Genomic DNA, 140,494 nt, shown 5'->3' with positions numbered 1-140,494 from the left:
TTAATGTGCAGAATATCTAATTAAATCACCATGATTTCCATAGCTGAAATGGTTTACGAACTGAAACGGTGGTTTAACTTAACCTCTTTTGAAAATTTCCAGCTTTACGACTTCGGTCGTGAACCAGAATTAACTGTCAATACATCATCACATTCACATACGCATCGAGCAAGCAGACCAGGGAATCCAACTAAAATTTCTAATCCTTTCGACTAAATCTGTATTAATTAGAGGTCTGGAAGCAAGTGTCAGCGAATTAACAATTATTTGCTTTGCAAAATGCGGTTTCACCAGAACTTTGGCTTTCGGCTAGCTTTGCGATGGTCAATTTAAACTACTTCTCCCTCCGTCCCACAATATAAGGGATTTTGAGTTTTTCTTACAACGTTTGACTACTCGTCTTATTCAAATTTTTTTACAAATATAAAAAATAAAAAGTTGTGCTTAAAGTACTATAGATAATAAAGTAAGTCACAAATAAAATAAATAATAATTTCAAAAAATTTTGAATAAGACGAGTGATCAAACGTTACAAGAAAAAAAAATCAAAATCCCTTATATTATAGGACGGAGGGAGTATTATGTAAGCATCCGTCATGAGTATGTCCGATGATCTGAGCCCAACTGCGTATATTTGGAATTTCAAATGTCCTCCAATGCCTCACGTTTATGGTCGGCAATAGTCTGATAAACGATAGAGTGTTACTGTTTTTTCTTTATTTTCTTTTTATGAATCACACCTCTTTTTTTTAAGAAAAAAACATGATATTGTAACTCTGCCGTTACAAGAAACTGAAGCATAAGATATGCCAAAACAAAACAAAGACGCTCCGCATGTTTGAAATATTTCTGGCTCCTTTAGAACACAAGATTCTCAAAACATATAAACAGAAACAATATAGGATTGAAGTGTTCTATCAACTTCGAATCCTATGGATTGAAAAAACCTAAAAAAAAACTGTAGTAATAAGCGTTTGAAATTTTGGATGTAGCACGATAAAAATAAAGGGATTAGAAGAGAAAGGCACAAAGGATTTTTTTTTTTCACACGAGGTTGAAGCACATGCTAGAATCCCTCCAGTTTTCTAGTTTTGAGTCAAGCCAAAAGAATTTCATAGAATTTTTGGATAGATATTTCTTTGATCCAAATGATCTGATAGGATAATTTTTTCCATAGGATTGAATTCTTCCAATAATCATGTGTTCCAAAGGAGCCTAGTTCGATTTAAAACACAAATTATATCCACCATTTTGTTCCCTGTTTCACAGTATAAGACCTTTTTCACAAATTCAGAGTAATTTCACTCTCTGGTTCTCCACAGTTGCTTTCATGATCTGTTACGCTTGACTCCATGCAGAACAGCTGACCCAGCCAATTACAGGCCTACAGAGACCTTCATACTGCTGCAGAAGTACTCTACATGGATGTGGATTGGCCCCTTCTCCTGTTATCCACTGGGAGTGAGAGACTGATACAGATAGATTGATAGTAGTATTCTCTTCATCTTAAAGTATAAAATATAAGTAATTTTAGATGGATGTGATGTATTATAATAGTACGAATTTACATAGAGAAATATTCCATTCATCTAAAATCCTTATTTTAAGACGGATGGAGCATTTAAGGCATTGAGCATAGTAGTTATGACCAATGAACGCACGAATTCAAGAACACCACCCCACCCTGTTAAGGGATTTTTTTTTCAGCGTGGCCCTATTTGATTTATTATTAGTGGACTATTGTGACTGATTATCTACTTTTAAAGACAAATAAAATACTTTAGAAAACAACTTAAAACATAGGCCATGTTCTTATCACATTATTCACCGGATTATTGAAATGTATTATTATTTACTCCACGCTTAAAAAAAAACACATTTTCTTAAAGAAAATTTTTTATATTATGTCGCTTAGACTTGTTGCTTGGACGACTTGTTTGTTTTTTTTTTTACTTTTTAAGTTTATGTTTTAAGGATTCTTTCCCGTAGGAGTATCTCTTATGAAGTCTCTGAAATTCTGCCCTCCAAATGAGGCTGCATCCGGAAATAATAATCACCTAGCAGGAGTACTCCATTTTTCTTCCTTGATACCTGGGGTCAAAGTCAATTGATTAGTGCCAACCTCTCTGGACATTGTGTAAGAGTTGTCTTGATAGGGTTGACTCTTGAAGCCTGTGTTTTTATCCTTTGCTTCACCACACCATGGCTCAGATTCGAACCCAAAGTCTCTCTTTTGATAGGGTTGACAAATTTGGGTGCTAACCGTTCCATTACACTTGGTTGGTAGTAAACTTTAAGACTTGGTTTTGACACGCGATTGTTGAGAGAGTAATTAATTATAATAGCAAAAAAAACTTAAAAAATAGATTAATATGATTTTTTAAAGTAACTTTCATATAAAAAAACTTTTAAAAAATGCATTGTCTAGCCGTTTGAAAAACGTGCGTACGGAAAATGAGGGAGGTGAGTTGGAAAAGAGGGGAAAAGAACGCAGCCTTATAATGCATTGGTTCATGGTCCTCGTATGACCACTTCGACATAAAATAGTATTCGAAATTATAATGTTCTATTTGAAACATTACAAATTAAAACAAATAGTTCAACTCAACGGCAAAACTGTATAGTTTGGGTGGAAAGTTCCATGGTTGGTTTTTGTCCTAAAGATGTAGTAGGCTATCCAAAGCCATATGATTTTCAATCTCAATATTATTAAAGACATCTGTCTTCAAAGTTTTAAAATTTTGACTCTTTTTTTTCTTAAAAAAGATGACATTTTTTTATGGCTATAGAGAGAGCGCGCATCTGGCTATCTAGAACCATACAAAATAAAAATGATAGCCACTTGAGTGTCATTGTCACTTCCATCCCAAGCATTGATTAAGTGGTTAAAAATAATAAATCAAGCAAAAAAGGAATTATTTTACACCTTGCACCAATATTCAACACTGCACAATATTATTATCGTTTTGTAGAGAATGGTATTTTTAACCTGGTCTCTACATTCAACCGGATATATGCAATATTTTTAAATTAGAAACTTAGCCTATCAAACAGGAAACTTGCCAATGAAGATTTAAACTCATTACTTTTTTAAATTAGGAACTTATGACTTTTTTTAAATTAGAAACTTAGCCTATTAAACAGGGAACTTATTTATGGAGATTTGAACTCAGGACCTTTTATAAATTAGAAACTTAGCTCTCAAATAACTCAATCTGAAATTCGCTCTTATAAAGATTTGAACTTACGATCTTAACGTGCTACTTAGGTTACTGCAACCACCGAACTGCATGTCCTTTCATAATGTTATTGCATTATCCCTTACACGACATCAAATATTAGTGACATGAGAAAGAGTCATTTAGTTGACACTCATAGTGGTGCCACGTCACTCCTCTCCCCTTCTTCTCTTCTTTATCATCACTACAAAAAAAAACCCCCGAGATTACCATTCCGAATTCCATTCCTCCTCCAAAGAATCCACGGACGAACACCTGTCCACCGCCGTCGTCTTCTCCGTCTCCGATGCGATGCGACACCTCGCCGTCGTCCTCCTCCTCCTCCTCCTCGCCGCCCTCGCCGCCTCCCAGGAATTCACCTACTCCGGCTTCCGCAACGGCGGCGGCGGCGGCGGCGCCGGGAACAGCCCGAACCTGACGCTGAACGGCGTGACCGAGCTCCGGCCGGACGGCATCCTGCGGCTCACCAACGAGACGTCGCGGCTCATCGGCCACGCGTTCTACCCGTCCCCCCTCCGCCTCCTCGCCGGCGGCGCGGCGGTGTCGTTCTCGACGGAGTTCGCGTTCGCGGTGGTGCCGGAGTATCCGAAGCTGGGCGGCCATGGCCTCGCGTTCGTCGTCGCGCCCGACCCGCGCCTCCCCGGCGCGCTGCCGAGCCAGTACCTGGGGCTGCTCAGCGCCGCCGACGTCGGCAACGCCACCAACCACGTCCTCGCCGTGGAGTTCGACACCGTGCAGGACTTCGAGTTCGGCGACATCAATGACAACCACGTCGGCGTCGACCTCAACAGCCTCGTCTCCAACGCCTCCGCCTCCGCCGCGCCGGTCAACCTCAAGTCCGGCGACACCATCGTCGCCTGGGTCGACTACGACGGCGGCGCGAAGCTACTGAACGTCTCCATCGCCGCCGCGTCGGCGTCGAAGCCGGCGTCGCCGCTCATCTCGTTCCACGTCGACCTGTCCCCGATCTTCCTCGACCAGATGTTCGTCGGCTTCTCGGCGTCCACGGGCCTCCTCGCGAGCTCCCACTACCTCATGGGCTGGAGCTTCAAGCTCGGCGGCGGCGCCGCGCCGCCGCTCGACGTCCCCTCCCTCCCGTCGCTGCCCCGCCCCGCCGCCGGCGGCAAGAACCGCACGTCGGCGATCCTCGCCGCGGCGTTCTCGGCGTTCGTCGCGCTCGTCGCCCTCGCCGGCGCCGCCGCCTACGCCGCCCACCGGTACAAGAACCGCGACGTGGTCGAGCCATGGGAGCTCGACTACGGGCCACACCGCTACAGCTACGCCGAGCTGCGGCGCGCCACGCGCGGGTTCCGCGACCGCGAGCTCCTCGGCGCCGGCGGGTTCGGCAAGGTGTACCGCGGTGTGCTCCCGGGGAAGCCGCCGCGCACGGTGGTCGCCGTGAAGCGCGTCTCCCACGAGTCCCGGCAGGGCCTCCGCGAGTTCGTCGCCGAGATCGCGTCCATCGGGAGGCTCCGCCACCGCAACCTCGTCCAGCTCCAGGGGTGGTGCCGCCGCCGCGGCGACCTCCTCCTCGTCTACGACTACATGCCCAACGGCTCCCTCGACAAGCACCTGTTCGGCGACGGCCTCGCGGCGGCGCGGCTGACGTGGGGCGCCCGCGTGAAGGTCCTCCGCGACGTGGCGGCGGCGCTGCTCTACCTCCACGAGGGGTGGGAGCGCGTTGTGCTCCACCGCGACGTGAAGGCGAGCAACGTGCTCCTCGACGGCGACATGTCCGGGCGGCTCGGCGACTTCGGGCTCGCGAAGCTGCACGAGCACGGTGCGAACCCGAGCACGACGAGGGTGGTGGGGACGCTGGGTTACCTGGCGCCGGAGCTGACGAGGACGGGGAAGGCGACGGCGGCGGCGGACGTGTTCGCGTTCGGGGCGCTGGCGCTCGAGGTGGTGGCGGGGCGGCGGCCGATCGAGCCGCGGGCGCCGCCGGAGGAGCTCGTGCTGGCGGAGTGGGCGTGGGAGAGGTACGCCGCCGGCGAGGTGGGGGCGGTGGTGGACGCGAGGCTGCGCGGGGAGTTCGACGCCGGCGAGGCGGAGGCGGCGGTGAAGGTCGCGCTCTGGTGCTCGCACCCGGCGCCGGCGGTGCGGCCGACGATGAGGGAGGTGGCGAGGTACCTCGACGCCGGCGGCGCCGCGGAGGTGCCGGAGCCGCCGCCGCCGCCGCCTCCCCCGCCGGTGAGCTCCGGCGAGGTCGGCTACTACGACTTCGTGCACTCGTACCCGACGTCGTCGTACGAGAGGGCGGCGGCGGCGGCGGACGGCGTGACGCAGACGTCGGTGGCCACGTTCCCCTACTCGCCGCTGTCGATGAGGTCATCCCACGTCAGCGTATGACTCCACAGCCTGGGCCCGCCTGTCAGTATAACGATAGGTGGGACCCACTGCCCGCAACCTTGGTTCAAGTGGGACCAGAGAACCCATTGTGATACTCTATTCTTGCCACCAAAGTCGTTAGCGTTGGGATACATATTGTAAGATACTATGGTGGATAGAACCGCATATATCGATTCTATAATCATTTTAGGTCGTGCTAGTATGGAGATACGGAGTATAGAATCGTGTTAGGATCGGGATACTAGTGAAGTGTGGAGCATCTGTTTTGTTTAAATTTTGTAAAATTAGAGACAAATGACAAAATTTTGAGGCCAGGGACAAATTGAGCGAAACCTCTCGATTTGAACAGATTCTTCGCCGCTTAGCTGTAGTTAGTCTGTGAATTTGAAGTTGTGTATTTGAGCTGAATTTGTTAACCTCAATGGGTGGCATTGTATAATGATTTTGTACAAAATTCTGCTAATGATAAGTCAATACCAGTACTGATGGTTGGTTGGTTGGTCTTCCACCTACCAAAATTTCTATCCCGTCAATGAAAAGCACAGATGTCGTACTGATGATTTGATGAAGACAAGGTGGTACGTTTGTTTCAAAAAGAAAGTCAGAAAAGCATATCACAAATCTTTAATCCATTTTAGTTAGGCATAACAGCAGCATCCAGAAATAATTTTCTTTTTTTTAAAAAAAACATTTTGTTAATAGATGAAGAATATGAAGTATGCTTCGAATAATTTGACCCAGTCATTCTAACCAAAATCCATATGAAAGCAAAGCTGCATTATTATTAGTGTTTTAAATAGCGGGCAAAGATATTTAGCGGTTGATCTTCTCTAATAGTTATAGTGGGTTAAATGGAGATATAGCGGCTAAATTGTATATGAGAGCAACAGCTATGGCCGAAGATAACGGTAGCTATAGCTAGAGATTTAAAACCCGATTATTATCAAACAAACATGCACTTAGCTGAATCCATAAACACCATTACACAAACCTGGTAGTAGTACAACAGATTAAACATGGGGCCGTTGATACATGTCTCTGACAGGCATAGTAGAGTCTCCTCCCCTTACAAACACAGGTAGAATAGACCTCGCAGTTACCAGAGTTCAAGTGACATTACAGATATCCAAATGTTCATTCGATCTTCACATCCATTATTCACTAACATTACAGAGAGTTCATGACCAGTTCATCATCTCAGCAGTCTCGATTGATCGTCGAATTTACCGCAGTAGTAGGATTCAGTAAGCTGCAGACAGAAGCAGCAGTGGACAGAGGTCACCGTCGTCCCCTTCAGCTGATTTACTCGAGCTCATTTCTAGGTCAGTGGTGGCACAGGATCTTTCCCATGTCGCCTGGGGCGCCTGGGATTCGCCATTTTGCGCTCTGGAGAAAAGGCAATAGCAAAATGGGTTTAGAACAAAGTCATGTGGAACCTCTTTTTTTACTGCAAAAAAGAGTGTATTTTTGGTGCATTTCTGGTATATCTCATGACTGTTCAAGTGATCAGGGAGACAGATTGCGTACCCCCGATATCGATGAGCCTATCCAGTCGTGCCACGACGTGCTTTGCATAGGTGCAGTCGTGAAGCAGGCTGTGGTGCACCCTCAAGCGCCTGAGTATTAGCTTCCGCTGCCACTCGTCGCAGGTTTCAATCACCTTCTGTACAACGTAGTTAGCATATTGGTCGTTCACCATAACCTGCATTATCCACAGAAATATATAAGACCAGATTCACAATGGTTGTATCATTTTCAAGAGCATTTAAGTACCAGTGTAAACTGTTTTTTTTTCTTTCAAAAAAGTATGGATGCTTTTCAGGAACCATTGTAGAGTGGACAAGAAGCTACACTTCATGCTAATAACTTTGATGTAACTTCCATGTGCTGGAAGATTCATTCCAAATTATTTTTATGTTCATTTTAAGTTCTATCATTTCTATGAATACATCTAGCCACCTAAGCATCAGATATTCAGAAGAAGGTTGATATATACCACAAGAGCCTCGGTTTCACCACTTCTGACGAGGTCCGTTGTGCCGATGACCTCATTAATGATCTTCTGTTTTTCATCATAGCTACCAAATATTAAGCACTTTTCAATGACATTAGAGGCGAATTTTTGCTTGCTCATGGCCACAACTCTCCCAATAAATTTCTTTATAATTGCAGATCGCACAAGGGCTTTCCCGTGCTGCAATATGTTCTGCAAAAGAAATAAATCAAACAACAAGGTAAATGGGAATGCACATCCGGTACAAAAAATTCATAGCAACCCCCATCCATGTATGGTAGGTAAGAAAATTTGCAGATCCTGCAGCTTCTTAGAACAATATATGTATAGTAGTAATGAATAATGAATAACATCAAGAAGGCAATACAAACTGACTGACCTGCACAACATAGTTAGCGTATTGATCTTTCGCCATATAGTAAACCTCCTCTATAATCTCTTCTAGAAAGATCTCCTGGATTGATGAATCAAAGTACTCCAGAATTCTCTGAAAATAAATGGGGAGGATGACATATGGATTAGTTGACTCCGTGCTACAAATGCATTGCAAATTAGCGAAAAAGTAATGAATTAAATTACCTGGATGACACGGCATCCGTATGGATGGACTGATAACTCCACAACACGCCCATACATGCTCTCCACAAAGAACTGTATGAATCGTGGTGGCACATGCTCTATACATTTCTGGACAACATGGTTTGCATTTGGGTCATGTATACATTTCATGATATTACTATTGAGCTCCTTGGCAATCTGTATCTTCTGATCTAGATCACTAAGCTCTACAGCCTGCATAAGAAAGCAAGGGGCAAGAAAAGGAGTTGTGGGCATTAGCTAACCAAACATAACACTTCAAGGAAAATAAAGAACTTAATTATGTGTTCTATTAATACATAGATGATAGACAAACTAAAACAACGAAGGTGCTTTGTTTCTAACAGTAGCATAGGCGCACATGGGCAAAAGTACACGCCACTTCAAAATATGGTAATTATTCCTAAAAACGGTAGATTGGGGTAATCTTTTCTTTGATAAATGTCAGTACCTTCAGTTTTCCCCTATTATCAATGATGTCCTCCTTTACTCACCAACCTCATTTGTCGACATCTAAACTTTATTTATTTCCCTTGTCCTATATACATTATGTGACTGTTTCTCTGCTCAAAATTGGTCGAATTCCTTTTGACCGTTGATGGAGATCCAACCGCCCAGATTCTCCTATCTTCCCTATATAATCCCACCTATGTGACCCAACACTCCAACCCTAATCCCCCTAGCCGCCGCCTCGATCAACCGCTCCTACGCTGCCTCCATCTCCCTCGCCGGCACCAGGGCTGCTCCTGGTGCCGGCGAGGCCCTTTGTGGCTGCCACCTCTTGTGCAAGTGAGAAATTTGATTCCACCACCTCATACTTTCTCCTGCGCCACCCCTCCACCGCTATGACTGCCATCTTTGATCTTTCCATCTCAAGTTGCCGCCAGATCTGCTACTTATCACCACCCACCCTACTCCCTACCTTCTGGGGTAGGGAGCTCTGGTAAAGGCCAACTCTTACCTGGTAAACTTGAGCACTGACCCATCAGTGTTGGTGGGGATGCAGCAGGTGAAGGGGAGTGTATCAAAGTGGAACAATCAAGAGATAGGAGTCCTTGATGTGAAACTGACACAGCTGATAGAAGTGGACAACGCCGCTCAAGAGCACAAATCAGCAAGAAAAATTCAAAGGTGTGAAATTCGACTAATCCCCTTCCCCTAATCATACCCCCGTTCAAGAGAATACCAGACTGAGATTTAGATCTTTATATGAAGAAAATCAGATATGCAACAGTATGAAGTGATATTAGACATGAAATGCACATTACCCTCTGGACTACTCGACACCCGTATAGTTGACAGCTTAAGCTCGAAACACTTCCAAAAAGGCAAGCTGTAATTTCCCTTCTTTGAAATGGGGCTCCATGCTCGATCATCTGGTGGAAAAGGAAATAAATATAAGTGTGTGAATTTTCTAGTGTCTGCTTACATCTTCAAATGTAGAAAGTTGAAATCATTTGGAGTAAAACCTTTTGCAGCACATAATTTCCAAATACATCAGTCACCATTTCAAGAAAATGAGGCATGATTTCTTTAAAGACCATGAGTTTCTCATCAGGTGTCGCTGTTGGAAGCTTCTGCTGTATAAAGCGGCTCCCACACTGATCAATGCTGCAAAAGAGAAAACAAGAACAGCAATGTGGCCATCAGAAAACATAGTTTTATGTCTTGCATACATGTGAATGGTTCTTTAGCAGCATATCATCTGCAACTTCAGAGTTGATACAAAGTTCACAGACCTGCATTGAAGCACATGGCCTTCTATGTGAAAAAGCCGGTAATTCCCTTTGTTTAAGCTGCTGAACTTCCTATGTAATAGAAGGGCATTGAGTTCCTCATTATTTAGCCTTTTGGAATCATGTATGTGTGCAACATCCACATCAGATCTTTCAAAACCTGAAGTGTCATTCTTATGAGAAAGCTCAGTACCACAGCCAGGTGTTGGATGACTCTCTTGATGTGGCATCTCCCTTTCCATATCAACACCATAGCATTGATCTACTGTATTCATGACACGGGCTGGAATACGAGAAGGATGATAAAATGAAAGGAAGAATGCTTCATGATCCTTTACTATATCAAGAAATTCCTCAGTTGGGTTCATCCTGACAGAAGTCTCATCATTGCCATAAAATGGATGTGCTTCAGATGCAGCTGCTCTCTCATGATGCCTCTGAAGTTGCCTTTGAACCTGCCTCTGAAGTTGCCTTTCAAGTTGCCTCTGAAGTTGCCTTTCAAGTTGCCTCTGAAGCTGCCTTTCAACCTGCCTCTGAAACTGCTGCCGAGCACTCAACATGTTTGAATTTATAGTGTCATCCAGACCCCTTTGTTGAACATATTGGGATCTCCGTTCTGCAGAATCAAAGTTCACTTGGTGGCTTCGCCTTGTGGCTTGAGGTAGAACAGATGTGGCATAGGCCTCCCTTGCATGTGTTCTCATTCTTAGAGGCAAGGTGGAATTAATATTGTATCCATCTGGTTGGTATATTGAAGATAAAACAGTGCCCTGATGATCAGGATTACCACCAGAACTTGAACCTCCAGACATGGAAGAAAGAGGACTTCCTAGCAGAGAACTGGCACCTCCTGATACTGTATTGAAAGGGCGAGGAGGACCCATCATGGTTGATGAGCTACCAGAACCTGGTGAACATTTGACAGAAGCACTATTCAGTTGTGAGGATTCAGAGCTTTGACGGCGCAAAAAGGAAGATGTTCTTGGCAACTCGTTATATGTGCCAAAAGAGTGAGATTCAGTGTTTTCACGGAGAGAAATTTGTCTCCGAAGATTTTGCTGGTTGAAATCAGCATTTCCCATCATTGTCTCACTCTGCAAGTTGATCCTTGGCAATTCACCAGAGATGACATTAGTACTAATTCTGCGAGACGAGGATGGCCTGAACAGTTCCATCTGGGAATCATCATGAGGTCCAGTCCATAGACTGCTATTGCTGCTTTCATATAGGGACCTGTGTGATGCTTGTCTTGTAACCCGAGGAGCAAACTGCCTCTGTATATTGCTGGCTGCAGACTGATGACCAAAAGCTGAATATGTTTCTGTAACATCAGCATGCAGGGACTGTTGTGATGGTTGCCTTACAACCTGAGGAGCATACTGAATCTGCATGCTGTTAGCTGAAGTTTGGTGATCCAAAGTGGAGTATATTTCCGAAACATCAGCATGCACCCTATCACCCAGGTTGGGAGATTTGTTCTCTACATCCCTGGAGGAAACAGCTGTGCTGCGAAGCAGGGACATACCTGGGTTGCTATCCCCAACATTTTCTTGGTAACAGGGCTCTTTAACATGGGATGTCATTGAGGTGGATGCAGCTTCGATTGTTGGATGCAATGAAGGATGGGTGCGATGCATCCTTGGATTGTATTCAGGGTGTTCTAGCAACTGTCTCGCCATATATGGGTTTTGTGAAGATGAACTGGCACTTGTACCATGTGAGACAGAAAACACAGGATGGTAGGGCTTAGCAGAAAGAGCATTTACCATGTTTTGCCCAACCTGCAGTTGTTGTGGAACTCCTGTTACAGTTATATCTCCAGCATCATCCCTGTTTAATCCTGAGCCTGATTCAAACCTCTGATAACCATCTATTTGTTTCTGAAGCTTCAGTTGGTTGTATTCAGTGTTTTCTTTAGCACTGTTGGTTGGCAAGTTCATCCCTGACAAAGTGCTAGTGAGGCTACCAGTATTGACTCCTTCAAATGAAGATGAGGCAATGATTTTATCACGGAGATCACTGAGTCCAGTCAGTTGATAAGGGTTTTTGCTTCCATATAAGGCTCTATGTGATGGTTCTTTTGCAGTTTCACAAGCAACTTGCATTTCTTGACCAGAATTTCCAATATATTTGGCCTCTCCTGATGAACTCACAACATGTTGGGAAGATGAATTGCTGGAACTAACACCTTGAGTCACAGGAAATACAGGGTGGTATGGCTGAGCAGAAAGAGCCTTCGCCATACGTTGCTCAAGCTGCTTTCCTGATTTGGCTAGTGGACTCCCTTTACCTGATAAACCTCCAATGGCATCTCTGTTCAGTTCTGACCAGGATTCGGTGTTTCCATCAGCACTTGTTTGTTTTTGAAGCTTCAGCTGGTTGAATCCAGTGGCATCAGAGAAGTTATCACTATAGAGGCTTTGAGATGAGGATGACCCAGCCAGTTTATATTGTGAATCCCCTAGTCCAATCATTTGGCCAGAATTGCAGCTTCCATAAATGGCTCTGTATGATGGTTCTTGAGTCTGACAAGAAGCTTGGATCTCTGTGTCAAAGTTTCCAAAATATTTGGCTGCTTCAGACTGCATATCCCAAGAAAAGGGCATGCCTGCAACCTCAGTAGGCGCCTTTTCATCTGGAGCGGACATGTGTTCACCTGGGATATCCTGAGCAGGAAATGGAAAAGGTTTTAGTAAAACAAAAGGAGGTGGTTTACTTATTTGCATAGATTGCATGCAAAATATTTATATTAAATAAAGTAATCCCAGAATTCATATAGTTATTTAATAGATTACCCATTATATGTATTCTATAGCTTTACATTGTGGTAGAGATATTGCAATGGTTGCCATATGATGAAATGGTGCGTTGAATAAATATCATTGAACAAGACAGTCAAACATATCAAGAAGCATAATTACTCTTGGTAGAGGTAAGAAAAATAGCACATCAAGAATCAGTAAGAATAATCATGAAGCAATCTTATTGCTGTAACTTCACAAAATTATCTGGCAAAAATATAACATAAAAGTAGAATTGAATACTCATGATGTCAAAGAACTAATGGTTGATCAATGATCACAGTACAATACAGACATAATGAAAATAACAAAACATGAGGAACAAATCCAAGTATCCTAACAGCACAACATGGTTTTTAGTTCTCTGGCAGAGTTACATTTTCTCATATATCAGAGTCGTCACATTTACTAGCTTATTAATTGCTTGCCCCCAAATTTAAAAAGCTAAGGGCCTTCCTCTTTTATCTATTCCCTGAAGAAGGTATCTCATCTACGGGATTTTTAGTACAGGAGCTATTTTCGCAACAATTCTTTGGAACTTTGGACTTAGGGCTGCAAGATAAACATAAATAGAAAAAAATCAATTCACTGAAGGAAAGACATGAATAGGCACAGTTGGTGTAAATCATGAAAAATAATGGTTTTGGAAAAGCTTATAGTCTGTCCAGTGTCCACTCAACTGGGTACTGTTTTTTTAAATGAAATATAAATTGATGACAGTGCAAAATTATCCTAAGCAAGAGTTTTTATCGGATATAATCTACCAAAGCAATACCAAGACTACTGCTAGTGCTCAACAATACCATGGCGCTAAACCACTGTAGGCATGTTTTGACATACAGAATTAGGCAAACCTGCTATGGAAATACAAATATATTACGAAATATCTTAAGAATGAGTCATACAGCACAAAACCAATGCAATATCTGGCACAATTCGGTAATCCGAGCTAGGTAAGGGAGTTGTACTGACTTGCATCATCTTGAGTCCAAATGCAACAAGACAAAGCTTGAGAGCATGATCTAGTTCGGAGTTTTTGCACTATCCAGTGCCTACCAACACACTATACAGAACAATGCAACATCGGCCAATAATATAGAAGAAAACCCCTGAAGGCCTGCTACTTCTAGGAATTCAATCTTTGGCTTTTGCTTTTCAGCCCTACCTTCCGAGTTTGGCCCAACAAAGCCATGTTCGAATAGTTAGGTATATATTTATGCCAGAATTATGCATACAATTTTGTCACATCAAAGAATGAAAGTTGCTGAGGAAGTGAAGTTATTCTTTATTAATGGATCTTCAACCTTGATGCAATACAACATCAATTTCTCGATATATACATTTCTAATGGGTGGTTCTTTTTTCAACTGCATTATATCTTAGCCTACACAACATAGGTAGGTTGTAGAACAAGTAGAAAGCAGCAAGTGAACCATTCACTGCACTGTGGCGATACAGACTGTAGCATGGGCTAAGTAACTAGGCCAATGCCAAGACGGATAGTGAATCCCTGACTTTGTTGATTTGTGCATGCCACTATGGTGTGTTTGAAGTCCTTATAGCATCAAAGGGCCATGCAAGATCAGTCGCATGAACTTACAAACACTACTGTTACAAAAGACAACTAATATCATTTCAGTCTGTCATGTGAGCAATTGTTTTTGGCTGTGTTCTCCCATTCCGGGTGGAGAGGCCTGATTTTTAATCCATTTTCTACAAAATGGGAGCACTTGTGTGGTTTGACTCCCTTGTTTGAGCCAGGATCCGAAGTATATGATCTATTCAGTAATTCAACTATTCAAAAATAAAATGAGCATTGTTGAATATTTGCGGAAAAAAAGTTGCATTAAACTAAACCTAATGGAAAACCTCTAGACGCTATTTACACTTAAGGAAGTTGCTAGAATAAATAATTCAATATACAACACTGCCCCTGGCCAGCTAGTTACTACCGACTAGGAACATTGGGACAAGTTACTAGAATGGGATAAATAGTCAAGCGATTTAGATCATCAACAATGGACGGAAGAATGCATGTGTTAGTGTTCTTACCAATGGTGCGCACAAGCACGTGCAAGAAAACATGGAAGGTGTAGAATTATTTTGTATATGTGGTTTTTGGTTTGCAGTGATTCTCCACAGTAGTCGATATTACAACATACTTAAGAAGACTAAGATAAATTCAAGAAATTGGAAACAATGATGTTGACAGCTTCTGCAGGTTTGAGAAAACCGTGGGCTCATTGAAGGTGACCCATCCCAATGCTGGTGAAGTTGATGCCGCGTTAACTGAGACTTTCAATTTAATTCCTTGTCACCATAGAAGCTTTTCCTTGCCAGAGAAGCCATTGTTGTGGGGAAAATAAAGGTTATCATAAAAAGAATATCCAAAATAAGCTTTAGTTGGAGAAGACATGCTCCAAATAGCATGAAAAATCTTAAAACTACCATAGAAGACATTGATGAGGAATCGCCATTATCATTGACGTTATCAACAACAAAGGGGGTCTTTTCTCGTCGGAAATGACACACTACCGATGATATCCACTGAAATCATAGCTTCCTCCGCTGATTCGACTTAGCCTGTCAGTAAATTCCTTCTTCTTGTCGGCACACCACTAAAGCCATGGGAACAAATGAAAGTAGGCGATAGGCTTCTTGGCGATTCATGACTCTTAATGAGGTCCAATCGGAACACAAAGGAAGGTTGAACAGTTTGTCTGCATACACCTCACAACCCATCCAAGCCATGCACATATTAGGCAAGCTGCCTATCCTAAACCTACTTATGCAAATCCACAGAAATGGCTCAATATGCACAGATTCAACTTAACAAGCCCAATCCCCAAAGGAAACAAAGCCTAAGCTTCCATATGCTTCTGATATGCTAGTGCTGAAGCCCCAACATTGAAGCCAGACAATGTGATTTCCCCCCTTATTTCCCATAGCAGCATATTACCAGATTTCATAATATAAGTAGATTTATTTATTGATTTTCTATCAAGTGGATTCACCAATGTCAATAGCACACACTTCTCCATCAACAAGCACCAGACCATACAAAACCATTCCATCTACTTAAAACTCGAGCAAAATACTCCAATCCAACGCAACGAAATCCCCCTAAAAAGCGCGTAAAATAAGCAGAAGCGGAACGGGGGAGAGAAGTGCAAACCACTCGGCGGCATCCAGCCGTGGCGGCCGGCGGAGACGAGCGGGAGTAGAAACCCGCTCCATCCTCCCTCCCCGCGGCTTCCGTCTACGGCGGCGCGACGCCGGCGGCCGCCCGCCTCCGCCGCGCGCGGCCATCGCCGCCGCCGCCGCCGGCGCAGTAAAACTAGCAGTCGAACCCAACAGGAGAGGGCTCTCCCCTTATATGGGCCGCACATTTTTTTCCTGGGCCGATTCGGTACACAAATCTGGGCCCAAGAAAGGCCCAAAAGTTTTGGTGTTTTTCATTTAGCCCCCTCTAGTGCTCGAGATTTACTAACCCGTACAAAACATGCAATATCCATCGATTCCGTGTCTACGTGTTATTTGCAGTTTGCTCTAAAAGGTGGTCAATGCATCAGTTACGTCCTTAATATATTATTAATCTATATAATAAAAAGTTATCACAAAGAATTAAGCTAACTTGAACAACATGGTAAAGGCAAAAAATCAAAATAATTTACTGTATATAATTAATTAATATATAGGCCGGTCTAACTGGAAAGAAGTAAGCCAAGTAAGTAAAAACAAATAGTTAAAGTGTAAAAATTAACGGTCAAATATGCAAAGGAAGAAAAATAAGAGATGAACTTAATTTAGCACACATTCATACCAGCAGCAGATTATCTTAGCTTACTAGCTATACCTGTTTAATCGCATGCTTCCAAAAACAAATTACGATGATTAAAAACAGCATGCAGCTAGCACAATAAATTTGACAGCACATACTACCAGCAAAACAAAAAAAAGATTAATTAATCAGCTGGCATATTTGTATTGTTTTGTAACTGAACTGAAAAAGGTAATTTCCCCCAAACAAAAAGAGAAAGAAAAAGTAATAATTCGAGATCGATGCAGCCAATAGAAGATGACGCCATGCATGCGAGCAAGCAAGCATGGCTACCAAGGATGGATATGTGCATATCTCGTTGGACCTCACCTGCTGCTGCAGCAAGTTCGCCGGAGTAGTAGCTGCCACGGCGGAGCCGCCGCCGCCGCCGCCGCCGCCGGCGAGATTGTCCCACATCGACGGGGCGGCGCCGCCGCCGCCGTGCTCGCCGTCGTCGACGTCGCTCCCCACGAAGCCGAGCTCGCTCATCGTCTCCATGCGGTCGAAGAACTGATCAAGTGGCCTGCTTCCTCCTTGGTGACCAGCCATGGCAGTAAGAGAAACCTGTATTTATAAAGCCCTAGCTATAGCTTTGCCAAGAACAAGCAAAAGGGAACAGCGTTTAATTAGAAATTAACCAACCAAAACTAGCAAGGAATTCGTTGAAAACACTACTCCAAATTAACTAAACATGGAAACTTAATTGAGTTATATATCAAGGGGAGAAATAGATCGAAGGGATCGATCTAAATATATTTTCTGAAAAACTCCATGAGAATTGAGCATGCATATGCAACCGTGAAAAAAAAAAAGAAACTGAACATATGTACACACACATGTGGTTAATTAATGACTATACATATATACCTGGCAAATCTTTACTGATCAGTAACAAGCTAGAAAGAACACCAGACAAATAATCCGAGCTTTATTTTCAAGCTGTTCTGCTACTAATTAAAAATCCCTTTTCTCTTTTCAAGCTGTTCTGCTACTAAAATCCCCCCAAACAAATCAAGCCTTCACGAAAGCTAATCGAGATGAACTCCCTGCCAAAACAAGAACATATAAAACAAAGAAATGGTTAATTAATCACTCACTCCCCCCAAAACAAAACCAAAACAAAAACAAAAAGAAGAAGATAAATCCGATAAAAATCCTCACGTGATTCATCCAAAGATCCAAACAGCAATCTAGCAAGCAAGCAAAGCAACCCCAAGATCGATCAACCACGCCGCCGCCGCCTCGCTCGCTCGTCTCCCCCAACTCCGGCCAGAACGCCGCCGCCGCCGCCGCCTGGAAACACGACCGCCGGATTCCTCCTCCCCCACAAGAACACCTCAACCGCAAGAGCTAGGAGCTACCAGATCGCCCGATCTCTCTCGATCTCTCTCTCGAGCAAGGCGAGCAGTGACGCGAGGTGGTGATGAGGCGAGAGCGCTGGAAATGGCGATGATGAGCAGGAGGAGGAGGTGGAGGAGAGGAGACTGACGCAGCGAGCGTTTTATACCGAGTCCGAGTTGGCGAGGGGCTGCGTGGCGCGTGCGGGGCCGTCCGATCTCGATCCGACGGTCCAGATCGGCCGCGGCGGGTATCCTTCTCAGGCGCGCATCTTTTTCAGGAACAACCCTGGGGTTCCGGATATTTATGTACCTATGTGTTGTTAGGTAGCTCTGGTATTAATGGTTGGAGATGGATATAAATATTATATTAAATTTTTTTTGTATTTATAAATATTAAAATTCATCATATAGATATACATAGACCATCTCCTTCAGTTACTTTTACTCAAGCATCCGAAAATATTTGGGTGCTTGTCACCGTGCGATTTTGTTTCTGTCCCTCACTGACGGGTGGGGCCACCATGTCATTATGGAGGTATATTCTGCTTCTCGGTGGCTACTGACGTGTGGGGCTCTGGGCTGCGTTCTGGTGGGAGCAAGCGATTTGCAGGTTAGCACCAAGGCAACATATCATATGCACACAGGCCCTCACGTGTATACACGTGCACACCAACTAAAAAATGTCACCAAAAAATCTAGAAAAAATCATACACATACTTTTAATTGTATTACACCTAGGGTTAAAATCTTAACGTCAAATTCATTATATTTTAGTCGTAACAAAAAAACAAAAAATCTGACAGTTTTAAGGTTGCAATTTTGTCAGAATTTTATCTTTTTTGTTATTCTCTATGTAGAATGAATTTGAAGATGCGACTTTGCACGTAGATGTAATACTATTGAAAGTACATGTATGAATTTTCCTAGAATTTTTTGTGATAATTTTTAGTTGGTGTACACGGTGTGTACACGCGAGGGCCTGTGTGCATAGGATACGCTCCCTAGCACCAAAATTAGCATCAGGGTGATTACACCAGCAACGTACGCGTGCACGTAGCGCAGAGAAGAAATTGATCCCGATGACAGGTGGGTCCCGACGACGGTTGGGCCCACATGTCATTGTGTAGTGTAGCGGGTGTTGGCGTGACCTCGTGCTGAAGGTGGGGCCCACCTCAGGTACTCCCTCCCCTGCATGAGAGGGGTGTTGGCTGAACGGATCGGGATGTGATATGTAGAGTGTTTTAGGGCTTATTTGCAAAAATGAGTTACACTTAAAGCATCACAAACCTCTCCCAAATACTCCTTCCGTGCCATAATATAAAGTATTTTGGAAGGATGTGACATATCTTAGGACTACGAATCTGGACAGACTCCCTGCATAGATTCATAGTCCTAGGATATATAATATCCCTCCAAAATCTGGGATGGAGAGTACAGTATAAACTACGGGCCGGCATGTGAACTAAACTAATTGAAAGAGATATATATGGGTTTATTTGCACACATGAAGATACTCTAATTAAAAAAAAAGTTTAGGCGTGTGGAGACTTGTTTGGAGTGCATGCAAAGATGTCACATGTTATTTTCTTCAGAAGTTTGCATGAAAAACAGCTTAATTATTTTTTTTGGCATTCCAAACGTAGTTGGTTGAATACCAATTAAATGGTGAACAAATATTTCAGAGCTAATAAGTTTGTTGCGTTTCTATTTCGTCCTTGATTAATGAACAGTGTGAATCGGCCGATCATAATATGGTTCGAAGTTCACGCCTAAACTAGCAAACAATTTTGACAGATAGCTAGCGAGAAAAATCCAAATCAAAACAACCGTTTGTCCCGATCCACACCCTAAAACGGCATCACAAAGGCAATCTCTCCTCCATTTGAACGTTTCTTGCTCATGAATATACAATGTACTTACCACATTTGCTCGAAGTTCAAATATTTGTTAGACTATTGTTCTCCTATTAGTAAGAATACATTAATTTTGTAATAAGATCCATTGGCATGAATCTTGATTAGAGCAACCAGCCTCTTTTCATATTCACCTTGGACTCAACTTTTCCATGCTTCTCTTCACACCACATTTCTCCACCTTCTAGTTGTCGCGACAGTAACAAATGGTGAACTCGCATGTGGCCATGGTTAGAGGTGCTAAGATCGGACACAAGACCTCCACTATCATGCAAGCACAAGAAAATGAAAGTGCATTGAATGGAAATGCCATATTTATTCGTCCGCAGATATTCTCACTAGAGAAATGCTAGTAGATCAGGGGACAATCCTAACACAACTAGACACCCCAAGATGTCGGTGCCAACTCAACTCGGCTCACCTAGCAAACATTGCAATACAAAAGGGTGATGTCTCCTTTAGTATCCTCCCAATGGAGGTTAGGATCAGTACGTATCTAGCTTCTTCAAAATAATAGTAACGATCTCAAATGGACGGGTCGAAGAAGACAAACTAGGGATCCGACAAACGTCCTAATCTAAGGCCAATTTTGGTCGTCATCCTGAGAGATGACGAGAAGAATAATTCTAACTGTCCGGATGCATGGGGAAGATACTCTTGGATCATGTTTGTTGGCGCTATTCGGTGTCTCCGACAAGAATTATCCACTCCTATAATTGATATATATATATATATATATATATATATATATATATATATAACAGAAACTATTTTTTTTCTCACAAAATTCAACTTCTATTATGTCCAACATAGGCTTTTGGTAGTCAAATTTATTACATATTGCGAGTTCTAGTCTTAGTTCTCCCAACGTCAAATGAATTTAACTGAAGGGCGCATTACCGATCTGTAGAATGAAAACCATAGTTTTATAGAATGGTCATCATAGTTATGATGAATACCGATCGTTTCACACCTTAACTTGTCATTTAGCCATATAGATAGAATTAAAATCCATAAATATAGGCTGTATTGGTGTGTCACAACCAATTAATTAGGCTAAACTAAACAAGTACCCATAAATCTAAGTTGGTTCCAATCATGCGGAGATTATCTACAAACCAAAGCTAAATTTCATGCACGAGCAAAGTGATTATGGCAGCACCATTCAACAAGTGGGGCCCTTTTTCTGACTATCACTGGAAAAATTTGCATGTAAATACGACCAAATTAGCATCGTCGAGTGATTACACCAGCAAAGCATGCATCACGCAGCATACACCACCATATGAACCATGGGTTTTTTTTTTTCTCAATGTCACTTGTTACATAGGAAGTAATTAATCAAATATCCCCATGACAAGTGGGTCCAACGGTGGTTGGCCCCTGTCATGCTCCAGTGTCGCTAGTGTCATGCCCATATGCAGCCGCAGAAGTGGGAAGGTGGGCCCCACCTCAGGTGCTCCCGTCCCATTCTTGACGGGAGAGGGAGCAGATCGAGATGTGATTTGTAGAGTGTGTGAGGGCTTATCTGCAAAAGAGTTACTTAATTGAATTTTGTCCCACACAAAACCAATTTCTACACTCCTACCTACCCAGCCCATATAACAAGTTTTATCTCTTAAATACTCTTTACCTATCTATCATCATTACTATTTTTTCAATAATAAAAGGTATTTTGGTCATTTCTACCCTCTACTAATTTCACCATTGTCTCTTTGTGGGAGAGGAGTACAGTTACATATCAAACCATACGAGGTTAAGCCTAAAAAAAGAAGATATATATGAGGTTATTTACACAAACGAAGATGCTCCAACAATAACGTTGGCGCGTATGTTTGGAGTGCAAATATATGTGAGATTTCACATGGTTTTAAATTCTTTAGAACTTACCTGAGATATACATGAAAAAACAGCTTAACCTTTTGGCGTTCAAACGTATACTTGGTTGAGAACAAGGTTGATGAACAAATATTTCTTAGATTTAAGTTGGTTTATGTTTCTATTTCGTGCTTTGAATGATGAACGGTGTGAATAGGCCGTTTGAGTGCCCGTTCACGCCTAAACTAATAGTAGTAACAATTTTGATAGCATTTGCTGGCGAGAAAAATCCAAATCAAAACAAAACCTCTGGTTCACACCCTAAAATGGCTTTATACAAAGGCAAACTCTCCTCCATTTGAATATTCTTGTACATGAATATAAAATGTATTGCACCATCTAGCTAGCTTTACGGTCAAATATTTGTTAGGATATTGTTCTCCTACTATTTTGAATCCACGAAGTAATAAATATATGTTTGATAGAGTTACAACTCCTAATTTTAGCTTCAGGAGTTGGGTTAGGAGTGAAGATATGAAGTAGACTAAAAGGCCATGTTTAGTATATCTCTAAACTCCAACTCCCAACCCTAAACTCCAACTCCAGGAGAGCTGGCTCCTATAGGAGCTGAGGTTGGTATAAAAAGTGTTTAGCTAGATTACTCAACTCCACTCCACCACATCCCTCGTCGTCATTTCATCGAACACCTTGTAGGCGTCACCCTGCCGTTGCCGCCGCCGGATAGCCCGCGAGTCACCGCCGTCAGTCAGCCCGCGAGCCACCGCCGCCTGTCGACGCCGCCGCTCCCACGCCGCCGCTGCCTGTCTATGCTGTCGCCCAGACCGTCGCCTGTCGACGCCGCGAGCCGCCGCCGTCGGTCCACCGCCTGTCGACGCCACCGCCCACGCGCGCTGCCCAGGCTGCCGCCACCCGCGCGCCACCGCCCAGACCGATGCTGCCGCCCGCGCCTGCCGACGCCGCGTGCTGCCATCGACGCCACCACATGCCGCCCTCCACCACCGCCTACCGTCGCAGAAGCGCCGCGGCCCACGCTCGCCGCCGCCGACACAGACGTCGCTGCTGCCACCACAGACGGCCGCTGGAGGAGGATATTGAGGAAGATGGAGAGGAGAGAGAACGCTAGGAGAGGGGTAGGAAGGGGTAGTTCAGTGGCATTTTTACATAAATACACTTAAAAATTAAAGGGTAGTGGGTCTTTTGAGTTGGAGTGGAGCTGTGGAGTAACAAAAACCCAGCTCCACCCACGTAGTACAAATTTGTAGAGCAGCTCCAAAAAATGGAGAATCTGTATCGTTTGGCACAACTCCAGCTCCAGGTAAGTTGGATTTGGGAGCTAGAGCTGTGCCAAACGGGGCCTAATAAACCCAGCTCCACCTCTCTATTTCATTTTGTGACAGCGCTCTACCCAGCTCCACTCTCACTTTAAGTGGAGTTGAAACTATTTGGCTGGACTCCATCTCTATAAGAGGTAGAGCTAGAGCTATAGTTGTCCCAAACATGTCCTAAGACATTGATTTTGAAATAAATGAGATCCATTGACATGAATCTTGATTAGAGCAATTGAACCGTTTTCTTGTCCTAATTACCTTGGAATTTAACTTTTCCTTGTTTCCCTTTCACTTCCCGCACTCTTCCACCTCTTAGTACCTCTTAGTTGGCGCGACAATAGCGAATGGTGAACTTTCATGTGACCATGCATGGCTAGAGAGGGCGTTAAGATTGGACAAGTCCTTCCTTATATATCGTGGGCACACATGCTTGCCACCGCATTTCCTCTCTTTTTTTTTGAGGTTCACCACATTTCCTCTCTAGTTATGCGAGGATAAGAAAATAAGAAAGTGCATTATTCAATATAAATGACATGTTTGTTTTTCCCATGTATAGTCAAAGAGATATGCAAGGAGTAGCTTGGGCATTCCTAGCATAGCCAGAAACCGAGCTCACCTAGCTGCAATTACTGTATAAGTGTGTGATGTCTCCTTTAGTCTCCTCGTAGTGACGGTTGGGACCGATATCTCACTTAAGATAATAGTAACGGTCTCAAATGGATGAAAGGAAGAAAAAAAAACTAGGATTCCAATCTAGCCGGTTTGGATGCCATCCCACAAGAAGAATATATCCCTAACTAGATGCATGATGGTTATACTCTTGGATAATGTTTCTTTGCACTATTCGGTGTTTCCGTAAAGAATTAACTATTTCTCCAATTGATACATAATTGAAACGTATGTGCTCACATAATTCAACTTCTTATATGTCTAATATAACCCCTCTCTCTCTCTCTGTAATCAAATTTCTTTGATGTTAGGAGCACTGAATTTAATTGTCCTAAATTCTCTCAATGAAATCAACTCAAGGGAGCATTACTAATTTGGAGAACGAAAAAAAACATAGTTTAGAGGACGATCGTCACAGTGGCTTCAATCAATTCCAACCATTTTCACCATTAACTTCTCATGTTGTATAAATAGTGGAGGCAAGCTTAGGACAACTTAGGCTTAAGTCCTAGATGACTTGTCTCCATAATCACATTTTAAATCTCTTAAATCACCATACAATTTCTTTTTTGAACTAAAAAGGCAAGAGAATTGATGATTATATTAGAAGGAGAGAAAACAAAGTACAATACATGGGGTTACAAGTGCAGAAAACAAACAACTAGAAGATGGCAACTAATGTGCCGAATAGGTGGAAAAAAAGAACATTACGGCGGTTTGAAATACAATGTTTTTTTTTAGAAAACCAATATCTCATCATTAGTTGAGTCATACCCAAGCAATAGGTTTTATAACTTTTAGCTATGTCACTGGTTATATATGGGTAAAAAACCCATGATAAAGGCTGCATTTATGTCAGCCAATTAATTAGGCTAAACTAAACAAGTTTCCCTAAATCTAAGTTTGTGTCAAACATCCAGATCATCTATGAAGCAAAAAAGCTAAATTCAAGCATGATACTAGCTAGTATTTGTAATTTGCAATTGTAATTGCCAGTTCGCGAATTAATCAACTTTACCCACGAACATACACGCGTGATGTACCCTCATGCAGCGGGGACAAAATGAGGGAAGTGGGGCCCACCTATCAGTGACACAGAAAGGGTACACCGCGTATATTCCATCACGGGCAACAACATTACTGCATTACTAACTTTATCACTACACGGAGTACTTAGCAACTAAATTCCTTTTTTTGCGTTTTTAAACAAGGAATCTCCTTTTCTTTTGGTTGCCTCCGTGTAAATAGGTACTCCAGTATTATCTCTTTTGTTCGTTGAAAGAAAAAAAAAGGAGGAAAAAAAATCTAGTTGTCGTTGTCGTCTTCTCCTTCGATCTCTTCTCCCCTCCTCTTCTTTAGGGTTCCCGCATCGCATGCACGTATAAAAAGGCGGCGCTCATGCGCGTGAGAGAGACAAGGCACATATATGCAACGGGGACAGGATGCGGTAAATGGGTCCACCTGTAAGTGGCACAGAAATGGTACAAGGCGTATACCCCAGTGTTTGTTTGGAAGGATATTCCATCACAGGCAACAACATTACTCCCTCCTTTCCAAAATGATCATCATATATATTTATGCACTAAGACCAACGATAATTTCAATAACATCAATCAAGACACCATGCACACATTCTCCCACAATGCATGCATCGATCAAAACACCATGCCAATTACACCTTAGCATGCACACATTCTCCCATGCTGCATTAATTGTATTCTGATGAATCCATATCCATACGGTTATATGATGATCAATTTGAGAACTTTTGAATTCCATTACATGATGATCAATTTGGGAAAGAGAGAGTACTATTTAGTAGTTAGCAACATAATTCCTTCTTTTGCGGTTAAACATGTTATTACTCCGTGTAAATAGGTACACGTATTATCTTGTATTATCTTTCTGTTCGTGGAAAGAAACAAAAATAATAAAAGAAAAGAAAGGGAGAAAAAAAATCTGGTTGTCGTCTCCTTCGATTTATTCTCCCCTCCTCTTCTTTATGGTTCCCGCACCGCATGCGCGTATAAAAAGGCGGTGCGCGCAAGAGAGAGAGAGAGAGAGAGAGACAATCTCCACAAAACCACCACTCCCTCCTCGCCTCGCATCGCGCGCGCGCGTCTCTCGATCTCTCTCCGTCTTTCCACCATGTTTCCTCATTGGTCATGCGAGGACAAGAAAATAATAAAGTGCATTATTGGATGTAAATGACATGTTTGTTTTTCCCATGTATAGTCAAGAGATGTGCAAGGAGTAGCTTGGGCATTCCTATCATAGCCAGAAACAGAGCTCATCTCACACCTAGCTGTAATTACTATACGAGGGTGTGATGTCTCCTTTAGTCTTCTCGTAGTGAAGGTTGGGACCGGTATCTCACTTAAGATAATAGTAACGGTCTCAAATGGATGAAAGGAAGAAAAGAAAACTATGATTCCAATCTAGCCGGTTTGGATGCCATCCCACGAGAAGAATATCCATAACTAGATGCATGATGGTTATACTCATGTTTCTTTGCACTATCCGGTGTTTCTGAAAAGAATTATCTGTTTCTCTAATTGATACATAACCGAAACATATGTGCTCACATAATTCAACTTCTTATATGACTAATATAACCTCTTTCCAGTCAAATTTCTTTGATGTTGGGAGTACTGAATTTAATTCTCCTAACTTCAAAATGAATTAAACTCAAGGGAGCATTACAAATTTGGAGAAAAAGAAAAACCATAGTGTAGAGAATGATCATGACTTCTCATGTAAAGAAAAACCAATCAATTTCGACCGTTTTCACCGTTAACTTCTCATGTTGTATGGGTAGAGGCAAGCCTAAGGCAGCTTAGGCTTAAACCCTAGGCTTGTCTCTATAATCATGTTTAAATTATATTAAATCACCATAAAATATTTGTTTAGAAAATCAATATCTCATTAGTTGAGTTCTACTCGAGCAATGTTTTGTATTTTTATGCTATGTCACTGGTTGTATATGAGTAGAAAACCCATATCAAGGCTGCATTTATGTCAGCCAACTAATTAGGCTAAACTAAACAAGTTTCCATAAATCTAAGTTCGTTCCAAACATCCAGATCATCTACGAAGCAAAAAGGCTAAATTCAAGCACGATACTACTATTTGCAATTTGCAATTGTAATTGCTAGCTTGCGGATTAATCAACTTTACCCACGTACGAACTTACATACGAACTTACATGCGTGTTGTACCCTCATGTAGCGGGGGACATGATGCGGGAAGTGAGGCCCATCTGCTAGTGACACAGAAAGAGTACATGCCGTATACCCCACAGTTTGTTTGGAAGGATATTCCATCATGGGCAACAGTATTACTATTTACTAGTAGCAATTTAATTCCTATTTTTGCGTTTAAACATGTTACTCCGTGTAAACAGTTGTGTTCGTCGAAAGAAAGAAAAAGGAGGAGACTTAGAATCGGGCGCCCGATCCAGGCATTCAAAAATCGGGCGTTGACATCAGCGCCACGCATTCGTGGAAAATCACTTTAAACTAATTTTTCTCTTAAATTATTTATCCAAATCATGATCCGATTGCACCATTAAATTTGTTGCAATTAAATCTTCAAAACAAGACCACACATAGATATATTCCGACGAAATTTTTTTAGCTTATTATTGAATTATTTTTAAATGTTGCACGATGTTCCACCTAGTATATCGGAATTGTTTCACTAAGTAGATCGAAAATGTTTCAATCGTTTAAATCGGGCGTTGTTTCACCTTATATAAAAAACAATGTTTCAGCAAATAGCGAAAGAATGTTTCAGTTCGCTGCAACATATGATCCATATATAGTGAAATATTGTGAGTACACTAGGTGAAACATTTTTTAGTGGAAAAAAATAAAACAAATTCCGTTAATAGAGGGTTTTCAAAATATGTAGGTGATTTGTTGTAAAATAATGTTTCGTTCACTGCAACATTTGATCTATATATAGTAAAACATTGTGAGTACACTAAGTGAAACAATTTTGGTGGAACAAAAAATGAAACGAATTCCCTTAATAGAGGGTTTACAAAATATATGGGTGATTTGTTGCAAAAGAATATTTTAATTCACTGCAACATTAAAAGTATCCATAGTGAAACATTATAAGTATACATAATGAAACATTATAAGTACATTAGGTGAAGTATCTTTTATCGAACAAAAGGAGGGACAAGTGGGTGGGTCCAGTGGGATGCGCGTGACCGATTTTCTCCCTCCCCCGGTTGACCGATACGGAGCATTATTGAAAAAAAAGAAAGAAAAAAAAGGGAGAAAAAAAATCTGGTCGTCGTCGTCTTCTTCGATCTCTTCTCCCCTCCTCTTCTTTAGGGTTCGCCCTCATCACATGCAGTATAAAAAGGCGGCGCGTGCGCGCGTGAGAGAGGGAGCGAGAGGCAAGCCCAACAAAACCACCACTCCTTCCTCCTCGCCTCGCTTCGCGCGCGCGCGCGTCTCTCTCCGTCCCAAGCTCGCGCAGCAGATTGATCTCGATCGATCGACCGATCCGCCCGCCAGGTAACGATAGATGGATCGATGTGGATGAACGCTCGGTTGGTTTGTTTGATCGACCTCTCTTCTTTGTTTTTCTCGTTCGATTTGATTTGCGCGAGGGTTTGGTTTGGTTTGGTTTGGTTTGAGTCGAGCAATGTTGGATTTGATTTGCGCGAGGGTTTGGTTTGGTTTGAGTCGAGCAATGTGGTTGTGGATTTTTTTGGTAGGGAGGTGAGATGGATCGTGACGAGGAAATGGGGCACGGAGACAGATCGCTGCTGTTCATCGGAGATGAGGACGACGATCTCGAGGCGGACCGCGACGGCGGCTCCACGCCGTCGTCCGACCCGGGCTCCTTCTCCGACCGGAGCGACCCTCCCAGCGTCGACGACATCGACGAGGACGAGGACGACGACGATGTCGTCGGCGATGGCCGCCGCGCGCCCCGCGACGACGACGACGACCAGAGGGGCACGTGGCCACAGAGCTTCAGGTCGGTATCGATCTATCTGACTATCTCCGATGGTGTCGCGGATTTTTCAGACGAGATTTTTTTTGTTTTTTTGCAGGCAATCGATTGACATGATGAGCGCCGTGCCGTCGCCGGCGATGAGCTCGATCATCACGGCGGCGAGCCCGAATCTGGGGAGGTTGGCGGCGGTGGGGAGCTCCCTCCTGAAGCGAGCCACGAGCAGCGCGGTGGGGCAGGAGGGCTCGTCGCTGCCGCTCTCCAGGCCGCTGCTGCCGCCGTCGTCGCTGTCGCAGCTGTCGACGGCGTCGGGGCCGCCGGTGAGGGACTCGGCGGACAGCTTGCCGCCGCGCGCGCGGCCGCCACCGCCGCCGCTGCATGGGGAGTCCGTGGTGCCGCCGCCGCTGCCGAGGCCGTCGTCGGCGTGCCTGAGATCCAACTACATCGACCTGCCGCCGCCGTCTACCAGGTGCGGGCAGAAGCAAGCCATCCTCAATGGTGAGTTCAATTAATTACCTCGCTAATTGTTCATACTGGAATGCCCCCGATGAATTGATCTTGTGTTATTTTGCAAATTTGTAATTCGCCTTTTGTCAAGTCCAATTGTTTGTTTGCGATAGTTCAATTCAGTAACAATCCTGAGTAAATCCACTTTTGAAAATACTTTGAGGTAGCAATATTTAATTTAATTTCGTCCGCAGAATTAATTCTTGAAAATAAAACTGATGTTGTGGATTTAATGCAGGAGCGTCGGTCAGTCGGTGTGTACTTCCGTCTTCCAAAAAAAAATATACCATCGAAAACTTTTTGAGTGAATATCACTAACTGTTCTAAACAATTTACGGAGTTTGGTTCAGATTTATGGATATATTGCCCCCAGTAGTTTGTTTCTGAATTTTTCTGTGTCTGTTTGATTAACAGGGCCTGATGAATTTTTCATGTGTCTGTTTGATTAACAGGGCCTGCTAATTCTCACAAATTTGCTTCTGAATCTTCCTTTCTTTATTGGATTTGCAGGGCTTAATGTTCTGTGTGGAGTTGGAATTCTCACCACAAGTTACGGAATCAAACAAGGTGGATGGTTAAGCCTGATCCTGCTGCCCTTGTTGGGTTGCTGTTCTTGCTACACCGGATTGCTTCTGAAGAAATGCATAGACAGTTCACCGAGCATTGACACATATCCAGATATAGGACAAGCTGCGTTTGGTATTTACGGACGGATATTCGTGTCGGTGTGTATTTCCAGACTCATTTGAGAAAACAGTTTTCGCAAAATTTACTTCCTTCGTCCCTTACTGTATAATACATCTGAATGTGCGCATCGCTTTTTTCAGGTTGTTCTTTATCTAGAGCTATATGTAAGTACTCACAGAATTCTGAGACTACCTGGTCATGTTCATTCATGTATCATTGTTATACATGAGAATACTGATATCTTATATTTGCAGGCATGCGGTGTGGAGTACATCACGCTGTTAGGTGACAGTTTGTCGTCAGTATTTCCGTCTGCAGATCTAGCTTTTGGTGGAATCTACTTGAACGCGCACAATCTCTTCGCCATCACAATGGCCTTGGCGATTCTACCATCAGTTTGGCTTAAGAACCTCAGACTCCTCTCCTATCTTTCTGGTAAGTAACAACACCAGACATTGCACATGATTGATCTACTCTTCCAAAGCTAATGCTATATGTTCATAAGTCAGCTCCATCTTTTCTTTGGTCTGGACAATAGAAATGCACTGTAATTTCCACTTATTGTTAATCTCTGAATGAACTATGAGCTTCTCATGACCATTTTCTTGTGGAACATTTACAGCGGGAGGCGTGATTGCGACGACGACAGTAATTGTTTGTTTGTTCTGGGTTGGGATTGGGGAAGGAGTTGGGTTCCACCCTGGTGGAACTGCACTGAATCTGACCCACTTTCCTGTGGCACTTGGCCTGTATGGATACTGCTACTCAGGGCACTCGGTTTTTCCGAACATATATTCGTCGATGGAGGAACGCCCAAAGTTCACCTTTGTACTGCTGTTCTGGTAATAAAGTTCTAAATTAGACAAATGAAATGCTACAGTACTGTTTCCTGTACCCTGATTTAGTACAGTGTCTGTTACAGTTTGTCAATTGTATATGTGCTAATATATACTACTCTCTACTGTTTCAGCTTCATAGTAGTCACGTTTGTATATGCTGGAGTCGCTGTCGCAGGATTTCTGATGTTTGGCGAGTCCACAATGTCACAATTCACTCTGAACATGCCACAGCAATTTATTCCCTCCAAAATCGCCATTGGGATGACGGTACGATGAAACTCTTGATAGTTAGTATTATGCTAATGCGTCAAAATACAATGCAGTGATGTTCATTACCATAATTGATCTTTTTCTTCCTTCAGATTATAAACCCATACACAAAGTATGCCTTGACATTAACACCGGTCGCCCTGTCGATAGAGGAGGCTCTACCTAGAAGGATGCAGACTTACCAAGTTGGAATGTGTGTTAGGACAGCTCTTGTCGCCTCAACTGTTGTTGTAGCTTTGACATTTCCATACTTTGGTGAGTAGTTTATTAACTGAATATTAGTTCTTTGATAATTGATGAAATTAACTCCAAAACATCATGCATGCTAATGCTACTCTTGACCCACTTGTGCTGCAGCACTGGTGATGGCGTTGCTTGGATCTGTCTTCACAATGCTCGTGGTGAGTTTTCTGACTAACCTAAAATTCTGCATTACTTATTACTTTGTTTAACAGATCAAATCACTCAGAAACTTACTATGATATTTTGCTCCACAAATTGCATTTGCAGGCCCTGATCCTCCCATGCGCATGCTATCTCTCTATCAAGAAGGGTTCAACACCATTGTGGGAGGTAATTAACTCATGATGCAGATAAAAAAAAAAAGCACCAACAGATCCACAAATATTTTTAGTCCTGAAAATGCTAGCGCTGTCTACTAATACAAGCTATAACTTTTCTCTTCCTTTTAGGTTGTCTTATGCATAACAATCATACTGCTTGGCATCCTGTGCGCCTGCGTTGGATCGTACACTTCTGTTAGCCAAATGATAAGCAGATAGTAGGACGCACGAATGATCCATTTTGTAGCTGTTACAGATTCTTTTGGATTGGACCGGCATTTTTCGATTCCTTTGTATTTGTTCCTTATTTTTGGCAGTAAAGCTGTATGGATGATGGTTTTACTGTAAGATGGTATCTGTTGTTGTCCAGAATACGTAATAGCAACAACAGTCCAGAACCCAGTTCTCATTCCATATAGAATCACTTAATGCCATTTTTTATTCTCTCTAGAACAATATATATGAATTGGAGATGATTGGTAGGACAAAAGGGTGCTTTAGAGTGACAAGTTTTTAAAGACAAAATGTAAATCATAGTAGAGTGACAACTATTTAGTGTCATTCATTGGAAAATTTCGAGGTAGTAGTAGCTCTGAGGATTACACTCACGTCTACTATACCTCCGTCCTAAAAAAATCAGTTTAGTACATCCACTAGAATGATATCCATATTAATATACTAGGATGTATTACATCCAGTATTAGTTTAGTTTTTTTATAGGATGGATGGAGTATGCATGTCTACTTAGGAGTACGTCCGTGTAACGGGGCAGCAATTAATTGCTGGGAAAGCTGTGACTAGCTAGCATAGGAAGCCAGTGCATACTTTCCCGTCCCAAAATATAAGAGATTTTAGAGGAGATAAAATATATCTTAGTATTACGAATCTGTATATACTCCATGTTCAGATTTATAATACTCGGATATGTTTCATCCATCCAAAATCATTTATATTTTGGGATGGAGGGAGTATATAACTATGCCATTGTATAAAACTCGTACACTTAATTTATAGCTATATTATATACTATTATTTCACAACATGATAAGATGTTTTAGTTTTTAATAGATTTATACATGGATTCATATATGCCTCCAAATTCATATGGATGTTAGGGACTCTAGATGAGGAATAGAGAGGCCAAAACATCTTAATTACTCCGTCTGTTCTTTAATGTATGACGCCGTTAACTTTTGACGTGATATTTAATCATTCATCTTATTAAAAAAAATATAAAAATGATATTTATTTTGTTGTGACTTTTTATCATCAAATAAACTATAGTCTTAACTTATACTTATACATATTTATAATAAATTTTTAAATAAAACGAATGGTCAAACGTTATGTGAAAAGTCAACGATGTTATATGTAAAAACAAAAAGGGAGGTACAGTCCTATCTTTTTGTTTATGCTTGTGCTTATCAGCCAAAATTTGAATTTTCGACCTTAAATTTATAACTGATTTTAGAGTTTTTTTTATCAAAATTTATTTTTCAGCCTTTGCTCTTAGATCGCTAAGAACACGTATATAAAAGTTTTATTTACAAATTACTTTCCATTTACAAATATGTCGTTTGGCTTATTCTATAATGAGGCTGGTAGAATAACATGGAAGAGGGATTACATGGTAGGAGCAAGAGTAGCTAGTAATAGCGTACTACTACGTGGTATGACATGGTAACAAGGTGAGGATTAGTAGTACCTGGCGTGAGATGCGCTGAGAGCGTGCTGACATGTGGGACCCACCCAGCAAGCAACAAGCAAAGCTCTAGCTCGATGCACACGATCGAGAGAGAGAGAGAGAGAGAGAAGCAGCAGATGGAAGCACCCATTCCAATTCGGGAAAGGGCGCGCGCGGGACCCACCTCCCCCACGAACCCGATCGGTCGAGCAAGCCAAGCCAAGCCAAGCGCCCTGGTCGGGGAGCAAAGCAGCAGAAAGCCAAGCGCCAAGCGCCAAGCACCCCCACCCCATTGGTTGGATTTCGCAGCGCCTTAGCTAGGGCTTTCTTCCTCACACTGCACTACTCCACTCCACTCCACCCCCGCGCGCGCCGCTAGCTCCATCCATCCATCGTGTCGTCGCGCGCGCGCGCGCTAGTTCTCCCTCCAATGGCCGCCGCCGCCGACGACGACGACGACGACGACCATCCCGCCGGCTTATTAGCCGCAATCGCCTCTCGCGATCGCCTCCTCTTCGTCTCATCTCGTCCTCGGCCGCGGCTGTGGCTCCATCTCGACGGATCCACTGCTCCCCGATCGACGATCCATCCATCCAGCTCCAATATCCCTCGGCCGGCTCTCGCTCTCCCTCCCTCTCCCTCTGGTTTGTGCTGCAGCTCGCTTGTGATGCGCTAATGCTAGTATTAATTATTTGTCAATGGCAATCATGTAATTTATTCCTACTACTACTACTACAACATTCTAATTTGTGCTTAGTTAATTAATTAATTTTGCCTAGCTGATTCTCATTCTGTTGCAAATTAATCACTACCGTGTTGATTCTGTTGCATTGATTATGTTACAAATTAAAAATAATGCCTAATAAATTAATGCTGATCATTGGATTAAATTGACATATATAGGAGAGATTTGGGACGAGCAAAGTGAGATGGATCGATCATTTTTGTTTAGGGCTCGTTCGGTTAATCTCTATGAGAAAGAGATTGATGAGGATTGTGGGGATTAATTTCACATCGCAATAGTTATAGAACAAATCCTCTCAATCCTCTTTGGGAAGCATTAACCGAACAAGGCCTTTAGAGATTTATACCAGTGTTGTGCTACATTAATTAATCAATCTTACAATTCCCATCTATATATAGCTAGTTCCAGTTACTTATACACATTAAGTACATGCTTGCATTGCTAGCTAACTAGCACCCCTGTGTATATATAAATAAACAAATTAAATGGGTCATATATACAAGCCATCTTATCTCAAATCTAATGATACAGGAATGTCAACTAGTAATTCTTAATTTGTTGATAGATGGTACAGATTCCGCAAATAGATGCAACGTTTTGGAGTGGCAAATCCTCCACTTCTCCCCCAAAAAAATCACTTCCAACATTTGCATTTGCATTTACATTTCCTTTTTGAATTACTGTAAATTGGAATGTATATATTTGTTTGTTTCCTATAGTCATATTTGTTTGGTTGGGTGTGCAGAAGTAGGAAAACATCGTAGCTTGACAAAGGAACGAAAGGAGAAATGGCCCCAAAGAAAGGAAAACAAAAGGCCCGAGTTGATCAATCGAATGAGCCAGTCAAGCCACCCTTCTAGCTGGATGCAGTAAGTGTGTTAATGCCTCTAAGACTCGTTTTGAGTTTAATTGGCAGTACTATATTACTATACCTTGATCTGCAATTATTTTCCCTTCAGTTTTTAGACAAAGCTCTCCAACAGAGATGTTGCCATGTTACCTAGCTGTTGGTGTTAATTACTCCTTTTCTTATTCAAAATCGTGTGGTTGATCATTTCTATTACTGCTATATGATAATTTAATTCTTCATTATATATTTTTATGCAAGTAATTGCTCATTAGTGGCATTTGAAATAATTATATCTAGTCATAGACTCCTGGTTCCAATTGGATATGTCTTGCATTGCAAAGTTTGAAATGATTAATCTATACAACACCACTCTAAGTATTAGTGAAAAATAAGCAGTTTACATACACACCACATATACTGCTAATTGATGTTTGTTATTTGACAAATTGACATTTATATCATAAATATTTAATGATGTTTTGTTTCATTGCTTTCAACGGAACCTGGGAGTATGTCTAGTACATCTGGAAATATTTAATGGATTGTATCTGCCTCCTGCCCTACAACCCTGTGACACTCTCATGCCACTGTATAAAAATATTGATAAAGCACTATGCATTTTGTTGCAATAAATTCATTTGGGAGCATATGTAGTGCATATATGAATTGTGCATAAATACAAGCATAAGGTCCAGTCAATCCCTTTTTTAAAAGAAAATTACATCCCTATTTGGTGTTGTTTAACTTGCTTAGTCAAAGTGTATCTAATAAATTGTTTTCTATTATATACTGTGATGTTGTTTTTATGTCTTACAATCACTAATATGTTCATTTAGAGTTGACACAAAACTAAGCTTTAAAATCACAATAGTGTACAGGTGCAATAGTACTGTTTCGTGTGCATTAATTTGATACTTCAGTATCTAGTTCATAAATCTTAAATATGTTTGTTGGTATGGATAAAGGAAATCCCTGATCCTATCGCGACTTTTAAGATTGGAGATATGAAAAAAATTGCTGAGAATTATGATACATGTGTCGAGGATATCAGAAAAGCTATGAGAAAGGACACTGATGTGAAGTTCACCTTTGTTGTGGATGGAAAGAAAATGATTGTCCCAGTAACTCCAGCTCAAAATTTAACTGATGTTAATGGCATATACATCATAGAAATTACAGATGGTAACTTGAGGCTCTGTTTAGTAGCTGATAAGTATCAGAATTGGTTCAGAGGATTTATTACTGATAAAGGGAACAGATTTGAGATTGATCACGACACTCTTCCAAACATAATGAAGAACTCTCAGTCACTTCATACCAACGGGATGTATCCTAGTTTACTTGGATGCGAAGTGTCAGAGCTGAAGATTGGGTACCATCAACTTCTTGCAGCATTCCATACTTTGGCTAGATATGGTGAGGGTAGGAGAGATCTGAAGAAAGCTAAAGAAGCGGTCGCCATTTTCCTTATCCTGCTCTTTGAAGGCCCTCGGCTTCTACCTGTGGAACAAAAAATGATGAATTCGTTGACCCAAAATCTGGTGGCAGTGGTTGGAACTGATAAGGAGTTGATAAACAATTGGTGTGGCATGAGCAGGAACTTCTATGATGAGAATGGTTATGAGATGGAGGTGATTATCTCAGAAGAAACCTCAGAGATAGTGAAGAATGCTGTGAAAACTTTTGGGATCATGTGCCGGTCAAGGTGGGATGAATGAGTGGGTGAGCAGACTGAAGCTGCGCATGGACGACAAGCTCGGAAACAATCAAGAGGCCAGGGCAGCAGCAGCAGCAGCAGCAGCAAGAAGCATTGAGGAGTCTGGATGCTATTCTTGAGTCAAAACAACTAACCGAGAACAACAAGACCAATAATCAAATAAGGAAGCTATCAGGGTGCTAGGAAATTCCAGTGCTCACTCACATACATGCTCTGAAATTTTGAATGTTACTATCTTGTTAGTTGTCATTATTGTATAAATAGGTGTCACATTCTTGTTAGTGAAACTTGCTTGCCACAACCCTGGCAATTAAGAACATGTTAACTGGGCATGCTTGGTAGATGTGTGTTCAGATATATGAACATAGTGAACTAGTACAAGGTCATCTGCCTAAGCCAATTTTTGTAGCAGCACATGTACTCCAAAATGTCAGTTTTGTAGTGGCATCTACAATGCTGCTATGTACATATGCATGGTAGCAGATGTTGTTTCTAGAGGAGCCCCCTAATTGAGCAGGCTTTATAAGTTTTGTCAATCAGAATATTGAAGTTTGTCAGATAACTTTTGCCGGATATCTTTTCTGTTTATTCAAGATGTGTGCCACTGCACATTACTGCATGCATGACAATTGCTTTGCTTGGTTATTTTGTTTCGCTACTATTTTCAGAGTCAATTGATGTATGTCTCTTTAAATCATATTATTTCTTCTTTACTTCGATTTGTGCCTCCAATAATTAGACCTTGTCTCGTGTAGAGTACTAATCCAAGCAGTATGTTATCTCCAATTGAGAAATTGGTTGGTGAAAAGTGAAATTTTTGTTTGTTCCTTTCGATACTTTTTTGGATCATGAGTACGGGAGACATAGCTAAACAAGTTCCATGTTGCGAAACAGAAATTGTATGCCTCAGATCTTCATTCCTCGGATTATTGTGAGGATTTCAAGTTATTTCTCTATTTCACAATTAGCATAGGAATCTCTAGCATTTACATCTTATTAAGGTAAAAGCTTCAAGATAAACAGCAACTAACTAGCAAAGATACAGTCTGCAAGGTGTCACATGGATCATTAAACTGTCATGTGCAAAGCATATTCAGGATTTAGTCAACACAAATTATTGAACATGTGCTCCTTGATCAACTTCCATAGACAACAGAGTAGCACCGAAATAAGAATCCAATTAGCATCACGCAAATGTTTACAAAAGTTTATCATTGCTCTAGCAAGATTGCCCAAGACATTAGGGCAGACCAAAGTTTAGCATGCCAAGAGTTAAACTCTATATTAATACATGGAAATAGCTCACAAAAGTTGCCACACATAACATCTTCCAGTTTTTACTTTGCATAGAAGCTCCACTATCCCTTCGGCGCCGGACGCTTGCCGACAGCTTTCCAGGTGACTTTCACAGAAATTGTGCTAAAATCACCAAGCTTCACCACTTCATCTTCAATTCCATGAAAACCAGCACCAAATCTGTGCTCCCATCTTACACGGGGCAGCTTCTCACCAAGACCAATACCTGCTGGAGACCCTTCGATACAAAGATCAAGGTGACTACATCGCACCACCGCCACAACAGAACTAATTCTATGACCAGATTGTGCAGCACCTTGGAAGAGACGGATCACATCGCTGAAGCCACTAGTTTTGGCATATAACTTCAAATTAAGGCCACAAGGAGGTGAATGTATAATCTCAACATCAACTGTAGCTTGAACTGCATTAACCAGCAGAGCAAACTTCAAATCCAATCCACACTTCTCACCGTACAGACGAACAGTTTGGGTGAATGATGTTGATCTTAAAATGTTGGTGAATTCAGTGCATCCTTCAATCAATGTGTCACCTTTGGGCTCATCCTCAGCCTCAGGTGAGTCTTCAGTCCAAATACAGAGTTGGAATTCAAACAGCGCATGGCTTGTCAAGCAGATACCTCGAGCAGGGCTAGTCAATGGTAAACACGCCATACCCTACAATGAGGAACACGAAGTATTACATCATGTATACGAGTTATTCTTCAGTAATATCACATAGCACAAGTAAATGTGTAAGAACGCAATCAAGAGAAGTGCTATGTACAGTGACGATGTTATTTTAAGTCTTACTGTTAGATTGGATTGTGCTACATGCATTGAGAGAAATATCCAAACTTACGAAAATAATTACTAAATGTCAATATGCCAAAACATGAGTATGGAAGCAAACAGTCACATGTTTGCAAACTAAATTACCGTCTTTGGTTTCACAGAGACAGCTTCATAATTGTCAATGGCATGCCTAAAGACATAGTTGCGCAGAGGTTCCAAGTCATCCCGCACCGCAAAAAACCCGAAGATTTTGGCACGTCCAGGCTGGGTATGGCGATATCCAGAGATTTTCAGATCAATCAACTGGAGCAGATTCATCGAATGGCACCTACACCCATTTAAGCAATCAACGGTCCGAGCGCTGTTGACATTGACTGCAAAATTGATGACTAAAGAATGAGAAATATGTGCAGGTTTACAGTAATCTATAGATGATGATATGACAAAAGAAAGCACCAGAGAACTCAAAGAAGTTAATTTAAAGAAGGCATTTACTTTCAGATTCGTCATCGAGTCGGTAATCAGAACCAAACCAATGCCTGCGTTTGTCAGTGAGAGGATCGTTGAAGGCACGGAAAAGAATGAGTGCAAAAAGGGCCTTGAAGGCGAAGATCTGGAAATCTATACCGTGCTTCAGTCTGCTCAGAATGATCACTACTAAGCCTTGGAAAATCATCAACCGTAAATGGGCGGTGCATCCCTACATAAAAAAAATCATGGGATAATTAAATCAACTGAAACAATTTCAAATGCTCTGGAGTTTGATCTACCACCATCTATCATTTGTATGGAAGCTAAAATTAGACGCGTGACAGAAAACATAGCGATGGAAATCGACAAGTCAAAAAGACTATACACTGAACGTACATGAATGGTTGCACACTCATTTCTTTCTTTGTGTGTGTGTGTGTGTGTGTGTGTGTGTGTGTGTGTTATTATTACCAAAGTTTAGTAGGAACAGGTACGAACTAATTCAAGCAAGATGTTCTTAGTGATGTTCGTTGAAGTGTCACCCAATCAAAGAGCAAAGCACCGGTTCCTAAATCCTAATCCAGATAGTCAATCACAAGCTAAAAGAACCAAGTAAATAGATAAGCACCTTTTTTCCCATTATATTTCAGTCTGAATCAAAGAAGGGAACTTATAAAAAAAGCAAGGAGGCACTAGCTTAACTCAATGATGGACTGCCACTGCACTGTATGTAACATTATATTGCGGCATGCAGACATTGAATTGCTAACATCCTCTAAGTGTGTGAGTGTAACCCTGTGGAGAAGAGGAACACACACTGCACTGCGCCGCACCTTGATAGTTCATACAACTACACATTAGTAACTGTAGGTTGTTAGTCAGATACTCAGATATTTCTCAGCTACGTACCTAATGCACATCTTCTGTTTCTGAAACTTGTACTGTTGTACAGTACAATATGGAGTGAGGGCACATGCCAACAAGTGAGCAGCATTTCAGTTATTCAGCAATAGCAGATTCATAGCATGAGACAATCAAATCCCTGAAATTACTTTCAACCAGAATCTCTGTGGCTTATCATCAAGAACAAGCAAAAAAAAAAAGTAAACCAATATGCAAATCGCTTAGCACGTTGTTTTCTGCATTACATATTTCAGTCGGAATCAAAGAGGGGGAAAATTTAAAAACCGAAAACTGAACAAGATTACAGAGGCTCGTCGAACGAAATATTCAGGAGCCATTCAGATAGTAAAAGAATTATAGTGATCATCCTGTACCTTCTTGATCCTCCTCGCCTTCGTCTTCGTCTTCCTCCTCCTCCTCGTCGCTGACCGCGCAGCTGTCGTCGGAGTCCTCCCCGTCGTCGCTCGGAGTCGGAGGAGTTGAGGGGGAAGGCGGTCTCTTCTTCCCGCGGCCGGGGTCAGCCATCGCCGCCGCCGCCGACTCGTCTCCGCCTCCATCGACCTCCATTTCTCCTCAACACCGCCTCCGCCTCCGCCGCCGCCACCGCCGCCACCGCCGGCGATCTCTCCCACAAACCCTAGCAAGAGGAAAATCGAGGACGCTCGCTAGCGTCCTCGATTTTGCAAGTGGGGGCCACATCGCTGCCGAGTGGGGCCCACGGCATGGCGTTCGTTTCACTGACAGGTGGGTCCTGGGTCCTGGGTCGCTTCTTCTTCCGAACTCCGGAAGGGGAAGGGCCACGTGTCGATTTTGCAAGGCACTAGCGCCCAACTGCAGACCGTAGTATTGGAGTACATCTGTGATCTGTACATACAAGCATTTCTTATCTTTGAAAAAACAAACATTTTATAAAGCCTCTTTGCACGGAAAAATTTTAGACGAATTTCGTAAAATTTGAAGAAACTATAAAGTTATTTGCATGACCGAACAAATTGTCCAGGAACTTGCAATGTAATGCCTAACAGAACATACAAGCATTGGATGCTAAGTTAAATCCATGTATGATATTTCTTCGATTTGCATTATTTCCTTCAATTTATCTTCCTTCTAAATTCTCCATCAATGTATGACATTTTTTAAAGAATAATGTATTGTATGATATTTCTGCGTTGTCAGGCTTTGCCTGCATACACCAACCGAAATTCTTCCGAAACACAAGGATCTCTTTTGATAAACTTCATATTTCACAAGGCAGCGAAAAATATATTTTTTTAATAATAAAACAGAAAAACTACAGCATGGTGTCTCATCTAGGGGAGCGAGAACGGGATAAAATGAGTAGTGCTCCTTATCCACTAGACACGCTCCTCTTCCGCCCATCGCTCTCCGCCTAGCATTGCCACCCTCTTCCTTGTGTGCTTCTCCTCCTCCCTCCCCTCTTCCTCCTTGTCCGAGCCAGCTTGGAAATGGATCATCGTGCCTTCTTCCCTTCACTGGTCGTCTGGTCCCTGCTCATTCACATGTGCTCCACTCTTGGTTGCTGCTCCGTGCCACTCATCAGTGAATCAGGAAGCGGGCTGCTAACACCGGATCTAAAGGTCTATGGCCTTACCATCACCGGATCCAACCCGAGCGCATGTTGGCGACGAGGGCAACGGATGGGATTGGTTCCATGACATCCTCCTTCGTATCATGCTTGCAGCATGGCGACGCCCACTAGATCCGGCTCCCATGCCGATACGGGAACAACTAGGAAAAAATGAGGTCAGGAAGGACGCCGACCGTCACGAGCTCTACTGATACCCATAGATTTTAGACTTGATATATATTGTATCATGGGTACTAGACCTGATACTCATAATACTTTCTCCGTCCCATAATACTTGTTTTTCTAGCATTCAAAAGTTATCCCAAAATGGTTATCACTTAGAAGTACTACTTGTTACACCAACCACTTCTAATTCAAATTTCTTCCCATTATACCCCCAACCACCATCTCACATCCAACTATACATTAGTTACTAAGGGGTATTATAGTAATTTTTTCTCTTAACCTTAGTACATACTAAACAACCTAGAATGACATATATTTTGGGATGGAGGTAGCGTATCAGGCCTGGTATTCCTAAGGGTACCATGTAGATACTAGCTAATACCTATAGCTACTAGCTGATTTTTGTATTTTAGATAATGATAGCCACTAGCTGATACGAGCACATGGTACTCCCTCCATCCCCTAATATAAGGGATTTTGATATTTTGTTTGCACTGTTTGACCACTCGTTTTATTTAAAAAATTTGGGCAAATATAAAAAACGAAACATTGTTTTTAAAGCACTTTGGATAATAAAGTAAAACACAAATAAAATAAATAATAATTCTAAAATTTTTTGAATCAGATGAATGGTTAAACAGTGCAAGTAAAATGTCAAAATCCCTTATATTAAGGGACGCATGGAGTATAAGTATCAAATGGTAAAGTGCAGGGAAAGGACACGTGGCACCGCTAATTGGCCGACCGGCGAACCATCTGCCGCCAGTGCCCTCTCCTCGGCTCCAACTTTTCCTTCCCTCGTGTTTGCTACAAGCATCACCCTGCTACTGCTATGGCCAACGTTGCCAGTTTGCCACCTATGTCAGTGCCTCCCAGCAGCTGATGCCTCCTGCTAGCGTCGTTCTGCTCAAGGTGCGGAGCACAAGCACGCAGCGTAGGACATGATGGAGGGGCGGATCGACTCACGAGTATGAAGTGGAGACGTGGATAATGTTAGCGCAATTAGTTAATTTGTGTAGATGAGCAAAGTTACCCTGATGGGACCCACCCCTCCTGCACATAAAACAGAGCGACTTTTTAACACATGATTAATTAAGTATTAGCTAATTTTTTAAAAAAATGGATTAATTTGATTTTTTAAGCAACTTTCGTATAGACAATTTTTACCAAAAAACACACCGTTTAGTAGTTTGAAAAGCATGCGTGCGGAAAACAAGGGAGAAGGGTTGGGAACATGGGGTTGCAAACACAGCCTCAAGCATCATACTAATACAGTATGTTGCATTCTTTGTGATGGCACTTAGGGCAAGTACTATAACCGCTTCATGTTGCCCCTAAATTTACCACATAGGATTAGGTGATGAGTTGGAGAAAAGTTAGGAGAGAGAGAATGAGCCACCCCTCATGCAAGGGGCAACCTCCACACAATCTCCAAGAAAAATATAAGATGATGTGAGAGCAGGTACAATAGCAGGCTATAAGCCAGCTGGAAACATATTTTAAGAAGATAAATCAGGAGAGAGAAGAGCAGCGGGCTATAGATTTGTAGCCAGCTGTAGCACGGACTTCAAGACGCAGTGTGTCTATGACAGGTGGGACTAGGTATTAATAGTGTAGTATGTAACTATTGTATGAATGAGCTATTAGATTAGCTATAAATGAATTGGAGCTAGTAGTTGGCTATACTATTGAACTTGCTCTGAGAGTAAACTAATATTGGGGTTTGTGTACTAGAGGTGACATGTACTTGTTACCTCTTAACTAATGAGAAGATGACATGGTTTAAATTAGATGTGGCACTTACCTCCAGTATAAAACTTGCCCTTACAGACTCTTCACCTTTTTTAGCCAGCCGGTGGTGAGTCTCTGCCACTCTGATTGGCCCGAGACTTTTCACTGCACATTTCTCTGCAGTTCTGCGTGCATGACTGAACATTGAACAAACTGTTCAGGAACTTGCAATGCAATTCCACGCCTGATGGAAACCTACAGGCATTGGGTACCAAATTAAAGCTATGTTTTGTACCAAACTGCAAATCAACGTGCATTCTTCAGAAACACAACGGCGGGTCTCTTCACAAGGCAGCAAGAATGTCATCTACTTTACAACGTTTCATTCAGAAACCATAAAAATTCTATCAGTCTTTCACAAAGACATTGTCACTGTTTACATTTCAGTATGGATGGATCAAACAGCTAATGGAAGTTTTTTCTTTCCACACAAATTGGCTACTATCTACAAAAGGAACCATATCATCAGTAAACAGATAAATCTGTTAGTCGGCTGCGAGCAGCAGGGTCCAAAGCCCTATTGACAGATCCATGGCCACCCTAAGAGATCACTAGCCTTGCTAACATATACGTTTCAAAAAGTTCTACATTACTCTGACAAATTTGTCCCTGACACTTAGGCAGCTCGAAGTCAAGCATGTTAAGAGTATAACTCTATAGGTGTCGAGATAGCGCACAAAAAGATGCCAAACACATAACATCTTCCAATTTTTACATTGCATATAGAAGCTCCTCTATCCCTTCGGCGGCGGACGCTTGTCGACAGCTTTCCATGTAACTTTCACAGAAATTGTGGTAAAATCGCCAAGCTTCACCACTTCATCTGCAGTTCTATGAAAACCAGCACCAAATTTGTGCTCCCACCTTACAAAGGGCAGCTTCTCACCAAGACCGATATCTGCTGGAGACCCTTCGATACAAAGATCAAGGTGACTACGTCGTACCACCGCCACAAGAGATCTAATTCTGCGACCAGATTGTGCAACACCTCGGAAGAGACGGATCACATTGCTGAAGCCACTGGTTTTGGCATATAACTTCAAATTAAGGCCACAAGCAGGTGAATGTATAATCTCAACATCAACTGTTGCTTGAACTGCATTTACCAGCAGAGCAAACTTCACATCCAATCCACACTTCTCACCATACAGACGAACAGTTTTGGTGAATGATGCTGATCTTAAAATGTTGGTGAATTCAGTGCATCTTTCAATCAATGTTTCACCTATGGGCTCATCCTCAGCCTCAGGTGAGTCTTCAGTCCGAATACAGAGTTGGAATTCAAACAGTGCACGGCTTGTAATGCAAATACCTCGAGCAGGGCTAGTCAATGGTAAACATGCCATACCCTACAATGAGGAACACAAAGTATTACGTCATGTATTTGAGTTATTCTTCAGTAACATCACATACCAACAGTAAATGTGTAATAATGCAATCAAGAGAAGTGCTATTGACAATGAGGATATTACTTTAAGTTTTACTATTAGATTGTTACTGTGTACAGTGATGATGCAATCAAGAGAAATATCCAAACTTACAAAAATAATGACTAAATGTCAAACATGCCAAAAGATAAGTATGGAAGTAAAAAGTCACATGTTTGCAAACTAAATTACCGTCTTTGTCTTCACAGACACAGCTTCATAACTGTCAATCCCATGCCTGAAGACATAGTTGCGCAGAGGTTCCAAGTCATCCCGCACCGCAAAGAAACCGAAGATTTTGGCACGTCCAGGCTGGGTATGGCAATAGCCAGAGATTCTCAGATCAATGAACTGGAGCAAATTCATCGAAAGGCACCAACACCCATTTAAGCAATCAACAGTCCCAGCATTGTCAACAGTGACTGCAAAATTGATAATTAATGAATGAGAAGTGTGCAGATTTAGAGTTAAATATAGATGATGATGTGATAAATAATAGCACCAGAAAAGTCAAAGGAAAAAGGAGGCATTTACTTTCAGATTCATCGTCGAGTCGGTAATAAGAACCAAACCAATGCATGCGTTTGTCAGTGAGAGGATCATTGAATGCACGGAAAAGACTGAGTGGTGAAGGGCCTCGAAGACGAAGATGTGGAATATCATAGAGTGCATCAGTCTGCACAGAATGGTCACTACTAAGCCTTGGAAAATCATCAACAGTAAATGGGCGGTGCATCCCTATACAAAAAAATCATAGGAAAATCAATCAACTGAAACAATTTCCATGGCTCTGTAGTTTGATCTACCACCATCTATCATATGTATGCAAGCTAAAATTAGACACTTGACAGAAAACATAGCGATGGAAGTTGATTAAGTCAAAAAGTCTGTAATTATGTATACTGAATATAGAATAAAAGGTTGCATTTTTTTTTCCTTTTTGCATTTTATATTATTGCCAAAGTTCATTACAAGTAGGATTAGGTAGGAACTAATTCAAGCAAGATATTCTTAGTGATGTTCCTTCCAATGTCACCCAATCAAAGAGCAAGAACTGAATCCTAAATCCTAATCCAAGTTGTCAATCACAAGCTAAAAGTATTAAGGAAATTGATGAGCACCTTTTTTTTTCAATTGTATTTCAGTCTGAATCAAAGAGGGGAACGGGAACTTATAAAAAGCAAGGAGGCACTAGATTAACTGAATGGTGGACTGCCACTGCACTGCATTGAACATTATATTGCGGCATGTAGCATTGAATCGCTAACATTCTCAAAGTGTGTAACTGTAACTCTGTAGAGAAAAGGAACACACTCTGCACTGCACTGCAACTTGATTGCCGCCTTGATAGTTCGATACAAGTACATATTAGTAACTGCAAGTTGTTATTGCCAGGTTTTTTTCTCAGCCATGTACCTAATGAAGTAAATGATCCTCTTCTGTTTCTGCAACTTGTACAGTATGGAGTGAGGGCACATGTGAAGCAACATTTCAGTTATCCAGCAGTATCAGACTTGCAGTATGCTATTTCCTCTCTTTCTCTCTTTTTTTCTTTTTTTAGTTTGGCTTATCATAAGACAATCAAATTCCTGAAATTACTTCTAACCAGAATATATGTTACTTATCATCAAATAAACAGATTAGCACGTTGTTTTTTTTATCTGAAATTTTCGCCGTGCTCGGCATTTCGGTCTGAATCAAACAAGGGGAACATACATGAAACCGAAAAACTGAATAAGATTAACGACTCGTGAAACAAAATATTCAGGAATTATTCATCATTCAGATAGAAGAAGATTTAGAACTCATCCTGTACCTTCCTGCTCCTCCTCGTCGTCGTATTCCTCCTCCTCCTCCTCGCTGCCGCTGTCGCTCACCGCCCAGCCGTCGTCGGAGTCCTCCCCGTCGTCGCTCGGAGTCGGAGTTGAGGGGGAAGGCGGCCTCTTCCTGCCGCGGCCGGGGTCAGTGCTCGCCGCCGCCGCCGACTCGTCTCCGCTTCCGTCGATCTCCATTTCTCCTCAACTCCGCCGCGGCGCTCTCCCGCAAACCCTAGCGAGAGGAGGAATCGAGGAAGGCGATGGCCGCCGCAGCAACGGCGGCAGTAGACCAAGCGCGGCGAGGTGGGGACCACATCGCTGCCGCGTGGGGCCCACGGCATGGCATTGACGGGTGGGTCCAGGAGTAGTGGACTTCTGAATTCGGAGGAGGAGAGCCACGTGTCGACTTGGCAAGGCACTAGCGCTTATAAAGTGCGAATCCTACATGAACATTTCAGATGAATTTCGTGCAAATTGAGCAAACTGCAGAGTTATTTGTGCGGGTGAGCAAACTGTCCGGGAACTTGCAATACAATGCCTAAAAGTAATTACAGACATAACATACACAAACATTTCTTGTGCCTCCTTGAGATGGAGAAATTTAGTGGAAAAAATTGAACAGACTACTGTACTGTAGGTACTGTAGAGAATTTGATTTAGAAACCATGGAATGTATTAGTCTTTCAAAGAGACACTTGTCACAGTTTACATTTCTGTATGGATGGCTCAAACAGCTAACGTAAGCTATTTAATTCTTTCCACACAAATTAACAACTATCTACCACAGGATGGCCACTGAAAAGGCACATCGCTCTCTTTCTCAAAAAAAAAAAAAAAAAAAAGAAAGAACAAACATCATCACTAAACAAATAAATTTGTTACTAGGCAAGGCGACCTCTTGATGCATCAGCCAGCCCGACCCGTTTAGGCCCGTAGCTCTAAGAGATCGATCACTAGTCCCGCCAGCAGACGAGCATGGTGACGCAGCGACGCATGATGTAGAACCTGGCCCTTTGCTCCTTCACCAGGCTCGCCAGCCGCCCTGGCACAGACCGGGATGGGCCTCTCGAAGCCCGGCCCTCCTCCAACCTTCGGCTGCCCTTCTTGGTGAGCTTCCACTTGTCATCCATGCACATCTCCATCTCTCTCTAACACACCCTTTGCAGCTTCTCTCTCTAAAAATGTATAGGTTGAGCAGAGTGGTGCCTCTTTCTTCTGGTTGTGGCTGGAGATTTTGGGGAAGAAGGTTTGGTATGCAATGAGGCATGGGTGGGGGTATTTATAGTGCACAGTTGCCAATCAATCCAAGTGATATGTTTATGCTAATGTATGTGATTATGCATTGGATTTGGAGGGAGATTGATTAGCTAGTTAATTAAAGTAGGACTTGGTTTAGTTTATATTGTTTGGTGGGGCATCTCTTTCCATGTCTGAAATAATTTATGGGACCATGTCCCCTGGGGCAATGGCCATGGGACACTCCCTTTCGGCTCTGCTCATGTCATTGTGGTGCAAAATATTCATAATTGATATGGATCTCTGTATTTTACCTTGGTTTGTACTGTTGCACAATGCTAGGATCTCTGTATTTTACATTGGTTTGTATTAATTGCATGAAGCATTCGAATTCTACTGAGCTGCTGCTAATTGATATTGGGTGTTAGTTTTTCTTTTGAAAAAAAAGGATTTCTATGTGATTGTAAATGTTGTGCTGTAGGTGGATATTTTAGGAAAATTGATTCTTCTCAGTCCTTTTTTTCCTAGAAAAATGTTTGGTTTCTAAAGAAGTTTTTTTGGTTAAAATCAAGCAGGTTCAATTTTAAGAACAATATTCTAACTGATCTAGGGTGTTGATTCCGTAAAAAAAAATCTATGTAATAGTAGAAGTTGTATTACAGGTGGATTCTTTTAGGACAACTTGATTCTTCTCAGGCATTTTTTTCCCTATAAAAATTCTGCGTTAGTAAGAATTTCTTTTTAAAAACCATATGTATTCCAAAGCAGGTTCATTTTTGTGGAAAAATTAATCCGTTTACGATAATCTAATGCAGGATGCTCTCCTCTAGAGAGTGAGAGAAAAAAGTTCACATTCTACTGCATCTTGTCTACATATATACGTGTGTATATACGAGTACAAATGTACAATGTACACATACGTACACGTGTGCCCACGTGGGAGCACCTACGTGGTGGGGCCCATGTGGCAGGGGTGGTCAGTCTCGGCGACAAGCCGCCGTCCACCGGCCGGCATCGCGTCGCCGGAGAGAGAGAGAGAGAGAGAGAGAGAGAGAGAGAGAGAGAGAGAGAGCGTGCGCAGATGCGGCCACACAGCGTCGCGCCCACAGAGCGACGGGTGGGCGCGGCGCACGCACGCGCGGCCACCACCACCACCCACGGAGTCCACGGATCTTCTGCGCCCGGCCAGCCGGCCTCATCCGAGCACCACAGCAAATTCGTCTCCGCCGCTGTATTCTATTCCATCCGTTCTAAAATAAACCAACTTCGTATTAGAAAATGTTACGGGGTTAATTTATTTTAAAACGAAATAAACCAACTTAGTATTAATAAATTTTTTTCCTTCCATTTGCCTCAAAATAATTAAGTTTACTTTTGAGAAATTATTACATCAGATTTTGTGAAAATGAAGAATAATTGTATTAGGAGTAGATAAAGTGAGAAATAGCTGCATCGAGATTTGATAAAATAGGAGTATTTAGTCTTTTTGTTTTTTTATTGCTACGTATGAGATACTTAACTTCGTCTTCTTCGTTTTTCATGCGTATATTTTGTAAAACTAGTAAATAGTATGTATTTCATAAAAAAATACTTTAAACTATTAAAGTGATATATTTTCTAAATCTTAGTTAATTATGTATTAATTTACTGCTCTGTTTGCGTGCGGATGAGGAAGGGTTTCAAACCTTCTCAAAAGGGGACAGCCAGCATTCGGATTTCAGAGCATGGCACTGTCTCTCTGTGATCTTGGACTGGATGAATGCATGCATCCGGCAGTGAGGCTGATTGCTCACCAATCCGTCATGGGATTTTCTTTTTAGAACTCATGGCAGGAGTCAAAGACTAATTTTTGAGATATATAACATCTCTCCTATCCCTATCTTTTTCCCTACCCTACATCATTATTGTCATAACAAAAATGAGAAGGAAGATTGGGATCGCAGGACAACGGACAGCCTTCGCGCTGCCCATGCCCTCGTGTCTTCGGTCATGATCCGTCACACAGTAATATGATAGGGACATGCTCCTGTGAGCTTACACGTGCTAATGATGGCACTCTTTTGTACGTCTGAATTTTACCTGGATTCTATGGGAATTTTTAACGGAGACAATTAATTTTATTTCAACGGTTTAATTGACAGATTCTAGTTTTTTCAAAACGGGGCGTGATTTAGTGCTTTTTTATAAGTAATTAGTTGTCCATGTTGTTTCTCCTTTCGTTTTCAACTAGTGTTGGATCACGCATTTGTTTGGAACTTTAATATTGCCATTTGTTGGAGAAACAGGGGGAAATTTAAGTGTTCAGATTCATGTGCACCAACACAGTGTAGCACACAAAGCCCACATGGCTCCTACTGGACCAGACAGCACATTTATGTTTGCACACGCTGCATCAGGACAAGCCATGCACAGGCAATGGTCAATTAGGCTGCAATTTGACCTAATTAAGTTCATGTCCGTTGATCTAACTACATTGATGATATAAATCTCTACACATTGGTGTAACCATATGTCCATATGGCAAATCTGAATAGTTTTCTGAAAAAAAAAACAAGATTTAGAGAGAGACGTCACTCCAAACATTTTTTTAAGAAGAAATTATGAGCGTGTTAGGGATTGAATACGAGACCTCAGGGTGAAACAACACAACCATTACCATTGTACTATCAAGTATATCTCGCAATAGTTTTATGAACATAACAACTCCAAGTGTTGTGCCGGATATTTCTTTTTGGGGAAGGTTTTTTTAGGGATTTAATAATCAGTTTTATAGATTTTTATATGCATGAATTTATAACACGACAATTATTTAAGAATGTAAAAAAGTACTACCTCCGTCACAAAATAAGTGCAGCCGTGGAACTCCGTGTCCAACGTTTGACCGTCCGTCTTATTTGAAAAATTTATGATTTTTTTTAAAAAATAGTCACACATAAAATACTATTCATGTTTTATCATCTAATAACAATAAAAATAAAAATAGTAATCATAAGAAATTTTCAAATAAGACAAACGGTCAGACGTTGGAGATGAATAGTGCAAAATTACACTTATTTTGGGAGGGAGGGAGTAATAGGCAGCAATTTGTGCCGCAAACAAACAAGAAATCAAACGGTTAGAAGATGCCAATCAACAAAAGCAGAGCTCATCCACTGCTCTGGCTTCACTGTCTGCCATGTGATTATCAGATAAGCTTAGATTTAGCTACCTTAATTAGTTTATTATCACAAAACCACTATCAGCTAACTTTTCGCCACATGATCATCAGTCACTAGGGGATAGTGAGCACACACCAGCAATGCCACTGACACTAATCATTATTTGACCGGTCAACAGCGCATGCCGTCACGACACGTGTCCTGATCACGACAGTGGATACATCATGCCGGCCATGCTTATGGCGGTTAAGTGGATAGATATTCAGCTCAATCTTGATCATCATTTTTGCCGACATGAAGCCGAAAGATACACACATATTATACTCTACATGGATAAATCCATATATGCAGAGACAATCAGACAAGATAGAGTGAACAGTGATCAACATGAGATATATATGATGGTGATGAATCATGCTTTTAGCCCTTTTGTGGTGTAATTAATCTGAAACCCATCATGCATTAGCATGTGAGCCAAGTAGATGCATATGTGATTGTCAAGTATGCAACAAGTGAAGCCATGTGCATGCAGAGAGACAGATTCTTATAATCTCTCCATGACACATGATGAGCTCTGGATATATATTGGTTGCAAATGGGTCCAAATTAGGGTTCAAAACCAGCCTGAAATCAGGCCAAATTTATGAATGTACATGCATGGATGGAATAATTAGTGGTGGCAGGAGACTGATTTGCAGCCTAAATGGTGGATTTGGGAGAGAATTTAGTAGGCCAGATCTGGTCATGAGAGGGGACAAAGTGACCAACTGTCTAGTTGTCCATTTGCCCCCAAAGCTTAATTTTGCATCACATGTGCAGTGGTTGATGGCTTGATGCAGTGTTTAGATTCTGCACGAGGATGATCGTCCTTTGGCAGGACCAAATCCGATTGGCCGTGTGTCTCGCAAGGACGATGTGATGGCTCAACGGTTAAGACATTTTCGTCCCCTTGCTAGCAGTGACATTTTCGTCACACGACCTTGAGTAAATTATTCAATTTTAACTATTTTGTGTTATATTAATTAGTATATTACTCCCTCCGTCTTTAAATGTTTGACGCCGTTGACTTTTTTAAACATGTTTGACCGTTCGTCTTATTCAAAAACTTTTGTAGAATATGTAAAATTATATATATACATAAAAGTATATTTAACAATGAATCAAATGATAGGAAAAAATTTAATAATTACTTAAATTTTTTGAATAAGACGAACGGTCAAACCTATTTAAAAAAGTCAATGGCGTCAAACATTTAGAGACGGAGGGAGTAGTTAATAATTAGATAGTATGGAGGAATTAAGTATATATAGGACCCCCAGTAATTTTTCTTCTGATCGAGTTCATCACTTCTTGCTATGTTATATAACTTGACTCTCCCTCTTAATTAGGAGATGTCTATGTTGGAGATTGTTTGGTTTGAGGAAAGATTTAGGTCCGATCTAAAAATCCATGAGTTCAAGAAAGAAAAACTGAAAAACCTTAAAGCATATTAATTGTCAGAAAAACCACAGGACCCACAAAAGAAAAGGGAAAACCACACAAATTGCTACTGGAGGGAAACAACAACTCATACAAAATGTGGGAAACTCAAAAGAAATATAAGAAGGGGAAATAAAGGACATAAGGAAACAGGCAAAGAAGCCCATCTGGGCCCAAACTACTAATAACCAGACTATTGATCAAATTGGGCCCAAAGTTCATTGTGGCCTGTGATCAAATTGGGTCCAAACTACTAATCACCGAATCTAGTGGAACCCAGAATGGGTTTCTAAGTTGGGAATAAGTTCACTTTGAGTCCCTCAAATATAGCTCCAATCTAATTCGTGTCCCTCAACCGCAATACCAAATATGATGGCCACTTGAACCCCCACAACTATTGAAACCGGTGCAAAAAAATAACCCCCTTAGTGCTTTTGTGAGTGGTTTTCACTGATGTGGCGCATTGACTTATTTGACTGGCTGACTCAATGTGTGGGACCAACATGTCATTGCCTCCATCTTTTTTTTCCTCCTCTTTCTTTTCTCTCTCTCCTCCCTTCTCCTTCTCTTCCTGGTGCGGTGCAGGCGACATAGGTCGGCATCGGTGGCGGAGCACGAGTTGCACGAGTGTAGAGTGAGATGCTCATGGGCGCGGCGATGGTAGCACAGGCGCTGCGGCGGGAGCTAGGCGACGGCGGAGGACACGGGAACGCGAGAACACCGTCGCCTCGACGTCGGCGCGGCGGACCCCGGCCCGAGCCTCCTGTCCCTGCCACCGGCTTCCCTAACCTCCGCGCGCGAGGCTGCTACGGGCGCGGTCAGCGACAAGCTAGTCCAAAAAGAAGAAGAAAGAAGAAGGGGTTCGCGACTCTCGTAGTGGACGGTGGTCGGGGAGGGGGCCCGCGGTGTCGGAGGTGGAGGAGGGGCCGTCGTCGCCGGCGATCGGCAATGCCGAGGAAGGAGTAGGGGGTGTTAGGGAGCTAGCCGGGGGAAGAAGCCACGCGTGAGGAGGCTGAGCTCCAACCGCTGCTCCGTCTTAGGCTGCGTCGTCGCTTCGCCTGGTCACCGTCGGCGTCGGGGAGGATGGAGGGAGGCCACACGTTGGCCTCTCCATCCTCCCGCCTCCCGCGCCCGTTCCTCGTCGCCATTGCTCCACGCTGTCGCTCCTCGTCCCTGCTCCCTTGCTTCCGTCGCCCTGCCGCCACCCACCACGTACGGTGCATGTGCTCCCCCCAGCTGCTGTCGAGAAATCATGGGGAAGAGAAGGAGAGAGGGTGAGGGGAGTATGGCATGTGGGCTCTACTTTTTTAATGATTGGGATGCTACATGTCACGTCAGCAAATACCACTATTAATATTGCCTGAGCGTTAAATTGGGCCGGTTTCGATAGTTGGAGAACCAAGATATCTGGTGTTGCAAATAAGGGTAGATTGGATCAATATTTTTGAGAGTCAAAGTGGAATTATTCCATCTAAGTTGGCCTATCAGGGAGTTCAGGGCGAAACCCTAGCCGCCGCCGCCACCCCTCCTCCTCCCTCCTCCGTGCTTCGCCGCCGCCGGAGCTCGTCGCCGGCAAAGCCGGGCGATGCGTTGGGATGGCGGCAGCGGGGCCATCCTCCTCGGCTCCACCTCGCCCCGGCGCGGGCGTGGCGACGATGGCGGCGGGACGGCAAGGTCATGGCGACGGGGACGGCGCGGAGTTGGGCGCGGCGGTCACAGTGTCGGCTCTCCGCGGCTCCAGCGACGGCGTCGCCAGATCTGGTCTCCCCGCTTGGCCGGGGTGACCGGCGACGGGCTCGGTCGTCGCCGGCGCCGCTCCGCGGACCTGGCAGGGGGGTGGCTAGCGGCGGCGATGGTGGCGGATGTGGCGGCGACGAAGTTGGCGACGACGGCGGCAGACTGCGGCGCGTGCCGCGACGCCGACCCTCGTCAAGAACCTCGCCGCCACGAGGGAGGCGCCGCGCCCTCGTCAATGCTCCGGCTGTGAACGCCGTACCCGTGACGCCTTCCTCCATGATGCTGGCGACCCGTGCTTCGCGCTGCACCTCCGATCCGCGCCACCCCGGCCGGATCTGGACGGTTGGCGTCTAGCGGCGTTGGCTAGCGACGGTGGCGGCTAGACGGTGGTGGCTGGACGGGGGTGTCCGTGGCGGTGGCGGTGGCGATGGTGGCTGACGGTGGCGGCTGGCGATGGTGGTGGCTGTGGCAGTGGCGATGGCGGCTGTCGACGATGGTACCTATGGCGGCGATGGTTGAAGGCCATCATCCGGCTAACGGTGCGTCGTCGGCAGCGGCGGTATGTGAAGGCGGGGAAGGAGGAGTCCGGGTGTGGGCGCGCCGTCGACGGCGGGAACAACTGTGGGCGGTGGCCTTGGCCGAATCGCTGAAAGGACAATGTTGTTGACCGACGACGATCCTTTTTGTGCGGATTGGTGGTGTGGGTTTGGACAGGGAATCGCGGGCAAAAGCCTTGCCGAGCCATTTGGCTGGCTGACAACGGCAACACCGTTTGGCGTCGTTCCCCTCCTTGGAGGCGTTGTTTTAGCATACCCCTTTCATTTCCCTACCATATTCTCCGGGTGAAAACCTTTCTTCGGTTCCGAACGAGCGGTGGCGGCGATCCACGTCGCATCCTCCTTGGGGGCACCGCTTTGGAGAAACCTCTTCGTGCAAGGATATTGTCATTGGTCTATGCATTGGCTTCGAACTTCAGTCCTAGGCCTTGACGAGGCCTTCTAGCTCCACATTTTATTTTGCTTTTCTCAGTTTGGGTCCTCTCTTCTCTTGTTTGGTGTGTTCAACTTGTCTTGAACTACACTCTCTTCTGGAGTGGATCTTTGTAATAATTGGCTGTAGTTCTTTTTGAGCAAAGGCCGGAATATTATATTCCATTATCTAAAAAAAAAAGTTGGCCTATCTAGTTACAGCAACTTTACTCCACGGTCCATAAGTCCAGGCCACAAGGGAGAACAGGAAAAGAAAGCCTATCTTGGCCCATAACTTATTTCCTTATTTATGTTGTCACCGTTATGGGCCAAGATGCATCCCGGTTGGCGAGTTCAGCCAACGGTGCTAGAGATGACAACGGGGAATACATCCTATATATGACCATAAGGCCTGAGGCCTGATAACCCAGCCCACGGCATGACCAATTGGCTTAGCTCAAGCACGGCACGATACGATTGGTGTCAGGCTCATGCCAGCCCGGCCAGACAGTTGGGCCGTGCCTAGCCGATGCCTTGGCACGGTGGGCCGACCTGGCCCGGCAGGATTAAAGAAAAAAAGTTGAGGGACCCTATATAGACTTAACTCAGCCATATAAGACACGGCCCAAAGAGAAGAGGAATACAAAATAGACTATTCCAGCCATATAAGACATAGCCCAAAGAAATAAGGGAGGAAAAATAGGCTTATTCTATGGAGAAGCACGGTGGCTATTATGTGTTTGGTCCGGTCCAAACACGGTCCGAGTCTGACTCGAGTCGTGCCTGGGCCATGGGTGTAGCCCGTGGGTAGGCACGGCCCAACCCAGCATGTAGGTCGGGCTGTGCCGACCCGACTAACCTCGGCCCAGGTCCAGTCGTGCCTGGACCGTGCCGGGCCAGGCGGCCCATTTGGCCATCTATAATACATCCTCCTCAGTCCTCCCTACCCCAGTGAGTCAAAACTTTCCCTGTTTTCGTCCCCGCGAAATACAACGGAAAAAACTTTGTTCCATCCCGCTCTTACACAGGAAATTAATCCCGATGGGTCTTCATAGCCGCTTAAAACCATATATAGATATCAAATTATATATACAATACACCACATATATTCACACTTTATATTAATAATATTGACAAACTCACATGATAACAAATAAGATTATCATTTATCCAAGATCACAAGTAATCACATAGGATGTAAAAAAATTGTAAATTTGGACCCTATACAGGTCTCCGCGGGGGACGGATACCCCGGAGGCCGGTAATTGAGGATTATCTCTGCCGCCGCAAAATCTGACGTGTACATAATTTCTCTCATTTAATTTTCAATGGAAAAACTAATTCTAACCATTTTTATCTCCTAATAGGAGAATTCACCGCAGGGAAATGGGAACCGGGCCATTGCCATCTATAAACGGTGCACATGGAAGTGAACGGTATGTGCATGTGGTGAGCGACTGCCGACTCTTGCTGCTGTAAGCAATGACCTCTTCGACATGTGCATGCAAACGCGGCGAATCGGTGAGAAAATCTAGATAAAATTTTCTATTGATTGAGAGGATTTGTGCTAGCTAGCCTGCTAGGATCATCTTTGCTTATGCAAACAAAGCTTTATCAGAGTTTAAACAGAGGTTAATCATCCTGTCTGACAGTCAGAGAGCTTGCTTAAGCTTGTTATATCAGTCATGGGGTCACAATCTGTCTATATAAACTTTTTTTTTCTCTGCTAGAAAAAAATACATATATAGTCTTATGTTGTCGTATTTGTACATGTCCATATCTTAAAAAAATTGTTTCGGCCTAAAACGGTCGTAGGTCTACTCCTGGATTGAAAATAATTGTTGTGTTCTTGCAGCACAAGAAGTCTGTCAAGAGAGAAGCACTAGCATACAAGAATACTGCACCCTGTCAACCATTTTAATAAGAGATAATAAATATCATAATGATAAAGATATTTAAGATGATTTAGGACAGGGTCAGCTCATCAGATGCGTCCAGGTTACTCTAATATCCTGCGATTTAATTTCATATTCGTTTTGATTCCCCCAAATCAGCAGCACCAGCATGGCAAAATCACACAAGATCGCCTTTCACCTGAATACAAATATTTTTGGATCACACGAGATTCGATCCATTTTCAGTGGTTTCTTGGCCTGTTGCTCAGCTATGTTCTTGTGGTCAAACCATTTTTCTGAACCTGTCATCCTCCAGGATCAGTGCCAGGTTCTCTGAATGTCTCATGTCGCTCTCCTGTTTTTTCAGTCTTCCTGATCTCCATTTGGCTTATCTCTAGGCATCCACCGGATCACAGCATGTGATGGAAAAATATTCCCCTAATCTTGTCGACATTTTTGCAGGATTGATTCAGTTTTAACTTTAGATTTTCGCCGTATTTTGCGAAAGACTCCAAATCCAGATGCTCCTATTATGCAACTTTCAAGAGCTTCTGGTATGTGCTGCATGTACATACATGATAGTTACTAGGAAGATTCATTTTGCATTTACAGGTAATGTAAAGATGAGGCTGGGATGCCTAGGTGCAGTTATAGCATGGATCGTCACAGAATCAGCTAATTGAGGCTAAAAGGAGCATATCTTGATGAATTATTGGGATGGCAATGCAGGAATAGCATCAATCAATGTGGGGAAACAAGAGGTTTTAATCACCTGCATTCCTGGATTGCAAACAACACATACATGGCCTGCCTTTTGCTGACGAGACATTTAACATATTATAGACACAAGGACCCACATGTTATAAACATATTAGTAACAAATTGTTAAACGTCATATCTAAAAGCGGCAAATAGTTAAATACTTAACTGCCCAGTTGTTGACAGTAGGCCTGAAACATGATTTGTAATGAACAGTCTTGATTTGGCCATATAGCAGATACTAGTAGCTACTAGTAACATCCACATTCTTTATACATCTTTTCATGAAACAGATGTGCACATCAACTCTGGCATATAGGTCCAGCTGGAACCATTCCAAGAATCTGGTGCCATATGAGTAATACAGAAGGGCTGTGTTTATAGTTAAGTGCAAAGTTTGGATTTTGGTTGAAACTAGTTGGGTGGCCCGCGCAATTGCGCGGCTAGCACCCATATAAAATTATATATTTTTAATATAATTTTACTTCAAATTTATTAAATAGTTATCTCGTTGTCTTAAGATTTTTAAAGACTAAACCTTATTATCCTCGTGTTTCTATTTTTTTTAGTTTTTAAAAGTCACAACGGTTGATACCCCTTACTTCTGTCATATTATTCTTTATTTGCTTGCTTGATCTACCACTGTTTTCTATTCATTCTCCTTGAAACTTTTAAAAATTGGATCTAAAAACTTATAGGTTTAGAGTTTATTGTCTTATTGGGCATCTTTTTTATAATTTCTAGAAGTCCCGTCAAACACTGCCATTATACTCATCTACGACCGTCCACTGCATCTTCTCTTTATTGTCATTGCTATTTTAAAAATCAAACATAATTATCATTTAGGTTCATTTTTTTTTACTTTCTAGAAGTTCCGCCAAAACATCAGCGACTTTCTACGGCTCACCCGCTGCAGCCCTTCTTTATTGTTATTGAGATTTTAAAATCAAACAGGATTATCATTGGGGTTTAATTTTTTTACTTTTTAGAAGCCTTAACCTTTAAAAATTGGACCTTATAGTTTTTAAAGTTTATTATCTTGTTGGGTTTCATTTTTTTATAATTTTTAGAAATCCCGTCAAACGCTGCCACCATACTCCTCTACGACCTGTCCGCCGCATACTCTTTATTGTCATTAGGATTGTAAAAGTTGAACATAACTTTGCCATTGTACTCCTATATTACCCGCCCGTTGCCTTTCATTTTTTTATTATTAAGATTTTAAAAATCAAATATAACTATCATTGGGTTTTTTTTACTTTCTAGAAGTCCTGCCACCCGCTTTAACCGATTGCTTCACGACCTGTCTGTTCTACTTCCTTTTAATCGTCATTAGGATTCTATTTGGTGTTTTATTAATAGTTTTTAGATGTCCCTTCAACCGCCGCCACTCTGCTACTCTATAGGCCTGCTACTTAATTAATCAAGTAATGTATTTCAGATGGTTTTTTCTTTTAGTAATCTTTATTTTTTTCTCACCAATTTTAGTTATTTATAAATTGTATTCCTAGTTGATATCTTATTTTTCTTTTTCTCATTTCAGAATTTATTTTATTTTTCGTATTGTGTTCTTTTGATATTTTTATTTTTATTTTCAACTCAGTTGTTTTAAAATTATATTCCTATTTTAACTCTCTTTTTAATTTGCCTAATTTCATATTATATTTTATTTTTTTTATTTCAAATTTTAGTTAATCTATTATTGGGTTCTTATATGCACTCTTATTTCAATATTGCTTATATTTAATTCCGAATTTTAGTTAATTTTAAATTATATTCCTACTTGAACTCTTCTTTTCGTTTCTTTTTTCTAATTTTGATTTTTTATTTTTTATTCCGAATTTTAATTAATCTCGTATTGGATTCTTGTATGGATTCTTCTTTCAATATTCCTTATTTTTAATTCCGAATTTAATTTATTTTTAAATTGTATTCCTACTTGGACTCATCTTTTTTTTGCTAATTTCAGATTTTATTTTATTTTTATTCTGAATTTTAATTAATCTCGTATTGGGTTACTATATGGACTCTTCTTTCGATATTTCTTATTTTTAATTTCGAATTTCAGCTATTTTTAAATTGTATTTCTACTTAGACTCTTTTTTTTTGGTAATTTCGGATTTTATTTTATTTTTATTTCGAATTTTGATTAATGTCGTATTGGGTTTGTATATGGAAATTTCTTTCAATATTTCTTACTTTTAATTTCGAATTTCAGTTATTTTAAATTGTATTTCTACTTGGACTCTTCGTTTTTTTCTTTTTCTCCGATTAATGTGGGAATTTCCAGCCTCCACAGCGAACGTGGTGCCTTCTTTCAAGGCTGTTTTAATAATATAACTAGAACTCTAACTCTTCTTTTTTTCTTATATTAATGTGAGAATTTCCGTTCTAAAATTTTGGTTATTTATAAGTTGTATTCCTACCTAAACTCTCAATTTTATTTTATAATTTCAGAATTTATTTTATTTTTACTCCAAATTTCAATTAATTGATCTCATGTTTCGTTTAAGATGGTCTCTTCTTGCAACATTTCTTATTTTTAATTATGAATTTTAGCTATTTCTAAATTGTATTCCTACATAAACTACTACTATTTTTCTAATGTTGAAATTTATTTTATTATTTTCGAATTTTAATTAATCTTGTCTTGTTTTCTAGATAGACTGTTCTTTTAATATTCTTTTTATCGAATTACAATTATTTTTTTCTTTTACCCAAAAGTGCACACATATATCAAATTGCACTTCTGACTGATGAAGCTGCTATGAAGGTGAAGGTCTTATGACATAAATTTTTTTTTCCTGCGACAACTCATTTTTTATGAAATTATTAATTAAGTATATATTGAATTACGCACATGCCTTTAACCACTGGCGTTACTGCCTAATTAATCGTAAGCCAGTGCAGCCACATGTATATGGCCTTTACTGCTAGGCTTGTGCATACAGCATATGGTATGCTATATGTATGTACTGTTTAGTTGTTCCTATTCTCCTAGCAATGCATGGCCGTATATATATGGTGAATTTAAATGACTCTAATTACAGATTACAGGCTCTAGCGCCATATGCATTCAAATATGTATGCCCAAGTCCTAATCCGATTACAGGCTTCAACAGGACCAACACCCATACGTCAGAATCCTACTCCTAATCAATTTATGTTTCTAGTATATGTAGACAGATCAGTCCAATGTAGCCTTTTAGTTTCCTATTGCATTTAAGTTAGTTCCCAAAACTTATTTGTAGCCTTATTAAATATCAACCGTTATAATTTAGGACTATCACGATCTAGCGGTGTAGATTTTATCTTTTTTTTCGATTAATGTGGGAATTTCTAGCCTCCACAGCGAAATAAGTTTGATGTGATGACATGTTGATGTGATGGAAAAGAAGTAAGGTTGTGATGGAAAATAACTAAGGTTTAGATCCAACACAGCCAAGGTATGTCAATGTATGGAATCACAATATCACATCAATGCAAATAATAATTAAAAAAACAATATCACACACATCAATGGGCAAAAATGTTTGACCCTCTGTTGCAACATGGATCATGAATAGACCAAATAAGTTGGCCGAAAAGATAGTTCTCAGGTTGACAACAGCACAAGACTAGCCAAAACCCAGTTCAACATTTTGAGCATATTACAATGTTACTGTCTGCCACAGTGCAGTAAGCACCTAGTAAAAACAGAGTAACTGGTGTCAATTACAACCGGATCAACTGACTGGATTGATCGCAAGAACCGGTGACGCTGCAGCGAACATCATCCGGACCAGGACCTAAGTCTATTTTCTAAGTGGTAGTGTGGCACTAAGCTGCAACATGACAGCAGAAGCAACTAATTAACATCACATAAAAACATGGATATCTACATGCATGCTTGGTTATCTTATGGCTTCAACAACTTGGGCTACCAATTCTCCCTCATAGCCTGCATTGCATGAATTGGTTTGAATCAGAAGAAGAACCAACCCATTGGAATCACAAGTGCACTCCAAATTCTAGATAGGCATACCTCAAGTCATTGGGTCCATCAAACCAACACCAACACCATCGATCTTCATACATGACATACTGCCACTAGCCATCTTATTGAAATACCTAGATCTTATATTTGTCGCGATGCCAAAAAAAAAAACAACTAAAAATAAGAGAGAGCATCATTTGGCGTCCATGTTGAGATGGCATAGAGTATTCGTCCCTTCCATCCTTGCAAGAGCCATTGGTGATCTATATCTATCACGAAGTCCTTGTGGTAGCAGTCCTTGACCTTGTTCCGCACTACCTGAACAATTTCTGGATTCAATGGCAGTTGCTTGAAGCCAGCCCGTTGATTCCGCACCTGCCATTGCTTGTATGTCTCAGGGCGCTCCACCCGATCTATGCCCTCACACGCAATGACATTCAGAGCAGCTCGTCCAAAGATGTTTTGCTCAATCAGCAGCCGCTGTTCGCTTTCCCTTGGGGTAGTTGCATCCAGAACATCGAACAAGGCCGAGTAAAAGAACAAAGCCTCCCGGAACCGTGTCACAAAGAATGGTGCACTGAATGAGCCATTCACTATTGCATGGATGAACACATGAGGCTGCATCTTCCGGATGTTGCTGAGCACAATATCCCTTGGGCTGTCGATCACAACACTCTCATCCATCAAGTTCTTAAATTGATACTGGCAATTCACAATGAGCACCTCATCAGGATCAATGTTCAGATCCTCTTTGCGGACTGACTCCATCTTAACCGCTGCAATGGCATTGTACTTGAATGGCACCCCAAACTCCTGGGCGTATTTACTGAGCCGGTGCCCTGTCTCCTCAATACGCTCAGTTGGCCGGAAACCAGGCTGGGGGAGGTCAATGCCAGTCATCCTTACCTCCGGTGGCCCACCCTCCCTTTGTGATATCCGCCGCAGGAAGCACGGCCACTGGAACCCATACTGTATACCGTAATCAACGATGTGTATCTTCTTCTTACCCAAGGAAGCATTGTAGATGGTTTGATTGGAGAAAATGAAGGACACCTTCTTGAAGCAGATGGCAGCCATGTACAGCTGGTACGCTTGGAGGATGTCCACGGCTGAGGTGCGCTTAGCCACGAGCGACTGGTGCACCAGGCTGCCCGTGCCAGCGATCCGCGCCTGCAAGCCCTCAGCAAAGCAATGAGCAAGGCGCTGCGTCGCGTCGCCGGTCGGTTTCGCGTGCTGCTTGATCTGCTTAAGCAGCTCGGTGGCGCTCCGGCGGTCGTCGGTGGCCACGGCCTGCGCGCAGTGGATGAGCAGCGTGCGCAGGTCCACCACGTCCCTCCCGCCCCGCCGCCCTCCCTTCACCTTCCCGTTCCCACCCTTCCCGCCGGCGCTGGCCTCGTTCTTGGCCGCCTCCTCCTTCATGGCAATCCTCAGCTTCTCCATCATCTCGGTGCAATTCTCATGGGAGGGCATCATCACCTTGTCGAACATGGCACGCGCCGCGACATCGTCCCCCTGAACCGCGGTCTGCTTGCTGCTCCTCCCTCCCTCCAGCTCCAGCTCCTCGTCGTCGTACGGGTTCTTCCGCCCTCGTCCGCCGCCGCCCGAGGCGGTTGCCACCACCACATCCACCGCCTCCTTCTTCACGCTCACCACAGGCGCCGCCGCCGCAGCGAATCCAACCTGAAGCTTGTCGTCGCTGGGCAGGAACCTCTTGGCCTCCTCGAGACCCCTGAGGTAATTATTCTCCGACGAGGCCTCGAGGTCGATGACGAGCTTGTTCTCGGTGGGGAGGAACTTGTTCGCCTCCTCCATCCCCTTGAGGAAGGCGGAGCTCATGAGGTCGGAGTTGGCCGCGGCGAAGAACGCGGCGGGATCGAGCTCGATGCTCTCGTACTGCGGCACGGGCACCGCGGCGGCGGCAACGGCGGTGGCGGTGGCGGCGGCGTCGTAGGAGTTGATGGCGGCGGAGGTGTCGGAGGAGGAGGTCGGGGAGAGGCGGGGGTCGTCGGAGTTGGAGGAGCGGGAGTTGGAGGAGGGATCGGAGAGGATCTCGAGGAAGGGCTGCTGCGCCTGGAGCAGCGCCGGGTTGTCGGGGTAGTCGTAGAAGAACTTGTCGTCGATGTCCTCCTCCATCAGCATCCTCGAGATGAACGGCAGCACCAGGTCCTCCGGCGCCTCCTCCCCCTCCTTCACCATCGTCGTCGCCGTCGTCGTCGGCGGCGGCGGCGAGGGGGGGAGGTCGAGGTAGGCGGAGGGGGAGACGGGGGCGAGGTCGGAGAGGTAGAGGAAGAGGGACGGATCGTCCTCCTCCCCACCACCACCGATGCCGTACACGTCTCGGATTGCATCATCTCCACCGGCGGGGAACGAGTCGGCCGCCGACGAGCCCATGGCGGCGGCGAGGCGAGGCGGCGAGGCGGAGGAGGGGGTTTAGTGGATTTGTAGAGGCGGTGGCGCGGCGAGAAGGGGGGGGGGGGAGCGAAGGTTCGAGGAAGGAGGGGGATTGACCAGCGAAGAGAGGGGAGAGGAGAGGGAAATGGAGAAGAGGATAGAGAGGGAGGAGGTGGGGTGACGGCGATGGACGGAATATTCCGGAAGTGGGGGCCAGCCGTCAGCGGCGGGGTGGGCCGGGGATGGATGGTTTGGGCTGGGCTGGGCTTGGGCTAGGTGGATGAGCTTGCGGGTGCATGGCGACCGGGTCAACGTGATGAGTTCACTGGCTCGACCGGTGCGATGACCGTTTGTTCGATCTAAAAGCTCCTAGCAGTACTTCCTCCGTTCTAAAATAATTGCAACAATAGTTTTTCACGTTTAATTTTGATCATTCTTCTTATATAGAAAATTTTTTAAAAATAATTAAAACATAAGTCACGAGTAAAGTTCTATTCATGTTTTATCCTCTTATAACAACAAAAATAGTAATTATAAAAATATTTTAAATAAGACAGACGGTCAAAGTTGAGCGCGGAAACTTATAGCTGCATTTATTTTGAGATGAAGGTAGTAACAATTAAACTTTATACTGATTGTATTTTTGAGTTATTAGCTTGGTAGAATTTCTTTTGCTACAGAGAAACTCACTGTACGTCTAGTTTAAACATATGCTATACACACAACGTATTACTGGTTGAAGGTTTCAAATATAATATAGGCTCTTCTTAAGAAGTTTCTAGTAACTGTGTCCACTTTTAAGAATCTCCAACTAGCCCCCATCAAATAATCTAGTACTATATTATATTCTCGCTCTAGATTGTAAGGCTCAATAGTTATAAAATGTAGAAAATGAACTACTACATTAGTATCCAGAAACTATTTAATTTTTTAAATGTTACTTCCTTCATTCTATAATATAAGGCACAACCAATTTTCTTTATTCTATAATAGCTAGTTAAGGGTGATTGTGCCTTACTCCCTCCGGTTTCATTTTAATTGACGCTTTAAACAATGACACGCTAGCTCTACAAGATATACCTTTAACCTTATTTTTCTATTATAATATATACAATAAATAAATACATGTTTACTTTTATTATAGTGTTTTGAAAGACAAATCTATATATGTTTTTCTAGTTTCTTTAAACTAAATATTTTTAAAGTTATTGATAGTCAAAGTTATAAAAGTTTAATCTCAACTATGTTCAAAGCGTCAATTAATATAGAACCAGATAGAGATGGAGTATATTTTGAAATTGAGGGAGTATCATTAACTGCGTTAAATTTCCTCACTTCTCTCTCAACAGAGACATATAGTGTTTGGAGTGATCAGTACTTGACTAGTATTTGCTGTGGAAGGCTTGTACGGTACAGTTGAAGTATTATTGTTAGTTGAAAACTGTGCGAAGGAAAAAAATATAGAGTACAGTGCAACATAGGAGTAGTTACCCTCTCTATATTTTAATATATATAATATCGTTTACTTTTGAACACACGTTTAATCATTTATCTTATTTAAAAATTTTGTGTAAATGTATAAGATATAAATCATACTTAAAATATTTGTAAGTGATAAAACAACTCACAACAAAATAAATAATAATTACGTGATTTTTTTTAATAAGACCAGAATAATCAAATATGTGTTAAAAATCAACGTGTCATCTATTAAAAAACGAAGATACTATTAAGCACATATATGTTGTTGAAATTGGAACAAGAACCTAGTCACTGACCCACATGTCATTGACTCATATGGGTTCTATATGTCATTGAGATACGGGTGGCATATCTCAAATTTTACAAATATAGGGTGGCATGGTTCCAACAAACCCTAAAGACAATGCTCATAGTCCAAACCTTGCAAAATGGTAGTATAAGGTTATATAAGATTAGATATGATTGTTAAATTAAATTAGTAGAACTTGACCCGTTCTTTTTTTATTAATAATATCCATTCTTAAAATAATTGATTCTTAAAACATGTGCAATAATTAAAATTTAAAATCATTAATTAATAGGTGCCAAAATCAGCATGATTTAGAATGTAAGAATCATATCGCTAGATTTATCAAGAAAATCTTGTTCATATAGTATCTTTTTAATAAATACAATATATAGTTTTAAAAAATAATGATGAAACATATGTGTCATAGACTGTATCGGCGTTCAAAACATTATACTTATAGGAACAGAGCAAGTTTAATAAAATTTGTTACTCTCTCCATCCCAATTTAGTCATCATATTTGAAAATAGCATTAAGACCAAAACAAAAAAAACATCATTTATTCTGAGATTAAACCTCATCGATCAAGATGATTAGATATGCGACGATGTCATTTACTCCTACATAGATAAGAGAGCAGATATGCAACAAACATTTTACTCCTGCACATATAAACGAACTGATATACTATGATGACATTTATTTTTGCACTAATAAACGAGTAAACACCAGTTAGATGATGAATTTTGGAAGACCAAAAAATCTACTATATATCAAATTGGAATGGTGTGAGTATAATATTTTTGGTCCCTACATCGGGAGCAAATCAGCCTGATCTTACTAATAAATTCTAAGGTAGAGTACATAACAAGTTCCATGCATGCTTATGGTCAGCATACACAGTACTGTCAAGTGCTACAATGATCCAAATGGATTGTCATACGAGAGGTTGGAAGGTCAATTCAAAGCTTGTACACGCCGTGCATATACACGCAAATAATCAATACTCGCATACTATATATATATTCCCCGAAAATAAAAAAAGAACTATATATATACTGGCATCGACATGGGATCGAGATCAGCATGGAGACCTTGATGACTGTGCAGCCGTTGAGAAACATTTAATTCAATTAATGGCTGTAGCTAGGGTACGTTAGGATCAGAGTAGGGCTGTCAACGAGCCGAGCTTGTCTGCCTAGGCTTAAGCTCGACACAAGCTCGAGCCGAGCTTGAATCGAGCCTAGTCATCCTTCGAGCTTTTAAGCAGGCTCGGCTCGAGCTCGGTTAGGCTCGCGAAGCTCGATCGAGTATAGGATAGTGTATATTTTGATGATAAAATTTTATAAAAAAACAATAATTTTAATTAACAATATTGAAGAAAAAGATTATGAGAAGTTAATATTAATATATGATGCCACAATACACTAATTTTTCATATGAATAGATACTAATTTATCCTTGAGATACTCCCTCTGGGTTGATAATATTTGTCGTTTTGGACAAGGGCACGGTTTCCAAAAAACAATTTTGACCATTATTTTTTATTATAATATGTATAAAAGTATTAACAAATATATGATTTTATTAAAGTAATTTTTAAGACTAATCTATATATGTAGTCACCATATTTGAAAGATAAATATTTTAAAAATAATTTATAATCAAAGATTCTAAAGTTTGACCTCACACTTCTTTAAAACGATAAATATTATCAGCCTGGAGGGAGTAGCACTTATCATATATAAAAGGAAAAAGTTGCACACCTCGTTAGGCTCGTGAGAAGCTTGAGCTTGGCTCGACAAAGCTCGCGAGCTTGTAGCTAGGCTCGGGTTCAGCTCGTTAAGAGCTTGAGCCGAGCTCAAATCGAGTCTGAGACGAGCCGAGCTCGAGCTGCTCGCGAGCCTTGAGCTTTTTCGACAGCCTTAGATCGGAAGAGTACGTAGTACACTGTACACGTCGTTGCAAGTGTATAGCATATATTGATTCTTCTGCAGTTGCACCTGCACTAGATTTGGACCAAATCTCATTTGGTGGATGCATGATGATCATCAGTGCAACTACCATAAGTTCCTATACACTAAGCTTATACAATGAAGTGGAAGGGAGAAGAAAAGAAAAGGAAAGAATCACCCGTCATGTAAGGGATAATCTTGATGCAAACTTTAAGAAAAATGATAGAAAGAAAAGTGGATTAACCAGGTAAAATAAAATTATTGAGATTAATTTGTTAGAGATCATATGATAATTATTTATCTCATTTTATGTATTTTCTTAATTAATATCTATTTTTGTTTTCTCTTGAACACACCTTAGGAAAGATATGGAGTATATCTGGCAAAAATAAGATACAACATTAAATTAAGGATGTCTCCGCACTTCTCTTTACCAATAATCAGCCACTCTCGTGGATTCGGATCCTCTGCATTACGCAGAGGGTCACTGTAGCTACAGTAATATGTGAGGGGTAACAGTGTTCTAATGCACAGCACAGTCGCGATTTACTGTAGCTACAGGGATGAATGTACTGTAGCACCGCTGGTTAGTGCTGTAGCAGATTTACTGTAGCATCTCATCTGATCCATCCATCTTCTATCGGAAGCTTCACAGTACTCCTAATGCTGGGCACTGTAGCTACCTCTGAATTTTCTCCTCCACAACAGAGGATCCGAATTGCACTCTCGTCTCTTCTCTCTCGAAATGAATAGGAGAAGCAGTCACACACGTCCGAGTCGATTCAGTTGTCACAAACACATGTCACTTGCTAATTATTAAGGTGGTGATTGGATCCAGTGACTTAACTTTAGTCCCTATATTTAGATACTAATTTAGAGTATTAAATATAAACTACTTACAAAACTAACTACATAAATGAAAGCTAATTTACGAGATAATTTTTTTAAGCCTAATTAATCTTAATTAGAGAATGTTTACTGTAGCATCATATAGGCTAATCATGGATTAATTAGGCTCAATAGATTCGTCTCACGAATTAGTCCAAAATTATAGATGGGTTTTATTAATAGTCTACGTTTAATATATATAATTAGTGTCTAAACATTTGATGTGATAGGGAATTAAAAGTTTTAGTCCCATCTAAACAGAGTCTAACACGATGAGATATGTACTATCTCAATCTCAAAAGATGTTGAATTGAGCTGGCCGCAGCAGCTAGAGTTTACATCAAAGTACTTCCTCCATCCAAAAAAATAAACTCTAGGTTTTCGTGTCCAATTTTGACTGTCCGTCTTATATTAAATTTTTTTATATTTCGTATTTTCATTGTTGTTAGATGATAAAACATGATTAATATTTTATGCGTGACTTGTCTTTTTAATTTTTTTCATAATTTTTTCAAATAAGATGGACGGTCAAACGTTAGGCACGGAAACCAGGGTTTGTCTTTTTTTTTTTTACGGAGGGAGTATATATGAAATGATCAAACCATAGTACGCTAGTGGACCCAAGGCTCGATCATGTGACCAGGAGGAGCCATCCTACTAATTAACTGGCCCACCACAGTAAATAATGTTATTTTATTGCATCAACATTTGCCTATGCTAATTGCTATTAATATGTTTTCCGTCATGCTCTAGAAAATTCCTAAGAGTCTGTCACTCAAGGTTAGAAAACAAAAGGTACAACCAAACGACAACGATAAGTATATATATAAGGACAGTAAGTCGACATTGCATATGTTAGCATGCGCATGCATATGCCATCAACGTATCCTGTAGACACATTTTTTTTATTTATTATTGAAAGGGCAGTCGAGCAACTAACTTTATGATAGTAGAAGTAAAATATCCTTGTGCTCGCAAGTTAAAAAAGAATAAAGTGGAAAAACTGTGCATACATTTTAGAGACATTAATGGCTAGTGGACCAGAGGAATATACAAATTAGTTCCCGTAACCACCAGACCAGGATTTTCCAAACCTCCGGGGCCGGGGTTACCATGTCCCGACGGTAAGCATGGTTACCACGTGGTAACCGTGAAAAACCGTACAAAATTTATCAAAAATTTAAATTATTTTTTAAATTTATTTAAATTTAAGAAAGCTACCGTTGTATTTATATTACCGTATCCCGTGGTAAGCCCGGCAACCACACGGTTACCGGCGATAAGGTAAACCTTGCACCAGACAAAAGAAAAGAACAAACTATAGCTATATACTATAGTTATCCAACATCCTTGATCATGCATCCTTACGGTGAAAATTGACTATGTAAATATGTGATGTCTAGCAGGCGAATGATCTGGTGATTAACTTTTCGATCATATGGAACAGGGAATAGTATGTTTTGAATAGGCTATAGAAAATTTATGAGAGTCTGTCATTCAATCTTAGGAAACAAGACGTAAAACCCGCACGACAACGACAAATATGTAAGGACAAGAAGTCGACATTGCTTTATGTCGCATGATACATATAATATATCATCAATCAACAGATCATGTACGTACACACATTTTATAGGCATTATATGGTTAGTGGACCAGGAGAGGTTGTACGTTGTAGGTAACCCGTAACAACCAGCAGAAATGAGAATATCGGGTGTGTTTAGTTCTTGAAAAAAGTTAAAAGTTTGAAGAAAGTTGAGAGTTTGGAAAAAAGTTAGAAGTTTATGTGTATAAAAAAGTTTTTAATGTGATATGATGTGATGGAAAGTTGAGAATAGAGGGAAACTAAACACATCAATCGTATACGTATATCATAGCTAACCAACGCCCCTACTTGTCCTTGCGATGAACAGTGACTATACATACAATGTGTGATCTGTGATACTCCCTCTCCGTCCCCTAATATAAGGAATTTTGACATTTTACTTGCACTGTTTTACCATTCGTCTTATTTAAAAAAATTAAAATTATTATTTATTTTATTTATGACTTACTTTATTATCTAAAGTACTTCTTTTTTATATTTATACAAATTTTTTGGGGTAGATATCAGCAGACCGATCGATCTGGTCGCTAGCCTTCTGATAGTACGGTAGGCATGACCTATCAGATTGATGTCGTACGTGATCAAATGGGATGCCGATGACTCGATTTACTAGTGTGCATTTGCACATGCATTTGCATATACACCTAAGTAAAGAGGGAAAATTTAGTTGTAGCAGCTATATATATGGTATATCTCCTGCAAATTTGTTTGGAATTAAGCAAGGGTGGAACTAGCAATTGGCCAAGCCTCTCAGACTAGGCTACTTAATTTTCAGCTACGCAATACATCTCTATTCATTGTATAGTCCTATATGTGGACTACAACCTTAATGCTTAATTTGATATTCATGTCTAGTGTCATAAATACGTGTATTCTCGAACTAGAAGGGTGTAGAATAGAATTGGCATAAATAAGCATGCAACCACTCTAGCTAGCTCGGTGATGAATCGGATCAATAGGGACAAAAATGTGTCGGATACAGTTGGATATTGAAGGATGCCAATAGGTGACATAAGCAAACACTATTCATGTATAGTCATCGTGGTGGCAGATATATCCTCCATCCCATAATATAAGGGAGTTCTTCTAAATTTATTATGAATTATAAGGTGTTTTGGAATACCGAGACGGTACTTTATTCTCTACCTACCAACTTTTATACTCCCTCCATTCTAAATTGATCTACATATTTTATAGGTACACCAAGATCAAGAAAAGCTAATAACTCTCTCATACTATATTTACTCTAGCAACAAACTCGATGCATGCATCATCCCTAATATTTTCTAGCCAATAGCAAATCAAGATAGTGCATGTGGGTTATAAATACTTATGTGCATGGATGCATGCATCAATGCCCATTTACTCCAATACACAAATAACGAATATACTTAATAATAAACACAAATATGTAGATCATTTAGGAATAACCTCAAAAAACTATATGTAGATCAATTTGGAATGGAGGGAGTACTATTTTATTCCCCCACCCACTACCTTTTATACTACTCCCTCCATTCCAAAATATAAGGCACAATTACTTTTTAAAGTTGTTTCATAATATAAGCGTGCATGCGTACATGCCATTAACTAACACATCTTTTTCACTAAAATATTATTATTTAAATCCCCCATTATCAAGATCTCTAATTTTGTTGGGTGCATGCATTCTATTTATTACGGTAATCCAAACTATGATGTGATAATAATTATTTCTTGGTCTTTGAGTTAAGGGTGGTTGTGTCTTATATTTTAGAATGGAGACAATACTTTGTATATGAATCGTATATAGGTCCTATTCGACTGTCCTTTTGTTGTAGTTGCACGGGCTACGGTTACTACAAGCCAGTAATAGTGACATACTCCCTCCGTCCAAAAAAGACTCAATTCCTGGGTTTCCGTGTCCTATGTTTGACTGTCCGTCTTATATGAATTTTTTTTATGATTAGTATTTTTATTGTTGTTAATGATAAAATATAAATAATACTTTATACGTGACTTATCTTTTTAAACTTTTTTATAATTTTTTTAAATAAGACGAACGGTCAAACGTTGGACACGGAAACTCAGGAATTGAGTTATTTTGGGACGGAGGGAGTATGTCTTGTCTAATTGTGATACACCGTAAGCAATAATGATGCAGCACCATCCAACATGACCATATATATACAAGACCCCGTGATCTAGGTGACTCTAAAAGCTAATTTCTCTCTGTTTCATAATATAAGTGATTATGTCTTTTTTTTTTCAAAAATCAAGGAATTATCAAATGAACATGTGATGATACAAAGGTGATAGGTGATAGAATAAATAAGTTATCGTGAATCTTATATAGTATATGCAGTAGCAGAGCCAACTATCCCGAACTAGCTAAGCAGCCACCCAAGCTTCATTGTCGGTGCCATCACAATCGATCGCTGAAAATACCCGTAAAAATTAACCGACGATCAGAAAAAACACTCTTCGTTGCGATACTAGCCTGGCTTCGCTACTATTATATTTGTACTCTTTTATGCCTTTTTAAGGGAAAATTCTCAAACAACTGTGTCCTGATGTTCCTAATTTGATTTGCAGTTGGAAAATGCTACTCCAGCTCTTTGTGATTACTTACGAATCGATGCGATTCAACATTTGCTAGCTTGAGGGATATATCAACTTTAGAGAGAGAAAACTAATAAAAAAGGATGATACATATGTTAGTCCCATCTTTTTCGATCTTTAATCATGCCAACACAAGTGGATACTGATCGACAGGTAAGTCCATTCGATCGATCTCGATCATCATATGGCTTGGGCCACATCCACATGCATGCATATGCCTCCAAGAAAACATTGAAGGGTCCAGACGCATTCCTTTGTATAATTTTCGAGGAAAAGGTTGCCACATTGATGGATGGATTGGATAGCTAAGCTAGCAGCCGTTCTTGTCCGTATATATAGCAGCTTTCGATGTAGCTGACGGCTGCGATGTCCCTTTGGCCCAATTTGCTGATGATGTTGGAGATCGAGGCGGCTAGCAGCCACCACATCACATCATACTCCCTTCGTATAGTTTAGGACAATCTTTTAAGTCAAACTTTAAGAATATAAATCATGAATAACTCTCAAATTGTTGAGTTTGAAAATATAAAAATTATATAAATAGATTTGTCTTGAAAAATATTTTCATAAAAGTATACATATATCACTTTTCAATAAATATTTTTATAGAAACAAGAAGTCAAAGTTATGTTTTGGAGACCGTGTCGCTGTCCAAAACGATTTCGGAGGGAGTATCCTCGTGTAAAAGTAATTAAAAGCATCACCTACTGATTTGTTACCACCTATTCGATTTATTTTTTAAAACAATTAACAGAAGAAGTTCCGCATGATATATTAGAAGAAATAAAGGGCCTGTTCAGATTGTAGCCAAAATAAACCTTACCAAATTTTGGCAAATATCAAAATTTTGGCAAGATTTCTTATGTATTTGTCAAATTTGGCAACAAATTAAACGTGGATATTTTTTTTGATAACTTTGCAAAAAAAATGATATGGTTGAAAATGGCATCAAAGTGAACAGGCCTAAAGAGTACCAATTATAACAATCAGCAGACAAAGGAAAAACGACAGGCTAGAGCACCAAGCTCTCAAAGCAGATTATTAGGGAGGGGACGACAATTGTTCGATTTACAGCAAGGAAAATAATCCACAATCGTAAACCATAATGCTCATTAGCGAGAAAAAAAGAATTAACTGATGAGTAATTTTTTTTATTATATATGTGTTCTTAGCGTTTTAAAATATGACGCTGAAAAATAAACTATAACAAAAGCATTAAAATTAACTACAAAATGAAAGTTTTAGAATTTAGATTTTGGTTGCGGCTAATAAAGTGAAGAGCAAACGGTGGAGCTGACAGATTTTATGGAACTATATGCTGTAACTTTAATCCACAGTAAATTCTCTTTTCAGTAGCAATAGGGATGTTTATGCCAGGAAAAGATTACAGCGACTGCGAGATCACAAAAGTAAAATTAAGTGTTAATGTGTTATAGTACAAAGGATTGAGTGATTGATCAAACTGTAGAAAAGCTACAGGTGACCAGAAGTCAAGAGAACAGTTTATTTCAGCAGCAACAGTTTTTCAAGATGTCCTTACCGTGCTGGACAATGTACCAAATGATTGGACTGCGATGAATCAGGATCCCAACTCACTCCTAAGTCCAAACACATCCAAACAAGCCATTGAATTGAACATGTAGCCCCTACATGATATGTCATGGATTATCGAACAAGTTTAATTAACACCTGATTATATAATTACTTATCCCAAAATCAATTCCATCAATTCAATTGTTTTTGCCAACCACTACATTGACCATGCATGGAAAATCACTGCCTAGCCTACCCTAGCCTATTCAATCACCATATATACAGTAGAGTCACTAGAGCAAATATATGACAAAAGAAAAATCAGCCTTACAGATTAAAACATGATTTCCATGATCTGACGATGAACTCACTATAACTTATCTCATAGTCATCACCGTTGAATTCAGAGGTTTTGCAGCACATGTAAGCTGGGAGAACGATAGGGTAGCTTCAGTGCTCCAAATTCTCCAATCCATGAAGTATACCTGGGGCTTGACTGCTTGACATTGAGTCGCTGACAGGTGGGGCCAGTGTCTATCCGGGCCCACCATTGCTAAGAGGAAATTAAACCGGCTCACATCACAGCCGCATTGCCCTGCAGTGCACACGTACGCCCAAGTCAACGGTCAAGGGTGAGGTTCCAGAGAAGATGTTGCTATCTGTTGGCCTAATTGTGGACCCAATGAAACCCATGGTTAATCCCTGTAAAAAAAAACATGCAAAAACACACACAGTGATATGTTAATATACAATATTATTATATGTGAAGATGTATACCCACTGGAAACGGAAGAAATAAAAATTGTCAGCTAGCTGTAGAAACTTGGAGAAGTCGACACGAATAAAACGGAAGGATACAGAATGTGACAAGAGAATTAGTAGAGTCCATACATATCAGCTCATCACCTGCCTATCACGATCAATAAGAGCAGCAAAAGGAGCATGTGGTCAATTCAGATTCGTAAGATATATGTTCTTCTTATTACAGAAATATTCAAATGGTTTTGTTGTTGTCTGTCTATGAGGTGGTGATATGCTAATAAAGTGATGCAAGGGCTGGACTTTGGATTTTGGTCAAAGCTCAAAACTGAAAACCACTTGTGCATAGAGTATTCTCCTCTTCTGCTGCTCAATCAGCAACCGAGGATACAAGCGTAATCTTGATTGTGTTTGTCATCTTTAGTTTCTTGGACAACAATCTAGACATCTCGATATCAAGATGTCAGCATTAGAACTTAGGTGTATCAGGACAGTGGGTGCATTTTAATTAGCTGAATTTTCCCAATACTTAAGTCAACCACAACTAGCAATGTCATATATTGTATCGATTCAAAAGTAGTAGTATATTCAGTGCATAAACAACATGCATAAACCCACAGGATAGCTTAGACTACAAGAAGAGGGGAAGACATTTGTCTGACTCTCGTCATGGTCCATGGTTGAACGATCAAGAACAGAGCAAAAATTGTATTGCTTTTTCCAATATAATTTGTAGTACTCAGCAATATGTCAAGCCCTCCAAAGGAATAGCAAGCCATTTTTTCATTTGCAAACAGGACAATTCAACAGAATAAGGTAAGCAGGTGTTTTCACCTTGGAACTAAGCCCTTGTTTAGATCCAAACTTTTTCTTCAAACTTCCAACTTTTTCATCACATCAAAACTTTCCTACACATATAAACTTCCAACTTTTCCGTCACATCGTTCCAATTTCAACCAAACTTCCAATTTTGGTGTGAACTAAACACACCCTAAAAAATGGTTTTGCCCAAGAAAACAACGTATCATCCGTCTCTGTGTATTTCAACAAAATGTAAGTGCTCTCAAAAGAAAGAAAGCAAACTATTTTTTGTTAATTTTTTGTAGTAAATAAAAAAATAGACATGCCCACTGTAATCTTATTAATACCACTAGGTAAGACAGTGGCATGCTTCACTTGTTTTATCTGCATCACTTAGCTGATATTTCTCCATCAGAATCTTAAAAGCTTGCAATTTTCAAGTCTGACTTTATGTGCAGAAAGTGAAATTCCCAGCTTAATCACACAATAGGCAGCAAACAACACTAATCCATCACTACCTAAGCACCTATTAGTAGACACGACAACGCATAAGACAATAACATAGTTAAACACTTGCTCAAGCTAAATATCAACCGTGGAAAATGTCTGCATCATCTTACCACTATCCACAGTAACCATGACCGTGATGCTGATATCCACGACTAGGGCACCAACCATATATTGTTTCAATCTTAAAATATCCCCAAAAGTAAGAACTTTGTCACCATACGCTCCAAGATAGTCCAGGCTACACAGGTAGGCAGACAACCAGTAACAGCAATCGTGTCAGGCTGTAATAGTAGTTTGATTGGGCAAGACAGGCTTAGATCAATCACACTACCATAAAGTCATGCCCGACAGCACTAGAGGCTGCTCTGAGTGGCACTTAATCATGGATTATTTAGGTTCCTACTCAACATTAATCGATCGTGATAATAATGGACAATAAACAAAAGGCAACATAATTCATGCCCACTATGCGCTTAAACTACAATAGATGAGACATAAAGCGATGCAGCCATAACCACCTAATCAATAAACTAAGTTATGATGGATCCATTCCCCCAATAAATCAGGGACAAGGACACCCAAACAAATTGTTTGCAGGTACACTACAATCTTCAGCCAGGTGATTAAATACTACTAACTACTACTGTTATTGGGGACATGGGGTACTGGGAAGTGGGAAGTGTGAACATAGGACGAGAAAAAGGGGAGAAAGGTTAAGCAGTCAGCCTTGACTGGAAGTAGATACTGCCTTTTAGCCATGCTCTCCTGTTGTTGCCAATCCTTTTATTTTTCCAACTTCCCGTGGTTACATGATGACTGGATGCTTAAGGTTCAATGAACCACATGTTGGAAATGCAAGTCATCAGGCAAGCATGATTTGTATCTAACCAGATAAATACTTCCTCCGTTTCATATCATAAGACTTTCTAGCATTGCCCACATTCATATATATATATATTACTGAATCTAGACATATATGTGTGTCTAGATTCATTAACATCTATATGAATGTGGGCAATGCTAGAAAGTCTTATAACTTGAAACGGAGGTAGTACCATTTACCAAAATACTATAGAAAAATAATACTATTTACCAAAATACCCAGTAAAAGATTCCATAGACTTTCGACAAATAAACACTTAAGCAGTGCACTCTACAATGTAACAGGTACAAGATCCTCAAAAGAGAGCCTCCCCTCGTCATACTTTTCTGCCACATAAATCAAGACTAAAGATTGGTCATCTTTGCCTCAAAAGTGGCGCATCTTTGCTTCACCATTTTTGCATTGGATACATTTTGTGATAGTGACATGTGGTCATATTTTATTCGTTATAACTCCTAGTATAATTTATTGAGCACTAAGGGCATCAGAGTCGAGAAAACCACCACTGACAGGCATATATGTTACCAGCTTGGCCACTCCAGAGTTTTCTGAAGAGCAGACGGATTTTACTAACTAGAGCTCAAATTTGACTATTAAGTTAGTAAGAGTAGGTTTTAAGCTGATTAATGTGATTCCAACAGAACAGTGTGCTTTTGTATTTGCTCTTTCAAGGCCAGAAATATCCATCAAATTTGAGAGAGATAAGGGCATATCCGCATATGCCGCATTCACGTTCTGGATAGTTTCTGCAAAAAACTGTGTGTTTTCAGTCAAGTTCTTTCTGAGTTCCACACTTCCACTATAGGGATGTGGACTTGTCGCATAGATACTCAGATAGTGACCATCTATGAAAGGACATCATTTCAGAATTCAGAGCTCTGCCAGAAAAAACGTGGAACTTGTTATTTTCATTGAGTTTAGCAATGAAATTTATAGAATCCATGAAAGGGATCCCTCTTGGATGGTTTGGTTAATAGTCCAATAATTAAGAGAATGGTAAATTGAAAATATGGCGTTTCATGAAACACTCTGAGTGAAACAGATATTAAGGGCAAAAAGATGAAAATAAAACAGAACACTGACATGGGGGCAACATTGATGCACAGTACAGAGAAAGTAGAGAGCAAACTAAAACTTTGCATACCTACCAAAACATATTAAGTCTTCATTCTGGATCTTTCAACATCTTCTAGCAGTGTTTGCATTTTCTGCATGAAACTAACATTTAGTCTCAAATTGAATGGAACCAATATTAATAAAAAAAATAACATATTTAATATTGTATTTAAAATATCTATAAAGTTGTAAAACAACAAAATGTAACCCCAAAAATATATAAGGCAGATCTGCAATGCTAGAGAATTAAACAGCACAGGAATTTGGCGGTAATACATCTATGACCTGCGGGTTTGGCTTGATGCCTCTAACCATCAAACTAAAAATCCAAAATTCTTGGACTCTCAGAAGCTTTTCATATTAAGTAGTACCATTACCCCTACACATGTGAGCTCTACAGTAAGTGTTGCTGACCGTAATCTATTCCACCCAAGGGCTCATACGTAAAGTACAACATTATCGAATTCAGAACAAGTATTGATTTTCACTGTAGGTGTTGGCACTACCCATGTTTCTATAATGGTATGAGAACAAAACAGAAGATAATTAAAACTTAGAGAAATTAACAGTGATACTGTAATTATCACCTTCACAGAGATTTCAACTTCGTCAAGCTTCTCGAGTATCAAATCTCCAAGAGGAGGAACCTGAAAAATTCAATGTGTTGTATATATATCATGCAAAACACGGGGATCAGTGAAAATGGTCTGTAAAATGAAAACATTAGCCAAGTTTAATAGGGTAATATGGAAATACAATCTTGACTTAGCAAAACCATGTATGTTGTTAGAAGCTATATATCTACAATACAATACTTCCTAAGGTATTATACAAACAGAACCTCGATATACAAAATATATGCTTGTTCTTAGTTTTATAACTATCGCACTTTCAGAAAGGTTGGATCTCATAGCTCCAGGGCTTGCTAAATGCAAAGGATCTTTACAGTTTAAACTATTAAAAGGTACCATTAAGAAATAGACATACCGAAGACATAGTTATAGGTTTAGAACTCGTGCTCTGCTGATCATCGTGTACATAAGCTTTTCTACTGAGATTCAGATTCCTTGTATTCAAAAGATGGACAAGAACAGCCTTAAGAAAGCATGTCTGAATGAGACAAAAACTCGAGATAGACTGAGATAGATAAATCAAAATGTTTAGTACCTTCCTGAAATCATGTGGATGACTAATTCCAGTTATCTTTATGTCATTACTAGAAGGCCTTCGGACACCAATGTTCTCAAATCTGATTGAATATATACCAAAAAGTGATTGGAGATAACCTACAGATATCACATGAGTACAGTAGATAACTAAGCATATTGCACCAAGAGTGTCACTCATTTATTTAAAAAAAACAAGAACAAACTTCTTAACAAGTTAACATAGCTTTTCACAACCAAGGAAAGAACTGGATTTGCACTAACTCAACAAAAAGATGGAAAATGAAAAAATATATATATTTCTCTCATAACCAAGTCCTAGCAAAAGCGCTTTAATAGTTTAGTAACTAGTCACAAACAGTCTTTTTAAATGAATCGTCACGAACAAGTTTGTTCTGCATTATTTTCAGCTTACCTTGTTCGACAACAATATCAGAAACTGAATGAAGGACAACATGCTTCTCATTCCTCAAAACACCAAAACAAGGAAAAGTGGCAGGCCTAGTTACCTGGATTATGAGCAGGGGTGTTAGATATATTAGTAAGAACCTAAGAGAGAAAACAAATAGAGTTTCCATCTCCTATCCAACATGCAGATACCTTATAGACAATAGCATGTGGAGTCAAACACAACTTCCTTGAGCGGAAGTCCTTCCGGCACACATATATCCAAATTGGCAAGTAAAGCAGCATGAGGAGTCCTACTCCCCAAGCTAAGATCAACAATACTGACAGCAGAATCCACCAAGTAATCTGATACTTGACAAACTTGTCTTCAGTTGCCTCAAATGATGCATCATAGAGGATCTCATCCTCACTTATTCCCTTATAATCATCCGGTGATAAACCAGCCAACAAGTGCCTTTCTAACACATCTACTTGTACTATTTCATCTGTAAATCCCATCTGTGATTGTACAAATCATAACTAATGTTCCAACTGAAAATACCTTAACTGGGAGCAATTAATGGGAGGTTGAGAAATAAAACAACCAACAAGTAAAATTAAAATTTCCTTAATCTGACCGTGCAAAAATTTAAAGCTAGCAGACACTCTGAAACCCTTCTTTTTTTCTTTTTTTCTTTTTTTGAACGAACAGTCAAACCCAAATGATTCCAAACTGTACCTCGGCAATAACAAGTTGTCTACTAGTTGTTTGAATTTAATGGCTAGGGGGAAAAAACCCACACATTTAGCAGCAAGCAACAGATTGCGCAGGCTAGGTCAATTGCAGGACACGAACACACTGCTACTGCTAATAACTTCCAAAAATAGACGCATCAAACGAGTTGAAGCCTGAAAATCACAGCACAAGATTTCCTAGCACGAAGGAGGGCACATCGAATCATCGCCATAGCTAAGCAGAATTCCGGGAGCGGTTAAGCACGCCGCCGACTGCGACAGCGCAGCCGATTACGTTCCGCCGGCAAAGTCGGCAGCCGGTAGCTCGAATCGAGCAGGAACCGGCGCACCTAAGGTGCCCGAGCGAGCCGGAGTTACTACGAGACCGATCGAATCTCTTACCACTGGGGGGAGCAGGCGAGATCGCGGCGGAATTCGGCGCCGGCGGCGATGGCGACGACGGTGGCGGTCGGAAGGTTCGAGAAGAGGGAGGGAAGCGCAAATTTGGGGGAAAACAGAAAAGCTTCCGCCGCGTGAATACGTAAACCAGCAAAGTACGCTTTCAGAAGGGAGACACGTAAAAATAGAGCTTGGCGCAGCGGAGCACGACCCGTTTGTTTGGACGTGGGCCGTGGGCCGTTATCCGGATGGGCCAAATATATCTAGCACGTTGCACATATAGCCTGTTAGGTTAATTAGGCCTGACAATCCAGAGAAATGGTGCAAAAATGTCCAAAAGTTTGTGTACAAACCTTTAGAGTTAGAGATGGTCAAATGGATCCATAAATTTGATCGATCGATCGATCGTGTGAGTACACACACGTTCAGGATCGATTGATTAAACCATAGTTGCTCGCAAAAAGAAAAGGACAGAATTGCTAATTATTTGTTGACTCTGAAATTTCACTGCTAAATCTTGCACTCTTTTTACCATTGAGGATGTTGTTTGAGATTGGCCCCGAGATTCGTGAGCGACAGGGGAACAACAAATAACATATGTGCATGCAGTGCCCGATACCACTGAGCAAACCACATTTTTCTTATTGTTACATACCAGTTATATCCTACTTATATTATGATTATATACTGATCACATTGAAATTATACTATTACTATATTATATTTATATTTGACAGTTTTTTTACGATGTTATTTTTTGTCAAATATTATATATACAGTAAAAACGAGGTCAATTTAACCGTAGACAAATATATTCGCTTTGAAGTACTCCCTCTGTATTTTAATATATAACACCGTTGACTTTCGACCAACGTTTAACCATTCGTTTTATTCAAAATTTTTATGTAAATATAAAAATATTTATGTCATGCTTAAAGAACATTTGATGACGAATCAAGTCATAATAAAATAAATGATAATTACATAAATTTTTTAAATAAGACGAATGGTCAAATGTTGGACAAAAAGTCAACGGTGTCATACATTAAAATATGGAGGTAGTACTCATGTTGCATGGAGGGATTCAACTATTTGCCAATCTAAGAAACATCCGCTCTTCAAATGTCACTTTTAGAATCGTTCTTATGTTTTTTTCCTAGGGGATGCTTGTTTCAGTCTGTCAAACTTTTTACAGCTAAGATGTGGCATGCCACACTTGATGTGGCTGAGAAATCCTTAACCACAAGTTAGGCAAACTTTGGCAAAGAGATGTGCCTATGGCTTGTAGGGACACAAAACAAAAAAGTGTGGCATGACAATCATGTGGTAATCAAACAAAACACTAGGTTAAGTTGGTCAAAGTTGTGACAAAGTGTGGTCACCATCCAAACACCTCATACTTCTTAAGTTTTTGTGTAGCGTGGCTTGACCTATGGATGTGCCAGCGTGGAATGCAAAGGCGGAATCTCCATTTTGCACCTAGTGGATCCCACAAGTCATCCTCTCCATATCGTCCTCAACCACTGTACATAGGGCCTTAGGATAAGGAGCGCTTGCTGCTAGGGCTAGGGAAAGGATGAGCATTAAGTCCCAATGACCACTTGCCGACCGGTAGTGGGCCACGGCAGACCGACGGTGGCTGAAGGGGATCTAGCGGCAATGCATATTGTGGTCGATTTGGCCATGGAGTTTTTCTCGCCAACAGTCATGGAATCATTGATGCTCGAGGATAAGGCAATGCGACTTGAGATCCTAGAGGTAAGTAACAAAGAATGTAGGAGGGAGGAGGAGGCTCGGGGGATCGAGAAGGCGGCAACAACGAGTTGCCTTCCTCAACTGCTGGAAAGGGTAGCTCGAGGTGGTGACAACCATTGTTACAACGGTCAGTGGACATGCCTCTTCCCTGTTGATCTCCACAACCATTATCGTCGCCTATGCATGCTAGGTCTGGAGAGGTTGGTGGCGTGGTGGCTTTGTCTAGGACCAGACCTTCTGCAGCGATACATCATCGATGCCGCCGGCGCCGTCTCTCGTAGTCATCCTACCTAGCATCCATCACGATTTCACTTTGCTTCCTCAATGGATTTTTTTTCTACCACTTGGGAGTGGGAAGGGAAGGTCGAGTGCGTCATGTGCGTGTGTTGTTGGGTCGGGCTTGAGTCGACGTGGCAAAGTCGGTGGTATTGCGGTGGCGATGGTTTGTGCCAGACTTGGAGAGGGAGAAAATGGAAATTACTTATCACTCGGCCATATAGATTGTCCTAGTTGTCATGCCACATCAGCAGAAATGTAAAGAAAAATATCAAGAAAATTTCTCCCACTGATGTCAAATTTCTAAAGATAAATATAAAAGTGGCATTTAGAGAAACATAACTTATAGAAGTGACAAATAATTAAATTCACAAGTTACACGGACCTTCGGTTCCACTGAACTCAAGCTCTAGCATTCCGCTACTTTACATCGCTTTGATTGATTGCCTGATGCGTCTGGGTATTTTGGAAATGCGGTGGAATTCGCATGGGCAAATAAGTGCAGTGCAGTCGTGCAGGTACTGTGTACTATAGCCTCTCTCTCTCTCTTTGCCCTGTGTAGCTAGTGTGGTTGGACGTCGTCCTGCTCCTGCCTGCCTCGTCTGCTGCATGCAGATGCCGCAGGGCAACGCAGCCTTTGTCTGCCCGCGCGCCCGAATCGCCCACACACGCATCACGCACGCCACGCCACGTCGTGTCTGATCCGTTTCACCCAAACCGGGCCTCTCTAGTCTCTAGCCCCTGCACGGGCACAACTGCACCGTGCGCGTTGCACGTACGTAATATATGCTGTGCCGCGTGCGTTGGACTTGGACATCGAGTGCGCGCGAACGCCTAACATATTTTTGTGATCATTAAACCGTGTGTGCTTCTGCTCTGAAATTCTTATAGCATTTTTTTTGTTACTAAAAAGTATAAACATATATCTTTTGTTAGTAATACTAGTAGTAATATTCTCACTTTGTTGGAGGGTAGATCAACTTGGTTACCACTTGTCACTTCCTCAAAAAGGAAAATAGGCGTTAGGATACAGGGTAGAGACTATTCGTGACAACTTGACTACTTTATTTATTGTATTCCTTTCAAAGAAAAATGTGCGTCGGCATGCAATCGTGTAATTATACTTCCATTCAATTGTTAAGTTACACAATACTATACCTAGTTGAAACAAAGAAAATAAAATGTGATCCACATATATTATATACTTATTATTCAATAAGTAAGCTACACGGCTATACCTTCACAAAACAATAGAAGAGAAAATACATGCTAATATAGTAACTGCCGACTAGCTTATCACAATTCTCAAAATAAAAAATGTCACAAACTACAATTTTCATTATTTAATAGTGAATGCAATATTTCAGTACTCACTAAATTACAAACAATTTTAAGGAAGACATGTAACGGCTGAAACTAAACTAGGAGTACTGTAGATTTGAAGAGCAGAAAGTGACAAATAGGGGATGCATCATCGTCGTCATCCTCCACCTCAACCTCATCCGTACGCGCCATCCCAACCTCCTCCTCACCTTCACATCCCCCAAGAACGATACGCATGGGACCCACCCCACAACCCCCAACCCACCTCCCACACGCACCAATCCATCACCCAACCCCCACTGACACCTAGGCCCCACCCCTCCAGCCCCACCACCCGGCCCCATACGTCAGCCACATCACCCAAACCAACCCCACGTAAGCAAAGTAAACAAACCCCCCTCCCCTTCTGCTCCGTGGCAGCGCGCTGTCCCCTCTGCCTCTGACAACGCGCAGCGCCACAACGAGACAAGGAGGGTGCTCGTTGGCCCCACCTGCCAGCGACACAGCTGAGGAGGGTTGGGCCCACCTGGCAGTGACTCATCGGGGATTTCAAACGCGGGTGGGGGGTTGGGTTTGGTTTTGGCGTTCCCGTGTCCGCCATGATCATCGCTGCGAGCCTAGCTTGCCCGAAACGGCAAAGCTACAAAACTTTTTTCTCTCGAGAGAGAGGGGATGCAAAAGCTGATTCCTTGCAGCGGCAGGAGTGGGTAGTCGCAGCGGATCAGACACACGAACAGAGAGAGGACGAGAGAGAGGGGTGGAGCAGACAGCGAGTACTTCGCTTTTGTTTGGTTTGTCTCCTTCCCCGTGGTGAGTTGGTGGAGGAGGAGGAGAGGGGTATTTGAGATTGGAGAGGAGGAGGAGGAGGAGGTTGGTGCAGTGCTGGGTGCGGTTCGGGGAGAAGCTACCGCGGATGGGAGAGGTGAGGCGGCCGCGTCCAGCGATCGATCGAGGGGATGGTTTTTCGCTTGAGAGAGCATTTGGTTTGATGTTGATTCTGTTTGGGGGGTTTTGGTTGCGTTGTTTCTCCGATCCGTGTGGTTTTGGCCTTTTCTGGGAGTTTCGTTTTGTTTCCTCGGAGCTCTCGCGAGCATGGCGTACGTTGCCTCTGTTGCTCGCCGAGGCGACGAGAGGGGGGAGGAAATGGTGCTCCGATTCTGGTGGTTTCGTCGTGAGATGTTAGGGTTTGACGAATCCTCGTGAATTAAACTTGCCGTTATGTATATTGCGATGATGACGGTTTGTTTATCCCTGCCTCTCTCTTTTTTTTTCGCTTGTGCTTTTTGCGTTTTGTGCGGGTTTGGGAAAATTTGTAACTGGCTTGCGGATGCTTTGATCGTGCGGTTTGATTTCTGGATTTTGGATTGATTTTGCCTCATTTGACAAGGATTTTTGACCCTTTCCCGTGCAAAGTAGGGGAATGCTTCATCATTTTTTTTTCTTTTTCAGAACTTCCATTCGGATTTGTCCGATGCACAAGTCATCCATGCGTACTGCTAATATGCGTCGTCCAGTGTTTTGGCGCTTCTGGAACTTGGATTGACCAGTGCTAGGGTTTTAGGTGCTGTTCGTTGATGGCTCATGGCTTCATGCCTTATTTTCCTCTTTTTTTTTCGTGGAGATTTGGGTTTTTGTGATGATGTGCATTCGTGTGTATTCCACCTATTTGTGGTGCCACGATTCGACCAATTTCAGCGGGCGTGCGAAATTTCAGCGCGTTTTTGAAAAGTTTTTGTGGTTTCATACTGTTTCGTTTGTTTTTTTGCTGCGAGCCTGCGATTCGACGTGTGTTTTGTTTTTTCCCACGTTTTTTTTTGCAATCCGAGCGAGATTCCAAGTTCCTCCTCGTATCGAGCAAACCTTCCTTGCTGGTGTTTCCCCATCTTCCGTAGCTTCGTTTCAATCTCGGGCGTCTTGTCACACGTCACGACGTGTCATTCGTTTCTGTGTCTGCGACATCATGTGATTCTCTGAGCTTTCGATTCGATTCCCCGTGATTTTACGAGGGCTTTTGTCTTTGGAAGCGAAAGGAAATTGCAATGGCGCTCATCAAATTTTGGTCCCTTTCCTGCTTGTTTTCTTGCACCTTGTCGTGCCTGCTTAAAAGCCGAGGCGACCGATGGATTCGTGGAATTCCATTCTTGTGTATCTGTCTGCAGTTTCAGTCCCATCTCCTGCTTCTTCCGCTTGCTGCTTTTGTTTGAAAATGTTTAGCGTACAGTGCGGGGATGGCTCGAGTTTCGTGGGTTTCTTTCGGTACAGAGATGATATTTAGTTTGTTGATTTCGTTTATATGTGCCTATGAATTTTCGGTTGATGCAAACTTGAGCGAAATTTATTTATGTGTTCGTTGTGTTCATCTGTGTTTGAAGAGTTCGTTTTGTGGTTTGATTTTGTCAGGGCGCGAGTGAAGAGACCGGGAGCATGGATCGCGCCAAGGCAGCGGCGCGCGAGGACAAGGCGGCGGCGGCGGCGACGGGGAAGGAGACCGCCGTGTCCCGCGCCGTCGCGGAGGACGACACCGCGCTGCTGCTCGCGGCGGTGGGAAGCTTCAGGAAGGAGGCGATGGGCCGTCTCCGGAAGGGCTCTGACGCGTCGCGGATGCTGGACCAGGAGATGTCCACGAGGCTGCTCCACCTCGCCTGCAAGCACGACGCCGTGCAGTGCGCCAGGCTCCTCCTCGAGGGAGGGCACGGCATCACGGCGTCGCCCGTGGACGCCAGGGACCAGCTCACGCGGACGCCGCTCCAGGTCGCCGCCGAGGCGCACTCGGCCCGGTGCATCGAGCTGCTGCTCTCCAAGAACGCGCGCACCGACCTCAAGCTGGTCGATGGCCGCCCTCTTGTCGCGCTCGAGATCGCTCTCTTAAGCAGAAGGTGATGGTGACCACTGAGCTCACTTCTCAAGTTCTCTCCATGCAATGGCTGTTTTTCTGACTGATGTTCTTATCCAGAGCTCAAGTTAAATGGACACTGGACAACTCCATTGAAGATCTTCTGTCATCTCTGCAAGAAAAGGTTTGTATGGTTACTAGTACTACTAATGTTCATTCACTGTCTCATAATTGGTCCATAGATCTTCTCACACAAAAATGTCACCTTGTTCCATGTGTAGGATCTGAATGCAGTGAGGCTCCTGGCAGAGAAAACCAGAGAGGTTGGGGAGGTGGCCTACAGATATGCCATGGAAGGTCGTGTTACTGTGTTGGCAATGCTGCTTCTGGTGGCTGAAGAGAAGATATCGGCACCAGTCAGTGTAGTTATAGAGGGCGTCAGGACAAAGAAATCAATCTACTACTCTATTGTGGATGAGGCTCTGTCCATTGGGGATGCTCCAGCCCGGGACAGCAATGAGAGGAGAAAGGCCCTGCTCAGTGAGATTCAGCTACTTAACCAATTTGGGGCAGCGTTATGGAGAGATCGCAACATTGACAAGAGAAGCTTGCCCCCTCTGCTTAAAGCTGCCAAGGTACCTCTGTTCATATTGCTGTTCTTGTTGACAGTTCACAGAGCTATTTCAGAATTTCCTTGCTTGACACTTTATATGGTATGCATACTGATGAGTTACAATTAATACCATGTAAGCTGAGCTTTTGAGTCATTTTCATGCCCTGCCCAATTTCAAAACTGATTTTTCTCCAATTATGGTCCATGCAAGAATGCTTAAAATGTGCTATGCTTAAGGTAAAGTTTTTAGTACTACAACTGTATATACACCAGAAGACTTTCTTCTGACTGACCTTTCTACTGTAGGTTGGAGATGTAAATGTCACAAAGATGCTCCTGATGGGGGATGTTGATGTCAATGAAGCCGATCCTGAAGGGAACACGGCACTTCACTGGTGCCTTAGTGGTAGCTCAAGCACACAGGAGCCAAGGTATGCTATTAGAATTTTGTTCTATCAACTGTTAAAATACAACATACTAGTTCTTACTGCTATTTGCATTCTCTTTACTTAGTTGTCTTCTGTATTTGTGCAGGATTGTGTGGCTCCTGCTGAAGAATGGTGCCAGAGTTTTCCAGGGGAACAAACTTGGTCTTACACCAGTACACAGCGCTGCAGCTAAGGGAAATTATAAAGCTCTTCAGGTAGCCTTTTGTTACTTCTACTCACACGATGGCATTTTTTGAGCTTATAACTAATTGATAGTATGTTTGTTTGCTCTGTAAGTCACTTCTGCTTCATGCTCAAGATTGTGTTGATACTCCTTCCAAGACCAAAGAAACCCCATTGTTCTTAGCAGTGAAGAATGGTTCTTTGGACTGTGTAAAGCTTCTCCTGCGTTCTGGGGCTAGCACCAAAGTCCAGAACCTAAGGTGGGTAATATTTGGATTTAAGAAGAATATGCTTCTGTTTGATGACTTGATGCACTTACCATCCTTTGACATTAAACAGAAAGCAAAGACCAATAGACGTGGCAACGTCCCAAGATATGCGTTTCATTCTTACCTCTGCAAATGTGGCTCCATGTAAGATATTTTCTGACATTTAAAGATATTTATCAACTGAAATCACAAAAATGTTTGTAGTAGTGCATACAATTAGCAGTGTTCGATTCAATGAAAAAGATTTCAAGATTGGTTTCCTGTTGGTTTTACTGCATAATGATCAATACGCGGCAAATACCTTTTCAACTGAAATATATTCTGTTTGTAGGGAACCGTAGCTCACATCCAAAAAAAAGTGTGACGAATAAGGAAAGCTGCAAAGAGTTCCTGGAAGATTTTGGTGATTATGACAGTGATGATTTAAATGAAAGGTATGTCCGGTGCATACTGCATGATTTATATTAGATCTTCCATTCTTTTGCATACTAGAACCTTTGCTTCTCATCCTACGTTTCAAACTAATATATTTATTTTGATAATGTGGCAGCTTTACTGGGCTTAAAACATCAGCAAGCCATCGGGATTTCCGGTCTAGTAATGGTTCTGCCCAAGGGGGCAAGAGTAAGAACCATTGTGCTCCCAAGCAAGGTTCCAAGTTTGTGCCTCGGGTAAACAAACATACTCTGCCTATATTAACCAATTCCCTTTTTCTTCACATGGTCTGCCTCTTATAAGATTTTCTTTTAGCCTAATCATTGGCCGAAGCACGACTACACTCGGAAAATTTTTGTTGGGGGCCTCCCACCTTCTGTGGGCGCTGGTAAACTTCAGAATCCTGAACTACTTGTACTTAATAAAGTTAGAACTAATGTGTTTCTAAGTTCTAACACTTACCTTGTTTTGTTCTTCCTGGCAGAGTACCTCACTGAGTTCTTCACTGCTGAATTTGGACCTGTGGAGGAAGCAGTAGTCATTGGGATAAGGATGGGTGATCGGGTGCAATCTCGAGGATTTGGTTTTGTAAAGTTCAAAAGAGAAGAGGATGTGATAAGTGCAAAGGAAACTCATCATGTGTACATGCTTGGGAAGAGAGTGGAGGTAAAGGATGCTGTTGCTAGAGGATCCTTGCCTGCAGAAATCCAGAAAACTGCTCCATTCAGGCACCACAGCCAGGAGGTTCCAAAGGTAACTCACCATCTGTTGGATGGTGAGCTAAAGGAGGAACATTACATTAGGAAGCGCCGGCCCTTGCCAGAGAAGTGTCTTCCATCTTGGTTCTTTATATTCAGGAAGTGGTTGCCAGGATTTCTTGCAGATGCTACCGAACGACTTGGAGATAGGTACCCATTGAGCTCCCTGAAGGGTGATTTCAGAGCAATTTGCAGAATGGAGCTTGATCATGGCACACTTGGTTATCCTAAGCTCAGTGATTTCATGCGTTCCCTTCCTGGTATCTGCAGAATGTGTGTAGTCCCTGTAGGAAGTGGTCCTGCCACACACATGGTCCTCCTTCCACCGGTCTCGCGACCGAAGTATGTACCCTTGCTGGAACCATTCTCTTTTGATCATGATGAGCTCCCAGAATCAGTGTCAGATCATCAGTCCCCGAGGTCTCCACTTACCACTAATATCACCGAGGACTCCCCTCGTAACACAGACAGTCAGCAGGGTGATACTTGCAGTGAGAGCAATGTGCAGAGCCATCAGGGTGATGAGTGCTGCGGGAGCAACACCGAAAGCCAGCAGGATAGTGCTTCCACTGACAATGGTAGCTTACTGAGTGAAGTTACTGTCAGTACCCCAAAGCCTGATTCCATTGAGTCCATACCTACAGGAAAATCTGATTTGATTGAGCTTGTACCTACAAGAAAACCTCATCTGATTGACACAGTCACTACAAGAAAACCTGATTTGATTGTGACTGAACCTACAAGAAAACCAATTGTGATTGAGCCTGTGCCTACAAGAAAACCAAGTGTGATTGAGCCTGTGCCTACAAGAAAACCAATGGCGATTGAGCCTGTTGTGCCTACAAGAAAACCAATTGTGATTGAGCCTGTGCCTACAAGAAAACCAATTGTGATTGAGCCTGTGCCTACAAGAAAACCAATTGTGACTGAGCCTTTGCCTACAAGAAAACCAACTGTCATTGAGTCTGCATCTCTTACTCAGAAGATTGTTTCTGAGCCTATGAGGAAGACTGATTTGTTTGAGTATGGACTTGCAAGGAGGATTGGTTTGATTGGTTCCAGACCAACAACATGCTTCGTTGACTGTCCAGTTGAAAGGCCAGCAGTAACTCCAAGCAACTGTGAGGCTGATATGAGATTCTCTTTCTTCCAATCACAATGGGACAGGTTCCTGGTAAGTGATCTTGTGAGATTTACATTGCTTAGTTGCTTGGACTGAGAACTATGCCTAACTTGGTTCTTTCTACTTTAGGCTCCATATCCCAAGAGTGATTACTGCATCATCTGTCGATCCTATGATGCTGCGATGCAGCTTGTCCCATGCCTTCATAAGATTTGTGTTGCCTGCATGATGAGATGCAATGTCAGGGCATGCATGACCTGTGGCACTGCTGTAAGTGGAGTCAAGTCTTCCCCTGCACAGGATGCAAGATACCAATATGTGGTAATAATTATCTCCAAACAGTGGAATTTCTTCTGATGTTCCCTTTTGAAAAAATGTTTGATATATATTTATCTACTGTGTTTCAATGGGATATTTTTTCAGACTGTTAGAAACTAGCAAAGGATCAGGATGCTTACTGCTGTTTTTACTTGACCAGAGTTTATGATTGAATGTGTCTGATGTCTGATCGATCATCTGATATGCAGGGAGTCATGGAGCGTGCATCAGATCAAAGGTGCCAGCTGATGGTGGTCTGCCGTGGAGCTGAGGCGATTGTCAGATGTTCCCCCTGTATGCACAGCATCGCATGTCGAGGATGCTTCCTGGCTTCAGTAACATTACTCAAGGGCTGCACCACTTGTGGCTGCATGATTGAGCACTTCAAGTTTTGTTGAGTAGGCTTACTTCCCTGATACAGTAATACCAGAACTTACATTACTATATAGAATAAAGCAAACAGTCCCACAATCTGAAGGAGAGATCAGTTCACTCTCCTTCGATTTTGCTGCGCTCGTGGGATGAGCTAACAGGCTACTCGGTTAGGTGCGCTCACTCCTGCAAGCTTGAGGAGTGCTCTTTTTGCTTAGAAATATGTTCTCTCGCATGCTTGATGGACATGCTTCTGTAAGCTTGTGATGAGGAGTGTGTTCCTCCCATTTTGGCAAGCTTACACTATATATGCCATGTAATGTCCACTATCTATCTATAATGGCACTCTTTTTTGTAAATTCAGTACTATTTAAGTAAGATGGATTCTGTTTAGCTTTATCTCTGGGTGTTTCTGTGGTTTAGATGTTTAAGCATGTCTTTTTGTTGTTTTAATCTGCTACCGCTGGAACGTGCTGCTCTTTCTTGTGGGTAAAATTCAATTGAAGTTTGTCGTTGGATGATCTGTTGTAATGTTTTGTGTTGCATCTTTCCAGAACACACTCAGTTCCAGGCGTTCATGAATTTTTTTAATGTGTTCAGGAAATTAGGATCAGAACCGTTCTGCTTGCTTGATCTATCATTCCAGGATGATGTGACTTGGTTTCAGACAGGGAGCATTCCATGTATATCTTGCAATTGTTCATAGATTGAAGGTGTAAGGCACAAATGCTAAGTCCGTTGGGTGATTTCTTTGCATTTCAGTTGTGTATGTCAGATTCCTCTTGAAGGTCAAAGTTGAATTTTGTTAGAATGTTTAAAAAGAAGATTTGTGTATGCATATTCATTGGTATCAGCTAGGTGGAACTTGTCAATCCTTGAAAAGAGCAGGTAGTATACTCTACTTTCGGCTGGAGCATGGATTTGTATTCTTTTTCCCCTTGAATTTGATTCTGATAAACCCGAATTTAATAAAAAAGAATACTAAATATTTGATTTGTAAACTGTCTTGGCAAGATTAGTGTGGAACAGCAATATTACCTCACATGCCTTTTTTTTCCTTTTTAGAAAACCATACAAAGTCTTCTTGATCTCTTCAGCTAGTCAACTGCAGCCAAAATTCATACAAAATGTTTGAATCGTTTCCCAAAGAAGGAAATATTGACAGGAAGTAGCAGCCAGCAGCAAGTTTTGAAGTTCATATATACCCTAACTAACCCCTCTTCCCAATTTCTTTCAGCATCCGGTCTCACACACATTCTTGATTCCTTATGCGAAATGAAAATCTTTCCAAATTCTCTTTGATGATTATACTCAATATAAGTAGTGCATTTGGCGACGGTCTTTCTCACCGTAGGGAAACGAAGCGTCGCCGTCGTTGCGCCGCCGCGGCATCCTCCGGGCCGACCGGCGGGGACGAGGCCGGCCTCCTCCGCCTCCGCGCAGCGGGATGAGGCCGGTGCCTTCGCCCTCGTCGACGCTCGGCCCCCGCCGTCACCGGGGCGGCGGCGCTGTCGTCGCCGAAGAGGCCCTCGCCCTCGGCCTCGCCGGCCCAGGAGCGCCCAATGCCGCCGCCTCCGCCTCCCGTCCGGCGTGGCTGTGGAGGGGCGCCGCCGTTGGTGGATCTCCGGCGCGCGGCCAACGTCCGTACCGTTGGTGCTAGATCCAACGGTCATATTTTTCACCCCATTCGGGAGTTTTACAAAGTAAAAATAACACTTCCCAAAATTTCGACAAATTATCAACATTGTTAAGTTTCAGTAAGATAGGCTCGATATAGGGTTGTCAAAATTTAATAGACATTACCAATATTCGGCAACAAACTAAATACAACCACATAATTATTATTTTTTATTAAATAATGGTATGATTTGTAATGACATGAATATAAGTACTTGGATAGGCCCAAAAATTGCTCTGTTTTGAATTGAAATCCTCTTAAACTTTCTTTTTGAACTACATCGATTTGTTTCCAAACAAAAAATTCTAAAATTCTCTACCATTTCAGTTTCATCCTCTTCTCTGCCTACAAAATCAAACCAAAAAAAAAAAAAATCGAGCAACGCATCATTCACTGCGTGTCGAAGTAAGCATCCCACCGGTGGTCGTCGTCGTCGTCGCCTCCGGGAGGGAGCCCTTGCTTGATCCTCCTGACCCTCTCGATGACGCCGTCGACGGCGACGTCGACGGCGTCCGTGAACCCGCGGGCCGACGGCGCCCGGGGGTCCCTGTACACGACGGTGGGTATCATCCTGATCACCTGCTCCCTCATCGCCGCCACCCTTGCCGCGCTCACCCGCCGGAGCACGTCCTCCAGCCTCACCGTGCCGTTGCGCACGCCGTCCTCCGGGACGAACACCGAGTAGGCGGCGTGGTCCCGCGGCAGGTGCCACCGGTACTGGGTGTAGGCGGAGCCCGGGTGGAAGAACACCGGCACGCAGCCGGCGAGGATGGCGTCGAACACCGACCGCCGCGTGTACGAGTCCCCCCGCGGCTGGAGGCAGAAGGCAGCGCTCTTGAACAGCCGCATCACGTTCCCCGGGTCGTAGCAGTCGTCGCGCCGCCCGCGCGCCCCGCACCGGAGCAGCCCGCACCGCCGCGACCGCGCGCACTGGGCGATGACGCGGTCGCGCACGACGCCGCCGCCGTGGTGTCGGTCGTGGTCGTCGCCGTTGCCACGCCCGGCGCCGGCGAACGCGAACAGCCACGGGCGGCGCGCGCGGCGCGCGTCGCGCTGCCAGGACGACACGTCGGAGGGGCGCCACGGGTGGAAGTAGGTCGGGTACGGCACGGCGACGTCGGTGCGGCGGTGCCACGGGCTCGCCTCGATGACGAGCGCCGTCATGTTCATCGCCTCCGGGAGGAGGAGGAGGCGGCTCCCCCACTGGCTCCCCTCGCCGCCGCCGTCCTCGCGGCGGAAGTCCCACGCGATGCGGCCGCCGACGAGGAAGTGGTCGCGCCCGCCGTGCGCCGCCCACGCCGGCGTCCCGCGGAGCCACTCGGCGAGGTCCTCGGCGAGCAGGTCGCGGACGCCGTTGCTGAACCCCCACAGGTAGCGGCCGACGTCGAGGCCCGGGTAGTAGGGCACGTACACCGCGGCGGCGCGCGACGCGTCGGCGGTGAGGCAGCCGTACCGCCTCATCCGCGCGTGGAAGATCACCTCGAGGGTGAACTGGTTGGTGTCGTACCACCCGGTCGCCGGGAGCACGCCGGCGCCGCCGGCGCCGCCGCGCGCCGCCGGCGGCAGCCGCGGCCCGATCCCGCCGTTGGCGACGTGGCGGCACATGTCCGTCCACTCCGACAGCGTCCGGCAGTCGCGGAGGAGGTCGGAGTTGAACCGGCTTGGCAGCTCGTGCATGTACACGTACCTCCCGGCGCACCTGTCCCTCCTCGCCGGACGCCCTCGACGACGCGGCGGCGGCGGCGGCGGCGGCGGCGACGTCGACGGTGGTGGAGGTGACGCGTCAATGATCGGCGGCGGTGGCGGCGTGTCGCCGGCGCGTTGCACCGGCAATATGACGGCCGGGAGGAAGCCGTCGCGGCGGACGGCGACGTCCGGCGACGGCGAGGGGAAGAAGAAGAGCACCCACACGACGCAGGACGCCGGGATGATCAGCGGCGCGAGGCACCGCCCCGTCGCCCGGAGCGCCGCCGCCGATCCATGCGAGCCATCCATGGCGGCGGCGGGAACCGCCCTCGCCGGCCGCCGATCACGCATGCGTCGCCGGCGTTGCCGGCGAGCCGCTCATCGTACGTGTTAGCTGTTCGACAAACTGATCGAATTCAACGCGATTTCTTCTCTCTAATTGCAGATCATCCTCCATCAATTTCCATTTTGGATTAAATCTTTTTTTCCGTACATGATTTCGTATAGGCGTTTCATGGTAAACACGTGGTTACTGGTTAGCCACCCAATTTTGATTTTATTTTTTTATTTTCGAATGGTTATGCCGTTGCTGACGTTTTATATATATAAAAAGAAGATATCCCATTTTAAGAAGAAAATATGATCAGACCTTACACAGTTAATTTATTTTATTTTATTGATATAATCGTTGCAGTTTGGAGTGCTTTTCTAAGGTTTGAGACGCATGCAAGCGTACGAATTGGCAGTGCTAATTATGGGATCATTATGCATGATGGTTGGGTGCAGGTTAGGCATGTTTCTTGAAACCATTTTTGTGTTTGGATTGCGTTTTGGTTATGAATTCATTCGTTGTGACTTGAATGATCTATAGTTTGTTATTCAGAATTTACAGGGTTTTTTTTTTTCGATTTGGTCTGTACGTCAACCGTCAACTGCTATATAAAACTTGTAAGTTAGGTTTTAATTAAAATTTAAAATTTTGGAGATTGGTTCTTGTTCCATGGAAAAGATGTGAAGATTATTGCAGTCATAAAAGTCAGTTGATATCTTCAGCAAAGATATCATGAAGAGACCTTGTTTTTATTTTAGTTTTCCAAGTGGAAATGGTCAGTAAACCAAGCAATTAACCAACATAGTGTGTTTGTAACGCCACGTGGCACAGTAGCAGCAATATCCGTGAATTAGAATGCTCAGATTGAGAATGTGAAATATGATATGCTTGATTCAAATCCGTTTTGATGAATTGACATGGAAAGCAACTGATGGTTTTAAGATGAAATTGAAAGAAACATGCATGGATTCAATTTGTCCCTGCAAAAATGTATACAGGGGTAGTAGTAATCAGCATATGCATGCATGGATAGATGACGATTACCCCCAATCTGAAAAAAATGAAATTACTGTCAAACTCAAACCAAAGGGTTCAGGTTTTAAGCTAACACATTCAAACAAGCACTACAGGGAGGGATACAGGGATTACTGGAGTACATTGCTCCATCATAACCATATCCAGCAAATATATATATATAGATATGTCAAGTTATCAACTGGTACTCATATTTCAGCATAGTAGATCAAATAGTCGCAGCTCCAACTTTTTCACATATCACATTAGTAAGCCGCAAAATGCATAGAACAAGCAGTAATATTAAAATGCAGCTTTAGCTAGCAGCTGATCATTGCTAAGCATCACTGAATGACAGAAGTGAAACAAAATTAGGGGTGCAGGATTAGTAGTATAACTCCGTACTAATTAAGCCATCAATAGCATGTTTAGATTTCTTCCAAGTTCCAACACCATCATCACATGACCCAAAAGAAAAGTTCAGATTTTTAGAGTGATGATCAACCATGAACTCTTAACTACTGATGCACTGATCAACTAAGCCATATCACCATACTTAATTAGGGTTCTTCCAGCATCACAAACAGATTCAAACTCCACACTGAAACCATCCAATAGATGAGCAAGTAGTAGCAACTACTAATAACATGTATGTATCTAGAGCTTCCTGGACAGCAGATTTCTTCATCAGTCAGAGGCAGAATCCCCTACAAAAGTACCATATATATACACAAAACATCTCCATGAAGCCATAACCTAGTGAATTCATGACAAGTTTATTCAGAACCAAACACAATAGCTCATGCTAATTTCCTTCCTTGCTAGCTGCTACTGTAAGATTATAACTTCAGAAGATCAGCAGTCAGATTATCGACACACATTACGCTGCAACCTGAAACAACGAGAGACAGTCATAAGCTCATATGGAAGGGCATGTGTCAATGCTGTAACAAGTATAAAATCACCCAAATTATACTACTTTGTACCTGGGAGTCTTTCTACGGACTATCTTGAGTTGCTTTACATGATCAAACACATAGTCAATGCACTCTCCAAGAGAAGCTTTCCTCCCTTCCTTGTAGTTCCAAAGATCGAAAACGCCTGGTCCGTCGATGTTGTACTCTTTCCTCTCCACCAATGCATCGGTGACAGACTTGTAGGGGCCTTCTCCCCATGTCATTTTAAGATCTTTCAGCCTATCATCATCAGCATATATGACCTCCACCTAGTGACACAAGCAGCGAAAAATCTGTAAAAATTACTTCTCTGAGAAATGGTGACACAAGAGCTGAAATGTGCCATGATGTTCTCCGTTAGTGACTGACTTGGCGATCACCGTCGACTGTGATAGTGTGGAAGGGATTCCAGCTTTTGTCATTGAGTAGCTCCTGCCACTGGGAATTCAGCTCAGAAGCCACCATTTCAGCTTCTTCAGGTGGCAACTTCTCATTACAAGCAGAATGGAATGGGTTATCATTCAGTACCCCAATTTCCTTTATTCCAATATGGTACTCAGCATCAATACCAATGAATCCCTGGAACACCAATTATTCAACGATTAACATTCAGTCAGCAGTAATCATACAACTCAATCACTCAAAGTTCAGAGATCAAGATTACATATGCTCTGAAGTCTGAACAAACCTTGATTAGCTTTTCTCTGACCATCTCCAAGTCATCATCCCTGCTTGGACAGTGGCCGATAGTGGGATCTTTCATCAGCTGTCGTCGACTAGACTGTCACGCATTCGGATCATGCTTGAGAGAACGATTACCCAGGTCTGCCTGGAACTGTTTCTCCCCTTTACGCATTGATCTTGTCTGCACCTGTTTTTATAGCAACACACCTATAAGAAGATAAATACATCCAGATACATGTTCTACTAAAGATACTGACTTCGCTTTAGTAGATGTATGGTGTGCAAAGCTTGACATGAATGTAAATGGAAAGAAAAATGACAATGGGAAAAAGAAATTCCTGTGCTTTTGTAACTGTTCTATATCAATTATTCCGATAACCTGATTCGAAGAGACTGGAACAAATTGGTCATTCACTATACTAGTACCTACTGAAGTTCTCAACCACAGTCCATACCTACTTCACAGATGCATGTTAAGATGTTCATTCAGACATTTATCTACTATACTAGCACCTATTGAAAAAACTCAACAAACAGTCAAACACTACTTTATAAATGCATGTCAAGGGGTTCATTTAGACATTTATCCACAATACTAGCACCTATTGAAAAAACTCAACAAACAGTCAAACACTACTTTATAGAGGGCATTGTCAAGGTGTTCATTTTTAGACATCTATATTCACTACTTCACAGAGGAATGCATATGTTTTTCGAGAGAAAAAGAATTATAAAAAATTGAGAGATGGAATGCATATGTTAAGGTGTTCATTCAGACATTTACCCCTTTGGACTGGACAAGTTCAGGTCCAGGTTCAGGAGAGCTTTTCTCATGATGCTGCTGCTGCTGATGAACTCCAGCATCGGTTTCACTCTCCTGGATCTTCTTCTTCCTCCTCAGATCCTCCAGCTCGTCGCTCTTCTGCTCCAGCTCCCTGCACTTGGCACCGAGCTGCTGCTTCGCCGCCGCGAGCTCCTCCATGGCCTCCGCGATCCGCTGCTTGGCGCGCAGGAGCTCCCGGTTCGCCGCGTCGAGCTCCTCCTTGCTCCCATGGCGCTCCTGCTCCATCATCTCCTTCTCCTCGGCGAGGTCGCCGACCAGCTTCTTGATGTCCATGTACTCGGCGATGGCGTCCTTGTGGAAGAAGAGCTTGGAGTCGACCATGGACGCGATCAGCTTCATGCGGCCGCCCAAATCGTCGCCTGCGTTTCTTGGCTCCGCCATGGATTCCCCTCCAACCTCTGTGTGCTCCCGTACTTTCTTGGAGACTTTCTTGTGTGAGCTACTGATCAATCATGCAGCATAGGTGAGATTAGGAGGAGGAGAAGAAAAAAAATAAACTCAATTTTAGAATGCAAGATTGAATCGAGGGAAATAGAGATTAAAAAAGAAGAAGAGGAAACTGCAAACCCTGACAAAAAAAAAAGTGTAGCAGGAATGGGATGATAATTTGGCAAGAGAAAACTGCAAACCGGAGTAGAAATGAAAACAAAAACAAACCAGCCAAGAACAACATCGAAGAGGAAGGGTCAGGAATGCAAAAGATGGTAGAGATCAAATCAGACATTGGTAGATACTGAAACTCTTCAAGATTTGAGCTCTTACTACCTTTACCTCTGCCTTCTCTTTCTTTCTAATAAAACTTTGGAGCATCTTGTACTGGGATCGCACTGGCTTACTCTAAACTGAGCAAGAAGTGAGCTAAGGAGGAGGGGAAGGGAAAAAAAAATGGCGCGCACATATGTGAAAGGGCCCACATGTAAGCGACTGCATTGTGGGTGGAGAGAGTGATGGCCAGAGTCACTCTCTCTCTGCGCCAGGGGGGGTCTTACTGCGTGAGTACACTAAGGTAGTAAGAAATATGTCAGTAGCTTGGTCACTAACATGTGAGGGGTTTGGTTGGTGATATGTAGGGATTGGGATCTTCCAACGTTAAGTCATGGGCCCCACCTGTCAGTGACCACGTCACGTGGCAGTTCACGTCGAAGAACCGCTTCCGAGCATCATGAATGAGCTAATGCAATCTTGCAAAAAAGGAAAAAAAAACAACTGAATGAATGAATGAATCATGAGTATATAGAACTCCATCTATTCTAAAATATAGCAAAACTTCATAAATTTTAACTATATATCTAGTTAAAAATCGCTATATTTTAAAACAGAGGTAACAGTAGATAATTGTAGATGGTGATATCAAATAAGTTCCATTAATTAACCCTCCATTCTAAGGGAAAACACCTGGATTACATATGCACACTTTTCTACTAATTAGACATGAAAATTCTCAATTCTCTACGGCGTCTAGGAGATAATAGAATATTTTCAGGAACAAGAAAACCGACAGCCAAAGTACAAATGTAAATATGCCATATACGACCGCATATATACTACTGTACCTACTGTCCAAGTTGGAAAAAAATTTGAAATTAATCGTGTTCTTGACCGGAATTGCAAGATTAAGCTGATTAGGGGCGGATTTGCGGAAATATACCGGCATCGCGGTTTGAAACAGCGATAGCGCGATATCGCGTAATGCGTGCGCGAAAGCGGCGGCGCTATCGCTAATTAGGAGTGGGGGGAGCGCTAATGCATCGGTCTCGCGGTCCTAAAGCGCGAGAGCGAGGCGGTGTCGCGCTTTTGTAAAGCGATAGCGCGGTCCATATGATGCCGCCTCACGCACGCGGGACACGAAGCGGTCTCGCGCTTCGAATGCGCGATAGCGCGTGCGGTATCGCGGTCGGGACACGCGAGAGTGTAGCAGCGTGGGCCGACTAACGCATGTGGGGTCCTCGAGCGGTCTCACGCTACCGCTTAGCGAGAGCGCCGGCGGTATCGCCCTTTGAAAGCGCGATACCGTTGCCGCGTGGTCCACGCCCCTAATCCGTCTGCTAATCCTGGGAGGCGGCAGTGCGACAGCGACGGCTTCGGTCTCGCTCTTTGAAAGAGCGAGACCACGAGCGATATCGCTCTCCCCGTGCGCGAGAGCGATTAGCTAATTACGCTTTGCAAATCGCTAATATTTCATGTCACCATTGGTACGTACTCCCTCCGTCCTATAAAAAACCAAACTAGTACTAGCTTTGTTTTTTTTTTGGAGTGCGAGAGTAAAAAGTATATTTTTTCCCCTCCGTCCTATAGTACTAGATTCGTTTTTTCAAGGACGGAGGGAGTAGAAAGGATAATTTTTTTTCATAATTTTTTTATTATGTGTGCAACATATATATACATAAATGAACATGAGAAACATGTTTATATTGAAAATAGGCAAAGATTGTGTACGCGGCTACGAGAAGAAAGATAAATATCTTGGAATTTGCAAAATAATGATATCAGAGAAAGAAACAATACATTACCTATAGAAAAACAGAAATTGAATATATATTTATTAAAAATATATAAAGGAGTAGAGAGATCATTTGGGAGCAATTTTTACAAAGTTGACAAAGAATAGGAATTTAGAATGTCATATTCACAGAGAAAACCACCTTTGCATATTCACAGGCTCGGTCTTGTGACAAGAACCACGTAGCGAGTTAACGAACTACTCAGTTCTTGCCACAAGATCGAGTCTAAGAATATGCAACACCGAGTTTATGAATTTGCAGGAGTAGGTCATATTCACAAACGGATGCTGGAACTTGAAAAAAAGAGTGGGTGTAAGAATGTAGTAAAAAAAAATCACATTTGTATATTCACAGACTCGGTCTTGGGACAGGAACCGTGTCGCGAGTGAACGAACAACATAGAGCGAGTTCACCAACTACTCAGTTCCTGCCTCAAGACCGGGCCTAAGAATATGCAACACAAAGTTGGAACCAGCAGAACGTTTATGAAGAAGAGATGTAGTTGTGTGCTATGTTTGGTTGTTATTTATAGGGGATGGCAAGAAGCTGCGCAGTTTCAATTATTGGAAAGAGACGACAGCGGTTAGATCGAGGGCCTGAGAGTGATAGACGGTTTGGCTCATGGCGCTCACGGTTAGATCTACGTGGGTCATTGTCGTTTCCTTCGCCATCCTCTGGTTGTGTGGGCTGTGTCACAGGGGGCGCATCATCAGTTTGTGAAGTCCGAAGCTCATTGGGTACTGATGACGACCCTCCACCGAAACTGGACATGTCGCCGTACGATGCAGTGTAAGCCTTGGCTAATCAACCCTCTAACACACTAGATGGATGAACACAAAGCTCAAGTGGGTGTGAGAGAGGTGCAACGGATGTATGCAATTGAATTGGGTGCCAAGAGAGTCCCCTTGCTGCTGGTGGGGAAGTATTTATACTCCTACCCACCAAAACTAGCCGTTGGGGGCGAAATCCCCCAACTTTGTGCTCTGCCGGTCTGACTGGAGGTATGTGGCCGGTCAGACCATGCTACTCTGCAACGGCTAGAAAACTAGCCGTTGAAGTGCTGTCAGAGGGCCCCATCTGCTTGGCCGGTCAGACCGGCGTTGAGTGGGCGGTCAGACCGGCCTCGGCTCGGTCTGACCGACTACGGCTCCGTCGGCTCTGTATCGGCCATCCCGAGCAGCACCATCCCGGCCTCTAGGGGGCCGGTCTGTTCGCGCATGTACCGCCGGTCAGACCGGCCTTATACGCCGGTCAGACCGCCTTCTTGCGGCCGGTCAGACCGGCCAAGGCACGCTGGTCAGACCGCCATTATGTAGCCGGTCTGACCGCCCCTGGTCAGGCCGAGCCCAGTGAAATCCCAAGTGATTGTGTGTGTGTGTGTGTGATGAAACGCGACCACACGTCTAAATGCATAATGACCTAATGTGGCAATTTAATCATCTCTTTGCTAGGTTATTACCCCTCTTAATAGTACGGCGAAACTAGAAAATAAACTAGCAAATTTGATCGCCCTACACCTCGATCAATTCTAAATTAAAGCACTAGTTTTACCATCTTGTTTCTCTTTGCTTTGCGCCGTCAATTTTAATCCATCGATAGTCATCCATGCGCACACATGATGTGGACCTAACTTAAAATATTATCTCAATAGCAACGGTTAGTCCACAATTAGCGCTTGTCATTAATTACCAAAATTAACAACGGGGGCCTAGATGCTTCAATCTCCCTCTTTTTGGTAATTGATGACAAACACCACAAATATATATATAATCAAACATAGAACACATGGACATATATTGCAATAACAATCAAAAGCTCCCCCTAAACATGTGCATATCAATCATAAACAACAAATATGGAGCCAATGCACATTTCAACAAGCACAAACACATTAGCAATATATCAATGTGAACTTCAATCCATAAGCATAAGATGGTCACATATACATCAATATCACATACACCATCCATCATTGCATAAGTTCACATCACTTAACCAGTTAACTCACAAAAGTCACAAAACATCCTAAAAAGGGCTCACAAATAAAACATAGGCTATTACAAGACCACGAAGAGTCCAAATGACATAGAGTTTAACAAAACGACAAATAACACACAATATAGAGTAATAGCCCATACCCATACATAATATAGCCCAAACCACCTTAACCTATTAGATATGAGGGCACTATCCTCACTACTACTAGTCCCAACCCAACATAAAACACACTTTTCTCCCCCTTTTGGCATCAAGCATCAAAAAGAGGTCTTCACTCTTGTGGAGGAGAAGGAGGACGCGCCGAAGTGGAAGGATGAGAAGCATCACGACGACGATGATACACAAATGCTTGGGAGCTCTCCAACATTTGGACTCGAGAATCCAATGTACCCACTCTAGTGTGCAATCTCCCCACGAAAGCATTCAAGTCTCCAACGTCGGTGCGCAAGCCACGAACATCCTCATGCAAAGCTTCATGCCCGGTAGACAAGCGTTGAATGCTTTCACTTAGGGTATTAATAGCCCCAAGTACCGGGTTGAAGTATTCATTGGGTTGCATTCCAAAGTAGGCATACTGAGGATGGAAGAAAGCATTTGGATCATACCCATGAGGAGGAGGAGGTGCTGAGCTTGAGCTAGCTCCAGGATGAGAGGAGGGCGCCGCCCTAGGAGCATGGGGAGCTCCAAGCTGAAGGCAGGGCTTGTACTGCTTGTGCTTCTTCAAATTTTGCCCAGCAGCCCCAAGCTTGTCTTGAATCAACCTCATGATGTAAGGGGCATAATAGATACCCTGAGTGAAGGTCCCCTTAGAGATGGCAATCTCTTGCATCATGAGAGATACAATGTCGAACTGACGGCCCTGAATGATGGCATCGATGACGTGCCAAGCCACCCCCCTAATGTCATCATTGTTGCCAAGGCGAGGAAGGATGGTAGCTCTCACAATCCTGTTAACCACACTAGGGATGGTCCTCAAGCCGGCAACCTTCCCATGTGTGTACCGCACTCCATCTTCATAAAACTGAGAGAGATAGTCTATGGAGAGCGGATTGTGGGTGTGCTCCTCATGCAAGTCATCTCCAAAGTCCAAGCGAATATTGAGGAGCCGCCGGAATTGCCTCCTAGAGATAGAACACTGGAGGGTGTCGGACATCCACTTCATCTCACTATAGTCCCCAGCCACCCACACTGTAGCATAAAACTGCCGGATCAAATCTTCATTGTAGTCTTGCTTAAGAGTCACAATCCGGTCAATGCCAACAGTCCTGAAGAGATCCTGCAAGCCCTCAAACTCTGGAGTCTCACTGATGTCTCTCCAAGAAATCCACTTATGCTCTGTAAAAGCTTTCCCTGCATAAACTTGCTCATACACACTCTTCTGGAAAGTGGTGTGAAAACGGGGATCCGGGGTGTCCCGAGGCCTCAAAAACTGACTGATCATGATGCCTCAAGATGGTATACTGCGGTGGATTCCTCATATTCACCACAAACTGGATGGAGGGATCAATGTTCATATCATCACTTCCTTCATCCTCATCCTCTCCACTTCCACTAACATCATCTCCACTTTCCTCCTCACTAGCCCCCTCAACATTGGCCTCAACCTCTTCATCACTTTGAGCGTAATCCTCTCCGCTCGATTCCTCAGGCTCACTCACGGGATCCGGAGTGGGCGCACGACGACCATGACGAGTGCGGGGAGGCATCACTGTCAAAGAACAAAGGATGATAGGATATTAGCAATAATTCTAGAAACAATTTGGAGAGGTAAAAATTTGCCTACATCCTGTGGAGGGGTGGTAAGACCGCAGCCAGTAGGGCGGTCAGACCAACGGCATCAGGCCGGTCAGACCGACGGCATCAGGCCGGTCAGACCGCCCACCGGTGGCCGGTCAGACCGACGGCTGCCAGCCGGTCAGACCGGGCACACACGCCGGTCAGACCGTCTGTGGCTCCGAGAAGACCTCCTCCCACAAGTTCAAGCATCCAAAAATTTTCACATCTACTCATTTGAGTCTAAAAATTGCTAGAACAATATTGCACAAGATTGGAACTAGAACATCAAAAGGTTGGACCTATTTCATCAAGATTGGAACAACTACCCATAGCCCTAGGGTGAAATAGATCGATTTGAGAGAATGCACAAGAGGGAGAGTGATTTACCGGTTGGAGGAGTTGAATCACACCAAGAAACTACCCTCTATTGGTGCAAATCGAAGAACACCACGTGCTTCACCTAGGGTTCCATGCGATGGATCAAAAACTCAACAAAAACACGAACTAATCCATGGAATAGAGAGAGGAAGCGGAGGAGAATCACTTACGGTGTAACCGGAGAGAAATCCGCGGTCAAACCGAGGGGATTTGGTGGAGGGAGGTGGCTAGGGTTTGGGAGAGGAGAGAGGAGGAGTTTTTTTCGAGTTGGGGAAGAAGAAGGCTGAATGGGAGGAGATGGAGTCAGGTAGGGGAATAAGAGAGAAAGAAAAGGAAGTTTCCTAGGCCCACCATCCCCGGCCGGTCAGACCGGCTATATGAGGCCGGTCAGACCGCTAGGGTGCGGCCGGTCAGACCGGGCCCTAGTGGCCGGTCAGACCGCCGCCACCAGGCCGGTCAGACCGTGCATATAGCGCCGGTCAGACCGCCTGGCCCCCAGCCGACTGTGCACAGCCCTTGCACAGTTCGGCTACCCCTACACAATAAAATTCAACAAAAATTTTGATTTTTGGAGCAATTTTGAAATGTGTGAGTTGAAATATTGCCAACCATTCATAACATTTGAAAATTATGAAGATTTGCAATAAAACTCACTTGAGTGCTAGGAGGTGACCTTTTATGGTCTATAGGGGTTTTTGGGCGAATTTGAATTTCAAATAAATTTTGAATAATTTGGTTTTTGCAATATGTTTGAATACCAAAAAAATTTGAAATCTTCTTCTCTATCAACTTTGTTTTGAAACTTTTCTCAAATTCCTTCTCAATCTCATTTTGGGTATAAATCTCATTTTAGCCAAAACTAAGAATCTAGTTTCTTCAAAAAAGGGTCAAAATGGCATTTTCATTCAAAAATCATTTTTCTTGCAATGTGAGGCTTGGAAAACATATAGGGAACCTTTTGAAACATTTTCCAAGAGATAGTTTTCAAATTACATTGATTTTGCAAAAGTTTTGACTTATGTTGACTTGGGCATTTTGAAAACACTACTAGCACTTTTAGTTGATTTGCTCACATATAAAAGGAAGTAGAGCACATGCAAGAGTGCAAAACTCCCCCTTAATGTGACATGCTTCATTTTCGCAATGAAGAACCAAATGGCAATAAATCCAAAGCATAAGAGCAAATAGGAGCAAATATACAATATGCAAAAGAAGCAACCATGGTGCACCATCTCAAGCCACATTAGAGAAGTCTATGACATTTAACTCATTCCTCAACTTGCAAAAGCGGGTTTCATCAAGAGGCTTGGTAAAGATGTCGGCTAGTTGATTCTCGGTTCTTATGTGGCTAATGACTATGTCACACTTGGCAACATGGTTTCTTAGGAAGTGATGGCGTATGTCAATATGCTTGGTTCTAGAATGTTGGACCGGGTTATTGGCTATCTTTATGGCACTATCATTGTCACATAGGAGTGGGGTTTTGGTGAAGGATATGCCATAGTCCAACAATGTTTGTTTCATCCAAAGCAATTGGGCACAACAACTACTCGCCGAAACATATTCCGCCTCGGCGGTAGAGAGGACTACGGAGTTTTGTTTCTTGGATGACCATGACACAAGGGATCTACCAAGCATTTGGCAACTACTGGATGTGCTCTTTCTATCCACTTTGCAACCGGCATAATCCGAATCGGAATAGCCAACAAGCTTAAACTTAGCACCTTTTGGGTACCACAAGCCAATAGTAGAGGAATGCTTTAAATATCTTAAAATCCTTTTCACGGCCACTAAGTGACACTCCTTAGGAGCGGTTTGAAACTGTGCACACATGCAAACACTAAACATGATATCCGGCCTAGATGCGGTAAGGTAAAGCAAGCTACCAATTATAGAACGATAAAGCTTTAAATCTACCGGTTTATCTCCCTCATCAAGGTTGAGATGCCTGTTGGTTGTCATAGGTGTCTTGATGGGCTTCGCATCCTCCAAGCCAAACCTCTTGAGTAGATCCTTGATGTACTTGGTTTGGCTCACGAACGTCCCATCCTTGAGTTGCTTGATTTGAAGTCCAAGGAAGAAGCTCAACTCTCCAATCATGGACATCTCAAATTCCCTAGACATCATATCACCAAATTCCTTGCAAAATACCGCATTAGTAGAACCGAATATGATGTCATCAACATAAATTTGACACACAAAGAAATCATCACCAGTGATTTTTGTGAAAAGGGTGGTGTCAACTTTTCCAATTTTGAAATCCTTTGATAAAAGAAAATCTCTCAATCTTTCATACCAAGCCCTAGGAGCTTGTTTTAAACCATAAAGAGCTTTTGAGAGTTTGTAAACATGGTTAGGATTTTTAGGATCTTCAAAACTGGGGGGTTGTTTAACAAAGACAAGTTCGGCAATTTCACCATTTAGAAAAGCACTTTTCACATCCATTTGAAATAGTTTTATATCAAAGCATGATGCAAATGCAAGAAGGATGCGAATAGCCTCAAGTCTTGCCACGGGGGCAAAAGTTTCACCGAAGTCCAAACCTTCAACTTGTGTGAAACCTTTTGCCACCAACCTTGCCTTGTTTCTCACCACCAACCCGTTCTCATCTTGTTTGTTCCTAAAGACCCACTTTGTCCCTATGACATTGTGGTCTCTAGGTCTTTCAACCAAAGTCCACACCTTATTTCTTGCAAAGTTGTTGAGCTCTTCATGCATAGCATTCATCCAATCCGGATCACAAAGAGCTTCATCTACATGTTTTGGCTCAAGACAAGAAACAAACGAGTAATGTTCACAAATCGAAGCGACACGAGATCGAGTTTGAACACCCTAACTAATGTCACCGAACACTTGGTCAATTGGGTGATCCTTGGAAAGAGTGGTGTGTATCCTTGGAGGCATAGGTGGATCTTGTGCCTTCTCCTCCTCCACTTCAACTTGAGCTTGACTTGGCGTAGCGGAAGTAGACGGCTCATCTTGAGTGGAGGTGGATGGCTTGTCTTCCACTTCAATAGGCTTGACATCTCCAATGGACATGTTCTTCATAGCTCTCATCGAGCCTTCATCACCTACATCATCCAAATTCTCGTGCCCCTCTTGGGAGCCATTAGTCTCATCATATTGAACATCGGCGGTTTCTTCCACAATACATTTGTTCTTGTTGTAGACCCGGTATGCCTTGCTATTTGAGGCATAACCTAGAAGAAACCCTTCATCACACAGACTTTCAAATTTGGTTAGTCTAACACACTTTCTGTAAATATAACATTTGCAACCAAAAACTCGAAAATAGACAACATTAGGCTTCCTCCCAACAATTAGCTCATAGGAAGTCTTTTTCAAGAGACGATACAAATAAAGCCTATTGGTTGCATGGCAAGCGGTGTTTATGGTTTCCGCCCAAAAGGAATCGGAAACACCATATTCATCAAGCATAGTCCTTGCCATCTCAATCAATGTACGATTTTTCCTCTCCACTATACCATTTTGTTGAGGTGAGTAGGTAGCGGAAAGTTCGTGTTTAATACCAAGATCATCACAATAGTCCTCGATATTGGTATTCTTAAACTCAGAATCATTGTCACTTCTTATTTTCATAAGAGTGCAATTAAATTCATTTTGGGCCTTTTTTGCAAACTTTTTGAAAAACTCGGCAACAATAGACTTGTCATGCAAAAAGAACACCCAAGTATAGCGAGAATAATCATCAACAATCACAAGACAATGACTATTACCACCAATGCTCTTATAGGTTGTTGGGCCAAACAAATCCATATGCAAGAGCTCCAATGGTCTAGATGTGGACATGATACTCTTAGTAGGATGAGAACATGCAACTTGCTTGCCGGCTTGACAAGCACTACAAAGCTTATCTTTATCAAACTTCACATCTTTCAAGCCCACAACTAGATCACGTTTTGAAAGTTTGCTCAATTGATTCATACCAACATGGGCTAGCTTCCTATGCCAAAGCCAACCCAATGAAGTTTTTGCAACTAAACAAGTTTTCAAATTTGCTTCACTAGAATTGAAATCAACCAAATAAAGATTTCCATATCTAAAACCTTTGAACACACAAGACTTGTCAAGAAGGCTAGAAACAATAACTTCTTGCGGGAAGAAAGAACATGACAAGCCAAGATCACAAATTTGAGCAACCGAAAGCAAATTGAAATTTAGAGATTTAACAAGAGAGACATTATCAATTGACAAATCATTCGAGATAGCAATTTTACCTAACCCAATTACCTTTCCTTTGCTATTGTCTCCAAATGTCACTTTCTCTTGTTCATTCCCTCCTACTTCAAATGTGGTGAACATAGTCCTATCACCGGTCATGTGTTGAGTGCATCCACTATCAAGCACCCAATGGCTCCCACCGGTGCGGTAGTTCACCTACAAAAGAAGATCAAGCTCTTTTAGGTACCCAAACTTGTTTGGGTCCTTGGAGGTTAGAGACCAAAGCTTTGAGCACCCAAATGGCATTCTTTTTACCACCGAGTATAGGGGAACCCACATATCTAGCAACAATGCTACCATCATGAGCCTTCCTAAGCATATAATGAGAATCAAACATGCATGTCTTAGGAGGCTTACCACCGGGGCAATCATTCACCAAATGCCCAACCTCACGACACTTGGAGCAATACTTACCATCGCTCTTGACAAAACGAGTGGCACAGTGAGAAGGTTCCTTACCCTTCTTTGGAAGGAATCCAAGTCCCTCCTTGTTAAGGATGCACCGTTGCTCACTCAAAATCTTGTCAAGAGTGTTCTTACCCTTGAAGCACCTCTCCAAGCTCTTGTTGAGCTTAGCCACTTGCTCCTTAAGCTCATTGTTCTCAACAACAAGTGAGGCATCACAAATAGAAACACAAGAGCTAGAGCTAGAGCTAGAGCTAGACATATCCACAAGATCATCACAAGAGGTAGAAATGCTAGATGATGTAACATGATCAATATGGCAAGTAGCACTATCATCAAGCAAATCACAAGATATGCCAACATCAATGAGAGCTTCATGTTGAGTAGTGGAAAGGAGGTTGCCATGAGCTTCCTTAAGCTTCTCATGAGAAATGGTGAGTCTCTCATGAGAAGTCTTTAGCTCCTCATACAAGACCTCCAAAGAAGCATGATCCTTCTTTAGGGCCTTGAACTTGACAATCTCCTTCTCACTATAAGCATGGAGCTCATCAAACATACTCACAAGCTCATCATAGGAAACATCATCACAATCATCATCACTCTCACTATCACTAAGAGATGTTACCTTAGAGGAGCCATTTGCCATGAGACAAAGTGGAGCGAAGAGTGATGGAGCCTCCTTGATGGCAACAACAGCCATCTTCTTCTTCTTGGAGCTTGCATCATCACCACCTTCTTCCTCGGACCCGGATGAGGCGGAGCTCTCCTCATTTGAGTCCCATTCCCCGATGAAGGCTTCAATCTTCTTGCCTTCCTTCTTGAGCTTCTTCATGAGCTTGTAGCCTCCACTCTTTTTCTTGGATGACTTGTCTCCATCATCATCCTTGGAAGGGCACTTGGAAGCAAAGTGTCCCTTCTCACCACACTCAAAGCACCTCAAGTTGGAGAGAGTCTTGTTGGGTCTGCTATTTCTTCTCCTATTTGAGTTGGAGCCCCTTCCTCTCTCCTTTCTCCTTCCCAAGAGATCATTGAACCTTCTAGCAAGAAGGGCAATCTCTTCCTCCAAGTCCTCATTGGCTTCATTCACCTTGCCCTTGCCCTTGTCTTCAACTTCGGCTTGGAGAGCAATGCACTTCTTGGAAGGTGAGGCTTCCTCCATCTCCTTCTTCTTCAACTTGTACATGTCATTGGTGTTGATCTTCCCCAAGAGGCTTGCCGGTGTCATACTTGACATGTCGGAGTTGATGAGCATGGTGACAAGGGTCTCATACTTCTCCGGTAGAGCCCTAAGCATCTTTTGGGCAACCTCAAGATCGGTGTAGTTTGCCCCAAGCCCCTTGAGATCATTCACAATGACATTGAGCCTCCCATACATGTCATTCACACTCTCATGAGGCAACATGGAGAATGTCTCATATTGGATCTTGAGGAAATGAAGCTTGGCATCCTTGTACTCACTTGTGCCCTCATGGATCTCCGCCAACTTGTTCCAAATCTCATATGCGGTCTCAAGGTTGCTCACTCTATCAAACTCCTCTTGGCTCAAAGAGTTGAACAAAGCATTCAATGCTTGGGCATTGAGTTGGAGGTAGCGGTGATCAATCTCTATCAAGGGCGTGCCGGTGATAGCAAAGCCTACATCCACAATACTCCAAATATAGAAGCTCATAGCTTTGAGGTGAGTAGACATTTTAATTTTCCAAGTGGAATAGTTTGTGCCATTAAACATGGGAGCCTTTCCTACATGGTTCACCTCGTTCGACATCTTCTCTCTAGGCGGTGAAGCCCAATCAAGAGAGACCAAGCTCTGATACCACTTGTAGGATCGAGATGTCGACTAGAGGGGGGGTGAATAGGCGATTTAAAACTAAATGACACCTAATCAAAACTAACCTAAGTTGCTAGGCTTGGTGAGGGTCAACTCTAACTAAGCAACTAAGTTATGTTTTGCAAACCTAAGGTGATAGTGGCTCAATTATATCTCTAGGAAAAGTAAATCACACTCCTATGTCAATGTTTAGCAATCCTAGGGTGATATGATCTCAAGTATGTCTCTAGAAATGTAAATTGCACAAATGTAAATGCGACAATCAAATTAGACAAGGAGACAAGAGATTTTTCACCGAGGTTCGGAAACTCGCCGGTATCCTACTCCCCGTTGAGGCGAGCCCAACTCCACCGCTCAACCACGAAGCCACCGCACGCCCCCTTCGTCAAGGGGTGGGCAAGGCGGGAGCCGGCCCACGGAGAGGACTACCCAAGCCTCGATCACTAGGGTAGTTCTTCCTTCACTCCGAAGGTGGTGAACTCCAAACCACTCACAAACCGGCGCCGGGCCTCCTCCACAATCTTCTCGGAGAGGTTACCGGGCAACTCCTCCACAAGCCGTCTAGGAGGCGGCAACCTCCAAGAGTAACAAGCAATGACCCGGTGTGGAGATGATCAATCAAGTGCCACACTAGCTCTACAAATGGAAGCAATGCTCTTGACTCTTAGCTAATCAACCCTCTAACACACTAGATGGATGAACACAAAGCTCAAGTGGGTGTGAGAGAGGTGCAAGGGATGTATGCAATTGAATTGGGTGCCAAGAGAGTCGGCTTGCTGCTGATGGGGAAGTATTTATACTCCCACCCACCAAAACTAGCCGTTGGGGGCGAAATCCCCCAACTTTGTGCTCTGCTGGTCTGACCGGAGGTATGTGGCTGGTCAGACCGTGCTACTCTGCAACAGCAAGAAAACTAGCCGTTGAAGTGCTGTCAGAGGGCCCCATCGGCCTGGCCGGTTAGACCGGCGTTGAGTGGGCGGTCAGACCGGCCTTGGCTCGGTCAGACTGCCATCGGCTCGGTCTGACCGACTACGGCTCCATCGGCTCTGTATCGGCCACCCCGAGCAGCACCATCCCGGCCTCCAGGGGGCCGGTTTGACCGCGCATGTACCGCCGGTCAGACCGGCCTTATGCGCCGGTCAGACCGCCTTCTTGCGGCCGGTCAGACCGGCCAAGGCACGCCGGTCAGACCGCCACTATGTGGCCGGTCTGACTACCCCTGGTCAGGCCGAGCCCAGTGAAATCCCAAGTGATTGTGTGTGTGTGTGTGTGATGAAAAGCGAGCACACGTCTAAATGCATAATGACCTAATGTGGCAATTTAATCATCTCTTTGCTAGGTCATTACCCCTCTTAATAGTACGGCGAAACTAGAAAATAAACTAGCAAATTTGATCGCCCTACACCTCGATCAATTCTAAATTAAAGCACTAGTTTTACCGTCTTGTTTCTCTTTGCTTTGCGCCGTCAATTTTAATCCATCGATAGTCATCCATGCACACACATGATGTGGACCTAACTTAAAATATTATCTCAATAGCAACGGTTAGTCCACAATTAGCGCTTGTCATTAATTACCAAAATTAACAACGAGGGCCTAGATGCTTCACCAGCGAGTACCGAAGGTAGGACGATCATCAACTACGTCAGTGTAATCGTCCTTGTGGGCCACGGCCACACTCATGTATGGACGTCCGAACGAGAAGCGCTCGTACGACCACAACATGACCAAAAGTGGACAGCCCGTGAAAATCGCCTCCCTTTGTCCGGTCTTAATACAAGCGTCGTAGAATCCACGGTATGTGGCTGCAAGGACGGCTGATCCCCAGCTAAACTATGCAGAAGGCGCTATATTACCTTCAGCAATTTGGTGAGCAAGGGGGATTAGCCTGGCGTCCACAGAGTTCACGTGCGAGCCGGTGAATATGACCCAACCAAACAGCCAAAGTAGATAAGCCTCAAGGTACAACGTCAGTTGGTACTCCTGGACATCGTCGGGCATATATCGCACCTAAAAAAAACAATGTGTTGTCAGATATGTTAATGTGAACGGAATATGCCTTAATTAAAAATATTCAATTACCTCAAACTGTGACAACTACTTCAATGTGGGGCCATGAGTTTCTTTTTCAGAGAAAACTATTTTGTCCTCATCATCGTCTGTATTACTGGTAGCGTACCGTGGCAAAATACAGGCATATCGTGATACAATATCATCTCTCCAATCTTCCGGAGGGTCCGGAAGTACAATTGCCTGGCCGGCAAGTGGTAGCCCCGTGAGCATGGACACATCCTGCAAAGTTATGGTCATTTCTCCACACGGTAGATGGAATGTATGTGTCTCTGGCCTCCACCTATCAACCAGTGCCATAAGTAGGGACTTGTCGATATTTTGTCGTCGTTTGCTATGTGCCCCCATTTGTTTTTTTTAGGTTCTCTAGCGTCGTAATGCATCCTTGCCTGCGTCATCTGAACGAAGGTAAGAAGACCTGCAGCTGACAACCTATGAGGAAATTTACTAGTCACATTAGGCAATGTTATAGTACGATATCATGATGTTGCAAACTTTAACCATTTATGCACCTCGGCTTCCATCATGGATCAATCCCCCACCATCCGGCTGTACGCGGTATCAGTACAACTAGACTAGAGCAAGAATTTCCATCAGATATCTTCTTTGCACAATGTCGTGCATCGATCTCTTTGCTAAGCAACGGGTAAGGCCACTCATCTTCCATATTTGCATGTACATCATGAAGGGTAAATTAGAAATTTCATCAAGTGCACATACGAAAAAGTACATAATGCATTAAATTAAGGAAAAAAAATTTCTCATAGTACAAGTACAAACTCGAGCAGTATCATTGAAATAAATAGTACAACAATAGGTTTACAAATGTTACAAACTTGGTAACACCTTACAATAAAATCTTACAAAATTACCATAATAAAATAAATATTACACATGCTTATTGACTAACATATTACAAACTTATTGAAATACAACGTCATGTGGAAAACATATCATGACCGAATATAAATAACCGGACAGTGTAGGTTATAACTACTGCAGGTTTCCTTCCTCCCTATCGTGAGCACCCTGAGAGCCCCTTCTATTCTTCATCGCACGTTGTTGCCTAGGTTCCATGCTTGAAGATGTACCCTCCTTGTTATTCTTGCAATCTCTAGTGCAGTGCCCGTACTGAAGACAGTCCTCACATCGCCTCACGGGCCCTCCCGCTTCGGATGCATCCATATCATTTCTTAAGCTCCGTGTTTGTCTTCTACCCTTACCAGCCTTCAACAAATCCAAGTCTGGCATGGTAAGGGTGTCAGGATTTGGATGTATAGTGTGCATTGCCTAAAGTTGCTCAGATCGACACCACTTTCATTTTCCATAATTTCACCTTCACCGAAATACACTCTAAATGCCGACATTCCTGCCATTGCAGACAACACGGACTAGTCCGTAAGGAAGTCTTACAGAACAAACGTGTCCTATTCGTGACCAAAATTAGTTTACACGCATACTGTTTTTTGATAAAAAAATCTACTTATTTATATTTCCATATTATTTATAAAAAATCATGTACTTGTATAAAAAATTTATAAATAAATAGTTACGTAAACATAAATTATTTACTTACGAATACATGACAATGCAATTCATTATTTATAATTTTACTACAACTTTGACATAAAAAATATACACATAACAATAAAATTAATACATATTAATTAATTAAAATACGTAATTAAAGATAACTATGGCAATTAATTTAAGTAAAAGAGTATGTAATACTTAAAACAACACAACCATACCATATTGTACATAAATATGATGACGAAATATTTACCTGCGTTTATCAGATGCCGCCTACTCCTTTTTAACCAGCTTGCTCGTATAACAATTGCTGCCTCAAAGTTTAGTTCACTGCATAATCCATATGTTTAACTAACAAACTAATTATACATATCAATTAATTTTAATACAACAAATGACTACTTGCACCGAAGAAACATTGACGGAAGCTAAGTTAAAAATCATTTTGGTTAGCTCTTTCTATTCTTTATCTAGGACAATGACACTCATTGAGCCGCATCATGTTCTTTGCTACGGACTGTTTGTACCTACTTATATATGACCTCCGAAACAATACTACTATTGCAAATTTGGATGAGTACATTTAATATATTACTACTTTAACTATAAATTATCTAACTGACCGTAACTTTACTTAAATACAAAATATTTGTAACTATCAGTTAGTACAAAATTATCTATAAATTTATCATAACATGATAAATTAATAGAACTAAGTTTAACTTCACTTGATTAATTACATAATCAAATTAATCATAACTACCAATTTATTATAGTATAAAACTATTTGCAGCGACATAAATTTATTTAACTACACTTTAATTACAACACCAAATAAATTACAAACTGTCTATTAATTACAAACTGTCTTCCATTATAGTATCATACCTTGTCTTGCCTTCTTCTTTTCAACCAATTTGCTCATATAAAAGTCCCAATTTCAAAGTTCTTCGTACTACTGCATTTCTTTGTTCGTTCGTAACAACCTACAATGTAAAGCACGTGTTTAAGCACACCATATATTTCCCGCTACTTAACGAATATTTATACATTTTCCATTTCTTACAAAATAAATAAATGCATGAACTACTAAGTAATTGTAACTTAAATTTACTACAAATTAATTACAACTTCAATTTAATTTTTGTACCACATTTAGTAATTATCAATACTATTAATATCAATATCAATAACTACAAATATAACTATTAATATTTTAGTTTTTTTAATTTCTTACATATAATATAGGTCGTATATATAAAATTAAACATCACATGAACTACTAATTAATTATAACTTATAATTAACGTATATTATAGGGTAAATTGGAATCATGCCATTATAATTTTGCAAAGTTTGAGATATGCTATCGGTATCTCAATGACATGTATGACCCACATGAGTCAATGACATGTGGGTCAGAATGGCATATCTTAAATTTTGTAAAATTATAATGGCATGGTTCCAATCTTCCCTATATTATACTTATCTACCTTATAAATTAATTATGTCTACCTATTTTTTAACCCGAATCGACTCTGTTAACTTTCTACATTTCTATTTTTACATACGACCTAACAAAATATAATGTAGTTGTAACTAATACATACCTAAATTTTTCTCTGACATAATTACAAACAAATATTAACTACGTGAACTAATATTTTCTAAATCCTCATAGTACGAATTTGTGCTAATAGAAAACTAATCAACTTACGTGTCTTTTTTTCCTTCTTTCCACTGCATGCACTGCCTCCTCTCTTCTCTTGCTCTTCCTCTCCTCAGTTCACTCCCTTCTGTCTTCCTCTGTGAGGACCATATCCTCTCCTCTCAATTTAAGCCCGTGAGTGCATTGGATTCCAACTCTAGCAGTTACAAATGGCCGGCATGATGTGACTGCAACAGTGACCTGATAAGAGAATGTACAGAGCTCTTCCACCTCTCCCTAAAAAGCTAAGGTAGATGGCTAGAACCCGTGTAAAAAGCAAAAAAGAAATAGAGATGGGAAACAAAGGTGTCGGTGGCGAAAAGCGGCAACGCTCTCGCGCATGCGGAGCGCGATACCGAGGGCGGTCTCGCGCGTGCGTACCGCGATACCGAGCCTGCTGTCGCGCCCTCGATGCACTCGCTCTCGCGCACGCGTAGAGCGAGACCGCGAGCGGTCTCGCGCCCTCAAAGTGCGACAGCGCTGCCCCACCTCGCTCCTCGCTCTCGCGCACGCGTATAGCGACACCGCGTTCGGTCTCGCGCTCCCAAAGCGCGACGCCGTGGGCCCACTGCCCTCCCCCAGGCTTTCTCTCTCTCGCGCATGCCGCGTCAGCAGTCTCGCGCACGCAAAGCGCGATACCGCGTGCCCACGTCTTCCCCGTCGCGTCATAACTGGTCTCGCGGTTTCATATTACGAAACCGGCCTCGGTCTCGCGCAACGAAAGTGTGAGAGCGATGGCTCCGCCCGAGGTAGTCGTGGGGATTTCTCCACGTGGCGCTCTCGCTCGTGGGAAAAGCGATACCACTGTGGTTTCGCGTCTCGCTTGCGCGAGAGCGCCAACTCAACTTCGCTATCGCTCCGTCAGATCGCAATTTCGCCACACTATCGCACTTTCAACGAGCGAACATCGGTATCGCTATTCCAAAAAGCGATACCGATGGTTTATTTCCGCAAATCGTTCGCTATCCGGTATATTTTTGCACAATCAATTGATAAACAGTATAATTTCAAAAATTTTTCGTCCAAGTTGAGCGCTAACAGTCACAACGACCCTCTGATCAGGGTAGAATAATTCAGGCATCAATGTTGCTGGAAACTGCTGTTCTTCAGGCCATCAACTACAAACACTTACTTAACATCAAAGCACTCAGACATTAACTATAGGTCTCATGTACATACATACTATAGCATGTAATGAGCTGGGTGCACAAGCAGTACAGTGGTCATAAGCCACAACTTGGTTTTACAAAACACAAAATAGATGTACTACTACTAGTAGTAGTAGTTCATAGTTTTCCATCCGTTGCTTCATACGATCAGGTTCTTCAGGATTCCTACTTCCTAGTCATGACATTTTTACAAAAGACATAAGCAAGCTAAGACTTCCATTCTTGCTCAGGTCCTTCATGGATTAGTCCTACACTGCCCCCAAAACTCAGCCCTCACCACCTGCAAAAACAACAATATGGCGAAATGAGCTCAATGTATAAATATTCTTAAAAATATAAATGCATATACATTGACAATAACATGTTCTTGAGAACTGATTTGTGGGAACTAAAATGAACATCAAGGCAAAGGTACTAGAGAGTGTGGGTACTCCAATAGCATAAGTTGAAGAATGAGCAGTCCCATTTCTAGTTACTACCAGAAAAAGTGAGAGTCAAGGATTTTATTCGTAGAAAGAAAAAGGTAGTAAAATTCACAACATCACGCAGTAAGAAATTGAAGTGAAGTTTACAAGTTCATTCTTGCAATATACCCTTGTGTTGTTGTGGTGCCACCAGCAGGTCAACTTCCCCTGCAGTCACACAAGCATTTTTCCTTATAAGATTTTATGGGGGTGAAGGAAAGTGTTTCATATAGGCTGCAATGTTTGACGTAGCATTCACTCGTCGAACACTTGATGGTAAAAGAATGGCGGTAGGTTTCAGCTTCTAAGGTGACTAAACATAATCAAAGCGAGCTAAAGGCCTAAAACTAAAAAAAAACATGAAAGTACCATTATGCTAATTTTCAAAAATTAAAACTTCCATCTGCTAGTTGTAAAATGTAAAACTGCCATCTACTTGTGAATTTCTGATCAGTGCTAGCAAGATTGTTGACCACCCTGATGAGTGATGATACAATCAGTTAACCACCAGTAGCAATGATTTTGTATCCCACATTTTGTTACTATAAAAACAATTGCTACCGAAGCAGTAAATATATGAGATCAATCAGCAATTATAATCCATGGACATTGTACCTGCGAGACTTCCTGCGCTTGGTCACTGTGAGTTGCTTCACTTGATTGCAAACGTACTCAACACACTCACGCAGGGTGGCCTTCCTCCCATCCTTGTAGTTCCACAGCTCATACGCGATGCTTCTGTCAGCTAGGACATTATACTCTTTCATCTCCATTAGTGCATTCATGACAGCCTTGTGAGCACCTTCTCCATAGTCCCTCTTAAGCTCTTGCAGCTTTTCATCATCAACATTCACAATCTCCTGATTACGCAAGCAGAAGGTCAATTCAGATTAATCTTGACAATCGATCAAGCACAAGCTGTTCGGTACCACGGAGCCCTTGAACAAAGAATGGCATACCTTACCGTTACCGTCAACTGTGATTGTCTTGAAGGGATTCCAGCTTAGGTCACTGAGTTGCTTCTGCCACGATGAGTATAGTTCATACGATGCCTCGCCAACTTCTTCTGGAGGTAGCTTAGCAAGACATGCAATCTGGAACACCTTCTCATTCAACTGTCCCATTTCCTTTATCCCAAGTTTCCGTCCACCGTTATCAATGTCAAGGAATCCCTGAAACACCAACATGCATATAGCATCACCTCTAATGCCACACTTTAATTTGACCATACAAGAATTTAGGCAGTATCTATAAGTATCATCAGAGAAATTCTAGGAGTATGAATCAACCTTGATCAACTCTTCTCTAACTGCCTCCAGGTCATCATCTTTGCTCACCAGAGCACCTGAGGCTTCCCCAGCATTCGGGTCACTCAGATGCCCTTCCATTAACTGAAGCTCACCAGGATCACCTGGAAGTCCTTGAGATAAATGTTTTTGTTTCTGCACCGATCTTTTCTTGACCTGCTTTTATATCGATACTTCTATAAGCAATATAGTAGCCCAGCAAGAAAAAAACAATGAACATAAACTGACTGCAATGACAAATAATTAGCTTATAGATTTGGTAGGCACATAATGAAAATATCAAGAATTGAGAATCCATATTCTAAACAAAATGTTCCATACATCAGGAGTTCTCATCGATTCCAAGCAACGTGGAGATTGGACATTGATTTGACTCGTATACTCTTGGTCATCAGCCTCACAGCCCGAAGGTCCTTGCAATGGCCTTTTGCGTTTTTGCATCGATCTTGTTTGCACCTGCTCCAAGCAAAAAAAAAAATGCTAGTTATTACTTTATTAGTACAAAAAGTATGCTAAGGCATGATGTGAAAAATATAGACATTTGTGAGGTGTTAAGTTACATGGCTAAATAGGAAGAATTAAAATAAGTTGAAAACATAATGTGGTTAGTCAATGCCATGAAGAAATTATGAATAATTTGGGGGCAGGAACTATAGATTATTACCCCTCTTGGTTGCATAAGCTCAACCACAATGCCGCTCTGCTGCTCAGCCTGAATATTTCTCGCTTCACTCTCTTGAAGCTGTTTCTTTACAGACTCTAGCTCATTGTTCTTTCGAGAGATTTCCTCTTTTGCTGCTTTGAGCTCGTTGTTTGCTGCCACAAGCTCCTCCTTCATTGCTTCCAGAAGTGCGTCATTTCCTGCCATAACCATTTCAAGTTACATATGACACCTTTACTAAATAATAGTTCAACATTGGAATCGACGAAGCACAACATTGTTCGTGAGAAGGCCACGAACCACGCTGTTCAAGCTGGAACCTCTCCCTCTCCTCTGCTATTTCAGCAACCACATTTTTCATGTCCATGTACTCAACCAACACATCCTTGAGATAATATATCTTCGAGTCCACCTTAGAAGCCAATGCCGCAAGGCGCCCACCCACGCCTCTGGTCTCTGCCATGTTTCCTGCAGGTTCAATAGGCAACAGAATATGACTTGACAGTCACTTGAATTTTGCCCAACTTATGTGCATCAAAGTAATGAAAAATGTGCATCAAATTCAACTTATGTGCATGATTAAACTTATTTTCCCAACTTTATGTGCATTATACTGCTAGTGTCTAAGTGGAAGCAAACCCAGGAGACTCAATCCCACAACCATAAGCACCAAGAAACAGCCCACACACAGTCCAACAAAATTGGTGAGCAACATGAAATTGTTGCAGATGACATTAAAAAGTAAAACCCTCACCTTACCAACAGCCAGTTATCACCACCAGTCCTGAAGCCCACCTGTAAAGATTAAACAATGCAGTAGGAATTAGTAAACTGGAAGGGAAATCAACAGCACATAAAACAAAATAATATAGTTGAAAAAAACCGCAGGAGTCACATCGAAGGATCCACAAGAACAGAAGTGAAAGAACATGCATAAAGCGAGTTCCATCGAACCAAAGAAACCTACAAGAAGCAAAGCAGTGGAAACGATGGTTGCAAAGAAACGCAGAGATCCGACCGAGAATGCAAGATCCGCACTTGCTCTTCAGAGAGCAGCAAGAAAACAAAAAAATCCGCAACTCGTTGCAGATGAGCATTCCAAAAAGAAAATCAAGTTTGCAAACAAAGATTTTCTTTCTAACCACCAAAACTGAGAAAAAATTGAACAAGTGAAGGGGAAAAGACGAGTATTTTCTTCCGCAGACAGAGAAGCAAAGGGCAAAGGCTCAAACACACACAAAACTCGCTTCATCCATGTGAAGAACAAAGATCAAATCAAATCAACCAAAAGATCCAAGAATCATATGAACCCCTCCGATCTACTACCTAGCGCAAAATAAATAAATAAATCAAGAACTGCTCTACAAAGAAATCGATTCATCTGATGGTCTGAATGTCTGATCATCCCCAACCAAGAAGGCAAGAACAGTCGCCCACAAAACAAACAAGATGAGAGAGAGAGAGAGAGAGAGATAGAGGTTCCGATCACCTTCCATCCAAATCACACAAAGAACCCAAAAACTCGCTGGAATAACAAAAGCGATTGATGCGGTGCTCAAAGCTTGGATCTTTTTCTTGCACAGGAGAAAGAGAGAGGAGAGAGATGCACTTACACCGACTCCTAGTGCTCTGATGGAGTGAAACTGTGAAAGAAAGGTTTCCAGTACTAGTGCCATCTCATGGACTATACACAGCTGTCCAAAATTGGGACCCACATGTCATGGACTGTATGTGGGCCCCACACATCACGGGCTCATGCAGAAGTTACCTGCAGTGAAGCTCTGGGGGGGAGGCTTTCAGTTTCAGTACAGACAGTTTCAGTCAGGAGGTTCAGTCACTGATTTGGTGGGGTCAGAGTGTTGGTGGGCCCAACAGCCAGTGACAGTAAAAGGGAAGCGGTTGGTTCTGATGTGGAACTAGCCTGTGGGTCCCAGTTGTCATACGTGGATGAACTGCAATTATCCACATATGACTTCTGCTTTTTGCTCATCAGAAAGTTCAACACCGTTCAGCATACGGTTGTCGTGATCTGCAACTCATACAGTCATACTACTACCTGTGGCCTACAAGTGTCCTGCACAATCATAGTAGTAGCAAGCATGAATCCAATATGTTATTGAGGGCATTGAAATGTTTGTTTTCGAAGATAGTAGCAAACAAAAAGAGAAGACAATGACATTTTATACATTGGGTACAGATTAATACCCAATTAATACCACCAATGCTACTCTAATAGGGCAATGTATAGGGCAACGTATCCTATCCACACGCTACCTCTAATGCACTTATGCACTCAGTCATTGTAGGCCCTCCGATTCCAATCCAACGGATACAAACTGAGGTTGGCATATTTTTGCACGAAACCGCCCACACCCCTCCACCTAAATTTAGAGGTAACACCTCACTTAGCTTTCCTCTTCTCTTATTCAACATTTTTCCCAAATCGATCACCAATCTCCACCATGCTGTAGGAATGGATGCCGGCGACATCTTGAATCACCCACACAGAGGCACGCAGGGCCTCGCCGGTGGTGCCTGCGTCATGGACACCGGCGAATGCGTGTCTATCCAGGCACAGTTGGATGTTGATCTAGCCAAGCTCAATTAGGCATCACGGCCTGGCTGGCCTCCAAGCAGTGACCTTGCCGAGGAGCAAGGCAGTTTCCAATCGATTAAAAACGAGAAGAGACATCGAGAGATTGACCAGGCCACAATTCATTTCCAGTATCGTCTAGAGCGTTAGCATCATCTGAACAATACCAATATATTTTACACCTGATGCTATTGGCATCCGAGGAAAAAACAAAGTGCATTCAGTTAAAAGCAAAGGTAAAAACACAAGTCATGGATTCATCCTAGTTAATCATCCTTGACACAATCAAACACTGTGTGCTAAGTTGCTAACGACCTGGAAAGCAATACCCTGAGCGTGTGGCATGCCGTCAGCATGACCCTCGCCGTTGTGAAGACGATCACCACAAGAGTCCTACAAATAGCAAAACCAGGCCGCGAGCCGATAACAACCACGCAGCTGCGAGAGATAGCGTCTGGAAAGGGCACAGAACGGCCATTGCTTGCCCGCTCGCCTCTACAAGAGGAGGTAGTGCATGATTCGGCGTGGGTGATTCGAGATGTCGTCAGCATCCATTCCTACATCATGCTGAGGATTGGGGATCGATTTAGGAAAAAGGTTGAACAAGAGAAGGTGAGAGCCAAGTGAGGGGTTACATGTAAATTTAGGTGGAGGGACACGGGCTGTTTTCTGCAAAAATGCACCATCTCGATTTGTATCCGTCGGATTGCAATCAGATGGTCTAGGGTGGCGGAGTGCATTAGAGGTAGTGTGTGCATAGGATATGTTGCCCAGGTTATAGTTGTGCAAAGACAGACTCTTCTAGCATGAGATGTGTACCTACTTCAGCTCAAAACATTTTGCTGAAACTGATTCTCAAAAGGTCTGGCTGCTAATAATAGTTCATGACAAGATTCATCCAAGTATAGTTTAATTACCTATCTTAGAGTGCCATCTAGTTCCTCCTACCACCACGTCCTCTTTTCCTGCATATACACAGGCATATTTCTTTAAAAGAAAAATTGTGAAAAATCTACACTTCAACATTGGGGAATTAGGGGTTTTCTCTCTTTATTCAACAATGATGAGAGAGAGAAAGAGAGTGAGTTTGTGTCCTGCTTTTTTTAATATATATATATATATATATATATATATATATATATATATATATATATATATATATATATATATATATATATAGGAAAGTTGTTTTAAAAAATCATATTAATTTATTTATTAAAATTTAAATAATTAATACTTTTTCTCTCCATTTAATATTATAAGTCGTTTGTCAGTGGCCACGCTGATATGTGGGTCTCATGCTGACTCATCCGCCACGTCAGATGAAACCGGGGTCAAAATCACCGAATGATCTAAAGTGAACGGTTTTGTTACTTGAGGGACACCCGGTATTTCTGTGGTTAGGGGACGATTTTGTAACTCGATGACAAGTTGAGGGACCTTCAGTATACTTTTTCCTTTATTCTCTTCTCAAACCAGTGTACACACCAGTGTACGCTGTGCAGCCCAAACATATGTGCCGCGAGGAGGAGGAGGAGGGAATCCCACTCCGGGCCAACCGTAATGGCCCACAATTACGACGGAGCCCCAACTACATGGGCCTCAAAGAGGCCCATGTAATCGAAAGCCCATAAGGCCCACCCACTTCTCTATTACTATCTCCCTCGCGTCCGGCCGCGGAGACCTCCCGCATCCCCCCACCGATTTCGTACCCTCCGGCGGCGGCGGCGCACGGCTTCTCCGGGAGCTCTACGCGGTAACTCTCGCCGCGCTCTCGCTCTCTCTCTCCACCCCATCCTCTATTTACGCTTGTTCCCGTGCGTGTTCGTGTGGTGGTCATGCGGTTTCCGCTTGTCGCCGCAAACCCTAGATTCAGAGGTGGCTCGATGGGTCGCATGATCGGCTCGCGTTGATTCGGGTAGCTTGACCTAATTGGTTATTTAGTGGTAAATATGTGAATTAACTGAATTCCTTTGGTTTGGGGATGCTGGTTGGTGGTTATTTATTCGTACGCACAGGTTTAAGGGTTAGATTTATATATAACTTAGATGTGGAGAACGTATAGCTTCGTTTGTTGACGTTCTGTACGTGGGTTAGTTTTGGAGTGCATGAGAAACTTGCGTTAGAGATTTCCGCTGGGAGGGGAATATTTTTTTTATCTAATATATCGATCATTCTCTTACTCCTAGATATATTGTATTGTTTTTTCCTATGGATAAAGTAGTACGGGAATGTCATGGCATGAAAATCGTGTTTGGCAATTTGGCATGCTACTACTATGATTGTAAACTTTGGTTAGTTTTGCAATGCATGAGGAACTTGCTTTACGCATATCTGATGACCTGAACGTATATAAACTGTGCGGTGTGTTAAAGTAAGATTTTAATTGACGTAGTTTTTTTTTCTGGACTTGAAAAGCTCTGCGATGTAGTCTTATGCTTGCAATAGTTGGCCCAACATATTTTCTGATTTTATTTCCGCTTTTCTCTTTGACTCTACACTTAACACTTTCAAGGGCAGTAATTTTCTAAATCTTGTGCCTATACGCTAATTGATTCGCTAATTTCTCTCATTTTGTTCCATCCGTCTTCTTGCTGTTAACATTTTCTGTTATGTGCTTCAGACAAAACAATGAGGAGGTACAGCCCACCATATCGCAGTCCCCCTAGGAGGGGCTATGGTGGCAGAGGAAGAAGTCCCCCTAGGAGGGGATATGGAGGACGGAGGGAGCAGGGTTCTGGAAGTCTCTTGGTCCGCAACATCCCATTAAGCTGCAGGTAGTGAAAATTGATAACTATGCAAAATTGGCATGTCGATTCCATTTTGATGACTGTGTTCTTCATGAAAGAGACAAATGTTTCAATTCACAAGTTACACACTTAATTCAATTTCATTGATTACCTTAACTGTGGCAGAGGGGAGGATCTTCGAGTTCCTTTTGAAAGGTTTGGTCCTGTTCGGGATGTTTACCTGCCAAAGGATTATTACAGCGGGTAAGGCATTACTGAACAATTATATTAACATAATTTGGTTTGTTAGTTGTCAATTGCTGAACAACATTTATCTTCTTTACTCTAGCGTAGTAAATGTAGATTGTCTATATTTGTCTGTGCTGTTGGCCTGTCGTTAAAATGATTTTAGAAGCTGTTCTGATGTTATGCAGTAAACCACAAATATAACCATTTTTTTCATGACGGGAACTCTCAGCAAACATCTTCCAGCTTTAGTGTGTTGTCGAATTCGTCAGTCACCTTTGTGCATTTCTGCTCAAATAGAATGCTTTAATCATTTTTTTTTTTGGGTCTGGTGATCTAGTTAATAGATTTATTGTTGTCTCAAGACATGTAATGCACTCTTTGCCCTGAGTTTTTCCCCTGAAATTATTCCCAGGGTCATGTTGGATTGAAGTAAATACAATGTTGAAGGATACCTTTTAATATTCCTAACGATTCATTTGTTTGGCAAGATAAAGTCTTTTCCGTACGAAGTTCTTCTATGAAGACAAGATTTGTTTCATTGAGAAAATTAGTTTCACGAAGAGAAGATAAGAGAGTTGTACTGGGTGGTCCATGAGAAGATAAATATGAAGTGAAGTTTATTTGAAGTACTATCATGACTTCTCAAACATTTGGAAACTTGAAGCGAATGATTTTGTGAAGATACTCTTTATGAGGATCACCATGCGTAGTGTTACACAAGAAATTCAGATACTAGAGCCTGGACATCTAACTGCTTTTGCATCGAGAATCATAGAGGACATATTGAGTTTTGAACTGTAATGGTAACATGACAGACACAATGCTATACATGAGCACTTTACACCCTCGTTATGGTTAGGTTTTTTCATCAATCTGCTTTAAACTACCTTTTCTAATATAATCAACATTTACAGGGAACCACGGGGATTTGCATTTGTGGAGTTCGTTGACCCTTATGATGCCTCTGAGGCTCAATATCACATGAATCGCCAGGTGTTTTTCGGCCGGGAGATAACTGTTGTTCTTGCTGCTGAGTCGCGGAAAAGGCCAGAGGAAATGCGCAGTAGAGCTAGAGTCAGGTACTTTATTCCCATTATTGTTTTGAATGTCCAGCCTTATCTTCTGTCATGTGCTCGTTTAGTCGTTTGCATTAACGTTATGTCATTGTGTGCTTGATTTGCAGGGGTTACTCTGGAAACGAAGGGCGCCGCTCTTCATATTATGGTATTTTTAGCATTAGTCATTATTTGTGATAAGGCCTTTCAAAATGCATATCTATAAATCTATGCCTTTTTTAACTGTACTGAGGAAATATGCTCTCGTCTTATCACAACAAAATTCCTTCAGTTTTTCTCGAGTTTCTTCTGAAAAGTTCTGTTTGCTAATTCCTTTTGTTGCCACACCAAAATTACTGATAGGCTCTATTGTTTCATACAGGGAGGTCTCGTTCCCGTTCTCGCTCTCCCCGCTATCGAGGTCGTCCACGGTCAAGGTAGATGAATAATGTCCATATATCAATCCTCAAGCCATTCACCTTGTACTCATGAATCCGGTCGCTTTTAAAAGGTCATACTCTCCTGCTCCAAGACGGCGAGATGACTACTCAGCTTCCCCACCGAGAAAGGATACGCACCCCACAAAATCTCCTAGGCGTCAGCCAAAAGAACATGATGAAGAGAAGAAGCGGAGATCCTACTCTCCTGCCAGTAGAGATGGCGACCCTCGCGATGCTGATAACGGTTATGAGAAGTAAGCATAGTATTTCATACTTCCATCACTTTTTCCTTAAATGCAATATTTGTTTTCATTATTGCAATAGGGCCATTTACACACCAATCTGGTGTTTTACGAGTAGTAACCTTCTGTAGACTTGTAAAGTATGATGAATATGAAAGGATGTAGGCCTTAGGGTCACTTGAACTATGGGCAGCATTTTAATCTTTGCTGCATACTCACGACAGATTTTGTTAGTCTTATTCTGTATTAATTAACAGGAATACATAGAGTGAAAGTGCTAACTATGGTTTATGTTCTTCACAGGAGGTCGCCCCCACCTGACAGCGATGGATCCCCTCCACACCGGAGGTCTCCTAGGCACTCCTCAGGGTCGCCTCCAGGATCCCGCTCTAGGTCCGCCGATGTTTCCCCTGCCCGCAGCGACTGACAGAACTTTGAACCAACGAAATGGGATAGCTGCATGATCTCCACAGCACCTCCAATTCTAGTCAGTCTCCATCTTCTTCCTTCCTGGTCCAACCAAGCTGTTTCAATTAAACCGAAGCCCTAAGCGGCGTGTTGTATTATTGCTAAGTGTGCTTGTCATGAGTTTGGTATGGCACATCGCCTGTTTGTGTGCTCATATGTTGGGAGTCCAGGATGTTGTAGTCTTTTGAGAGCTGCTTTGTTTGCTGGTCATTTGCTTTTTGCTGAACATTAACTTGAAACAATGTGACATTGGTGTTGTGTACTACCACTAGTGAGCCTTGAACTGGGTAACCGCCTATTTCCACATCTATCTATGCTTGTGAGTGCTTAGCCCAGGGGCCCATGCTGCCATGCCAATATTGCCATCGACTTTGTTTGGGAAAAAGCTTTTGATTGGATCTACCACTGACTGGGCCAGCAGTACACTACACTGCCTCTCTTTTCTTCCTCACACTGCAACGATTGGATTGGACTTGTGAATGCAGCAGCATCATGCTGCTGCTGCAAACGCAATCCCTTTTAATCATGGAGCCATTGTTGGGTTGCAGGTGATCGATCCATGGCGTGCATTGCTTCCATGGTTGTTGTCAATGTTTGCAATTTACTCCCTCAGTTTCGAAATATTTGACACTGTTGACTTTTTAGCACATGTTTGACCGTTCGTCTTATTCAAAAACTTTTGTGAAATATGTAAAATTATATGCCTATATAAAAATATATTTAACAATGAAACAAACGATAGGAAAAGAATTAATAATTACTTATTTTTTTTTTAAATAAGACGAACGGTCAAACATGTGCTAAAAAGTCAACGACTTCAAACACTTCGAAACGGAGGGAGTATTTATTTATTTATTTTTACTTTCATGATGCAGCAGTGAAAGGCAGGGGTTGGTAGGATGTGTCACGCAGAAAGTGTACTGCTTTTTGTGTGTGGTTGGGTTTGTGTTGTGTTGCTTGATTGCAGGCACTGCAGATACGTGGGCTTTGTTGTGGTGGCCGGCCTGAAAAGTTGACAAATCTGTCTATCTATCCGCTGCTGACTGCTGTCTCATCTTTCGGCTGAGAATTAAAAGTGGCAACGGTTCATCGCCCTGACGACCATCGTTGATCGATCCATCATGCAACAGGATATATATACTGCATGAGTACTGGTACTCGTAGAGTCGTAGTGTATTTCTCGGAGTTAGCAGCATAGCATACTCATTAGCATACTGGGTAACGATTAATCTAGGAGCTGTCCGATGGCAATGATCGGGTGTATCAGACCCACCAACCCCCCCCCCCCCCCCCCCTAAAAAAAACTGTTGCATCTAAAATTTGCAGACCTTTTCTTTTATTTTTTATGGATCTCACGAAATGTACTAGATTCAATTAAATTTTATTCAAATATTCTAAAATTTTACAAAATTCAGTCCTATCGGTTTTCCCCGATAAAAATAGCCTAACCAATACTACATTGAACCTTGGTCTACACCGATCACAATCAAGAAGCCTTTCTCTCGAGGACGCAAATCACACGGTTATAGGTTTTTTTTCCCTCAACCCACACCCAGGGTTTAACTTTTCCGCTTTACCGATTGTATCGGAGGTCACCGGTAGACCGAAAATTAGGAATTTTTGAACAAATATTACTAAAATTCATGAAAAGTTAAAACTTTTTAAATATTTTGGCCAAAATAATATCGTAACGGAGGGGTCCAAAATGACTGAAATTTCGGAAATCAAAGTCCGAAATTTCCAACCTTGCCCACACCTACTCCCTCCGTAAAAAAAAAACCTAACCAATGACTTGATATAACATAGGACAACGAATCTAAACATGCTCATGTCCAGTCCTATATTATATCATATCCTTGTCTATGTTTTTTTTTTTACGAAAGGAATAGGTGGGTAAAATACACTCGATGGGTGACCTAGACCATGCAAATAGAAACAACTGGATAAAGTATAGCACATATGAACAATCAATAGTTTAAGTTAACAAAAATAAAGAGCACACACATATATATAAATTGAAGTGCAAATTTAACCATTATAGTGTATCCAATTCCACAAGTTCACCACTTATAATTTAAAAGGTGTATAAACTATTCTAGATTCTACTTTATACTAATTCATGTTCATGCTTCATACAACCAATAGGACTGTGGAGAACAAAAGGCCATTGCCATTTGCCAGTTTGTCACATAACAATTTACAACATGTCATAATATATATTCCCTTCTATATCTTTTGTATGACATTGACGAATTCAATTTTGAACAAACCAACGTCATAATTTAAAGGGAGAAGGTACTATATGCTATCCATTTAGGATATGGGTGTGACTACTGCGAAACCATACCACTGATACCAACGCACATTTCTCACCACTTCAGTGTTGTTTTTATTCTCGTTGAAGGTGCATCCACAGGTGGATGAATTGACCTATCATTACCTAAGGTTTTGTTCGATTAAACCCTAGCTCAAGGGGATTTGAAGGATATTGATTATACACTTGTCACTATCCCCTCCAATCTATTACTCCTATGAAGGCTTTGTTCGGAGGCACTTGCTACGGCTGTGGCAATTCAAATCGGCTGTCAGTTGCAACCAGTCACAACTGCTGCAGGCTACGGTAGCTAGTCTAGCTAAACGTAGCCGAATTAACCAAACAAACTCTAATATGGTTAAGGGTTTGGGTTTGTCTCCATTTTGATCATTTTTGAAGAAGTTCACGTAGTAGTAGTACAGTACTAAGGCTGTGTTTAGATCCAAAGTTTAAATCCAAACTTCAGTCATTTTCCATCACATCAACCTGTTATACACATAACTTTTCAGTCACATCATCTCCAATTTGAACCGAAAAAAAAGGATTTGAATTTTTTCACCCTCCGAGGGGAGACGCGTCCGGTTTACCCGGGGAGGGAAGAAGATGCAGAGGCGCAGAGCACCAATGCATATGCAGCAGCTGCAGGCGGCAGCAGCGACCACTTGTGACCTGCACTACTACACGTCCTCCCTCCTCCTTCCTCTGCTGGCTTCTTGCTGATTTGGTGTGATCTCTTCTGATACGCATCAACACGAGAAGCATCGAATCGAGTGTACATGTACAGTAGTCGACAGTACTACTACAGTATGGACATTCAGCCAGCTGCATCGATCTGCGCCGTTGGATCGACATGACGTGCGGCCCGGATGCATCTGTCGGTCGTGGACTGTAGCAAACCACAGCCAATGATGTGATGAGTGATCAATCGATGGATCTCTATATCAGCTGACCTGATGCGTTGGGGGATCCAAGGTTACTACTGCGCGTGTATGGATCAATCTTTGGTGGTAGCCAGGGTTTACAAAACCATATTATTATTATGGTTATTACGTGTAGTAACATTCTCAGTTTTTTAAACCACGGCATACTTCGTTGTAACTGTAACCGTACGGTTACCGTGATAACCGTCAAACTATAGAGTGACGGTAACTCTACACAAAACGGTTTGACGAATTCTGGCGGTAGCGTGTCCTCCTGTTTTCTAGGGAACGAAAGATGAGAGAGTTGGTTAGAGGGGTCCGTCCATTGGAGTACTTGATCTCGATTGATACTTGCAAAGGTTGATGTTTAATCATAGATTCGGTCCTCGATCTAATAACAATATCTAACCCCTCTGCTCAATCTAATTTAGTGCTAGTACATGTATCTATCTGGTCCCGTTGCGTGTCTTCTTTTCTACTACTGCTCATTTGCTTTAGTTGTGTTCTTTAGTTCATCGGCCAGCTGAAAAATGCTTTTATTTTCTTAGAATCCCTGCCGTTTAATTTGAAAATGATGTGAATCTGAACATATATTCGTGGTAGTTCATACGAAATTAATAGTGGTCTTCATATAATGAAGTTTACTGCATTACTTAGGATGCATCCATTTGGAATGGTTGGGATCTTCTCTTCTGCCGTACGTAAAATGGGACAAGTCACTAGCACATAACTAATTAAAGTATTGGATTAAAAACCCTGAAAATATATTAATATAATTTTCTCAAGCAACTTCATATATAATTTACTAATGCCAAAACCGAACTGTTTAGCGATTTGAAAAAGACTGAGTTCCTGCTTGAGGTTCCAACTCTCCTCCCTCGTTTTTTTTGAAACTGCTAAACAGTATGGTTTTTTAGAAAAAAAAAAGTTTCTACGTAGATTTGTTTTAGAAAATTATACCAATCTATTTTTCAAAGAAAAAAATCTAATACTGAATTAATGATGTATTTGACCGGTCGAGCGTGTAATAATTAGCCCGGGACAGCAGTCGCGGGAGAGAAGCCGATGGAGCATGCAGCATTGCAGCGGCAGAGGAGGTGTGCTTCCTTCCACAGTACTGTAGACGCTGCATGCGCGGGTGGCAGCGATGGCAGCGCAGGAGGCCGGAGATCGTGGAGGATCGGAGTCGGAGAGAGAGGGAGGAAGAAGAGACAAGAGAAGCGCACCGCCGGCAATGGCATGGCATCCGCATTGCTTGTCGATCAGCTACAGCCACAATATGTCGCGCCGGCCGGCCGGCCACCCACACAGGGACGCACTACAACAGAAACAGCCTATAGAGACGTTTTCAAAGCAACGGCTTGGGAAACCGTCTTTACCAAAGCCCACCTCCTATCCCACCCTATTACTAGATACAGATGGAAGAGACAGATGAATAAACCGCCTCTATAGTTAAATTAATCCGTTTAATGAAAATTTGATAGGACGGGGGTTAAAATCCGTAGACACGGTCCTTCTGACGGGTGTAGAAAAACCGCGTCAAACGCGTGCGAAAAGATTTGTTTTTGGCGCCCGTTCGTTAAATTTTTTTAATCTACGCGCGTTTTCTGATGAAGTTCGCGGGATTTTTTTCATTCGCTCGGAAAGTCGGAGGTGGTTACGATCCAACTGAGGTACAAAACCAATCTATTATCCACTTCTTTCAATCTTTCAATACCTAATTCCTAGGAACGCCGCCCAGCCACCGCCCACCGGTAGGGCTCCAGCCTGCCGTGCGCCTGCAGCGTTGCCGCGCCCCGGCGTCGGTCCGGCACGTGCATCCTACCACTAGCTCCGGCGCGCATATTTGTGCAACCGTTGCCCAGCGCGTCCCTCAGTGGTCGTCCAGATCACATTTGCTCCACCTCCGTCGCGCGGACGTCCCTACAGCCGTCAGGAAGTGCGTCCCGATAGCGATCGTCCAGATCGTATCCTGCTGAAGCTGTCCAAGGTAATTACCGCTTCGCAAGCTGCAGCTGCCGGCATCATCACTTGTTTGATTTGTTAGTAGCAAGTAGGCGAGGCTACCACTTTGTTGTTTAATCGGCTACCACTTTGTTTTTTAATGGCTGCACAGTGTGCACACCAATTGTTTAATGATTGTTCTACACAAGCAAGTCCAGAAAGAGGCTAACGCACTGTTTTTTAATTAATGTAAATCAAGTTTTGATCAATTTAGATGTGAACGGCATTGATGCATCGGTATGCAAGCACCCAAAATTTGGTTGCCAAACACATTCTCGTTAACCTGCGCACTAATCATGTAGATCTAATTTAAATTAGTAACGTAATCTTGCCGTTAATCACATTCTACGTAAATGATCATTTCATTTTACAGAGATGGCGGTGTATTTCAACATCTCTCATTTCGTATGTGTACAGGTCTTTGCTTTTGTGGATTTGGGCAATTCGATCCCAGTCAACTACTCCCTCCGTTTCAAAATGTTTGACACCGTTGACTTTTTAGTACGTGTTTGACCATTCGTCTTATTCAAAAAATTTAAGTAATTATTTATTCTTTTCATATCATTTGATTCATTGTTAAATATACTTTCATGCACACATATAGTTTTACATATTTCACGATTTTTTTTAATAAGACGAACGGTCAAACATATGCTAAAAAGTCAACGGTGTCAAACATTTTGAAATGGAGGGAGTACTATCGAGGTGATTTACCACTGCTCGTGTGACTATTATATGGAAATTGTATACTGCATATGCTTTTGTGATCAAAGTTGTTTTCTTGAAGTAGTAAAGACTTAAGCAAAACTATTCATAGATATTTTGGTTGGCTAAAGTTATTCATAGACACAGATTGTGAGTTCCTGTTCATATTTATAGTAGGATTAATTTGCACTAAACCATAGAAAGGATATGACTTAACAAAGAAGAAAAAAAACAAAGATGAGAATTTGTTATGAAGGGTAAATTTTCCATTTATCAACTTGAGATATGAAGATTTGCATGTTCTCATTTTGGCATTTTAACTGATATGCAACGGTTTTGTTATTAATAACATTATAATCCATTTTTTTAAATATAGTGCAAATGGTAACAAGGTCCCAAAGATTACAAGGCTTGGAGCTTTTGGAGAATGGAGTACAAAATCAAAAATTGGTCCCAAATGATCATTATGTTGAAGAACAGAACATAACAAACGCAGATTGGCGCACAAATTGCTATGAGTATTGTAAGATGTATTTGTTTATTCGCTTCAAAACTTGTGCTTACAGACTAACTTTTAAAATTTTACAGATCCTGATGGCCGCATTAAAAGACGTCGAGGACCAACTAAATTAGCAAATGTTGAAAATCTTCCAGAGGGTGTTAAGATTATTGTCAAACTGGATCGTTTCAATGTACCTTGCTCCCAATCTGCTATAGTTCTTGGATCCTATTAAGGAACACTTGTCAGGAAGCCACATCTAGCTCCACTGAACATTCTTCAATGGAATCATAAACTTTATAAGAGAGCATATCATCCAAAAATGATTTCTGAAGTAGAGGCATTGCTCTTTAATTTTCACAGCTTTTTAAATCATATTCTTATGGTGATTCCAATATAATTCCATTCACTCTTTATTTTTCATATGCACTAGAGAAAGTTTGCAATTGATGGAAGAGCTAATAATTGGATTCTCCACCAGTTAGATGGCAAATGGAGGCAGTACAGGTCAAAACTGAAAAAGGGCTATTACAAGCCTAACTTACCTATGGAACGAGTATTGCAAACCGTGCCCAAAACTGTTGCTGAATCTCAATGGGCCACCCTAGTTTCTTACTGGTACTTAGAGGACTCTAAGGTAAATATATGTTGGGACTTTTTAGTGACTGAATGACCATCATTTTGATTTATATCAGCTCATTGATGCTATATGTTGTATCATTAGAAAATCAGTGACAAAAACAAAGAGAATGCACAGAATATTAAGCATCCACACATATTAGGAAGAAAGAGTTTTGCAATAAAGAGGAAAGAGCTGGTAAGATTTTAAGCAATTTTCATATATTAATTCACTATTGCTTCAATTCCTCATGCACTAGAGATGTATAATCTGCAGGAAGTTAATGGAGTGGAGGTGGACCGAGCAACCTTCTTTGATGAATGCCATAAGACGAAAGATGGCAGATATGTTAACGATGCTACTGAAGAAAAAATGGTATGCCATATTGCTTTTCTTATATAAACTCTTTGTAAAACAAAATACACTACATTAAGAGTCTACAATCTTTTCCAACGTAGAATGAAGTATATATGAAATTGGCTGAGAAAAGAGTGGATGGCCAAGAACTCAGTGAAGCTGATTTTGAACAAGCTATGTTAGAAGTGTTTGGAAAGGATCATAGGGGTAGAGTTAGAGGCATGGGTCCAACCATTACTCCAACAAACTATTATGGTGGAAGATTTTCGAATATATCAGGAAGCAGTGAAGGGAGTAGCTCCAGTAATGTAAATGGTTTCATTAGTTTTATAGTATCATATTTGGCTGAGAAATATCCAGAGGATAATTTGATTTCTTGGTTGCCACCATCAGTTGCTAGGGTCATTCCAAGACAAGAGGTATGGCCACAAAATTACTAATTTTAAATGTTGTAACTTATATAGCCATAAGCTTCCAGAATAACAAATTCATGCATGTATCTTCAGGTTGATCAGAACGAAGGAAGTCAGCCACCAAATACTGCTACATCCTCTCTTCCATTTGATCAGAACCATGAAAATCAGCTACCAAATACTACTCCATCCTCTAGTGCTAGAGCATCATCTCAGTCTTGCAGTGAAGAAGAGTGATTTACAATGGCAATTGTACCATTCCGTACTACTTGCTGCATTAGAATATAATTATTTTTTGTGTTAATTTGTTTGAACCTATTGTTTCATTGTTATATCAGAAAAGATGTTGAAGTATTTTCATTGTGAACAATGTATAGATATTGCTTTTGATTTTAATGACAAGCTACTGGCGTTAAAAGTCTTGTTAATGTGGTCTGATGGTAATTCAATCTGTTGGTATTGTTTTGTTTATGGGTTTTCTGAATGAAAGATGTATTGATTGTTGGCATGTGACCAATAGCGAGGCTATAAATAATAAGTGTAGATACAGGCACAACCGTGTCTATAGAAGCAGAAATTGTCTCTAGGAAAGAAATAAGTAATAAATTCATTATGAATAGAGACGGTTGTGACCGTTTCTAGAGAAAACGTAGATGTATCTACTATAAGCTAGACACGGAAACAACCGTGGCTAAGATCATCAAGTGTCTCTACATGATCAATCCAAAAATTTGTATTTCAAATTTGACACGGTCATAATTTAAATTAGAGACGGTTTTCCATGTGTCTACAAATTTGATTTGAATTTCGAGTTATGTGTGTAGCGATGGTTCCAACCGTATCTATTGACCGTCTCTAGATTATACACATGGATATTTAAACCGTCTCTAATCTTTTGACACGGGAGCTATGGCAACGCCTCTGAGACAGGAACTAAAACCGTCTCTACCTCTACTAGAGACGGGTATAGCCATCTCTACCGCATATAAAACCCGTCTCTACAGGCTGTTTCTGCTGTAGTGACGGAGCTAGGGCGAAATGGAAGGTGGTATCACTTGCTTAATTTACTTTACTATAGATCGAGTTTAAGCTGATGCGGATGCCTAAGTTTGTATTGAGGGGGTGCATACATGGTGAAAATAGATGAGGTATAGCTAAAAAGATTTTCTTGACCAGATTCCTGAGCACCTCTCTAATATACACTAGCTCCACCCCTGCACCCACAGGCGCCTGCACCGCCCAGCCCCACATGCATTTGCCTATCTATCGCATTGCACTGGCATATTACTTCCTCCGTCCCATAAAAAAAATAAGGGCCATTTTGTTGGCAAATTAAATAGTATGTATGTTAGTTTGGATTGATACCAAATATTTGGTAGGGTCCATATCCTATTTGGTCATACTCTAGAAGTTTCTCCACTATACCATGCAGTGCGGACACACCCATTGGGTAGGGTGAGTCAGCCGGCCCAGCTACGATCCGTGTCGCCCCACACCCCCAAACCTCATTTTACTTCAGTCTACTATTAAATAATCAGATAAATCAAGTACTTTAAGTAGGAACAAGAACATTTATGAAAATTAGTGTATAAGTAACCATTTTGACTGTTTCTGATTTTGGCCATACATAAAATTCAATTTTCTTTCTATTTCTTTAGCATATAATACAGTCTATAGTAAATACTTAAATTGGTAAATATATTTAAAAAATCCATTTTACTCACTTGAACTATTTTGGCGAAGCACTTAAACCCCTAAATAATTTTGCATCTCGTTTTATACCTCGAACTATTGAAAGTGCTTCCCCATATTGTCTAATAGTATTTCTTTTTTTTTCATCTCTCTACATACAAGTCATATATGTTTGTTTGACTACCAATCTTCGTTGTTAACTTTCTCGATGTTTGTGCCGTGCGCTGTTGCGCCAATGCCGTGAACCAGTGACTATGGTTTGTGTGCGTTGTACCAACACCTAATTAAGGCTAGCTCTGCCGCCCCATCTGTATTTTAAACCCGCGTCCGCCACTGATACCATGAGAATTTGGCTTTATATTAGTAGCAATCCAAATGCTAGCTAAATACTCCCTCTATTTCTAAATGTTTAACACCATTGACTTTTTAGCAAATGTTTGACCGTTCGTCTTATTCAAAAACTTTTGTGAAATAAGTAAAACTATAGGTATACATATAAGTATATTTAACAATGAATCAAATAATAGGAAAATAATTAATAATTACTTAAAATTTTTAAATAAGACGAACGATTAAACATATTTAAAAAAGTCAATGGCGTCAAATATTTAGAAACGGAGTGAGTAATTATTAGGGATGCAAGTGGGTAGTCCCGCTACCCGCATAAAAACCTACTTGGTAGTTCATTTCCCACATGGTAGTACAAAATTTAGAAGAAAAAATAAACTAGAAGTGAGATAGGCGGACTAAAAAAACCCACTTGCATCTCTAATAACCAAACAAGCACTAAATCTAGAACTGAATGTGACACATTCTAATACAACGAATCTGGACAAATATATACTTATCTGTCTAGATTCGTTGTATTTAGAATGTGTTACATCTAGTACTTTATTTTTTTATGGGACGGAGGAAGTACTCCAGTTGAGAGAGAGAGAGAGGGGAGAGTACTCCCTCCGTCTTAAAAGACCTAACCTAGAAGGAGATGTAACCCCTCCTAGCTATAACAATAAATTTAGACATCCAGAACCATTGTACTGGGAGGGGTCTTATCCCATTATAGAAAATAGATCTTCTGATTTTGAGAGACTGACACAAGAATTTTATATCTTGGGAATCCACATATATTAACAACCCATATTAGAAGATACTACTAGCAGTACTATGTTAGAGAAGTCTACAGCATCTGCATATATACGAAGATTAAGTACCGGTACGCAATACGGAAAAGCCACTAATATATGATCAATTGAGTTTTGATTATTTCAATTGAGTTTTAAAGCACCTTTTAAATAGTACTCAAATTTAAAAGATGTGCTAACAGAGAAATTTGAGATAAGAGCTGTGTCTAAATCGAAAAATAACGAACATGGATCCTCTGCGAAACTGTATTTGCAGTAGCAGTGACTGATATGTGGACCCGATCCTACATGTCAGCTGCTGCTACTACACACCGGTACTACTGCAGACAATCTCCGATGAAAAAAAAAAGAAAGAAAAACTGATCATATGCAGTGGTCAGTGGAGTGGCCCTAGAGAGAGAGAGAGAGAGAGAGAGGGAGAGACGAGCAGAGGGGTGATGGACCGATGGTGCGGTGGTCAGTCGCTCACCGGTCAGTCGCATCGCATCGCATCGCATGCATGGACGTGGAGTAGGCTGGCCCGGGCGGCCTGCCACATCGTGCCGCCAAACACGGAGTACACACCGACCGCAGCCCGTAGGCGTAGGCAATGGCAGTGCCAGCGACGTCCTCGATCGGTTGCGTGCCATGCCACGCCACGCCATGCAGAAATGCAGATGCAGCCATCGGA

At 42.2% G+C, this 140,494-nt stretch overlaps 13 protein-coding genes across 26 annotated transcripts; 5 read left to right on the top strand and 8 right to left on the bottom strand.

Moving 5' to 3' along the window:
• The first annotated feature begins 3,373 nt into the window (after nucleotides 1-3,373).
• LOC127756710 (L-type lectin-domain containing receptor kinase S.4-like) lies at nucleotides 3,374-5,862 on the top strand. Its single transcript, XM_052282081.1, has one exon. The coding sequence runs from the start codon at nucleotides 3,531-3,533 to the stop codon at nucleotides 5,586-5,588; it is 2,058 nt and encodes a 685-aa protein (XP_052138041.1). The 5' UTR covers nucleotides 3,374-3,530; the 3' UTR covers nucleotides 5,589-5,862.
• A 496-nt stretch (nucleotides 5,863-6,358) lies between these two features.
• LOC127757250 (uncharacterized) lies at nucleotides 6,359-16,051 on the bottom strand. The gene is made up of 9 exons (XM_052282733.1): nucleotides 15,912-16,051; nucleotides 9,939-12,601; nucleotides 9,669-9,810; nucleotides 9,468-9,575; nucleotides 8,182-8,394; nucleotides 7,982-8,089; nucleotides 7,585-7,794; nucleotides 7,116-7,290; nucleotides 6,359-6,974 (listed from the first exon to the last, which is right to left on the bottom strand). The coding sequence occupies exons 2-9, from the start codon at nucleotides 12,581-12,583 to the stop codon at nucleotides 6,907-6,909; spliced, it is 3,669 nt and encodes a 1,222-aa protein (XP_052138693.1). The 5' UTR covers nucleotides 12,584-12,601; nucleotides 15,912-16,051; the 3' UTR covers nucleotides 6,359-6,906.
• Nucleotides 16,052-28,008: 11,957 nt separating this feature from the next.
• LOC127757767 (amino acid transporter AVT1C-like) lies at nucleotides 28,009-31,978 on the top strand. The gene is made up of 12 exons (XM_052283344.1): nucleotides 28,009-28,177; nucleotides 28,381-28,646; nucleotides 28,723-29,120; nucleotides 29,640-29,854; nucleotides 29,957-29,980; nucleotides 30,071-30,251; nucleotides 30,439-30,658; nucleotides 30,787-30,922; nucleotides 31,018-31,180; nucleotides 31,283-31,326; nucleotides 31,436-31,498; nucleotides 31,618-31,978. Exons 2-12 carry the CDS (start codon nucleotides 28,390-28,392, stop codon nucleotides 31,705-31,707), a joined length of 1,791 nt encoding a protein of 596 aa, XP_052139304.1. The 5' UTR covers nucleotides 28,009-28,177; nucleotides 28,381-28,389; the 3' UTR covers nucleotides 31,708-31,978.
• A 5,664-nt stretch (nucleotides 31,979-37,642) lies between these two features.
• Nucleotides 37,643-40,629, bottom strand: LOC127756705 (uncharacterized). Of its 3 annotated transcripts, XM_052282076.1 has the most exons (5): nucleotides 40,323-40,628; nucleotides 39,202-39,274; nucleotides 39,070-39,113; nucleotides 38,719-38,948; nucleotides 37,643-38,457 (listed from the first exon to the last, which is right to left on the bottom strand). In XM_052282076.1, the coding sequence occupies exons 1-5, from the start codon at nucleotides 40,513-40,515 to the stop codon at nucleotides 37,843-37,845; spliced, it is 1,155 nt and encodes a 384-aa protein (XP_052138036.1). In that variant the 5' UTR covers nucleotides 40,516-40,628; the 3' UTR covers nucleotides 37,643-37,842. The 3 variants fall into 3 exon arrangements, with proteins under 3 accessions (XP_052138036.1, XP_052138037.1, XP_052138038.1); XM_052282077.1 differs by lacking the exon at nucleotides 39,070-39,113 and having other exon boundaries at nucleotides 38,719-38,935; nucleotides 40,323-40,629; XM_052282078.1 differs by lacking the exon at nucleotides 39,070-39,113 and having other exon boundaries at nucleotides 38,719-38,902; nucleotides 40,323-40,629.
• A 3,162-nt stretch (nucleotides 40,630-43,791) lies between these two features.
• Nucleotides 43,792-47,240, bottom strand: LOC127756658 (uncharacterized). Its single transcript, XM_052282016.1, has 4 exons — nucleotides 46,757-47,240; nucleotides 45,475-45,678; nucleotides 45,133-45,362; nucleotides 43,792-44,862 (listed from the first exon to the last, which is right to left on the bottom strand). The coding sequence occupies exons 1-4, from the start codon at nucleotides 46,950-46,952 to the stop codon at nucleotides 44,248-44,250; spliced, it is 1,245 nt and encodes a 414-aa protein (XP_052137976.1). The 5' UTR covers nucleotides 46,953-47,240; the 3' UTR covers nucleotides 43,792-44,247.
• A 14,269-nt stretch (nucleotides 47,241-61,509) lies between these two features.
• Nucleotides 61,510-64,451, bottom strand: LOC127757426 (scarecrow-like protein 34). The gene is made up of 2 exons (XM_052282930.1): nucleotides 62,014-64,451; nucleotides 61,510-61,929 (listed from the first exon to the last, which is right to left on the bottom strand). Exon 1 carries the CDS (start codon nucleotides 64,354-64,356, stop codon nucleotides 62,140-62,142), a length of 2,217 nt encoding a protein of 738 aa, XP_052138890.1. The 5' UTR covers nucleotides 64,357-64,451; the 3' UTR covers nucleotides 61,510-61,929; nucleotides 62,014-62,139.
• A 10,035-nt stretch (nucleotides 64,452-74,486) lies between these two features.
• Nucleotides 74,487-81,598, bottom strand: LOC127756486 (uncharacterized). 7 transcript variants are annotated; one of them, XR_008013226.1, is made up of 8 exons: nucleotides 80,544-81,598; nucleotides 80,359-80,452; nucleotides 79,945-80,063; nucleotides 79,365-79,424; nucleotides 78,810-78,869; nucleotides 75,040-75,410; nucleotides 74,716-74,821; nucleotides 74,496-74,568 (listed from the first exon to the last, which is right to left on the bottom strand). XR_008013226.1 is itself a non-coding variant. In XM_052281826.1 (7 exons), exons 1-6 carry the CDS (start codon nucleotides 80,847-80,849, stop codon nucleotides 78,819-78,821), a joined length of 738 nt encoding a protein of 245 aa, XP_052137786.1. In that variant the 5' UTR covers nucleotides 80,850-81,598; the 3' UTR covers nucleotides 74,844-75,410; nucleotides 78,810-78,818. The 7 variants fall into 7 exon arrangements, 4 of the variants coding, with proteins under 4 accessions (XP_052137786.1, XP_052137782.1, XP_052137783.1 ...); XR_008013225.1 differs by having other exon boundaries at nucleotides 74,487-74,821; XR_008013227.1 differs by lacking the exons at nucleotides 74,496-74,568; nucleotides 74,716-74,821 and adding an exon at nucleotides 76,889-77,016 and having other exon boundaries at nucleotides 74,843-75,410.
• A 3,838-nt stretch (nucleotides 81,599-85,436) lies between these two features.
• Nucleotides 85,437-92,549, top strand: LOC127756575 (uncharacterized). Of its 2 annotated transcripts, none has more exons than XM_052281930.1 (14): nucleotides 85,437-85,740; nucleotides 87,219-87,694; nucleotides 87,772-87,835; nucleotides 87,933-88,286; nucleotides 88,571-88,695; nucleotides 88,799-88,907; nucleotides 88,990-89,135; nucleotides 89,215-89,288; nucleotides 89,476-89,578; nucleotides 89,695-89,815; nucleotides 89,895-89,967; nucleotides 90,064-91,511; nucleotides 91,590-91,781; nucleotides 91,988-92,549. In XM_052281930.1, the coding sequence occupies exons 1-14, from the start codon at nucleotides 85,732-85,734 to the stop codon at nucleotides 92,174-92,176; spliced, it is 3,483 nt and encodes a 1,160-aa protein (XP_052137890.1). In that variant the 5' UTR covers nucleotides 85,437-85,731; the 3' UTR covers nucleotides 92,177-92,549. The 2 variants fall into 2 exon arrangements, with proteins under 2 accessions (XP_052137890.1, XP_052137891.1); XM_052281931.1 differs by lacking the exon at nucleotides 85,437-85,740 and adding an exon at nucleotides 86,970-87,074.
• Nucleotides 92,550-93,832: 1,283 nt separating this feature from the next.
• Nucleotides 93,833-96,093, bottom strand: LOC127757907 (xyloglucan galactosyltransferase KATAMARI1 homolog). The gene has a single exon (XM_052283499.1). The coding sequence runs from the start codon at nucleotides 95,863-95,865 to the stop codon at nucleotides 94,219-94,221; it is 1,647 nt and encodes a 548-aa protein (XP_052139459.1). The 5' UTR covers nucleotides 95,866-96,093; the 3' UTR covers nucleotides 93,833-94,218.
• A 1,361-nt stretch (nucleotides 96,094-97,454) lies between these two features.
• On the bottom strand, nucleotides 97,455-100,204 carry LOC127756944 (uncharacterized). The gene is made up of 6 exons (XM_052282329.1): nucleotides 100,115-100,204; nucleotides 99,284-99,785; nucleotides 98,504-98,686; nucleotides 98,185-98,394; nucleotides 97,846-98,084; nucleotides 97,455-97,751 (listed from the first exon to the last, which is right to left on the bottom strand). Exons 2-3 carry the CDS (start codon nucleotides 99,722-99,724, stop codon nucleotides 98,600-98,602), a joined length of 528 nt encoding a protein of 175 aa, XP_052138289.1. The 5' UTR covers nucleotides 99,725-99,785; nucleotides 100,115-100,204; the 3' UTR covers nucleotides 97,455-97,751; nucleotides 97,846-98,084; nucleotides 98,185-98,394; nucleotides 98,504-98,599.
• An 18,642-nt stretch (nucleotides 100,205-118,846) lies between these two features.
• Nucleotides 118,847-123,039, bottom strand: LOC127758052 (factor of DNA methylation 1-like). 5 transcript variants are annotated; one of them, XR_008013578.1, is made up of 10 exons: nucleotides 122,873-122,989; nucleotides 122,138-122,178; nucleotides 121,684-121,851; nucleotides 121,387-121,583; nucleotides 121,044-121,178; nucleotides 120,705-120,881; nucleotides 120,375-120,587; nucleotides 120,031-120,275; nucleotides 119,524-119,583; nucleotides 118,847-119,231 (listed from the first exon to the last, which is right to left on the bottom strand). XR_008013578.1 is itself a non-coding variant. In XM_052283670.1 (10 exons), exons 3-9 carry the CDS (start codon nucleotides 121,844-121,846, stop codon nucleotides 119,574-119,576), a joined length of 1,140 nt encoding a protein of 379 aa, XP_052139630.1. In that variant the 5' UTR covers nucleotides 121,847-121,851; nucleotides 122,138-122,178; nucleotides 122,997-123,039; the 3' UTR covers nucleotides 118,847-119,231; nucleotides 119,545-119,573. The 5 variants fall into 5 exon arrangements, 4 of the variants coding, with proteins under 4 accessions (XP_052139630.1, XP_052139629.1, XP_052139631.1 ...); XM_052283670.1 differs by lacking the exon at nucleotides 122,873-122,989 and adding an exon at nucleotides 122,997-123,039 and having other exon boundaries at nucleotides 119,545-119,583; XM_052283669.1 differs by having other exon boundaries at nucleotides 119,545-119,583.
• Nucleotides 123,040-125,653: 2,614 nt separating this feature from the next.
• Nucleotides 125,654-129,467, top strand: LOC127758114 (serine/arginine-rich SC35-like splicing factor SCL30). Its single transcript, XM_052283741.1, has 8 exons — nucleotides 125,654-125,732; nucleotides 126,600-126,753; nucleotides 126,892-126,969; nucleotides 127,869-128,033; nucleotides 128,138-128,178; nucleotides 128,392-128,446; nucleotides 128,521-128,703; nucleotides 128,995-129,467. Exons 2-8 carry the CDS (start codon nucleotides 126,608-126,610, stop codon nucleotides 129,116-129,118), a joined length of 792 nt encoding a protein of 263 aa, XP_052139701.1. The 5' UTR covers nucleotides 125,654-125,732; nucleotides 126,600-126,607; the 3' UTR covers nucleotides 129,119-129,467.
• A 5,305-nt stretch (nucleotides 129,468-134,772) lies between these two features.
• LOC127756397 (uncharacterized) lies at nucleotides 134,773-137,227 on the top strand. Its single transcript, XM_052281738.1, has 6 exons — nucleotides 134,773-134,802; nucleotides 136,035-136,238; nucleotides 136,326-136,418; nucleotides 136,497-136,595; nucleotides 136,679-136,996; nucleotides 137,084-137,227. The coding sequence occupies exons 1-6, from the start codon at nucleotides 134,773-134,775 to the stop codon at nucleotides 137,225-137,227; spliced, it is 888 nt and encodes a 295-aa protein (XP_052137698.1).
• The last annotated feature ends 3,267 nt before the right edge of the window (nucleotides 137,228-140,494 follow it).

This window comes from Oryza glaberrima, chromosome 12 (genome assembly GCF_000147395.1).
Source record: "Oryza glaberrima chromosome 12, OglaRS2, whole genome shotgun sequence".
NCBI lineage: Eukaryota > Viridiplantae > Streptophyta > Magnoliopsida > Poales > Poaceae > Oryza > Oryza glaberrima.
The sequence above is the reverse complement of the archived record's forward strand: the minus strand, read 5'-3'. Positions and strand labels throughout refer to the sequence as shown.

Excerpts from the sequence above, each read along its gene's own strand:
- LOC127756658 (XM_052282016.1), bottom strand. The coding sequence starts at position 46,952 with ATGGAGATCGACGGAAGCGGAGACGAGTCGGCGGCGGCGGCGAGCACT. Across the intron at positions 45,363-45,474 it reads ACTCGACGATGAATCTGAAA|TCACTGTTGACAATGCTGGG; the intron begins GTAAATGCCTCC and ends TCAATTTTGCAG. Across the intron at positions 44,863-45,132 it reads TGTCTGTGAAGACAAAGACG|GGTATGGCATGTTTACCATT; the intron begins GTAATTTAGTTT and ends TCCTCATTGTAG.
- LOC127757767 (XM_052283344.1), top strand. The coding sequence starts at position 28,390 with ATGGATCGTGACGAGGAAATGGGGCACGGAGACAGATCGCTGCTGTTC. Across the intron at positions 28,647-28,722 it reads ACGTGGCCACAGAGCTTCAG|GCAATCGATTGACATGATGA; the intron begins GTCGGTATCGAT and ends GTTTTTTTGCAG. Across the intron at positions 30,252-30,438 it reads ACTCCTCTCCTATCTTTCTG|CGGGAGGCGTGATTGCGACG; the intron begins GTAAGTAACAAC and ends GAACATTTACAG.
- LOC127757250 (XM_052282733.1), bottom strand. The coding sequence starts at position 12,583 with ATGTCCGCTCCAGATGAAAAGGCGCCTACTGAGGTTGCAGGCATGCCC. Across the intron at positions 8,395-9,467 it reads GGTGTCGAGTAGTCCAGAGG|GCTGTAGAGCTTAGTGATCT; the intron begins GTAATGTGCATT and ends TTTCTTATGCAG. Across the intron at positions 8,090-8,181 it reads ACGGATGCCGTGTCATCCAG|AGAATTCTGGAGTACTTTGA; the intron begins GTAATTTAATTC and ends ATTTATTTTCAG.
- LOC127758114 (XM_052283741.1), top strand. The coding sequence starts at position 126,608 with ATGAGGAGGTACAGCCCACCATATCGCAGTCCCCCTAGGAGGGGCTAT. Across the intron at positions 126,754-126,891 it reads AACATCCCATTAAGCTGCAG|AGGGGAGGATCTTCGAGTTC; the intron begins GTAGTGAAAATT and ends TAACTGTGGCAG. Across the intron at positions 128,179-128,391 it reads GCGCCGCTCTTCATATTATG|GGAGGTCTCGTTCCCGTTCT; the intron begins GTATTTTTAGCA and ends TGTTTCATACAG.
- LOC127756397 (XM_052281738.1), top strand. The coding sequence starts at position 134,773 with ATGGCGGTGTATTTCAACATCTCTCATTTC. Across the intron at positions 136,239-136,325 it reads GGTACTTAGAGGACTCTAAG|AAAATCAGTGACAAAAACAA; the intron begins GTAAATATATGT and ends TTGTATCATTAG. Across the intron at positions 136,419-136,496 it reads CAATAAAGAGGAAAGAGCTG|GAAGTTAATGGAGTGGAGGT; the intron begins GTAAGATTTTAA and ends TATAATCTGCAG.
- LOC127756944 (XM_052282329.1), bottom strand. The coding sequence starts at position 99,724 with ATGGCGGAGCCAAGAAACGCAGGCGACGATTTGGGCGGCCGCATGAAG. Across the intron at positions 98,687-99,283 it reads AACTTGTCCAGTCCAAAGGG|GTGCAGACAAGATCAATGCG; the intron begins GTAAATGTCTGA and ends CTATAAAAACAG.
- LOC127756705 (XM_052282076.1), bottom strand. The coding sequence starts at position 40,515 with ATGGAGGTCGATGGAGGCGGAGACGAGTCGGCGGCGGCGGCGATGGCT. Across the intron at positions 39,275-40,322 it reads AGGCGAGGAGGATCAAGAAG|GGATGCACCGCCCATTTACG; the intron begins GTACAGGATGAT and ends TTTTTTATGTAG. Across the intron at positions 38,458-38,718 it reads TCTCTGTGAAACCAAAGACG|GGTATGGCGTGTTTACCATT; the intron begins GTAATTTAGTTT and ends TCCTCATTGTAG.
- LOC127756575 (XM_052281930.1), top strand. Across the intron at positions 88,908-88,989 it reads GAAATTATAAAGCTCTTCAG|TCACTTCTGCTTCATGCTCA; the intron begins GTAGCCTTTTGT and ends TTGCTCTGTAAG. Across the intron at positions 89,289-89,475 it reads CTCTGCAAATGTGGCTCCAT|GGAACCGTAGCTCACATCCA; the intron begins GTAAGATATTTT and ends TTCTGTTTGTAG.
- LOC127757426 (XM_052282930.1), bottom strand. The coding sequence starts at position 64,356 with ATGGGCTCGTCGGCGGCCGACTCGTTCCCCGCCGGTGGAGATGATGCA.
- LOC127756486 (XM_052281826.1), bottom strand. The coding sequence starts at position 80,849 with ATGGGATTTACAGATGAAATAGTACAAGTAGATGTGTTAGAAAGGCAC. Across the intron at positions 80,453-80,543 it reads CACATGCTATTGTCTATAAG|GTAACTAGGCCTGCCACTTT; the intron begins GTATCTGCATGT and ends CTCATAATCCAG. Across the intron at positions 80,064-80,358 it reads TGATATTGTTGTCGAACAAG|GTTATCTCCAATCACTTTTT; the intron begins GTAAGCTGAAAA and ends TGATATCTGTAG.
- LOC127758052 (XM_052283670.1), bottom strand. The coding sequence starts at position 121,846 with ATGGCAGAGACCAGAGGCGTGGGTGGGCGCCTTGCGGCATTGGCTTCT. Across the intron at positions 120,882-121,043 it reads AATCGATGAGAACTCCTGAT|CAGGTCAAGAAAAGATCGGT; the intron begins GTATGGAACATT and ends TCGATATAAAAG. Across the intron at positions 120,276-120,374 it reads CAGTTGACGGTAACGGTAAG|GAGATTGTGAATGTTGATGA; the intron begins GTATGCCATTCT and ends TTGCGTAATCAG.
- LOC127757907 (XM_052283499.1), bottom strand. The coding sequence starts at position 95,865 with ATGCGTGATCGGCGGCCGGCGAGGGCGGTTCCCGCCGCCGCCATGGAT.
- LOC127756710 (XM_052282081.1), top strand. The coding sequence starts at position 3,531 with ATGCGACACCTCGCCGTCGTCCTCCTCCTCCTCCTCCTCGCCGCCCTC.